This window comes from Symphodus melops (assembly GCF_947650265.1).
Source record: "Symphodus melops genome assembly, chromosome: 6".
NCBI lineage: Eukaryota > Metazoa > Chordata > Actinopteri > Labriformes > Labridae > Symphodus > Symphodus melops.
The window spans coordinates 10028155-10156982 of NC_136696.1; the positions used below are offsets into that span (position 1 = coordinate 10028155).

A 128828-nucleotide genomic window follows, 5' to 3' on the forward strand; every position below is an offset into this window, starting at 1 on the left:
TGATTCTTGAGTTCATTTTGTGTAGGCCTGCTGTTTATTGTTTCTGATATTTATTTTAATGTTCATAAAGGTCAAACTTTGTAAAGGCACTGCCAAAGCTCTGGTGATAATACATGTGGTGAGTGAGATTGTAGAACCTCCAACTTGTCCCTAAACAATTAAAATCAATTAGACAGTCTATTCCAAAAAAGATTATTGAAGCCTGTGGTAAAGACAGCAGAATACAAAATGTCTCCAGTAAACATTGAATCTCTCTAGTACATTAGCACATTAATAATCTAAATAAGTTTATTTCTTCTTTATAGAAACATTTGCATAACGTCTTTAATTTGTTCATCACACTAGAAGATTCAGAGAAACCTTAAACTACTACTATGACGTGCTATGCTTACACTAATGTTTCTTTTTACATTGTTCATTCATATTCATTTTATTTTCTATCCAATCTAAAAGCTGCTTTGTCTGCAGTATGTTGTAAAAGTCAAAGCAACCAAAATAAAAAGCATGCATAATATGATGGTACGCATCCATCAGGGTGAATTAAATACACTGTCCAAATCTATGGGCTGGAGTTCGTATTTGGCCTGAAGAAACTGCTTTTAGGGAGCAATATTCAGTCAAATAAAATTCAAAGTACCATACATCTTGTAGTAAAGATTTATTTACATAACAATCAAGAAAACACTACACAAACCAAGTAGTGAAGAGATCTAAGTGGAATACTTTTAACGAATGTAAGAAAATCTACTCAGATTAGTTTCATTTACAGGGACATCATAGACATTTATGCATTTACAGTCTAGTTGTACTGATGCTGTATATACATGAGGAACCCCTCTTTAAAAACATGCAAAATGTCCTTATATATTTATATCATATAGAGTAACCAGTGCTACAGTGCCCAAACAGATGGCTCCAAATGTTTCGACAGCTGGATGACATTCTTCTAGTGCAGCACATCATTTACTTATATTGTATCCTCATTTGGAGCAGACAGGTAGATGCAGCAACACAGCAACATTAGCAAAAATAAATGTCCTTCCAGTTTTGTTTGTTTTGAGTCGAGAACAAACGCAGCATCAGCCATCCAGGAATACGAGTCCAAACAAGTAAGTTCATAGGCCAAGGGTCAAATTCCGTTCGTCCTTTGTAGTGACTTAAATTTCACAGGAATTGGGATGAAGTAAAGTCAGTGGGCACACATTGCTCCCTTAAAGACAGTACTAACAATTTTCCCGGGATAAACTCTGCCAGATGAAGCTCACATTTTCACTGGAAAAGAACTTTGTTACAACTCAATTAAAGGTCGAACAATGTAAATGGAACTATAAACAGAAGCGGGGCTGCTGTCAAAGAGCAGCACATCATTTAACACCCAAACCAACTTCACTTTAAGGTTGTCTTTTTGTAGGACTCAAAGCCCAATAAATCTTCATGAAATACACAATTAGGTTCATTTTGATAGTGGCTGCCGATCAAAGGGATTGCAATTGGTGGCAGGATGAAATTCTTAACTCTCTATTTGCCTTTTCAGCAGATATTAACATCAGTTATTTGGGCTATGCTGAAACCAACTGTTAGTTACTTGCTTTGCATTTTAATAAGGCATATTTCCCTTTTTTTGTTGTACTCTGGACATCTTCTGTTTGGGTTCCTGTTCATATTAGTATTGTTATTTTGTTTTTATATTGTCAGCCATTTAGTTTCCCTCTAAATAACCACACATTTTCCTTTGCTGACATGAGTCACACGTTATTGCTTTTATGACAGATGTTTTCTAATTTGGCTGAACACAATTTAATACATTTTCTGTTAGATGATTTGCTAGCATATCGTTTAACTTGTACAACACTTTATTTACTTTTTTGTGTGCTTGCTGAGATCCTGACAGTCAAAGATGGCCTTTTGAGCACTGCCCACAGGAAGTGGAAGCTACTGTCAGTGTGTGGACTGGAGAAGGGGAGACTGGGGTTGTGGGTGTCCACAGGATAATTTTGTTTACAGGAGGAAAGCTTCAGCTATAACATTAAGGCCAGCCTGTTTGGTCACATGCACCTGTCTTTTTTTATTATTATTTAAATTTAAAATTTAATTTAAAATTAACACAATAGTCCTTTAGTGTAACTAAACAGGTTGATGTGGTGGCAACTTTTCAATCACAGGAACTGTTATGTTGTTAGTGACTGTTTGTATGGTTTACATTGTTATTATTCTGTATGGTAGAATAATTTAAACTGTCAATTAAGACTGACATTTTATTTGAATGAGGAAATTCATTAAATGATGTTTATTTTCTCCATACAATTCAGCTTCTTTTACAACCAGTGAAGCTGAAAGGTAGGGCATTAGTAAACGTTGATTTTGTCCTCTTATGAAAGTAAACCCCTGCTCAAATATATGACTTCCATTTTTACCTCATAATTCAATTACAGACAAAGCCTTAGTGCCAACAGAGTTGTGACAAATTGGGACAGTTGGGTGACTAAAATACAGTGAACACACGCCTGCCTGTCGATTACAGTAAATCTCCCTCACCAAAGGTCAGGTTTACTTTTCTATGTTTGTCTTTTATCAGCAGAGAAACAAGTTCCATTGGTCGAACAAACACAGAGAGCTTTGTGAATTTGAGGCCGTGTTGTTGTGCATATTCAATCTTCACCTGCAATATGGTGTGACTGACTGGTGAACAGTCCAGGGTTTGTCCCGCCTCTCTCCCAATGGCAGCTAGGGTAGGCTCCAGCTCCCTGCAACCCTGAATGGGAAAAGCAGTAAGGGGCATCTTAAAATACTGTAAAATATTCAATGTAAACAGACTTTTTTTCCTGTCACTGTATGTTGAACATGTGTAACTAGCCTTTATGGTTTCCTAATTACACAACATTGAATCCAGTGTCAGAGGGATGCCAAAGCTGTACAACTTTACATTAAACGTTAAAGGATGTTCTCCAGGCCCTGGATCTTTGCTGCAAGTTGACCTGCTGCCTAACTTTTCATTGCACTGATCCCTGATGGCAGCAGACCAGCAGCTGTAAGTGGAGGAGTTTTTGAGCAGGGTGGCATAATGGTGAGCTGTGTGATTTTTCTTTAAACAACTATGTTTAATAAAGGCTGCATTCAAAAAGATTTAGAATCAGTGACACTTGAATTGTACATTGCAACATTTTAAAGATAATACCACTGTGCTTCTTATTAAAGAGACATTTCCAGTCCAATCTGTATCTGAGTAAGGTACAAGGATTAAATATTGTCTGCAATTGTTGTCAATGCCCTCTGTGTGTCTGGTAAGCATCTTAGGGCAGGTTGTTCTTTGAGCACCAACAATGTCTGTTACGTATTTGATGGCACAGAATTCTCAAGTCTGTACACTTTGTTTGCATTGCAGAGCCACTACAAGAATCACAGCATCTTGAAATTAGAGTGCGGAGGATGTTATGGATCAAGAGACATCTAAAGCTTAATGTGATATGATTTCTAAATGTATAGCATATAGCTGTGCCATGCTCAGTGTATAGAAGAACTCCTTTATTATTTAACTATTTCCTTCAACAAAGAATTAAATTTCAAAACTGTGACCATGAATAATAACGGTAATTTTTAAGAAAAAGAAGATGTCCTTTAATCCCGTGAGCTGAAATTCAGTTTTACACTCTTTTGTTGAACATGTTACACACACTTATTCTGAAAAACACAGACATGCAAAAATAGGATCCTACAGACATGCACGAATAGAGAATGTCAGCGTGAGGTGGCTGCCCAAGGTGAGCGCTCCTTAGCTGGTTGGGTTTCAGTGCCTTGCTCAAGGGGACTTTGGCAGTGGTCCGATAGTGAAGTGGCACCTCTCCAGTTACCAGACCAATTTCCAGCACCAAAAAATAATCATACTTTAAAACAATGCTGCTGTATTCAGACAGAGAAGTGATATACTAAATTCTGTGTAACATATTTGGCAAACACTAGTGCAGTAAATATGTTGCCTTTGGATGTTTTTGAAAACAACTGATCCCAACTTGCAAGTCTAAAGAAGGAACACAAGGAATGCACAGGAGGCTCACTGATAGTCTGATGAGTGAGAAGACTGTATGTGGATAACTTTGGAATAATAATTCCAATAGTTCAAACGATTTCTATGGAAATAATTTTTAAGACTTTTGTGGCTGTGAACTGTGGAACAACACTCAACAATTATACATACTGCATTGGTGTATAATTCCTGTTGACATAAACTAAAACGTGTTGAATAAAGCAGCATAAATTAAATCACCTCTTATTCTCAGAAATCTCTCAGAAGTCCACACGCTACTGATCTGAAAAGCTCCGCGGAGCATAAAGAATGTGATTTTTTAATTTTTTTTAATTTTTTTAGCTCTAAACACTTTCTTTTACCAAATATAGGGATTTTAAAAGTGGCCACTAGATGGCAGCAGTCAATCTAGCTGGTAAGAAGCCTCTACTATTCCAACTGCTCATACTGTCAATTGTTTTTAGATGTGTTATTTTAAGTGATCGATCGAGTGAAAGACAAATTGAAGTGAAAAATTAAAACTTGAACATTATGTTTAATTATTTATTTATTGGATCCTAATTAGCCACTACCACGGTAGCAACAACTCTACCTGAGAAAAAGCAATCAAATAATGTATTATTATCATCATTATTATTATTGTTAATAATAATAATAATAATGAGAAGAAGAAGAAGAAGAAGAAGAAGAAGAAGAAGAAGAAGAAGAAGAAGAAGCAAAACACTGAACCAATAAGAGCATAGGTTTTGATTTCATTCAACATTAATGAAGCTATTAAGTACCCACATTATATCTATACAGGCAGCCATGTTTATGGTAACACATTTTTACAATCTAAACATGTTTGATTAGAAAATGAATCAATATGATACATATCCTTGTCTATATGTTCTCCAGCATCTTCCATACAGTATATGTCACAGAGTGTTACTGCCATGGCACTTTGTGGATACATGTGTAAGGCAATAGCCTCATCTGAGTCATCCATGCAGGAAACCAGAGCAGCCTGTAGTCAGCTAAAGGAAATCCTGGCTAATCTCATGTCTGTATCACATTTAAACAAAGAACAGTACAAGGAAAACACTCAACAATATCATGTATCAAATGCTTCATAAAGTGAGATGTTTTATACAGTATGACAGCAATGTTTTCATGATTACACACTGTTCAAGTTATTGAAAGGAAATATGTGAGTGCCAACACATGAAGAAGTTCCCTTAGAACACATGATTTAACTGTTCCAGATAAGACAATAAACAAGTAAAAACATAAAACCCCCAAATTTTCCATGGAATAACTTTCACATCGTCTATGAAATACCAACGAATACAAATATCAGTTATTTTCATGTTAAAACATTTTAGATAGTCTTATAAGTGGTAGCCTAAAGCAAAAAAAAAAAAAAAAGAAGAAGTAGAAAAAGATTATTCAATTTCACAAAGCGTATAAGATCAGGCCTTTCTTGTGCCTGTATAAGAAACCAGGTGAACCTTCCTGTCAGTATTTAATATATGAAGCCTAAAAATCAATCTTTATTTCCTTGGCATTCAGTCACAGTCACAAACACAACATTAAACGCAATATGTTCAAATGAAAGTTGAACTATTAGGAAAAGAGATACAGGCATAGTGAACTTTTCCTTATGTATTTGTACAGCACTTTATTAAACAACAAGTAGGCCAATTTCAATGTAGAAACATCAAATATTTACATGTGAATTAACAAACTAGTGGAGTGTAGGCCTCTTCAGTAACCTATGTAAGACAGCTGTTCATATTCACACCGTTAAAACGGGCTGTTTTATTTCTTTACTTTGGGGAAAAGGCTTGATTTAAATGGCTTTATTGTGAACCAATAGGGGGTGGGTGCGGTGGCATACGTCAGACGTAAGGGGCGTTCCCGAGGCACGTCTTCTCCTCAGTAGTAAGCAGAGTTGAGTGTAGTGCTGGAGCTCCATTGAAAGTAGCTCCCTGGTTCAGAGACAGCGCTTGTGGACAAGGGGGGCGGACCGGCGTGAGGAAACTTGACAGAAAACAAAAAGCAGTGACTCCGCTGACCTCTCTGTAACTGATATTATTTATCAGCGCATACATTTCTGACGACAGTCAACAGTGCCCGCTGACAGACGCGGCAGCGGCTGAAGCAGAGGCGCGCCCAGCGAAGGAATAACGTTAAGCAGGAGAAACGGAGAAAAAGGTGAGGTGAAGAAGGCACGTTTGGGAGAAAGAAGAGGAGGAGGAGAGCAGTTTAAAGTACGCGGACCAAGCCACAGGTAGCCCCTACGTGAGCTGGCGTGGCACAATATATCAAAGTGCAGGCGGGTCATGCGGATTTCTCCGCTCTGTGATCGGAGCGCCGCGTCGTAGCAATAAACAAGAGAAGAGGCAGAAAACAGAAGAAGCAGACCGCGTCTATCAGTCCGTCCAAGCGGGCTCCTGGTCCCAGGGAAGAGCCACCATGTCCCGGAGGAAGCAGAGCAAACCACGACAGATAAAGCGTAAGCATTTGGCACAACTTAATCACTGAGTGTTGTTTTCTTGGGATAGAAGTGTGTGGAAAGCCACGCGCGCGCTGTTGAGAGAGCGCGTGCAGGTCTTCTGTAATTGTGGAGTTCACTATCAAGTTAATAAGTAGTTTGACTCATAAATGTAACGCCTGGTTGTCTCGTCAGTAGTTTTATTACTTTATTTTATGGGAGGAATAAATATTGCTGCAAACAAACAGAAGAATTACTCTCAAGTAACTCCAGCTGCAGCATATTCTCACAATAAGTGGCTGATATAGACTTGACTCTTTTTCTGCTCAGAACTGACGAGCCACTTTGGAGCAGCCGTGCTATCTGGACCGCGCAGTGATATCAAAAAGTTTCCATTTATTACCCTGTAAAGAATGCTTTGTCCATAGGCAGGCGGCTGAAAGTGTAGCCGTGGCTTCCTGTTTAATTCTGTTGTGGAAACGTCAGTGTTCTCTGAAAAAGCCGATGTGAGCATAGATAAGGCAGCGATCCGATGTGAGCCCTGATAAAGATTAAAATTGGATCTTTTTTTTATTTGTTTTCTGTCTGAGGCCGCCGTTGCATTTTCCCTCTGGCTTTTCACTTCTCTTTTCCAGAGATGGGGCGTCAGATAGGACGCTTGGCTGATTTCTTCGGTTGATAGCTGCTTACAATTGGATCTTTTTTTTTTTTTTTTTCATCTGTCCTTTTAACTCAATAATGCATCTTAGGAGCGCTTGAAAGGCCCCTCTCCGTGCTTGACGAGTTCCTCCTGTGTAGAAAACGTGTGAAGATTTATCACTGATGTTCAAAGTTGATATAAGAACATATTAATGACGTCGTCACTAACCCCTGGGTGTGCTTTGAGAGGCCTTAATGTAATATTATCAAACTGCAGATTAAAGATGAAGGAAAGAGTGGAAGACACATCAACAATGGAAAGCATGACATCAGCAGGACAGTTTGTTTAAGCTGTCATTAAACAAATAGTAATATCTTACCATCATTGATTATGTCACTATGTTCACAGAAACCTGATGTCTAAAAGAAGCCTATTAAAAGTTTAGACTGCAATGTCATAAATAACAACACAGTGTTTATGTAATGTGGCTTCAATTAATGTGATGGTTGATCAACTTTTTTTGTCAACGATCTCATGGAAACAAATTTTAATAAATTGGTCGAACAAAAAGTGTCCAAAACTTAACTGTAGACATGAACAATCGGCTTCTTATCCAAGTCAACTGTCAAAAACTCTTATCAGATAGGCCTACGTCTGTAATGTTATAGCAAAATATAATTTCAATGAAGCAGATGTGTAATAAAGTTAGTCTTGTTTGGTGGGTGGTCTCGCTTTATATAAGTGATCTAGCTGATAGTTTGCCACGCATGGTACAGTATGGTGTAAATGACAGACATGTGTCACCTTCGCAGTATGTTGTTTTTGTTCAGATGCAGAGCTGTTCAGCTAATGTCAAAGTTCAGATGTGTCAAGGGTATCATGTCCTGAGGTATATCACAGGTTGGATTCATGCTCTACATGCAGACAGTTCACGTGGACGTATTGTTAACTTTGGAGTCAGATTGCTCCATGGAAACATTTCTGAATCACCCAAACATTGTTCTCTGTAATATGTGTTTGTTAAAAGAAGCTTTACATCAGGCTCGTACAGCTGATATATGAAAGTCCATATGAGGAGGACCAGTCTATTGGTCAGGCTCTAAATAGAAGCTGTAGTGAGCTTGCTGTTTAAGCTGATGTTAGATTTTCTTTGGTGATGGTTTAAAAGCATATCCAACTCATTTGTGTTATGTTTTTGGCTGCTTGTTTGAAAAACATGTACAAAAAAAGAAGGGGATCCAAACGTTGAGCTAATGGACACATGATTCAGTCCTAAACGATTGAAGCTCATGTTTGAGCTGGCCAACACATCTCAGGTTTAAACCATTCCTGAATGCTTCGCACGTGGGCAACGACACAGTATTTGTCAAACATAGATTCTAGATGCCAAGTATTTTGTCATTAGCAATAGCAGGCTAGCTTCTGCTGGATAACACAAAGGGCTTTTCAGGTAAAGAGTAGGACTAACTAACTACAGGATAGCACAACAATCATAAATGCCCTCCATTGTCAAGCAGAAGGTGCCTTGTTGCTTATAAGGATTTCACCCCTGGAAGTGTCCGTATAGTCTGTCACTTCCTGCTTTGTCACATATTTCCATAGAGAGGCCTATCAGCGGTGAACTCCCAGCAGGCTCCTGCAGTAGAGCCAGCAGCGAGGGCCTGGAGATGTATTCCAGACCCTGAGGCTGATAAACCGAGGCTAGACTTGGCGTGTATGGGAGAGAGAGAGAGAGAGTGTGTGTACATGTGTGTGTGTCTCAGGGGTGTCATGGCCGTCTTTATCAGTGCTTCTGGTCCACTATGCTTCCCTGTGCAGCAGGCCCCGGCTGCAGTCGAGGCCAGCCAGCCTCTCAGCCCCGTGACTCTCTTGTGATTTGGCAGACATTTTGATAGGAACTAGTGAGGAGTGATAAGGACTTTGTTCAGCTGGAGGGTGTGGGGGTTCGGCAGAGGTGGGGGTACTACCTCTACCATTAAAATTACTACTAACGCAGTGTGTCCGCCATGTTGTTTTTGAGTGTGCTCTGCTGTTTGATCCTACTGATGTGACTAATTCCAGCCAGGTCACAGAGCTGTTTGTCGTAACTTCTTGTATTTATATTTAAGAAATGAATAAACTCCTGAAATGAGTGCAGCAAATATTCCAGAGTGTGCGATGGTGTTTAGATTTGAGATAGAAATACAACCGCTGTGTAGGAGCAGCTTGTCAAGCAGCCTGATTGGTTTAAAAATGACAAAGATGATTCCTAAAATCAGCACGAAGATCCGAACAGAAGGAGATGAACGTATATCTGCGTCATGCAGCCAATACAAGCAGGATTCAGCTTTAACTCTACGAATCCTTTCCATCCATTCAGTCACCTGTTGCTGTCACTAAGTGAGCCAGACAGGGCACTGGGAAATGGACTGACTGAATTGAGTGCTGCCTTCTTTGGTTATTGGCTCTTTATGATATTAGTTCTTGATCACTTTATTACTATTATTTTTTATTTTTTTGGAAAAGTTGTAGCACTGTGCCAAGTGACAACTCAAGGTGCTTTCCACACTGAGAAGAAACCACGAGTTCTGATGTATGAAGAAAGTAAACAATTCATGATGGCTTAGAGTGGTTACCAAAAATGTGTAACCCCCAAAATTGTAGATTACTGAAGCTGGTATTAAATGTGTTTTATCATAAAAACCTCTTTCACTGAGGTAAGTTTCAATATCAGCCCGTAACTCGTGTTTCCTTTCAGCTCTGTTGACGTGGTTACACTTGACGCCGCTCCAGAGGAGTGAATCTTCTCCTCCTGACTCCCTGACCTGATGTAACGTTTTCATCAAAAAAAAGTAACAGGAAAAGCAACAATTGACAACAACGTCCCCTTCCCTCACAACCGAGCATCGCATCAAGACAACACAGCATGGATATCTTTTTCAATTCCCCCCCCCAACAACAACAGTGGATTAAGTCCAGGGCTTTCTGGAGGCCCATGGTTGAGGAGGAGAAGCTGGTGTTTGTGCAGCAGATAGATATTTGTCTGTGCCTCTTTGTGCGTCATCCTCCCCAACGGTTGGTGATCTCTCAGCCTGATAAGGCTCCTCTCCTTGATGGAGCGATAGCAGGCAGGCAGGCAGGCAGGCAGGCAGGCAGGCAGGCAGGCGGCCCACTGAGGCTGGATCCCTGGGCTTATATTTTGGCGGTTGAGATGGGAGACGCGATAAAACTTGGCGGCGATCACTGCCGCTGATATCTCAGAAAGCAACAGAGAGAGAGAGAGAGAGAGAGAGAGAGAGATGGAAGAAGAGATGGAGGATGGAGGGCACATTGTAATTACATCTGGCTGTGTTGCATGCCATTTTCCCCAGCATTGTCACGTTGTTGTTGGTGGTTTTGTTTGCAATTGGCTAGGGATGGGATCTCTAGATAATTAAAAGAAAAGCAGAGGGAGAGCAGTGGAAAAAAAAAACATGTGGTGATAAGAGCGAGGAGCGGAGGTGAGTGGTGGGCAGGAGGAGTGGAAAAAGTGTGTGAAATACATGGCTCTTAGATGAATGTGTTGTGATGTGTTTTAATGGAGGCGCAGCCTGCTCTGCTGCTTCCCCCACCCCTCTGTGAAAGATGTTTTAGGCTGATAAGGAGGCCTGCTGATGGTAGATAGATAACACCCTGCAGATCCACACTGCTGATTGTGTGTGTGTGTGTGTGTGTGTGTGTGTCTCTGTGTGTGTGAGAGAGAAAGCTTGTTTCCTATGACATCACTGCTCGAGCTCAGAGGTCAGCATGAATAATACGCTGCCTCCCACGGCTCAAAGCAAACCAGGACGCCTGCAGAGGCCAGACAAAGAAATCACCAATCTGACCTCCACAGCCTCCTTTACTTCTTCTCTCTTTTTTTTTTTTTTTCCTTTTCATAAAACAGTGGTTAAACTTCTCTGAAAGCTCACCAGAGGTGTTTTTTTTCCAGATTAGTAAAATGACTTGAGTCAGGTTCCAGTTGAGTGTGTCGCAGCTGTGTGAAAGGAATGTGTTGTTCTTTATCAGTAGGCCAACAAGGCCCAGGTCACGTGACTGTTATATGGAGACACAATTGAGAGATTAATTCATTCTTTGTGAGCCAAAGTGAAATAAAGCACACAGAACGTCTAAATTCCAAGCACACACACACACACACACACACACAGAAGACTGAGCAGCGCCTTGGTGGCTTTCTCTTGTGTGTGTGTGTGTTTTTTTTCTTCGCCTTCTTTGTTCTGCTTTTAGCTTGATGTGAACTTTCGATAAGCCGCGGGGCCTGATCTCCGGTGCAGATAGAGATCGCCAAGTGTGATTGGAGTTGTTATCAGGCTGGAGCAGGCAGGAGCCGAGGCTCCACTGCAATAACAACAGGCCCGGGTGGGAGCAGCCAGGGTCCGGACCCTGGCAATCAGTTCCAGCCCTAATGGGATTAATGTTGTTGTATAATTAGATGATAGGTGTGAATGCATTTCTTTTCTCCCTCGATCTCTTCTCACTCATTCACACCCCCCTCCCTCCTCCTCCTCCTCCTCCTTCCTCCTCGTCTCTCCTCTCTCTCCTCCCTAACAAGCATTGTCATTGATTAATTTAATTAAAATTAATAGCACGTATTACTCATTCCAGATTCTGTGTAAGATAGCGCCGACATGTTGGAAAATTTTGGTGTTCATCGATGATTATCTCCAGGGTTTTTTTTCTTTTTAAATATTCTTCTCTGTTAAAGGCGTACAACTTGAAGAGTGCACAGCTAGCGGGGAGGGAGGAAAGTTACAGCATCAGCAGGATGACTCGCTCTCAGTTGATTCTACTGACAGATATCAAACTAGCTGAGATGGTGACTGATTGGGTATCAAGCGGCAACATTTGCTCATAGCTTGGTGCGAGAGCTGCAATGTAACTGCAGTTAGTCAGAAAGAGCTTGTTGCTTCACTTTAAGAGTGACACTAAGAACACTTTTAGCCTCATGGGTAATCACACAGCTCTTTTTCAATCAATCAAACTCAAATGAATTCACTCTTGTTCGTCAGTTTGATGATCTCCTGTCATATGCCCCAATATAAATTCACAGCCGGTGCTATTGGGTAGAATATGATTTAAATGATAAGCTACAGTGTACAAGCTGTTGATAATGTAAAAAGATGTACCCACATGTGTATGTCTGTTTCTGTTTTCAAAAAAAGGAAAGTCCAAAGCTGAAGAGATTGACTACCTGCAGATAAAATATAATGAGCTGAGCTGAAGTTAGCTATGCTATCCCTAAAAACTCCCACTCTTTAATATGACCTGGGAATCACTCACAGGGTAACTAATGATCCTATACTACATGACACATGGGCCGACAGTAACTATGACAACACTTAACATTCATACTGAAGAAAATAAAGTACCGTTTAAAAGGTGAACTTCAGGATTGAGGCCTTTCTTCACTCATTAGTTTCACCTCTTATCACCATTCATGTTGTACTCATTTATGTCCCAACCGCCACCCTGAGGAGTCATGAACACTGTGAGTCAAATCAGCAGGGCTCCTCTTATTCTTTTTCTGGCCCCAGGGATTGGATAATCCACTATTAACCACTATTAATTGCCATACTGATATTTATTCCAAACCCTAAAATCAAATGGATCAACTCTAAATACGAATAAGCTCAGTGAAATAATGTCTGAGGTGTAAGCTACGAGCCCTAAACTTCCTGCTATTGTCTTCCTTTACATCTGCTGTGTGATAGGCTCTAAGTGCTTATAACTGTCGAGGAAAAGTTCCAGTTTATCAGCTTCATTGTTTTACTTAAATTCTGATTCCATGTAGAGATTGTAGAGTGACCTTAAAGAACCCTCAGTCTGAGCACCCTGATTGGATCGCTGTCAGAAGCTCATCAGATCCTTTAAAGGGGAATCCTGGTTCATGTGACATGAACATGATGGATCTTCTTCCCCACATGCCAACTATACTTTTATCGTTACAAAACCAGCTCTCGATAGAACCCTTTTTTTTTTTTTTTTACTGCGTTTGCTTAAAACCCTGGATTTCCCTGTTTATGTTAAAGGTGTTAGTTTTGTTTGCACTGATGTGTGTGTGTTTACGTGTGTTTGCATTGTGCCACTGATGGAGAGTGTGTGTGCATGTATGGTCAGATAGACCAAAGGGGGAAGTTGGCCGGGTTACAGAGGAAACACGGTTTGTGTTGGGTGTGTGGATGAGTTATTACTCTTTCCTGCTATTTACCCAGGGGGCGGCTGCGTGGTGAATTATGGTTCCTGAACTCAGCGCCGTTGTAAACGGTTTCACCCTTGACCTCGGCGTTGAGGACTCCGCAGACGATGGGTGGTGGTGGGGGTGGGGGGGGGGGGTATATCACCCCATACCAACAGTAGCGTAATCTATGTCCAAACTGTTTGCTCTGGCTGTAATTACCACTCTGCCTGCTCTTCCCAGGGAGCTTTGTGAGAGCTTAACTCATGGCCGACGTGCTTGCTGGTCGGGGCAGTGGATGTTTAACTAGAGTTACAAAGAATCTCCTGCTGTCCCAGGGAAGCATGAAAACACACATAATTAGGAAGTATAGGCTAAAGAAGGTGAGTGTGTGTGTGTGTGTGTGTGTGTGTGTGTGTGTGTGTGTGTGTGTGTGTGTGTGTGTGTGTGTGTGTGTGTGTGTGTGTGTGTGTGTGTGTGTGTGTGTGTGTGTGTGTGTGTGTGTGTGTGTGTGTGTGTGTGTGTGTGTGTGTGTGTGTGTGTGTGTGTGTAGCTGCTGAAGTAGGTGTTTGTGTGTGGGATAGCTGCTGGCCGTGCAGCGCTGATCTCTGGTCAGAATGACTCAGGACACTCTGAGGACAGTGTGTTGATGTGGATATATATCTGTGTGTGTGTGTGTGTGTATGTGTGTGTGTGTGTGTGTGTGTGTGTTTGTGAAACAGCCAGTGTTATGACAAGGCCCCCCCAGCAGCAGTGATAAGACACACCATTTGCTCCTACTGTGCAGAGCGCTCTGTTCCGGGGTGTTAAGGCAACCTGGGCAAACAACACTGCCTGACCTGCTTTTAGTGCCACACACACACACACACACACACACACACACTCTCTGTACTGACCAGACCAGCCAATAATAAATGGACCTGAAGCTTTAATCCCCACATCACCAAACTGGACAGACCTTAAAGAATTCTGTGATCAGACGTCAGTGCAGCCTGACGACACGTCACTATTCAACTGTCTCTAAACACACCGTGATTGACTTTAGACACATTCATTCACCCTGTTCATGTGCACCTGCTCATGCACACACCTTCTGAAGGTATTTCATCTGAGCGGTGCAACAAGCTCAGCCGTTTGAAAACAGCACAGCACTGAAAGGCTCGGCTTAGTTTGACGTTAATGACATGTTACCAGTTACAGTGCTGCACTTACATGTGGGACTTTACTGACAGACATGACTCACTGCGTGATGGTGGTACCCCAAAAATCATCTTATGATGTGAAAGCAAACATTAAAGAAAACAAGTTCAACAAACGCTTCCTCGCTCTCGTAGTTCCGTCTCTGCACCAACGTCGTCCTTTTCGTTTGTTTACGCTCAGGACTTTACGAGCACCCTGTGATCTCATTGGTCAACGTTACTGACACGATAGAACACATTGTAGAAGGCAGAGATAAAAATCAAACACATGAGGTCATGAGTTGTTGTAGATGTGGCTAACAATGACACGCTACACGGGATAAAAGGTTTGATTTTAGCAGCCTTGAACCCTACAGCATGTGCTCACAGGTCAACTTCTGGTTGTTTGGGTGATTGAACCGGCTGACTGTTTATATACATAATATACAGAGCAACAGACGGATGGTATTTGTTAAGCGCAGAATTTAATTAGTTAGATAAATGTCTTTTTTTTTTTTTTTAGTTCCTCTTATCTTTTATTTACAACATGTCATTTTCATTCACAAACAGAGGTAAGACTTCCACATAAGGCTTGCTGGCTGTTGCTTAGATAGAAAAGGCTTGTTCATACAGTGTTGAGTTTATAAAAGGAGCCACGCTGCCTTTAACAAATTTAGAAGAGGAGAGGATAAAAAAAACCAAATGACCTATGTGAGAACTGTGATTGCAATGATCATGATGCTGAAGAGGACAGGGGGCATTGGTGAAGGTTAGGAGAAGGAAACAGGAAGGATAAGAGGGATAAGGGCGACTCGCCGTCGGAGACAACGCAAGCAGAAAGAGGAGATGCTGAAGGAGTCTCATGTGAGCCGACTTAACGGGTCAGGTCTAGACCAGCGGCTCCTCTCGCTGTCTGTCTGTTTAGACACACACACACACACACACACACACACACACACACACACACACACACACACACACACACACACACACACACACACACACACACACACACACAGATGCACATACATGAACTCAAGCACACACATTTAGATAAATGCTTTAGTTTTCAGGATTCCCATTGAGCATGAAAACATAATATTTTGGTTGCTGTGATCTTTCTCAGACTTTGTGATCTGCTTTTGAACCTCTTGACTCATAGGTGTCAAATGCTACGTTCCCCCTGCTGTTGCAGTTCCCTCCAGCTGCCAACAGAGGAGGATAAAAGTCATAAATATCTTGTTTTCCATCTAAAAATGGAGTATTTGATTACATACAGGAATGTCAGGCTGACCAGATATCCGAAGCACACTCCTCTTACTCTTTCTCCCTCTCCTCCTGTCTCCCTGTCTCTCTGTCTCCCTGTCTCTCCATGCCTCAGTGTGTACACTGTGAGTCATGTGAGCTAGTGGTGTTGCAGTGATCCGGGCCTTTGGGTTGCTTTGTGCTTGTGTAAACCGTGGTGCTCCGGCTCCACAACTGATAAGTGAACTGCCAATCAACCAGCTGTGTGTGTGTGTGTGTGTGTGTGTGTGTGTGTGTGTGTGTGTGTGTATGTATTTAGTGGGTTTGAAGTTGTGTGTGTGTGTGTGTGCACCTTACAGTATATTCATATAGAGTGTGTATGGAGCTAAAGATGAAGACATCATGTTGGGAGCATTAAATTATGCCAAAACATCAGACTTTTAAAACATCTTTTTTTCAATCATTGTTCTCAGGGATAAATGAACACAGAAATGTGCTGCTGTGAACTATGTAGTCTGGTTGTTATTTTTAAATACATGTTTGAACTCTAAGTTTTAAATCTACTTTACATTTAAACGTACAATATGTCCAATTTCGACACAAAACACTTAATAAATAATCATTAATAATAATTAAATATGGACTTAAGCTTTGTTATATGTTTTTTTGTTGTTGAGTACTAACATTAACCATAATAATTCCAAAAGTTATACAAGCCAGAGAAATTGGTAATTTGATAGCTGGAACAAGTCTGGTGTCTCGTCATCACTTTGACAGGCACAACATATTTATCGTTGCCATGGAAACACTGGATGTGATGTCAAAGACGGCTGCATTAAGAAGTGGTAGCTGCTGCTAAAAGCTGCCTTACTGTTCCTTTAGGTGCTGCTGTAATAAAAACGTCTTCATGAATGGGGCTCAACATGAAGCCACTGGGCTTCCGTAGTTACAAAGACTGAAGCAGGTTGTTCTCCGAGGGACGTCGTTCCAAAGCGCTCAACTTAAGAGCAGAAATAAAGGCCAGCTACATTTTCATAGTGCTTAAAATGAACTAAAAGGTGGATTAAGGTGGGCGTGCCTATCTGCTAGGTTAAACCTAAAACAGTATTTAACTGCTGTACTTCACCTCTTTCATCCAAACATGTGTCAAAGGTGGTAGCAAACCTCAAACCAAACTTATTCTATTTGTTCACATCTTTGTTCAGTCCACAACCGAAGGTTTTCCGTTGAAAATAATCAGAAAAGAAAAACACTTTCTTCATGCTTCCAAAATATTTATCCAACAGTTAAGTTCATTTTTTTATTGACCTCCCAAAGCTTTTGTTTTTGACATGATAAAACATTTTGATGAATTCTGTGAAACATTTTTCAAATCCCAGTGAAAGGCGATCTCTGATTCTCACATGATACTCTGAAAGGTCAGAACAAGTCACGAGAAGTTCTCGACCGATGGAAACAGTTTTTCAACGTGTTTCTAAAGTCTGAGAAAACAAAACAAAACAAAACAAGAAGTGCAGTTTAGTTTTAAAGACCACTGAGAGAAGATCTTCTTAAAATCAGGGAAACGCATGCTGCAGGTTTATGGCGGTTAGACTGAAACGTTGGGAAGTCTTCGCCTCTGTTGCTGTTGTTTAAAAATCTGCTACACTAAACGGCTGGAGAGTAGCCCTTTCAGATATTTGATTTAATATGTAATCAGACGCTTGAGAAGATTAAAACCCAGCTGCTAAACTAAAGTGAGTCATCAGTTAGAAACACAGTTTTAGTATCAGCGATCAAACGTTACTATCAAACCTTTTCAAAATAAATCAACACATTTCCATCTCGTCTCTTCAAGTAGTTTTATTTTCAGCCTGTTAAGAGAAGAGGTGTTGTTGCTGTTTCATCTCCTGATGGAGACACAGATAAAAGCCTGAGCGATCCCTTTCTAACGAACTCTGTGTGATCTCCTCGAAAAAATGATCCCTGACCTCATTTATTAAGGACACGAGAAACAACAGTGTAACGCCATGTCGTAGAGAAAGCAGGTAAAATGACAACACCCCATGTTTTCAAGTTTATTACAGTCTTTGGATTGTGTCAGCCTCACACCTTTATCTCCATCTTTTTTGTCTTCTAGTTTTAAAATGATTTCCCCTTTTTCTTCTCTTGACCCTCCACTGATTTCTTTTTTTTTTTTTTTCTATTTTTACATTATCTACCCTCCCACCTTCAAACCTCTATCACCCCTTCTTTTATTCTATCTATCCCCGCCCTCCCCCCTCCTCTCCCTCTCTGTCTCCAGCCAGACCCCTCGTCTTGGCGAACCAGGTCTTGGCGGTATGATAATGTGGAAAGTTGAACTGGCCCCATTACAGCGAGGCTGATGCTGGGCCCGATAAGGCTGTTGATAATGGGTGCAGATAGCGCTGACACAGCGGTCCAATAGCCTAGCCCTGCCTCCCCCTCTCTCTCCCTCCTTCACCCCCTCAACCCCCCCCCCCCCCCCCCCATTATCATTCCTGCCCACCGATGGGCTCCCAGAACGCTATCTCCTCTCCATTTCCACTCCTGCGACAGATAAGAATGGAAATACTGACTTCATAGCTGACTGATTAAAGTGTCTGCCTTTCTTGATAATACACAGATAAATTATGTTTTTTTTTCTTCCTCTCCCTCTTCTTCTTCTCCCCCTCTCCCTTTCTATCTAGAAAAGGGTGGGGCGCGGCACGAAGAAGAAAAACCCTCTCCTCTTTTCATTTCTCTTTTCTTTTGTGGAGGTTTTTTTTGCAGTATGAAGGAGATGAATTGCAGAGAGGAATGAAGGAAGGAAGGAAGGAAGGAAGGAAGGGGGCATTGAGAGATTCTGTGATGGTATAAAGATGTGAGTGTGTGTTATATTTCCACTGGGCAGTACGTGGGAGAAGATCACTGCTGTACCAACCTGAGTATAAAGGAAGTAGTATTGCTGGCTTTTTGAGTCATCATAAAAGCTACCAGAGCATCTGTAGGGGGGGGGGGGCATAGAGATGGGTAGATAGAGACAGAGGGGGGGCACACAGGTCTGTTTTCAGCCCACTGAACTCCCACTGCAGCTACAGCCGTTTGCAGGTTGACTTTTTATCACTGATTGCTCCAGTTTGATACCAGCAAAGATCCCTCATGGATATGCACCCTGCATCCAAATCCTCTATAACCCCCCACCCCAGACACACACACACACACACACACACTCCCCAGCCACTCAACCTCTATCTCCCTCCCCTCTTATCGTTAGCTCTCAAGCCCTCCATCTGTCCAACTGAACTTCTGTCCTCCTTTCTTCACTCACCTCCTCCAATTTTTCCATGAGGAGAAATCTCCCTTCTGCTCTATCAGGAGGATGATGATGATGATGTCATCATTCAAGATGTTGGATGTCATTTTGACTTTGAACTCCCTAAAAAGCTCACCCAGGGCTGGTACCTAAATGTAGATGCTGTGACGTTCTTAGGAGCAAAACAGTAAACAGCATCAAAAAGGGTTTTTTTGTTGAGCAAATCTTTCTAAGCCCCGAGATAAAATCTGAATTTGTTTGTTTGGAATCATTGATTTTTTTTAACATAATCTCAGACTTTGGCTTTATGTGACTTTTTGGGACTTTCCATCTATCATGACTTCGACCTCTGTGGAGTGGAGCCTTAGTCTTACATCATTTTGATTTTGGACGACAGATGAAAATAAGAGACTATCTGATAAATCTGATGCTCCCATCTATTCATTCTTTTCTTTGTATGAATAATCAATGTCGTTGCACACTGTCCCTTGATAAATAGAAAAAATGAAGCAAAATTAATATGAAATTAAAAACGACGTCCTGCTAATTTTAGAAATACTTTTATCTGATTTTTGGTCAATTCTCTACTAAAAACTAAACTAAAAACAAGAAATTAACAACATTTAAAAACATTTACATAATTGCTGGTTAAATGTCTTAACACCAAGATGAACAAAATTACATCACAGCTACAAATCTATACGCAGAGGCCTGTGCTCTAATTCTAAAATAGTAGTACCATTAATTATTCCATTATTTGGTTAAAAAAAACATTTTATTTTTAAAGACACACTGCTCATTATTTGGTAAGGCTTGGGTTTAAAACATTTGTTATATGCCGCCTTGCAGAGTTGATAGAGGATTGATCCTACATGATCAATTAGCTTAGCTTAGCATAAAGACTGGAAACAGGGGGAAACAGTTGGCCTTGCTTTGTCCAAAGGGAACACAATCTTCCTTACCATGTAACATCATTTTGATACAGAAGAATAAATCTGCCCATATTCGGCCCGCAATCCAGCTCGACTGTCGTCAATGTTTAATCATTTTGGATCCAAGAAGTTAAACAGATTCCTTCCACGTCATTCAGTAAAACTTAAATGAGGTGGAGAAGCCATGAGGCTTTAAAACCAATTAAATGTTTCAACCTCAGATTAATGTGTCATGATACAGCAGTGCTTCAGTTAGCATTATAAATCTGGTCATCTTGTCATGACAGTCCCTCAGCAGCTGTTAAAAGCCAGTCATCCCCGCAGCGAACCCACAGATGTCGTGTTCTCCTGCAGGGAGCAGCGGGACGGAACAACATGCTGTTTGTCCGGGCCACACTCGCTGACCTTGATAGATTAGACCCAGAAAAGCTTTTCTGTCTGACACACAACCATGATAAGTCTGTGTGTGAAATAGTTTTCCCTCTTCACAGAAATATGGCTCTATGTTGAGAGCAGATTCTGTGTGTGTGTGTGTGTGTGTCAGTCTGCGTCTGCCAACCAACCTTCCTGTCTGCTAACAAAACAGCTTTCCTCACACTCGACCAGATCACAAAAACGTGACACATTTCCCTTTTCTTGTGTTCACACTCGCTCCTGCTGCTGCATTGAACACTTACCTTGATGAGCGTGCGAGGCTGTAAATAACCAACATTTAGCTTCATTTGACACCAGAAGCTGGCTTTACTTTTTAAGGTCAGTGCTCCTTTTTCATTGACAAAGAACAGGGAGTGGAAGGCTATAGAAAAAGACCGAAAGAAAGAAAAGAGAAGAGAAAAAAGCAGTGATAAAAAGCCATGATAAGAGAATGACTGTGTTGTGTAGGAGTTGATATCAATGTTATCTATCTGTCTTTTTTTTCTCCTCTCTGCGAGCCCTTCTGTTGTTTTCGGCTCTTATCTCGCTGCACCAAAATGCCAGGAACAAAAAGGGGGAGAAAGAAAGAAATTACCGTGCGGATTATTCGTGGGGGTTGGCTGATAAAACGTTGATGTCGAAATTAAAACCAATACTTGTTTTTTTTTGTTTTTTTTTCTCAATGTGATATTTGTGTTTATTTTATTCATGTGTCGATGAAGGTTTTTGAATTTTGTGCAAGCTGTGCGTTGATAATTTCTTGCTGTTGCTTGCTATTAGCAGATTAGACCTCATTTAACTCTTTATGCCCTCCCTGACACCAATTCATTACACACACACACACACACACACACAAACACACACACTGTGTCTGTCTCCACACACGCACACACACTCTGCTGGGCCCAGATAAGCTCAGTCCTCAATCTGTCGTTAATAGAGAGCCACAAACCGGCAGCGGACAGGTTTGAGTTTCCACAATGACAGCCCCAAACGTCACCGTCGACAGCCGTGGCAGGAACGGGCCGCTGTGATTGGTCGCTTTGTGGCACAGAGCCGTTCGGTGGCTTCCCAACAGAAGACATTAAGACAGGCAGGTCAGCAGCTTGACCCCACTTTACATCTGAATCCCTAATTGCTCCTGTGCTTAATACAATAGCTTTGAACTCCCAAGTGACTGACTGACACTGACGTGTGTGTGTGTGTGTGTGTGTGTGTGTGTGTGTGTGTGTGTGTGTTTGTGTTGTTACTCATCCTTTCACTGATACAGACTTTAGTCAAGTTTGGTTTTATAATCACTTTTCCTTTTTCAATGTGTTCAGAATCAAACTCTGCAGCCACAAAGAAAACAGAAAAAGCGTTTTAGCAACAGCTGCTGAAGACTTAAAGGAACAGTTCAACCTGGTAATTCACACTCTTTTCTCTTTGTTTGGGAATGTTCCAGTACTGCCTTCAGTATCGAGTCATTTCAGTTTTCAATCAGCCACAAAATGTTGGTAGTCTTTATTAAGAAGGACATCAGATTACAAGTTCCCAGAGCCCAGCGTCTGTCAGGGAACAAAAGCTCCCCGAGCAGAAAAGTCCGAGAGCTCCGAAACAACTTGATTATTTACACCAACAAAAGTTCTGAAAAGGCTTCTAATTAGAAGAATACGCTCTAGGCTTGACTCAGGGAAGAGGGCGTCCCCTGCCTTGCATAGTCCCATGAGCTGCACCAACTAAACAACTGGGAAATTCTCAGGATTGGGCATGGGACACAAGCTGAGGTTTGATCACCCTGTAAGCTGTCCACCTTTGACAAACACCCCGTGACTTAAAGGTACACTACTGATGATTTATAAGTAATGTTGTTTCTAACCCTTCTGATAATTTGAGTCCCTGACTATTTTTAGTCTGGGTGAGTATCTTTGGTCAGCTGAAGCTGTTTGTAAATGTGCCATATAATCTCCAAGTTTGCTTGGATGGCCTGTCTCCCCTCTTTTGGTGTTGAAAGGTAAACCACTGATGATGTTTCCCACGTCTTGAGTTACAGCTCTCACTCTCAACATCAAGGCAAACCTCATGTGAACACCACCCATTGGCACAATGAACAGTTTTCCATCATGTCCCGTGTTTCATGATTCTCAGAAATGATTGAGTCGAGGTGCAGGTTTGTCTCTGTTGGTAGAGAAGCTCCTCATACAACAAGGTACAGTCTGCAATGCATGAGCTTCAGTTTGCACTCCAGGTTGGTCCTTTGATACGTCATTGTCCCGCTCTGTCCACCCGACATCCCCCGTCTCTCTTCAGTATGGACAAAACAAAACCACAAATATACAGCCCATGAGACGATGCTGGTTCAGTACATTCAGTGAGAAGTGCCTCATGTAGCATGGTCCTCAACGCACCCGTTGCATGTTCAACTCCTGACCCTGACACGTCAGCTCTCCTATTCAATAAAGACAAAGGACCAAAAGACGAGAGTCGAGAGCTGGCCTTCATGGTTCCTCCCCCTTCACACCGTTTGTGCTAAGCTAGGCTAAACACACAACAATATGCCTTATGCTATATTTGAACTCTGCACACAATGACAACATGAACGAGTCAGACATCTGTAAAGATGGCACAGCGTGTACTTCCCCCTGGTGTAACAGCGTTAGGCCTGCATGTTGAAGCTGTACCTCTAGAGGGATGAAACTCATTTGCATAATCAGTGCTCAATATTTTCAAGTAATTTTATACTATAATGGCTTGGCCTTTTTTATCATGATGGAGTACACCTGTATAGGCTGGGGAAAAACCCATAAGTGAAATGAGAGAATCCTATAGGAAGATTAATGTAATGAAATGAGAGATGATAAACCATTAATTTAATGTCTTCAGAAAGATCTTTTATGAGATTCTCATTCTTATTTTATAAGGTTAGATTTTATTGGGTTAAAAAAAAGTGAGATTAGTATCTCTAATAGAGAGAGTGCTTTTATTAAGTGGTAAACTGTCGAGAGAGAGAGAGAGAGAGAGAGAGAGAGAGAGAGAGAGAGAGAGAGAGAGATCCTTGTGTTTCACACTTGACCCTCTGTTTTGAACCGTAGGTCACCTGGCCCTCCACCTTCTGCCCCCCCCACCCCCCGCTCAGGTTACCCTGACACAGTGTTTGTGTGACTGTACATGAAGCAATTTGACTTCTTTTTGTCCATGTAAAACATATTTAAAAGGTTCCCTTTCATAATCCACAGTTAATATTTTAACAGATTTGGATTCTTAAATCTAGAAAAAGCTCACGTAGCATTAGCGTCAGTGTTTCCAAACTAGCGTGCCTGTGTTTCCACGGGCAGGATAAGGACATATCGGACATCGGCTGTAATTTCCTCCATCTCATCACGGTTTTCCTCGCCCTTACCTCTTTGTGCGTCTTGCCCCTTCTCCCTCTCCCTCCGCCTCCCCTCCCATCCCCTGCGACTCCTCTTGTCTGTGTATTAGTATTAGCAGCAGCAGCAGTGTCCCCTGAAGTAAAACAATCTGCTGTAATCTATCAGCGTGTTATCGGCCATATCTGAGAGCCGAGAAAGCCAGGGCCGGGGCTGTGGCGCCGCTCTCCGGAGCTGATAAAGTTTCAGAGTTCAGCGATGATGAATGTTAAGAAACTACACCCTCGTTACCGGCAATGTGGACTTGGCAAAGCTGAGAGATAGGGAGGGGGTGTTTGAAAGGGAGAAGAAAAAAAAGGGGGGCAGAAGAGGAGGAGGAAAAAGAGGTCTTCTTGGCGTCAGGTGTGGGTCGAGGGGTCAGGCCCTGCTGGCTCTTTTGTTTTCTTGGGTTTCTCTGCGTCTGGATCAGGGCTCACTGTCTGCTTTACCCCCACCTTCAGATACCACGAGGATGTTTTTGACCTTTTAAACTCAACTTTCTCTACAATTGTTTTTTAGCTTTTTAGTATGGGATATTGAGTTTTAATAAATATATTTCATTTGTTAATGTAAAGTAAACGTTTGTCTTTCTTTAGCAGCATAAAGCGTACTTGTACTTTTGGAACAACGAGATCTTCAATAGAAATGAAAACAGGCTCGAAGGTTTTGAAAAAATCGATGTTGTCTATTTCACCTTTAATAAACACATTACCTGTTAAAGTAGAGTGGCACAAGAGCCAAGTTCAACCTCAGGCACATTTGTGTTTGTTTCGTCAGTTAAACAACCAATCACAGTGTGGCCCTTCCACATCCATCCTAACGGCAAACCACTGAAGGATCAATCAGCTGTCACTGACACAGTTCAGCATGTCTGCTGCCTTTACACTTCATCTGAACGAGCAGAGAACGAGCTTTTCTTTCAATCTGAACACTGCAGTGCAAAGTCGACAACATTTTGAACATTTTGTGGTTCTACTGGAGAAAAGAAGCACCACAGATGTTTTCGTTCGAATCAATAAGAGAGGTGTGCTTTGTTGTTTCAGGAGCAGGAAATTGATTTGATTTGATTATTGGATAAAACAAAACACTTCAAACTTCAGTCTCTGCTAACCTGCTGTCGTCCCAACCACGCAACTTTTTATTTCTCCTTCTTCTTCTTTAGGATTGACATAGAGACCCAACCCCCCCCCCCCCGTGCTGCGTCTGTATCAAAGTTCTCATCAGCCGCCAACTCTTCAGTCTGTCCGTCCTCGTGAACACACATCGACAGCTTCTATCTGTCAGCCATCGAACTGTCAGGCCTCAAAGTCCCCCGATTAGCTGATAAGAGAGGCGGTTCACAAAGACAACAGTACAAATGACTGATAAAGCATTAGGAGTCCACTGATGATTAGGGGCTACAGCTTTTACAGGTCAGAGAGCTCTCGTTGACTTTTGGGACTCAAACTCTGTCGTGGCAGGTCTGTGACCTTGACAGAGCGCTCTGGGCTTCAAACTGCTGTTTCTGTTGTGATCAGTATTTCTGACCGAGCTTTTAGAGAAACGCTAGCGTTAGCAACCTTACTTGGCAATGTCAAAGCTACAGTAAGGTCATTTACAGTATAATCTTTCAGACTTTCTCCTTCTGTAGACAAACAGGGGTTATCTAAAGGCCGGTTCACACGGCAGGATTTTAAAATTGTCGGCCAATTTCCCAAACCTTAAAGACCTCACACATGGCGATAAATAATCGGAGGTTTCACAGTGTTGGTCATACAGTGTGTGGTGTGCGGCCATGCGGCAACATCAACACACAAACAGATTTCACTGGTGAACATCCTCCCATCAGCCTCGCTTTCTGATTGGCTACACAGTCGAATAACCCCGATTTGAGATCAGAGCGGTCAAGACGTCCTTCCGGTCAGATGAGAGCAGTCTTAACACACCACACACGGCAGGATTATTTTATAAGATTATTTTAGGATGATCGGGGCGTCTTTAAGATTATTGGAAGGGGAGCATCGGGGCCAAAATCGGCCTAATTATCCTGCCGTGTGAACCTTCTCCTTTAGGGAGTCTCAAAGGGTCCCAGCTATTATTTGCCTCCATGTCAGCATTTATGTTCATACCTTCTCAACACATGAATGAAAGATATCGAAGTAAAAATCTCATCTGATGGGACACAATCTGATTTAATTTGAGTGTTGTTTTTTTGTTGAAGTTTAGCGATCCTGAATTTTCAAGATTGTGAGAAACATAAAGAGCAGTTCTATTCATTCTAGTTCTAGCCATGTTTCTGAGCATAATTTATGATACATCAAACAAACCAAAAAAATAAAAACATGTGTTCCACAGGGTTCTACGGCACCTTCTTAAAACCTGCAGTGCATTTCTGGCCCTTTCTGTCAGCAGGCCGGCACACAGGTTTATAAGTCGGACCAGAAGAAGAGCTCAGTGTGGACAAACAGTTCAAACTGTGATGGGATACTTTCATTGTTGATTATGCTCCTTTATTGGTGTCATTACCATCTTTCTAAACACTAGTTTTGATGTAGTTGTTGATACAGTAGCCTGATGTCTCTGACCCGGGATGTTGAACCAATGTTGATTTGTATATACATCATCAGATGTCAAACAGCGTCTGTGACACGCACACACGGACACACAGAGGCAGAGCGATGTGCTGCTCGGTTCTCTAGAGCACAAAAGAAGACTCAAAAATGTGCAAAAGGGAGAATGGGGGGAACCATTGTGATTGTGACAAAGTTCATGAGCGTATAATAGCAGTTAATGCGTAGCGGGGCGCGGGCAGCTTTGTTCGCCAAAGTGCCGGGCTCTTAATAGAATCTGATAGATAGACGCCTGTCTCCTCAGGCCTGTGAGGGGGGCGTTGGGCTGGTTCCACTCATCGAGCCCGTCGTCTCTCTCCCCCCTCGCTCTCCCTCTCTGCTCTCCTTGTCTTACTGTCATTCTATGAAGGAATAATTTGTCAATAATTGGCCGTGTCATTCTCGTCAAGACGGTTTGATAAAGCGGCGGCTCTTCGGGGGCCAGGCCGGAGTATATCTCAAGAAAGAAGAAGAAGAAAAAAAACTAGGGGAAGTGGGGAGAAGGCAGCATGTGGCAGCAGATCTGAGGCAGCGATAGAGCCATTAAGCGCTTTAGAAGTATTTTAGCTGAATGCACACAAAGCAAAAATAGATAAATAAATAATGAAAGAGGAAAAAGTGGAACGTCAACTGTCAGGGAAGTGATACAGACTTTAAGAAATCATTTGGGAGGGTGAAAGATAAAAGATTATCCCTCTTTTCTGCCAACTTATTGCCTCCTCAGCCATCGCTCGGGCTAATTCGCTTACTCAAGCAATCATGCGGACATACTGTGTGTGTGTGCGTGCATGTGTGTGTGTGGCACGTTGCCTTCATAGTGTTGCTGGGAAGTGCTTGTAGCAGCAGCAATATATAAACCTGTGTGTGTGTGTGTGTGTGTGTGTGTGTGTGTGTGTGTGTGTGTGTGTGTGTGTGTGTGTGTGTGTGTGTGTGTGTGTGTGTGTGTGTGTGTGTGTGTGTGTGTGTGTGTGTGTGTGTGTGTGTGTGTGTGTGTGTGTGTGTGTGTGTGTGTGTGTGTGTGTGTGTGTGGGGGGGGTGTTGCCCATGTGAATCTGATCCTTTCTCCGTCCACATCACTCAGCAGAGTATGGCATCCATTATCTGCTCCGCTGTAAGGGGCAGGAATTTTCCACAGATATCCCAGAATGCTTATTATCTTTGAAATATCTCTGGGTGGCTGACACTCATCTGATTGGCTGAATCTGCCTTCCAAGGCACATTCCTCTGACACCCCCCCCTCCCCCCCCCCCAATGACTGCAATGATGGGAGACTATCCTTACTCCCCCCCCAATTGTGCGAAGTAATATCAGAATTGTGTGTGCGCTGTAATCTGGTCACCCGCAGAGAAAGACAGCGTGGTACGATATGTGTCAACACAAAACAACAACAACAATGGATCGAGAGAACATGTTTCTCCAAACAGAGTCCTGATTGAAAAGGTTGGAACAGTTCATCTTTTCCTAATGAGACTATTCCCCCCTCTAAGAGTCATTTTTAATTCAAAGAGAAGTGAGACATTTCATCAGTCATCAAATGCTGCACCTCCACAAAGATAACGTGAGAAAGATAAGAGGAAAAATGATTGGCAAAGAAAAATGAACCTGAGGTCGAGATGTCCTTGATTCAACATCCAACACCTGCACTTCCAATATTCTTAATAGTTGTCTGTAATGTTTTTCTGTTGACCTAAATAACATCAGGAGGCCACGCTGCACAGCTGGAAGCCACCAGTATAAAAGTAAACGGGATATTTCCTCCCATCCGTCTCATCAGTGGGAGGATCTGATTGATAACAGTCTACTTAGCTTCGTTTGCTGACCTTTCAGTCAACTGCTCCAGCTTTGCATACCTACTTTTGCCGTTTCCCCCCGGCATGCAAATGGAGGGAGATACAGAGCAGGCTTCCTAGGATGAGAAAGGCCTCACACGGAGCTCAGAGAAGAGTAAGTGTTGTAAGCTCCTGTGGAGAGAAATGTTGACACAGATGATAAGTTACTAAGTGCTGGAATTGATGTTTAAGTTTCAGATTTGTGAGGTTTGTGAGAATTTCAGTATTTTCATTTTCTCTGGTGTAACAGTCCGTTAAATAAGGGCACAGTATGACGCCTGTGTTTGGCTTTAAATTGATAAAACAATATTCTCTCTCTCTCTCTCTCTCTCTCTCTCTCTCTCTCTCTCTCTCTCTCTCTCTCTCTCTCTCTCTCTCTCTCTCTCTCTCTCTAAACACACTTTATTGTAACCTTGGTGTCAGTGTGGTCATGTGCCAGCTGACAGTCTTCTTCTTTTGTCTCTGCCTCTCCACACTGCGCCTTCCTCTGCTATAAGCTCAAAGAGATGTAAACGTATCTGCAGGCTAATGCATCACATCAGGTGGTCCTGTGTGCGTGTGTGTGTGTGTGTGTGTGTGTTTGATTTGTATTCACAAAACAGGGACTCACTCCTAGAGAGACTGATGGTTAGCGTACCAAGCTACAGTCGCAGGTATAAACGCGTCCTGCCCAGGACCAGAGGCTGACAGGTGGAAAACATATTTCAGACAAAGAGGGGAAACTTTAGAGTCTGACCACTGCTCGCTTTAGATGTTTACACTTCTCAACTTTAAGTGGCAGCCATTTATCCCACTGATGAGATAAACCCGCTCTCGTCATTAAAGGTATGGCAAGCCCAGGGGGCAAATAAGGGTTTTAAAAGAGATGGAAACAATTCACTAGTAGAAGGCTCTCTGAAAAATACAAACTAAGAATGATGAATTAAAAAAAAAAGGAAAAATTCACAGAAATAGGACGGACTGTTTTTTTAATCTATGAAAATATAGAAATGCATAATTTAATTGAGATTAAAGACATTAATTTGAGAATTGTTTTTTAGAATTCTTCTTCTTAAATGTGTATTTATTTTGTATTATTTATAATTGAATAAATGTTTGTTTCTTTCATACATTGTATCTGGACCTACGTTCTAAAACACTCCATACTTAATTTCTTCCCATCGTTTTTTGATTTTCTCTGGATTATAAACGGACTTAATTCTATTTTATTAATATTTTATCATTGACCTTTTTGTCTCGTTCATTCCTATACGTACTTCTCAGTCCTTATTTAAGAAGTTGTCTTCAAGTTTGAATGATGTTCACACCTGAAAGCACCTCTCAGTATCTCCTCAATGACCGAGGGATTTTCTTTTAAGGGGGAAGTTTGTCACAGACATCGATCAAGACCTGAACTCAAGTTTCTCATTTCAAGTTATTTTTCTAATTGAGACTGAGTTCACTTCTCTGCCCACCACTCTAAAACCACAGCGTGTCCTTTTAAAGTGAGGAGGAGGTAACCCTGGAATCCAACATTCATTATTCATCAACAGATAGCACTTCCACAGTGCGGCCCCTCACAACGCGAGGGCCACGGCGTGCAGCCACTGAGTGGGTGTGGGAGAGAGGCTGATGTTAATATTCCTGCTCCTCGGAGAGACATCTATCGCTCTCATCCCGCTGCTTTTATTTCACTTTGAGCTCATCTTCAATTTCCATTCTTCACCACAAAAAGCCAAGCCAAGCCTTTTCACAATGACTGTTTGACACTGACGTGCCCCTCCTCCTTTGCACGCGCACACACACACACACACACACACACACACACACACACACACACACACACCTCAGAGGACCATGTGGAGGACTATTATTAATCATGCTCCTATCAGCTCCTCACATCTTCGCTGCTATTTGCTGTTTAATCACTAAAATAATACGAGGGGGGGAAGGCTTGGCTGCCGGGGTGGGGGTGTCGGGTTGCCATGGTGACCAAATGGAAAAGGTCAGGTGTAGTTTATCTTATCAGTGATAGCGAATGGTTACTAATTACAGATAGGTACTACCAGCGCTCAGTCCACCGGGCCCTGCCTTAAAACACTATCAGCAATCCACACCGGCCTGATATTAAAATTATCTCCCAAGTCATCCACACACAAAGACATGCACACACACACACACACACACACACACACACACGCACACACACACACACACACACACACACACACACCCTTGTTTGGACCCCGGATGGCAAATAAGCAGACAGGGCCAGGCTAAGAAAGACATGACTTGATGCTATCATCAGTCCACCAGCAGTGACTCAATGAGGACTCTTTCACTGGCAGGAGTGCCTTTAAGCAAGACTCTGAGCCCAAACTACATCTAGAAGAACTTTACAGAAGGGAGGGGTCATTGAAGATTTAGTCCTGCTTTTATTGGACACGTTAAAAAATATCTTTGCTTCTAACTCCTGGAAAAGTCGACTGGGAACAAAGATGTGTAATACGGTTTTCTCCTTAAAGATTTTATTTATTTGTGATGCGTTACTATCAGGTTTTCTTTTCTTTTTTTTAACTCAGTTATTATTAACATTTCTCATTGGAATAGTTGACCGTTCAGTTTGTGTATAAAAATGAGCACAGGTCGATGTCCTTCAATAAGTTTCAAGCTCAGATGCTGGAACTGGATCAGCTGTGGAAACCGTTTTCAAATAAGACCGATTCATTTTCTACCCTGGGTTTAACACTAACACCTTCAGGCACGAGCTGGCCTAAACTGTGTTTATTTACAATGAAGAATTCACAGACAGTCGGGTAGTTCAAAAATAAATAATGTACATCTCATGAAAAAAAACAGTGTTCTCTTGATTGCAGAAGATACTGAATGTGAGCTTTGATAGATCTTTTAAACACCACAGTGTGTGTGTGTGTGTGTGTGTGTGTGTGTGTGTGTGTGTGTGTGTGTGTGTGTGTGTGGTGTGTGTGTGTGTGTGTGTGTGTGTGTGTGTGTGTGTGTGTGTGTGTGTGTGTGTGTGTGTGTGTGTGTGTGTGTGTGTGTGTGTGTGTGTGTGTGTGTGTGTGTGTGTGTGTGTGTGTGAATATGTATGTGCGCTTTAATAAGTACGATTGAGGAGGAGAGTTTTTCTCTGTCCTGTGTGTGTGTGTGTGTGTGTGTGTGTGTGTGATCTTGTCTCTGCACCCTTCCATTTATCATCTTTGACATTTGGCTGTACTCCCTCATCTATCTGACCATCATCTGAGGAAAGCACATTTTTCCCATCAGAAATCCCGTTGTGACTTTTTGCGTTCGGGGGTGCGAGCGAGCGAGGGGGGGGCGCTGATACTTCCTTTGGCGGAGGTGGAGAGATACATAGATGTGAGCAGGAGCATCTTCTCCCTCTGTGTGTGTGTGTGTGTGTGTGTGTGTGTGTGTGTGTGTGTGTGGTGCGTTAAAGTAGCTGTGTGTGTCTGGGCTTGCATACTTATGCATGCGTGTGTTCGATCAGTAGTTTTGGATATGTACACACACACACACACACACACACACAGACACACACAGCCTCTCTCTTAACATGGGATGTTATCTGGGCACTGAGGGCTCCAGTGATGCCCTGCCTCTTGAAAATAGCCCCTTTCTTTGCTGCTGCCAGCCGTGCAGCGGGTTATATTTAACCAGCTATCTCCTTTACATCCCCTCTCCATGCTCCACGGGGCTATCGCACCAACACTGCTGCCACCATCGCACTTTATTTTTTATTTTTATTTTAAGCCTTGTGACAGGAGGCGGAGATAACAGATGCAAAGCCAAGTTGTGAGTGGCAACCCCCCCCCCCCCATCTCTTCTTCTCTATTTCTGCTCTCTCTAGTAAAAAGCCTAACCCCCTCCTCATCTCTTCATCTCTCTTTCCTCTTGTTTTTTTTCTTTTGCTTTGCTTGTCTGTCTCTTTATCTTTATCACTTCTCTGTCCTTTTATTCCCCCCCCCCCTTCTCGTGGTATTTCTTTTTACTTTTCCGCTGAGGGTTTCCTGGTAGCAGCTTCCTCTTCTTGGCAGTGGGAGAGGCAGATGTAGGCAGCTGGAGATCTCACAGATGTACGACACTGGGATTCTGTCGAGTGGAACGACGGCATATTGAATTTTTTTTGTGGCTTGATCGCTGCTTATTTATCAGTGCTTATTTATCCACCTATGTGACACTTGACTTCAAGTGCAATGTGTGCATTCAAACAGCGGTGAACCTGTGAGAGTGTACGCAAATCGCCCTCCAGTGGACACCATTGATTACATTGATTTACTAAAAATAGATTGATGACTAGCTCAGCTGATATATTCTTTATGCTCTCAAAATGATCAAAAATATGAAATACAGAAACGTCTAACTAAGTCAGAAGTCATTAAAGTAGCGTCACACTAGATCCTGTTAGTGTAAACATTGTGTAAGAGATGAAGATGTATGATGAGCTTTATGTTCCCAGCAAGTTCTTTCCCCATTTCTACAATCAGAGTCCAAAAACCAAACTTAACAGCCATAAAGTGTATGATCTCCAAAAGTACATTACATGCCTGATATAAAGAAAACAAAGCTCTTTCTGCATCTCTGTTCTTTTTTTGATTTTAGCAAAAATCTCTCTTTCGTAAGAAGACCAGCGAGAAAGCTGACTTCAAACAAATGATAGAATTTTTGTCAATATTGATGATTGAAAAAAACCCCCCAAAAAACTGAGTGAGCAGTACCAGTGTTTGTGTTTTAGATTAGATTAGCACATCCCAAACACATGTCCTGTTCCACACTCATATTCCTCTCAACATGATCAATCTGAAAGATCACATTTTAAGAATGTCAGCCATTAATGGGGCCTAATCATGAGTCAGTCATCGACACTATTCAAACACACAATGTGCTGCAAGAGTCAGGAAAGATCCAGAACATGGAACACACACACAGACACACACACACACAGACACACACAGACACACACACACACACACACACACACACACACACACACGCACACGCACACGCACACACACACACACACACAGAAACAGCCCCCAGGGTAGTTCTTGTTGCACTCTCCCTCGTGTTTTTTGTTTCTGTTTCCAGGAGCTGTTTTCTCTCCCTGTTGTAGTGTGTTTAGTCTCTGGGACTGGTAAACATCTGTGTGCGTGTGCGTGTGCGTGTATTGGTTCCTCCTGTGATGCTGCACTATCGGGCCTAAAATGAAAAGAAAACCAAACGAAGGCAGTAAGTTGACGAGCAGACTGAACCTTTTTAAAAGCGAACTAATGAGCTGATTTTTCGACGTCTGTGGTATCTGGCGAGGTGAGCACAGAGCTGGTTCATGTCAGAGTGAGGCGTTCAGGGATGCTCAGACGGGGAGGAAGTCTCTCTCTCTTTCCTCCTGCATACCATCACAATCTCTCATCTGCCTCCCGTCCTTATTCAGGCCCGAGATCAAGGGGAAGGGATCACAATCAGGCTTATTATATCATTCGGACACACAAACAGGCCAACACTAATCACTGTAAAAGTCAAACACACACACACACACACACACACACACACATGCATGATGACCCTCCTTCATAAGAAGAGTCTGTAATGTTGCAGCGTGGTAGGTACACATCTGTGATCTGCATCCGATGTCTCCTGCAGGTTTTCAGCTCTGCTGGTTCATTTGATGCAGCAGATGACACCCAGCCTTGTTATTAGATACTGTTGATGCAGTTTGGATCATTCGTGTTGTCGGTGCAGGAGTACGAGTTAGAATTTCCTCCAAACAATCCTGACTGCTTGTCAGGATCGATCCGATTTTGTCGTTTTCATTTGACGCCAAACTAAAGACATTTCATTTCTTCATCAGTTGTTCAGATCGTTGTCCGTTCGGCCCAGTCCTCCTGAAAAACACAACATTTGACCCACTTCTGGCTCAGGCTGGAACAGATCACAAATCTCACAGTTCGGATGTGATCACAGATTTTTGTCAAGCATTGAATTATTTAATGGATCAGCCAAAAAAACAAAAAAAGACAATTCCTGGTGCAACTTTTTTTACTCCTTGGATCGTTTTCCAAGGAGTCTCATGAATACATACATACATCTCATGAATGTATCACATCGTCCCACAAAGCAGGAAAACCTGAACTCCCGTCTTGTTGAGAGGAGCAAAGAGGAAAAAGTGAAAAGAACTGCAGTGCCTCAAGGGTCACACTGTGCGAGTTCATCGTTTAGGCGGTCAAGCTAATGCTAACGCTGGCAGTCTGTGCAGTCTTCTCCCAGTGTTCGTCATCACACAGTGTCTATTTGCTGCATATACAATTTGAGCGAGTCACACCTACTGTCGGGAGCATGAGAGTCACATTAGAGGCACAGAGAGCGTGCAGCCAAGACCTTGTGAATGAATCCCATCAATAAATTTCACAGCCAAAACCAAGTTGGATACGGGAATGGCCTTACTTCCCCACACTCTGTGTGTGTGTGTGTGTGTGTGTGTGTGTGTGTGTCTGAATGTAGGAGTGTGTGAAAATTCTCACCATTTCACTCAAGGCCAAGTCTTTTCATATCAACGGAGAGGAGCAGAGATATGGAGAGAAACACTGTCTCATATGATTTTGGGATGAACTGTACGACCGTGTGTGTGTGTGTGTGTGTGTGTGTGTGTGTGTGTGTGTGTGTGTGTGTGTGTGTGTGTGTGTGTGTGTGTGTGTGTGTGTGTGTGTGTGTGTGTGTGTGTGTGTGTGTGTGTGTGTGTGTGTGTGTGTGTGTGTGTGTGTGTGTGTGTGTGTGTGTGTGTGTGTGTGTGTGTGTGTGTGTGTGTGTGTGTGTGATGGTTTTGACCTCTTGTTGACCTCTTTATGAAACCCTTTTCTTGTTTCAACCCTTGTTTTTTAAGAAGAGATGACATGATGTGTATATTTTGTGTGTGTGTGATGTTCCCACTATTCTCTTGAGAATCACCACAGTGTGAAGAAGAAGAGTAGTGGGATTGTTCAGCAGTGGGAACCGTGCAGGCTCTTTTGAGTGTGTTTGTATCAACCTTGTGTTCCTGCTCCTCTCTGGCCTTGCCGAGCTGTTGGGTTTTGGTATAAGGGGGGTGGTGGTGGTGGTGGTGGGGGGGGGGGGGGGTTGTAGATAGGGAGGGATTCAATAAGTAGTTGAATCAGCCCCTCCTCCCTCTGTGGATCTTAGGACGGTGGGAAAGTTCAAATCTGCTGCTATTTTCTATCTTTTATCAGCCGGGCTTATCGGCTGCCTTTCTCGTCTGCATGCCTGGCTTCAATAGTCCAGGGTCTCAGCTCGGGCTGCTGGGTAACTGCTCTCCGTCTCCCTCTCCTCCCCCCTCTTTTTTTGTGTGTGTGTGTTTTTTTCATACACCACCTGTTCTTTTGTTTTCTGTTGTTACTCCCCTTCACATTTGATCATTTCCAGTTAAGAAAAACAGATACAGCTTGTATCCAGTGTTTTTTTTGTAAAACCTGCTAATGGAGGTATATTTAGACTAATTCTTCCAGGAGGTTCACTGATCCTGCATGGTCTACAAACATGCAATGTTTGATCAAATTATTCCATATTCTGATCAGTAAGAAGTGTGATGAATAAACTCTCCTGCTGTTGTTCCCTTTCAAACAGTGTTTGCGACACGTTCCTCCTCAATCCAGAAAAATCCCCAAAGCTTTTTTATTCACCTTGACGTTCTATAAGCAGCTCTTCAAACCTGTTTGCATTGTCTCATCTGTAAAGCATTGTGTGCAGGACAGTAAAAAGTGATGCATGATGGGCTTTTTTCAGCACAGAAGGTTCAACTTTTTTCCCTTTTTTTTCTCCCTTCTTCTGAGAAATATGAACATACACACACACTGTCGTTCCCTTCCTTTCTTATCATAATGCACACATGTTCCCTTCTCATTAGATTTGTGCTGTATTTAAACTGCAGACTGCCGCTCCTCTGTGGTGTGTGTGTGTGTGTGTGTGTGTGTGTGTGTGTGTGTGTGTGTGTGTGGGAGTGAGGCGTCCTTGAGGAACATGAAACAGTCTGTCAGGGTGAGAGTGTCTGAAGTGCTGCCAGAGAAGAAACGGTTGTGTAAAAGAATACCAGAGCAAAGAGTTGATCCAACACATCACGGGCTTCCTCCACACTGTCAGTGCGAGGGGGAAATCTAGCAGACGCTTCGCTGCTGCACTGAGGAAGCAACCGCAACTGATTCTTAGTTAAAAAAAAAAAAAAAAATCCCACTATATTTTTTACATCACGAACAACAAATACACTTATTCACAAATCTGTGTTCCTTGATGAATATATATAGTGTTTGTGATGTTTCATCCCTAAAAGCAAAAGAAAAAAAAAATCACATAGCAAAGATTAAAGGCACGACAGACGATCCTCAGACGATCTGCTCCCCGTCAGAAGTGATGAAATCTGCTGAAATGCAGCATCTCCAAATGTTATCGCGCTGAATCAGTGGAGTGACACGCTGTTGTTGTAACACTGTGTGTTAATACTGTTTCTCCATGATCATTTTCCATGAATTCTCGCTGTCGTGTGTGAGCGCACTTCCTTGAAGAAATCCTAGATGGATTTTTTTTTTTCACGGCCTCAAAGTTAATCCCATTTTAGAGCTCAGCTAAAAACGAACATTTTTTTTTTCCCTTTTGATTTTACGCAGAGGATCTGTCTCTGACCTCTGAGATGACTTCCATAATGTGGAGGTAATGAAACACACTTTGTCAGTGTTTAGGAGGCTGCTGTCTCCTACATTCATTTGATCCTGTTTGACTGTCTCTGCCGATGACAGTCAAATGTTCTCTGATGTGCTTTACGGCAAAATAGTCACAATCACATTTGAATGAAAGTCACCATGTTCAGTATTTATCTAAAGTGAACACTTCTTTTGAGCTGTTATAAAATATCAGATACTTATTTATTTTTTTTATTTAGCATGAACTCATTAAACTTTAAAGCTGTTTGTCCATCGACGGTTTCATTATAAAAATAACCTCAACTCTACGCATGTGAGGGACACATTAGGACCAATAAAACAACAGTGATTTCAATAAATGATTCATCTGCAGACTTCTGTCTGTATAATAAATATGTGGCTCTAAACAGGTTCAGATTGTCTCCTGTCAGTTAAAAGTCTCTAAATGTTCCTTGTGATGTCATGTGAGTCTCAGAACGAGGCAGGAAGTCTCTCTCTGAGACGTCTTTATAAAGAGCGACGTCAGGTGTGATGAAAGTGGTCTTTTGCTCTGTGTTCCAGTTGGAGTGGGTGTGTACAGTATTGGTCAGGTGCTACTGTAACATGGTGGGACTGCTATCAGGTGTGAAGCAACACGGTGTAGGGACATGGAAAGCAGCGGCAGGACGATTTGTCTCAGCAGGCTCAGCTGGCTGAGTCGTCCTCCTGAGACGAGCTGCTGGACTATCAGATGGGCCTGCTGTGACCACGAGGTTGCTGATCCACTCCTCCTGGCCTGTCCCCCCCCCCCCCCCCAGGAGGGGAGGCATGAAGGATACCCCAACAGCACACCATCCATCAAGGCCAGGGCTGTTGCAAGGCACTGTGGGTATCCGTGGTGCTGTATCACTACTATCTCTCCACCTGCCCTCCTCGTGCCCAAGAAGCAAATCTCTGCTCCTCAGAGGATGGAAACTAATTGTTATAGTCTCTCTCGTTCTCTTTCCAATACACCCCATCCCTCCATCCGCCGTCCAGCTCTATCTCCGTCTCCGTCTCTATGTCTCTCTCCGTAGGTTCAGCCAGCGTCCCACCCTTCCGTCTCCCCAGGACCTTTATCAGGGAGACAGCTTTGCTCATTAAGGAGTTAATTTTCTCACTCCTATCTCTGATTAGTATAGTCAACCTAAAGCACTGTGAATTCTTTAAATTTTCCTCCTTGTTATCAGAAAAGGCAGAGCGACAAAAAAAGATGGGAATGGGGGGGATATTTAATCGGTTAAGTAGTCTTCCTGGGGAACTAGATTTCTCTCTCTCTCTCTCTCTCTCTCTCTTGCTCGTCTTTTTTTTTTCTTCTCTCTTCCCAGCAATGTAAAGAAATCTCGCTGAAAGCCGGCCCAGCTCAGTAATTCAGTTTTTAAAGCACGCGGATGGAGGGATGGGGAGGGTAGGAGGAGGAGGGGGAGGGGGAGGAGGGGGAGGAGGGGTGATGGTGGCGGCGGCGGCGGGAGAGGGAGGGAAGAGAGAAGGAGAGAAGAGAGAGAGAGAGAAAAAAAAAGAACGACTTGATGAAATTCCGCTATCAGCTCCGAACCAATATGCAAAATATCTCGCTGGAAATCAAATAGCTATTATGTTTTCATTTCCACGTCGGCGTATTTGCTTAATGAAGAGGAGACAGATCAGACCGGCAGAGAGAGTCTGCAGGAGCCGATAACCGCCAACGGCTCCCAGCTATCCGCGCAGAGTGACGCTCCCAGTCACTACGCTTTTTCACCAAAAGAAAAAAAAAAAAAGGAAAAGATGGAGGGAGGGAGGGGAGGGAGAGAAAGAGAGACAGGGAAGGTGATGGTGTATATGAGAGAGAGAGAGAGAGAGAGTGTGAGTGATTTTGAAAGGGGATGGAGAAGAAGAAAGAGAGGTTGTGTAGGCGAGTTGGGTGGGGGGGACGAGGGGGGGGTAAATAGGGACGAGGAATGGAGAGATAATAACAGAAAGAAGGGAGGAAGTGAGAATAAAAAGGAGAGACTGTGGCAGGATGGAAAGGAGAGAGGTGAGGAATGAGAAGCTGCTAAAACAGGGAGCTTAAGGTCTGAAATGCCTTGAATTCTTCCAAACTCCAGGCCCTTTCAAGGCCTTGAACACAACCCGTTTCAGTCTCAAAAGAAGAAACTTCTGCGCTTCTTTAACGTGTTTCTGTTTGTTAGTGTGAAAATGTTCAAAATGTCAGCCACGAGCTGCGTCCGCTATATGAGTTCATTCATCTCCGGGCCTTTGATGTGGAGGTGTCGTGCTGCGTTCAAGTGCTCGAGCTCACCTCGCTATCACGCCACTGGGATCAATCATTATCATTAGTCTGCGTGTATGTACTGATGGACGTTTTATATCTTTTTATATTTTTCCAGGGAGCTCCCCTTCTTTTTTACTTCCTCGTCTCCTCTCTCCCCGTCTGTTTTCTCACATTTCTTCACACTGTTGGCGGGAGCTCTTTATTTCCTGCGGGCATGGCAGCGAACATGCTGTGGCGTGGAATTATAATGTCTCTCAGTGATGCAAAAAAAAAAAAGAAATAAAAAATCCAACCTTATTGTGCAGCTTCTGTCACAACATAAAACCATGTTTTTGGTTGGTACGGTGTAACGTGTGAAGCCAGTTTGTTGTTGCCAATAATCAGTGTCCATATAAGAGCTGCTTTCATAAGAACAGTGTTTTGGCATTTGGAAAGCAAACTGTTGTTTTGTTTTGTGCCCTTCTTGAATGTAAAGATTTTCTCCTCTCAACCATTAGTGAAGGTAAATGAAGAGTGATTGGGTCATTTGAACTGCGGCAAGCGTTTAAAAAAAATAAATCTTTTTTGGACTATCGAAGAAGCGTTTTCTGAATTTGGACGGTTTGTTGTGTTTCAGTGATTTACAGCACAGTTGATATTCAGATTCTATTCAGCAGCACTCACTGTAATAACAGGGCAGGATTATGCACGTGTGAACATGTGTGCAGTGTTAGACAAAGAGATGAGCGCAGTGTTGATGGTGGAGCTGTAGGAGGAGGTCATTAGAATAAACCTTGTGCTGAATGTAAAGGAGGTAAAGGTCAGCATGCGGCAGTGACATCCAGCTTGTTGGTTTATTTCTTTCGAGTAATAAAGAAAATGTATGACAGAGTGTGCACAGGTTAAAGAGACACGTTTAAAGCTGGCAGGCCTGCAGAGGTCCATGTGTAGCTCCATTAAACCTAATTCATTCTTTGTATACACATCTGCTCATCTTACAAGTGACTAACTAAGTCAAACGTTTCAGCTGTTCAACAACGAGCAGCTGCCATCTTTTTTTCTGATTTTTTTTTTTTTAATTCTCAACTGATGATGGATCAAGTGAAGTCGTGGAAAGACACTTTTTGGCTGTGAGAACTTGATAATGTTTTATATGATTCTCGGACACTTTGTGGATTAATCGACAAATGAAGAAGAATACGTAAAAAATCACTAAAGTCAATATTTTATTTTGCTAATATGATGCTGTATTAAGTGGTTTCTAGAATAAAAGTAAATTGCTCTGTTTCCTTTAAATGGTTTTAAATCCTCACAGCGACATGTTGGTACTGAACAAACACATTCACACACATGCTTTTATTTGGGATACAATAATACAACTGTGGTTATTTTTAGAGACAATAGAGAGTGATTAAGTCAGTTATGATATCATTGTAAGTGAAGAATCCTTCACATGTTAAGATGGGTCAGAACGAGCTGTTCTCAGACGGTGGCTGTGTTTTGTATGGGCACTCGTCTTCATTTTTGATTGGCCAAATCTTTCACGTATCAATAATCTAATTTATTTCAAAAAGCAGGTTAGACTGATGAAATAAAAACAAACTATTTTAGTGACATCTAAGAGACGCTGCACAGCCTACTGCAGCCCTTCCCCTTACCCACAATGCAATCTTGGAACTTTATCATCATCACATTAGATGTGAAGATGTGCGGGGACGGTCAATAAGGATTTCAGATCTGTCGAAAAAATCTATGGCTTTGCTTGAGTTTGTCATCCCCAGAGTAATCAATGCCCAGTCGTTTTTCCGATCATATCCTAAAGGCTGAGGAGCAAAAAGCTGATTTTTATTGAAGCTGAATATAACCGATCGATGTCCTGGCCTGTGTGGACGCTTGGCCTTGTGTGAGGGCTTTGGATTGGTTGCGGTGTTGGGCCATGGAGCTGTGATAAGAGCCCACGCGGCGTGGAGGGAAAGTGCAAAGTTGATTAAAAGTATTTCCTCAGCGGTGGGTGATTCGCGTCGCTCTGATCAATAAGTGGCTCCTCTCCAGTGCGTGACTCTGTGTCAGGTACTGTCGTTTTTCTCAAGAGCTCCCACATCCTCCTCTCCCTCCAATATTCTCCTCTTTCTTTCTCTAAATATCCTCTTTTAATGTTTCTCTTCACAAGTTGGCGATTTCCCGATACAGGCGTGCCTTCTCTTGCTTTCAGCTCTAATGTATTTTTTTGTGCGTTGGGTTATTAGCGTGAGAGCTGCGAGGCCTGCGTCTGTTTAATCAGGCTTGTTGAGCACGCAGGTTTGATGTGTGTTGTCTCTGTGTTTAATCAGCGAGCTGCTCGCTGCAGGTTTGATGTGGACGGAGAGTTAATAAAGCAGTATCTTTGGTGCCTTCATCAGCAGCAGCACTTTGTTCTGCCTCTCCCGGCTCCTCCAAGACAGACAGCTGCAGTCTCTGCACGGCAGCTCCAACACTCCTCTCTCTCCACATCTGTCTTCTTGGTTTCTTCTGGCGGTGGACGGATTCCTCCGTTTGCACATCGTACATTCCGGTCCATTAGGAATGCAACAATAAGAAGCATGTACAGTTAGTAAATATATCAGAAGTCAAGTACCCGATTTAAATCTCTCTCTGAGTCCTGAATGAGTGAGAAGTGCGAGTCCCGCTCTGTTGTTGTCTGAGCTGTGTTTACATCAGCTTACCATGGACGGGACATTCGGAGCCTCCCCCTCAGTAGAAAAGCTGTTCGAGTCAGGGAATAGAGGAGAGAAGAGCAACATCACTTCTTCTTCAGAAAGAAGAGAGAGGGGCTAACATTAGCGCGCTAACAGGACAATGCAGGCCACGGGCAAATTGCAGCTCGAACCAAAGACAGCCATGTCCACCACTTTGTGTGTTTGACTCCATCGCGTGAACTCGAGAGGAGAGCGGAGGCTTCAGGATGGCGGAGGGGCAGCAGTTTGTTTTGGTTTGACGCTGGTGCTCAAAGGCGACATCTACTGGAATCAAGTTTCACTTTCTTCCTTTAAAAGGATGCAGCGATGTATCGCTTAAACATCCACGCTGGCCGACACTTCACAAACAAATTACCCCTCACTGATGTCAGCAGCCTTCATGTGGAACCTGTTGTGTCGACTCAATTCAATTCTTGTAGGTTAAAACAGCAACGGCTCAGGCTTCTTTTTATTAGGAAGTCAGATGTGGGACAAACTGGTGTGTTTTTATTGCCATGGTTACCGTCTCTGGGAACAATCCAGGACATGCAGTTAGTAAGAAATGTTCCTGTGACATTTCAAATGTTAATCCATTGAATCTCATACATGTCGTTTATTTGAATATGTTCTAGTGTTAAAATCAGAACTTGGGTTAATTGTTATAATTGATACCAAAATCAGCTCTGATATTCATAATCATTGCATCTCTAATATGTTCAGTTTGTTACAGCATTCAACGAAGAACATTCAAACACCAATAACAAACATCCCTCATTTGTTCAAATCAATCTGTGTATCTAATAACACTGTGGTCATATTAGTTATTTAAACAAATGGTTAAAGATTTAGGAAGCTTTGTTTCCTATTGAATATGCCTATATGAATAAAACGTTTTTCTTTTCTTTATTTATATATTTTTATTTTTTTTATTTATATATTGTGCCTTTATTAGAGGGATAGGACAGTGGAAGAGTTGGATAGAGCCACAGGTTGGATTTGAACCCGGTCCGCCCTCTCGGAGGACTACAGCCCACTAACCACCAGCGGCCAGACAAATATCAGACTGTGACAATAAAGTTTTATTTATTTATTTGGTTTGTGCACTTCCTGTCAGCACGTGAGTGCGATCAGACTCAAAGCTGTTTGTGCACTAAAGTTGCGTCCTCTAGAGTTAATTCTGCTCGTACTCTCACATGTCCAGCTCGGTGAATCGTAGAATACAGTTCAATCACTCTACTGAAACGGCCACGGTTAATATTAGTCCGACTTTTGACTGCTTTGATGGAAAGAACCGTTCATCAAATCAGTGAATGAATTGAGCTGAAACCAATCTGAGGCAGTCTGTGAGATCAGTGTTATTTTTAGTCCCTAAACTTCTCCTTTTCACATTCCACACTTTCCTCCCCCCCGAGAATCCAAAGTTTGCTAATGTGAACGGGCTCCAGGCTGAACTGGATCCTCCTTTACATTAAAACCTCGAAAGTTTCTTTGCTGCTGTTGGATAAGTCTCCTCTTACTGGATGTCCCTCCCACACAGATACACATGTGGGCTATGTCTTCTTTATTTTTGATTTCTACATCTCTCCAATGAGCACAGTCCCATTTCCCCGTGGATATCACGCTATAACAATTAATAAGGCTTTAACTTTTAAACGGGCCAATGAAGTAGAATGTGCCGCACTTATCACACTATCCTTTCTGCCAACTATCCGAGGCGAGAGAAGAAGAGGAGGGGGGGGGGGGGGGGGGAATTTATTTCTCCTTGGATAAAAGAGGGGAGAAAGTGGAGCTGAAACTTTTTCCGCACCATTTGATGTCTGAAAGCAGTGATGCAGCGATTGATTCATTAAACCCGAGCCGTAATGAGGAGAGAAATCATAATTCAAACTTACATTTTTAAACAGGAAATATAATTGGAATTTTATACAGAGAAGTCCCTTTGTACAATTATGATTAAAGGGAAATTAATTGTATGAAAATCTCCTTATAGATACGGAAAATTAGATCTAGCAAAGCTCAGGCGACAGAATTCTAAAAATATTGTGTACAGGATCGATCTTTTTCTTTCTCCTCTACTCTTTTTTTTTTTTTCGTCCTCTTATGAAGGTCCAAATCTAGCTGTGTTAACTTTATCTGAAATTACAGTGAACCATGCAGGCGTGGAAGTTGAAATTAGCCTAAAGATGTTTCATTTACAAAGACAGAAACACTTTGTCAGCCGCCGATTGTTTCCCGGCATTATCTCTCGCCTGCTTTTAATTGCTTTGGAAGTGAAATTAACAGAATTAGAAAAATTGCCTCTCCCTTTCTCTACAAGCTTCTTTATTCATGGGTATTGTTGTGTGCTTTGTATAGATTATAGACTCCTTTTGTTCCAGTATTGTAAATATATACGCCCCCCAGTCACGGCTTTAGCTCGGAAACAATCCCTCTGTTCGTTCGACGCAACCTACTGCAAATTAATTTACAACCTGTCTGGATTGGGGGGAGAAAGGCGGGAAATGGTTTTCCCCTCTTCTGTCTTAATGTCACTGTGATTCAAAAACAACGTGCCCACCCTCCTTGACTTTTCACTACATCATTACTATGTACGTGACTTGTTTTCTCCCTCGGCGGTCGGCGGCACATTCTTCTTCACCCCCCCTCCCCTCTAATCCTCTTAAAAGAAATGGTTACCCTGAATTAATAATTCTATCATGGCGTCCTCTCGGGAGAATCGAGCATGTCATCCGCAGCAGATGAACAGCATGATCAGCAAGCCTCGAAACACGCACTAACTGTACGAGTCAGTCTGAGGATACACACAAACATGCTGTCAGGATAAGACTGGCGTACGAATAAAAGGAGTCGGAGGAGCTCTTGATGCCGGGTGTACTCATCTTATAGAAGGAGTATAATTAATGAAGCAATTTAAAAAAGTCACATTAAATCCATATTAAGTGACTCCATTTTTTGGATGTAATCTTCAAACAGGCTAAAATAGATCAAAAGTAGTGTATAATTACTCTGGTCAGCAGGGATTATGAAACTGTAATTGATAGAGATCAGCCCTGCACTAATCACTCTTTTAGCTACATTTTTAGGTATACTGTAATTTGGCTTTAAGGTCCCCCTTGGCTCCCTGCTATTAATCTTCTGGATTATACCGTTCAGCGTGTCCAATTCGTGAAACTGTTTTTTTGAATGAGTCCAGTTATAAAAAAAAAAAAAAGACAAATTGGATCAGTGTGTTTAGGGTATTTCCCCCCCCCCCCCCTCCCTTTTCTTTATTGCCTAAAATCATACAGAGCTTGTTTAACAATATCCCTTTCCTTTATTTCTTTTAACCTTCCTGCACCAGGCCCTTTAGACTCTGCGCCCATGGGAAGGTAATTAAACTCAAATCCCTCTCTCTCTGTTTGCACATTTAGGGCTGTGACAGAGCTCTGTGATTGTGCCAGAGACAGGGATCTACTTCATGAAGCTACGTTTGACTGATACTCTCAGTATTCATGAACTCCAATCAAACCCAAAAGTGCAATTTGGGCGGTCCAGTCGGTCCTCTCCTAACCACAAGGTCGGGGGTTTGATCCCCAGCTCCTGCAGCAACTTGTCCGATGTGTCCTTGGGCAAGACACCGAACCCCAAGTTGCTCCTGCTGCTTGAAAAGCACTCATGTTACATCACTGTCTTCAAAGACACCAGACAACATTTGAAAACTTTTCTCCCCCCAGAGAAAGACTTTTGATGGTTAACTGCTGCATCGATCTGTTCGTTTATGTTAAGGAGTGTTAGTCCAGGTCTAACACGGCAAAATGTGTTTGTATGAAGTCTTTGAAGGGAGCAGTGTGATCTTACCTACAGTATACCAAAAGATCAATCTCTTGAAGGCTTCTGTCATGTTGTCTTCATAAATGTACAAATAAAGTTTTTTCTTGTTATAGAAAAGCCTAAAACGTCGTCAAATTGTGTAAGACCCAGGTTAAATTCTTCAGATGTCACAAACTCAACACAAGCACAGGCTGGGTTTAAAATGTTCCCTCTTCTTCCTCCTCCTCCTCCAGGTTCCCTTGGGGATCTCGATGGCGGTGAGGAGAACACGCCAGACAACCTCAGCCTATCAGGAGAGGAGGGCGGAGCCTCGGACCCTGAGGATTCAGCGGAAGGCGACAGCTCCAGCCCACCACCGTACACACCTCTGTACAATGAAGGTAAGACGAGGGGGAAAAAGTCCAAACAAGTATCTGTTTCTCTTCCCTCAATAGGAGGTTTACTATTTTCTCAAAGTACTGTTCCAGCAAATACTTTAAATCTCTTCAAGTGGTCTCCTTAAATAGATACCAAGCAGAAATCTGATGCTGGATGGAGAAAGGTACGATCCTTCATTTTTAAAAAGTCACACAGCTTCCAATTATCTCGATGAACTACGTGATAATGAGTAAAAGAAAATGACACTAATTGCTTGTTTGGCTTGGTACAAAACCCAGGGAGATTAATTTCCTGTCATAGACCACTCATCCAATCAGCTCCTTCTAATGATTTACTGCAGTCTCAGATTTTGAACATTTTGGCCCTTAATACCTTTTTTATTATTTAAGACAGTGAATAAAGTAGGAAACCAGAAGAGAGAGAAGGAGAGCTGGAAATGACATGCTTCAAAGTCACAGGTCGGATTTGAACGCAGGGCGCCCATCTTGGAGAACTACAGCCTGCACATAAGAAGGAGTGCTGTAACCGCTAGTCCACCCGCGCCCCAACAGAGAGCCATTTTGATCATAGATAGTCCCTTCAGAGACTAAAGGTACAGACGCTGACGCTCTTACCTCGTCTCTTTTTGTGCACAAACAAGGGCTCATCTTCGTTTCAGCACTGTCACACTTCTTCATTGTTGTCCATATTGTCTAAGATGTTTCGTCAGGCTCTTCATCAATGATCCCACCTTGATTGATTGATTGTTTATGTTTTCCAACAAGCATGCACTTTACAAAAAAAATATTTCTTAAAGCAAAATAAATACATAACGTACTTAAAACATACCGTTTGGAAAAAAGGGAGTGGGAAGGAAGTATAAACTTTTTCAAAGTTTCCACCCCTTTAGTCATTTCATTCATTAAACGTAATTAATCACCAACGTCCGCTCAGCAAAATTCCAGTTAATACAATCATTGTGAAAAACCTCTCTCCTCTTCCTTATACTTGTTGAGAAATAGTTGTTCCATAAAGTCACCACACTCTTTCCTTTCATTGTTGCTCTTACATTCCTTTTTATAAACGCTTTTCTCAGACGATATCCTCCTTCTCTCTCTTTGAACGTCTCTTCACATGTTGTTGTATGAACACTTAGTTTGAATGAGCACCTGCCTCACTGTACACACAGCGATGAAGAAGCAGCAGCATGAACAGGTCACAATAGTTTGTTGGGATGTTAGTGGTGTTACTGGCACGCTATGCAGTCTGTGTCACTGCCCTCGATGAATCACGTCACACACTGATGAAAAACAAACTATAACACACGCGGCTCTCCACACAGTTGTGCCGTTTCCTGACAGTTATTAGTGCTTATTACCAGATTTATCTCGTCCATCACGACTTGAGGTCTTTCTTTCATCAACAGTCTACCTGTTATCTGACAGGAGGCGGTAAATGTTATACAGAGACAACTAAAAAAAACTCTGAGGGACCTTTACGAGGTTGCAGCCCTTCCACATGTATCACTCTTTTATCTCTATTGTGTCTAAACGAACAAAAAAAAAAAAAAAAAAAACTCTCTGGGTTCAATCTTGGCTCGGGTGGATCTGCCCCCTCGTGCACCTCTTATCCCGAACCTCCCCCTCGCACGCTGTGATAGCAGCAGAGTTTTCAGTCATATTCTTTTGACTTATTCAAGATTTCACCAGCTGTGTTTTTTAATCTCAAAAATTCCTGCTCTTGTGAAATTTTTGGGGCTGGAAGTGATAAGCGTCTGTTGGTTGGCTTGGTTTGATAAACCCATGGAAATTCTGTCAGGTGCTAATCGAGACGAGATTAGAGATTAGCTGTGCTGTGTGTGTGTGTGTGTGTGTGTGTGTGTGTGTGTTTGAGGTGAGGAGTGGGTTATGTGTGTATTAGATTGTATAAGACGAAGAAGATGAGAAAACTCAGGCTGGCTGAACATGTGAGAACGTTTTTTTTTGTGTGTTGGTAGAAGACGGACGATGTGTCTTTGTTTCCGCAGCGTATGGAATCAGAGAAGGGTCAGAAAAGATAACAAATTAAAAACTCAAAACAGAAATGTCTCAAATGAATATAATAAGAAAACATATTTAAATAGATACAAAACATGGAACTATGTAACAAAAAAAGATGACAAACACTAAACCTTTCCATCTGTTTAGAAAGTTTGTATGTGTGCATGTTAAAAATGTTTGCTTGATAAGATTTTTATTAACATGTCATTTTCTTCTGTCTTTAATTATTTGAGAGATTTTCCATAGGCCTGTTACGTTACTTATCTTATTGACAACTACATTTACAAAAAAAGAGTACACTTTAAAAATGACTTTTTAACTTTTGATATCATCAACTACTGATGTAGATTGTGAAATAATATAGATCTAAGTAACTGCAAATAAAAAAAGTGCTCCTCGTACACTTACTGAAAGTTACCTGATTGATTTATTTCTGTATCTCCATTTGTTTTATTTTAGTAGTATTTTTTTTTCTGGCACTCATATTACTCAATACTACTAATAAAACACACGTATTATATATACACATACTCTCTCTCCCTCTCTGTCTCTCTCTCTCTCCCTCTCTGTCTCTCTCTCTCCCCCTCTCTGTCTCTCTCTCTCCCCCTCTCTGTTCTCTGGGGTTCCTCGGTTGCCCGGCGCTGCCATTATCAGTTCTCTGTAAATCAGCCATGTTTGACGAACCTGCTCTTTCAACCTGGGATCAATACCAGGTCTTTATCTGGGCCACTGCTGGCTAATAAAGGCAAGGCCTCTTATCCACCATCTGGGAGAGAGAGAAAGAAACACACACACACACACACACACACACACACACACACACACACACTGCTGATAACCACCCTGATAACTTTAGCAAGAAAAACACATTCTACTAGTAAGAGGAGCGAGCACTCTGTTGTCTCCATCACAGCCCCTCCTCTACCTGAGCCACTTTATTAACGCTGACACAAAGCTTCCACACGCACACACAGGGAAACTACTTTCCTTTTCCTCTCGTGTCACTGTTTTTTTTTTTAACACATTTTGCAGTATGGCTCCACAGTTACAGAGAGAAATGAAGTTTCTTGTTCATGCTAAGACAATCACACTTCTCCATCACAGGAAACCAGATAAAATCCGCTTCAGGCTGATTAGTCAATATGTTACCTTCTGATGACCTCTGATCCTGTTGCCCTAATTTAGACCAATCAGAACGAAGTTTGTTGACCACAACTTCTTCTTTGTTATCAGAATCTGATCAGTGATGGGAAAGTGTGTGTGTGTGTGTGTGTGTGTGTGCGTGCAATCACTTCTGTGGTATCATCACGATGGATCACCGTGGACGGTCTGTATGCTGTGCTAAAATATGAAACAGGTTTTTTCAAAACGTCTTATTTTAGGAACGACGAGATGTTGCTGTAACTGAAATAGTGATGTTGGAGCAGAGACTTCAAAGATAAAGAAAGATGACAGGACAGGATGGAGATGGATTCAGAATAACACTGTTCATCGTCAGCATCAGCTCCAGATTGTTGGACCTGCTCTTGTCCACATCTGAGGCCTTATAAGATCATGATACCAAAAGAGATACTGGAATGGTTCCTTCATGCCTGCTTCAGTAAAGTAACTATAAACTATACTATAAAGTAACTGTCACTTTGCTGCATCCTCATTTCATTTGTTTTGCTGAAGTGAAAAAACACACAGTCTGATCTTCACTGATTAGCTCCCACTCCAGTTGACCCTGAGCAGACATGATGAAACTGTCTCGTCTTATTGGGAAGTTAATTAAATTCACTCACTTTTTTTTTTTTTGCAACATATTTCCCCCAATATTTATTACTTGACAGACACCTCATTATATTTTTGTCCAAAATACATAAAAGAAAACCTTCCTCTGTGTCAGCCAGGTGTGATGGCCACAGCTGGAATAAAACTGGACAGAGAATGTTCTGTGATTCATCAGGATAGAAAATCCTTTTTTTCATAATCATATATTTATTAAACATTTTTTTGTTTTTTATAAATTTGTGAAAATTGAATTCATATCTCTTCCATTTTTATGCTGTTATGTGTTAGCATTGCTGGCTTAAATTTGAGACACCAGAAACGAACTTGCTTGAACATAAGGAGCCCGTCCCTGTTTCTTTGCATCGACTGAAAGATATTTTTTGCCTCTGTGTTTTTCTTTTATTCTCTATAAATGTCTGCACAGCACTTCCTCGTCATGGCGATGAAGTTTCTCATCTTTTTTTTTTTATAATGCCACAGTTATGACTCCATATGCTGGAGCACATTGCTCTTTGCTCTACCTGTTAGTCATATAGACATAAATGATGCTTTGTGTCTGCATAAAGCGTGCCCTACCCAACCTCCCGTTCCAACAAGATTCTCAAAGCGCTCTGTCAGGAAGGAAAAGGGTGCAAAAAGACAGAAAAGACCATTCCATTTTGAATGAAGAGACCATAAAACCAAAGAGGTTTTGTAGAAGTTAGGAGGCGAGATTGTTGGGTGACTTTGCCCTGCAGGTGTGACAGGGGAAGTTCAGCTTATCAGATTGATGGAGACTGTCTCACTATTGGGTGGAGGGAGGGTGTGTGTGTGTGTGGGGGGGGGGAGAGAGGGAGCGAGGGGTTGGTTGGTTGGCAGAAAAGTGTCTGTCGACTTCTCCTGATACCTGCCTCCCTGTCTGAGATGATATGGGAGATAATATTGATAATATTAAACGCAATAACTGTGTCTCCAGCTCCCCTCCCTCGCTCCAGCCCCTGCAGGATAAAATCAATGTGCCATTCAATGTGATTTATAGCTGAAAATAATGGCACTGTTTAGGCAGGGGGAGGTGTGTGTGTGTGTGTGTGTGTGTGAAGGTCTGCTTGCTTTAGTGTGTGTACAGTATGTATGAGCCTTGCATGGAAAGGTGGACGTGATGTGAAGATGGATGATGTGTGTATGTAAGTGTCTCTTTGTGTGTGTGTGTGTGTGTGTGTGTGTTGATTTATTTGACGATGCAGATGCAATCTCCCGACTGTTACATTAATAACAGTGTGCGAGTGTGAGGGCGTCACATGGTCGTTTATGGCTGCTATCGATCGGCCGTTATCGCTGTTTATCGGAGCGGGAATGCAAGGGTAAACACAGGCTTTGTGCAGACAGCGGAGGTGTTATCGGGGTGGTGGCTGAGGACAGGGTGGGATTTGGGGAAGGGGAGGGAGTGCTCAGAATGGGAAGGAGGGAGGAGGAAGGAAGTATAAATAAGGGTAAAAGTTAGAAGGAAGAGGAGGACGGCGTTTCTGACGAATCTCAGAAGAATTGAGAAGTAAAATGATGACCTTTTTAAAACCTATATATTATAACATCAGCTCACTCCTATAAGCTCTCACAGCTGAAATGTTTACAGACACTTAACAGCAGAAGATTCCCAACGTGTAAAACAACTATTGCTGCCCCTTCAGTTGAGACACCCTGACAGCAGTCCCTTCCTTAGGCTCCACGTAGGCGCTGGAGATAAACGCCCCCTTTTCGATCTTTGTCAACGTTCGTGTCAGTAACAGAAGTTGCCCGTTGATTTAGAAGCCGTCAGTTTTGGCAGTTTTGCCCTTGAAAGCTACGTTTTCTGGAGCTAGGTTCGACCACGTTCTGTCAAAAGGAATACTGATCGCTTGATTTCAATCCTGATAATTATTAATGACGCTTAGATGTTAGTTATGCGTGAAAGTATGGAAGCAACACTGAACGTGATTTGCTGTGACACTTTAGACAAATCAAGTTGTGATTTTCTAATGGGATGATCTCGGTAACCATGTGGACGTTACTGGGGTGTAAAGGTGTCGGTGTGATCCTGAAATCCCTTCCACAGGAGGTTCTTTTGTCCCTTTAATGAAGTTCAAGTTTTACTGTAGCACAAAAACAACCCAATGCTAACGGTGGTGGTGGAACTTATGAGTGAGGTTAATCGGGAAATGTTTCAGGACTGTTTCGTGGCAGTCAGCCTAACCCTTGGCCTGATAATGATGCAAGAGCAGAGAACAAGACGAGAGTGATCTTCAGTTTAGATAGCCAGAGGTGCCGTGATGTAACTATTAATCTAATCTAACTAATCATGAGTCCTGCTAATAGGGAGGGACCCAGCAGTGTGATGAACCCTTCTGATACCGGCTGCACAGCCAAAGTTCAGGGTTCACAATCTGAATGTACACGCTGGATAAACACATCACACACACACACACACACACACACACACACACACACACACAGGTCCAGCCACGTGTAGAAAACCACACACTGATCTCTTTGATCAGCGAGCAGGAGGTTGTGTAATCAGCTTGATCAATGGCAGGGATATCAGTGCTGATTAGAGGAACACAGGCAGCCTCAGTCTCTGCTGAAGGTGACAGGCCGAGGGGATGAAGGGGAGGAGATAGGAAAGATAGGATGGAAGAGAAAGATGAGAACAATGAGACACAGTGAGGAGAAAGCTAGGGAAGGATTGGAGGAGACGAGGGAATGAAAACACCGGTAGAGGTCAGAAGGATGGAAGGAGCCATGAAGGCAGGAGGATAGAGACGTCGTTTCGGATGAGTCTTTGATTCAGCAGAGTTGCAATGACAATCAAAGGGTCCATCTCTGCATGGCGAGGTGTTGTGTTACAAAGCTCTGGGAGTCATTTCACTGCTGCCTTTGATCTACAAACAGGAGCAGCTTCTGGCCAGACACACACACACACACACACACACACACACACACACCCACACACACACACACACACACACACACGCACACGAGGTGCCACCTTGGCCTCACCTATTGACTGCTGCACTGGAGTCTAGAGTTAGCCATTATAACCATCACTGTATTTGTTTTTTTGTTTTGTTTGATGTTAATTATTAACTTAAAAAAAGGAGTAGCAAATAAGCCTTTGTTTCACCCACATCTAGAGCGGGTGCACAACAACATAAAACTCCTGTCTTTACTTTGTTTCCTCTTTTTCTTTGGAGAAAAAAGACCAACAATTCGGACTCCTTTGTAATCGCAGCAGTAAACACAGCAAGCAGTCTCATTTGGTCAAACACGAACATTTGACAGCAGCACAAACACGGCCACCTTTTTCAAATGTCGTGGCTTCTTGAGCTGAGGCAACATCATGCCAACCGCCTGTCAGTCACAGGGGCCTCCTTATTAAATATGCAAATATGTAATATGCAATATATACTTCATGAAGGTCATGCACTAGAGGTGAGGGAAAAATAGATTCATGTAGTAATAGAGATTTTTATGTACGAAGAGTTTAATAGATTCATGTTTTCCAAAAATCTTTTATTTATTTATTTATTTTTTTTTGGGGGGGGCTAATCAGTCCCTCCCTGCTAAGTGCTAAGGCTAGCTCTTTAACCCAGTAGAAGGCCGAATGGAGCAGCAGGAAATCTTGTCGGTGACTGGAGTAGCTCCTGAAGTGTGAACTCATTTCAAACTCGACTTTGAATCCAGAATCGTTTGGAATCCAAAATAGATTCTCAATTGAATCGTGAGACACCTAAAGATTCCCCGGTCCAGCACGGTTGTCATTAAAAGACAGATTAAAGAGCAAACATATGTATGTTTTGTAGTGACTGCAGGAATGTTTATTTCAGCTGTAAAGTTAAACAATTCAGACTCGGTTGGATCGATCTTTTTTTTCTTTTTTTTTTCAGCTCCAGAGCTTCCAGCTTGGTTTCAGCTGATGACTTGATTCAAAGCCAGCACCAGTGTTTGTGATTAATCCGTGTTTAACATGACTATTGGTGTCATTTATCTAGAGCCAAGGACTCACGACTCTGGAGGAGGCCCCGATGATGAAGATGAGGACGGAGAGGAGCAGAATTCGACGCACAGTGGTGGGGAGGATGAAGAAGACAGGGCTGAAGGAGAGGAGGTGACACATTGGACGGGTCCAGGTCAGTCAACTCTTTGAGGGTCCTTCACATGAAGCCTAACTGAGGAGGTTTAGACAGATACCAATACTGACTTTAAAAGGGAAAACGTACAGATTACAGATGGAGCAGATATTGTGATTTAGCTTGAACAAAAGAAACCATAAATACACAATTCACTCATATTGCATAAAGTCATCTTTAATAATCAAACTTAAAGCCGACTCAACAGAATGAGTTCTTTGCCTCGGTCTGTTCAGCTGCGATGTCCTGCCACATGCGCTGCAGATAGAGAGGAATAAACAGCGTTATCCGAAGCCCCTCTGCAGGACGGACACGGAGGATGACACTACCTCTAAATGTCCTCGAGCTTTGTTTTTCTGCGTTTTGTGTTCTGTTGAAGAGGCGCTCGTATCAGACTCACCAAACTGATACCAACACGTGTGTGAAGGGTCTTTATGGGCCTGATCATGTGGACCAGCAGAAACATCTGTAGGGCTCCAAACACTGCGAGGCATGAAGTGTCCAGAAGTGACCAAAACAAACGAACAGTGCGGGGAAGTTTGAGCACAGATCACCATCATTGTAGCTATTTTCTTTTATTTCTCAAACTTGAACACAATACTCTGAGATAAATAAACAGGGAAATCCCCAGAGCAGTAACAGGAGGAGTTACTATATACTAAGAACTACATGTACCCTGCACACGCCTGACTTATAAAAGGACATTTGTTGGGTAAATGGAATTATCACCCTACAATAGACCAATCATTTATCCTCTACTTTAACAGAAGTTAAACTCTCCGGAGGTAGAAGGTAAGGCCAAGGAGGCTGATTATTGATTATTTTTAAAACAACATGTTTAAGACAGTTCTTCACTTTTGCATTTTTATTCTTCAGTTGGTGAAACGTGCTAGGAATATTTCAAGAATGATTGACAGTTGGGCAAACTTGTCGAATAAAAATTCACAGGAACATCTTCCTCAACACAAAGAGGAGACGAGGGTAGACTGCTGTTCAATAGAGAGCAGTCCATGTGTCAGTCTTTAAACACACTCACTTTTCAGACATCACTTTCTCTTTTCTTTTTTTCTTTTTTAATATTCCTGCTCACGAGGACGCTGCTTTTGTATCACAACTGAAACACTAGTACAGGACAGAAGATTCTTCGGGTTAGAGAGGATTTATTCGGACACAAACTGAAGTCCGGCGTGAAAGTTCGACCTGCTCCGCCCCTGTCAGCTCCACAGTCCTCAGTGTCCACCTCCATGAGTAAAGAGCTCTGAGTCTCGTTCTTTGAAAGTCCATGAACAGCAGAAAGGACTACAAGGGAGTCAAGATAACCTGCACACTATCATTTCAGCTCTGAATATGCTCTTGAGAGAATCGAAGCAGCTCTTAGTGTGTTTGTCGTGTGTCTTTGTCTCGTGGTCGTGCTGCAGTCGTCCCTGTCCTTCTGTTTCCTCTAAACATGAAATGTGAAAGTGACAGGCCGGAGGAAAATTTATTCAAGACGTAAGAGAAAAACACGCGCACACACACACATACACACACACACACACACACACACACACACAGCTAAGAGGAGATAACAAGTAAATCGCCATAATTTTATTATTTATTTCCTCTCTTATCGAGGTTTGTTTGGTTATTTATTTCTCTCTGTCTGTTGTCTTCAATGAGTTAAACAATGCAAGAAGATTACCGCACTATCTCGCATTATTTCCTTTTCAAGCTGCACACGTTTTATGTACGTCTGTGTGTACGCTGTGTCGCCTGTGTTTGTGTTTAGAAGTGTGTGTGTGTGTGTGTGTGTGTGTGTGTTTTAATTCCTCTGGTGGGGAGAGAGGATGTGTTCATTATCGTCCTGTCCCAGCCTCGTCCCTTTAACAGTAATTGGAGCGATATTAATTGCTGCGCGGTGGCTGGTTGATGGTAGCACCATGATGCTGCACTGATAGGGCCCCTCGTTTTTTTTTTTTTTTTCTCCCTTCCTTCCTCTCCTCCTCACAAACTAACTGCTGGGTGAGCGAGGCAGAAGGATGGAGGAGGAGGTGGCGGCGGCGGATGGGGGGGGGGGGGGGGGGGGGGGGGGGGGAGTAGGGGGGGGGGGGGAGTAGGGGGGGGGGGGAGTAAGGGAGGGAGATAGCCCCTCTATCAGCTCCGGAGCAGGCGCTGTCTTTATCAGGAGCACGATTGGCAAAAAGGAAACTTTGACCGGTCTGAATTTTTCTCTTATCGTCAAGCCCCCCCTCCACCACCTCCTTCACCTCCCCTCTCTCCCTCCATCCATCCACCTACTCCTCCTCTGGTCTCTCCATCACCACTAACAACCCAACTAACAGCACCCTGCTCTCCATCCATCGTTCGCCCCCTAAAGGCTGTTCGTCTCTTCCTCCTTTCCTTCCCCCTTCTATTGTTTCTTCTTCCTCACGTTCCACTTCTTCTTCTACTTCTTCACCACTTGCTCCTGTTCATACCAAATGTTCATCATTCTTCAGACGTTTTTTTTTTTTTTTTTTTTCTTCTTCCCATAAACAGATGAGGGGAAAAGTGTGTATTAGCTGTGATAGAGGTAAACAGGCTCTTATCTGCTCTGGGAGTGTTGGCATTCCACACGTTTCTCACTGTTGTTGCCTTTTTAGACACTTCTGCTCCTCCATGAGGCCACAAGTTTCTACTTTTAATGCCATGGAGTTCGGCTGCTTTAACACCATTCATACCAGCAGCAGCAGTCTCAGCTGCTTTGATACAACAGGTGAAGCCTCAACCAGCTTCAAAAGAAAAGGAAGGTACATAAAAAGCAAAGATCATAAGACAGATATTTTCAATAAAAAAATCTAAATACATCAGAATTAATGACCATATTTTATAAATTCTTAATTACAGTCCTTACAGTGATATAGTCATTTAGATGTGAGAATAAATGTTTAGATTTTGATTGTGACATTAAAAATTCAGACTTTAGATCTTTTTCTGAGATATTTCAAAGAAGTGAGTACAACTTCTATGCATAACAAGTTTGTTATTTTACACTCAGCATTTCCAGTGTTTTCTTCCTCCTTTTTTTTTTTTTTTGCGAAAAGGTTAAAAAGTACTTCTCACTGGGCATGTCTATCCTTCTTATTTTGAAAGATCTGTTATCGCTTTTCCTTTTAACACTGGTGTGTCATGTAAGTTGTGTTGAAACTTTGAGTTGATAAGCAGAAAAATAATGTTGAAATCAATTTGGATGATGAACTTATTGTAAAACATGAACTGGATCTGAGTGTGAGCGTGTGCTGCTGATGAGCTCTATTAAGGATATAATTGGATCAATGAATTCATTGAACCTAATCTGATGGGTTACCAACGAACCCCAGAGGTTACCTTATTGTCACAGCTGCTCCTTTGTTCCGTCATTTCAATGCAATTTTGTCGACTAGTTTTAAATGACTTTTTATCATATCCTTCTCTTTCTTTTTCTCACTGTTTCACATGATTCGTGAGTCTCACTGTATTTATTTCAGCTTCTATTTAAACCTTCTTGACAGCCGCGTCATACCTCCTCACAGGTGTTAGAGTCTGACATCTCTCAACTGGGAAGTGTCCTGCAGCAACATGTCTGACGTGTCCTTGGGCAAGTCACGTGACCACAAGTTGCTCCAGCTGGTTGGTGTCGGGCATTAGTTACTTCTGATGGCGACTTCACATAGCAGCTTCTGCCATCAGTGTGTGAATGAGTCAGTGTGACCTGCAGTGTAAACGTGCTTTAAGTAGTCAGAAGACGAGAAATGTGTTAAACAAGCTCAAGTCCATGATGACAGCGATGCCAGGCTCAAGTCCGAATGTTTCACTTGGAAGTCCTGAGCTACATTTTCTAGATTATATTTTATTGTTAGTAAAAGTCACAATTTCTAGAAAAAAATAATTTGTTTTATTTTAAGTAATATTTATAAACTCTGACATACTCTGCCTTGAATTTCCCTCGGGATCAATAAAGTATCTATCTATCTATCTATCTATCTATCTATCTATCTACTAGTTTAAAAGTATGAAAGAGGATTAGGAGCACGGAAAAAATAATTTTTGCTTCTGACTTTTTTAAAATTCCAACTTTAATCTCTGAATTCTTAGAAAAAAGTCAGAACAATTTTTTATTTTTTTGCAGTGGCCCCTAATCCTCCTCTGTATAACAGATGTTCATTTATATATATATATATGAAAATGTTCTTTTGTCTTTCTCAGCACAGTTTGTTTCCCAGCCTTATGATGATAATCTTCACATGCAAATAATAAGTTACTCAAGTCAGTCCAGAAGGAAACATAAAACAGAGAAAACAACAACAGAACATTTTCTTTTTATCCTCTCTGCTTCAAGATAATACAGTTCATTACCCAACACGGCATTTTTTAATCGACTTATTTGACACGTCTCCTCACTGTGTAATGACTTGTTTGTGTTAATCTGAAAACGTTCCTGAGTCGCAGATGAAAGTAAAGACACGTTTTTTTGTTCCTTTTTTTTCTTCTTTTTTTTTTTACTGACAGCAGCTATCAAACATTGTCTTTGTTCTTTTGATACGAAAATAAATCAGAATTAAAGGAGGGATAAACTTAGAATGGATTAGAGGCCTCAGCTATTTTCACTTTTTCTCCAGTTTGTAGATTGTCTAAAAAGAATCAAAGCGTGTGTGTGTGTGTGTGTGTGTGTGTGTGTGTGTGTGTGTGTGTGTGTGTGTGTGTGTGTGTGTGTGTGTGTGTGTGTGTGTGTGTGTGTGTGTGTGTGTGTGTGTGTGTGTGTGTGTGTGTGTGTGTGTGTGTGTGTGTGTGTGTGTGTGTGTGAGATGGTTGGTGGCATGGTGTCTAGGTGCTTCCTATCAGGGATGGCATGATATGCTAAAGCCGGCTTTTTAATCTGCAGTGTGTCCATACTGCATGATATGCAAAATAAATTATGAAGAGAAGAAAAAAAAAAAAAAAAAAAGAGGAACTATCTTTTGAATGACCTTGCAGGCTGGAGGGTTCGATATTTTCTCCCTCGCTGCTTAAAATTCTTGATATGCAAATGAGTGTCACAGTAATCCCCTGTCATTCGCTGGCTGCTGGTCCCCTGCACATTGCTTCCTGTATGAATGTGAAGAAATCCATTGTCATTAAATGGTCAAAGTGCTACAAATCCAGAACAGGGAAATGAAACATCCACATATTTCTTTCTTGATTCATTTTTTGAAAGAAGAAGAATCACCTTCAGATGTACGGCACTTCTAAAGAAAGGTTTGTTTAGATTTGAAGGCTGGGGAAATAGAGGAGAATGTGACCGTTTTCTCATTATGACAGGACAAATGACATCATCGTAGGTCACTTTTCCAAAATGAGGGTGATGTGCATTTGTTTGCTCCCCCTGTTACACAAGCTGTCATAGATCCACTATAGTGCTGACTGTCCGCTCATATTCAGTCAATTATTCAATTCTTTAGTCAGTGGAAAGAAAGTGAAGTTTTCCCATCATTAATACATCTTTCATGGAAAATCATTTCAATTCCTTTAGGTTCAGGCAAAACGTATACCAAAGATTAAAATGATGTCATGGTCGTTGGGGGTGTCTGTGCAGTTATCAAGGTGAACAGAACTCTTTTTTTCTGATTGTTTTATTGATTATTTGTTCTGTAAAAAGTGAAAATATTTTAAAAAAACAAAAACAAAAAAACATAGACTTCCAAAACCTTATTATGCCAGTTTGACATTGAAGAAATGTCTGTTGGAATTATAGAGCTGCCTCCACAGTATTAATATGTACAAAACTAAAGGAAACAACAAAAACGAAATGAAACAAATCTTACTGTCACCGAAATCTAAAATCAATATTTATAACAATTGAGAAGAAGGCACTTAGACATTTTTGCTCATTTTTGTAAGATTTCAAACAATCTGTCAGTAATGGACACATATATGAGCTCGTCCACTTGCAGTCTTTAACAAAGTAGAAACTGATTCATTAGCGTCTTTAAATGTCAATGTCTTGCCCTGTTGTTCACGTTTTCCATTTACGTTAACTATTCGAGTGTTCACTCTCCCCGGCTACAGCAGAACCACTGTGAAAGAAGCATTAGATGTGAGGTGACATACAAGTGATTATGACAACATGGGAGAATCTTTCTCCTTTTTGCCTTTAAATGTTACATGAATGGAAAGACGGTGCCGTCCAATCAGGACCTTTGACGCCTTGGTCTGCAGTGAACCAGCCAAGTGAGGCGAGTGTTTTCCTGCTTACCCAGCACTCCTCGCTCCTTATCCTCGCTGCAGCAGACTTACTTAAATTACCTCAAATAAAGAATTATTATGGCAGGCCAAATAACCATTATTATTATTTACCAGGCGCAGTGTGTGTGGGTGTGGGGTTATCGCATAGCAGTTAATTATAATGGAGCATGAAGGCGCTCTACGTGCATATTATCGCAGCTGAGAGTCTCATTTATTTTGGTCGTGGAGAGGGGGATGTTGGTGGTGTCACATTTGCATACTGTTCATCGCAACTTTCCACCCACTGCAAGCAAAACGAGCCGCACAAGATGCCCCCTCATCACTCTGTGCATGTGTGATAACACCTGTCTTTCCCAGTTGGATCCATCTAGTCATGGCTAGCTGAATGTAGCACCTGAAGGATAAGATGTTTGTGTAAAAGCTTCTGGTGTCCTGCACTGCTGCCGTTTTACTTTTCTCTTTCAAACAGTTCCACGACCTCCCAAACCTAATTTCTCTAAAATATCACCGTTCAAGGACAACACAACAGCAGTGCAGTTTTTTGCTTGCAAGTGTTTTGCTATATTAAACTCTCTGAGAAAACGGGTTAAAATATGGCAATCAAAAAAACAAAAGAACAAAAATTCTTCAAAAGGACTTGTTATTTATTTATTTTGTAAACATTCCTCATGGTGTTTGTAGTGTGTAGTACTCACATCTACCACAAGAGGCCAAAGTGCATCACTAAGCATTTCTTTTAAAATAAAAATCAGTAAAGTGGCTACATAATAATATGATGTGTTCGCAACTGATCTCACATTTCCTTTGACTATAGTTGTTTGTAGTTATTTTTCAAGGTAAGCATTTAAACAAATCAGTATTCCAATCAAATTTGTATCCAAGTGACCAAACTGAGGATTACAACAACAAGCACAGAGAAACAGTTCAGAATATATGACATTAAATGTATATTCAACACAAGTAGAGATGCCACGATCATCTTTTTTTTTTTTCAGTTACGATCCAACTCCGATATTTCTATTCTCATAACTTAAAGTGTTGTTGTTGGTAGTACCTGTAAGGCTAATAAAGCTGTCGTAAACTTGGTATTGCATTGTGCTGGCTTTGGATACAAACAGGCAGCAACAACAACAGTAACGTTTTCAATTCAGTGTTTTAACTGAAGTGTCAGAGTCGTACATTCGATCAAATATAGAAGATGTTCCACCTCATCATGATGGAGTTGATTAGCGGACACACATAGAGAGACTGTGCGAGCTGAGGAGGTTTGACAGTAAGGGCTCAACAATCACTCTTCATCAGTGATGGGATCGGCGCCGTCAGTCCAATATCCGATGTGTATATTACGTTAATATCGGACTTGATACCGAATCCGATATAAGATCAGATCAGACCCATCTGTATTTGAAAGATAAAACACAGAACTGTTTATTACTTACAAACAAAGGCAAGACAACTTTTTACATCTTAGATATCCAGATGATTTTTCTAACTGAACTTCAGGGCTTCCGTACATCACAATTTCTATTCCAGTTTATTTAATGTTTATCTTTGGCATATCTTCAAGTCAGTGCATACAACATGTTGATCAGCTTCTCTTATACTCTATTATAATGTCTCAGCACCGAAGAAGATAGCTAATATTAAACCCAACTGAGCAGATTTGGATTTGAACCCAACCTTATGTAGAAGATGGTATTTAACTCTGATAAAGTCTGTATGTCTCTGACACAGGCTCGGTGTGAAATCAACAGTATCTGTGTGTGCTGCTTTTCTCTGTGTGTGTGTTATCTGCTAAACCAGGAGCATAGACGGTTAACTCCCAGTGTTGAGGTAAGATCTCATCTTCAGACCAGTCGAGGTTAAAGGAGGTGAACTTTGAATAGAGCGAGGGAGAGAGAGAGAGAGAGAGAGAGAGAGAGAGAGAGAGAGAGACCTATTGGAGGAAAGCAGAAAATAAAGGGAAAGGTGAAAGAGGGAGGAAGAACAAGAACGGGGGTTATGAATAAAGAAAAGTACATTATTGAGTGTGGATTGCAGAGATAACTAAGGAAGGGTGAGAGAGGGGTGAAGGTTTAAGGATCAATGAGAGCAGGAGGTGAAGGGGGAGAGATTTTAAGAGGTGCAAATCAGATAGTGAAATTAGAGGTGAGGGAGTGGGAAGTGGGTTAGGTTTAAGAGATAGTCGGATGATGAGAGATATGATCAGAAGAAATGACAGTCGAGCCGTCCTGTTGGCTCTGTGGGATGAGGTACTTACTGTAAAGCAGGTCTGGGCTTTGTTAAGACATTTTTTCCTTTGTAATGTACTGTAGTTATGTATTTAAACCACCGTTCTTATGTGGAAATAAATACAGTAACCTACTGTTAACAAATAGAAATTGTCTCTCTACCTTTGGGGTGTTGCTTCTTGTTAATCTTGGCTCGTCACTCCTTCGGTCCAGTATACCATATCTTGACAATCTTGAGATGGATCACAATGACATTTCTCCAGAAACATTTTTTAGCCAAGGAGCTAACCCCTAAAGCTAGACATCTTTTTGTCGTGAAAAAGTGTAATAACACATTCTCTGTCCCCAATGTGAACAACTGGGATGACCTGATGCTGCTCATTGTTATGGTCAACGTCACTTTTATTTCGTTCACCTTTGCTTTATTACCAAAAACATAAAGAGCACAATTTTTCCCCATCCAGCCACAGACATGCTTTGTTTTAAAAGCTAACCAGCAAGCACAACATGCCAATACAGTACACTAAACCATGACAACATGGCGAACAACAAACCTGCTAACCAGATGTTTAGCGTCATCAAAATGTCATCACATGCTAGCATTATCACTGAGGGCAAAGTTCAGATACTGTGTCACAGAGTCCCTGGCTCCAGACATGGCTTTGGGACAGGAAATGCCAAAAAAAAACAAAAAAAACCCATGATGTTTAAAAACTACAACTTTACTAGTAACAAACTCCTAGCTTTCAAAAATGGAGCTCACCTCAGACCTATTGAAACACCATCTGCACCTCAGATGGAGTTTTTCTCCCTCCCTAGAATTTGCTAGCTAACAGATCTGTGTGTTGGGCAGCGTAAGTGGCTGGAGAATTGACTTGACTCTTTTGCTTTTTGCCTGCTTGTCTTGATTTGATATTGAACAAAATCCCAAATCCAGTATGGAACCTGAGGTACTTGTGGTTAAAGTGTACAAAGAAGCTCTTTTCCAGCCTGGTATCCCTCCTATTCTTTCTCATGTTTCCCCAATTCTTTCAGATGTCTGGTAACAATGTTTTTACATCGGGGAAATATCCACTGCATGTCAGGCGTGGCATATCCGTCTTCGGCACACAGCTTTCTTGTAAATCAGAGCAGTCGTTCACTGTCTTTAGAGTGACTACTTAAGTTCTCCTTCATGAGTGGCTCAGTGTGTGAGTGCGCTCTGGGCTGCACAATGCTGAGGGGGGGGGAGAAAACAATTCTTAAAGGAAAACTGCGTACGATGAGAGTCATGCATGTCCACATTTGTACTGTTGTAGTTTCCATACCTTACCATGAGACATTCTGCCATCTTTCACCTGCACACAATGGGACGATTATCTTGAAGTACAAGTGTTAAAATAAACAACTGAAGGTGATGAACGTTTGATGTCATTTGCTTCCTTCTGCTGTTCAAGAACAAAACAAGAGCAGAGAGACTAAAGAGTGTGAAGGGTTTGCAATGTTTAGGTAAAGGAGGGAGATGTTGCCAAACAGGAGACAAGTTCAGAGTGTGAATGAAATCCGTGGAGAGTTTCTCGCAGCTTGTAACTACTACATCATATTTGCCACGTGGTCCCTCATTTTCAGGTGGACTTTACAGCATGTTGTCACAAATGAGCTGTGATCTCCTTCAGAGCAGAGCCGACCTTCATCCATCCATCGCTCTCTGAGACTTACTGTACTCTCACTCTCTGTCTCACCTCCATATCTGCAGCCAGCAGACTCCTCTGTCTCTTAGGAGGGGGGGGGGTGTACCTGCAAGCAGCCTGTCAATTCCACCTGCCAATCAAAATGCTCTGGGATGTGATTGGTTGTCATGTGTCCACAGGGCTTGTCTTGCCAGTGAGAAACCTCCGAATGAACTTCGGAGTTTGAGATGAACTCAGTGGAAGCTCTTTTTTTTCCATCCATGAACACAATCAGAAAAAAAGTTTTGTATGTGGGTCAGCATGAAGGTATGTTGAAATATTGTCCCAAATCTTTTTGTAAAACACAAGTATGTCGAATACAATTCTCTCACTCTGCCATCGTACCCACTCAGTGTAGAGTCATCTAAACGTGGGTTATCCATGATGGGGAGGATACGATTCAGTCCGTCTGTTCTCGCTGCAGCACGAAGCAGCTCATGTTTAAGTTTAAGCTAAAGTAAGATACCGGAGCAGTGAAAAAGTTGTAGCATATCTTTGAGAGTAGTTCAGCTCATAAGGAGCACTTGAATCCAGCATGCACCCTCTGCCTCCTTCAGCCTCTCTCCATCTTCCCCACATATTGTGACTGACACGCACACTCTGTCACACGCACTCCACCATCTCCTCTCTCCAGCCTGTCTGTGATGTGTCGCCCCCCTCCTCCATCCCTGATGATTGATAGGCACGAGGCCCTAATCTAAAGGAACATTTCTCCATGCTGTCCGCCTGCTATCAGCCCAGCAGCTCCCATACAGCCCGTGTGTGTGAGCTGGTGGCAGGCCGGCCGCTGGTGGTGGGACTTTACATTGGCACGCTGATTACCGGCCACTATCAGATTCCTGGCTTCTCCTGCAGTCACTTCCTGCAAACCTTCCTCTTACACAAACACAGGGGAGCACTCTTGTACTCCAGCTGCCAGACCTGCCATCAAACCTTTACCGCACTGTTACAATTTAAAAGTTTCACCTTGTACAGTGACTTCTAGTCTTGTGTCTTGCTGTAATGATCCAGAACTTACTGACTTGTCAAATACATCTACTCACCAGCAACTCTAACCTTTCAAATATAAAGCTGGAGTTAAGAGTGTCATTTGTGGTTGCTGTAAACCAGCTTATGTAGTAATGTAGTAGTTTTTTTTGGAAGGTGCGAAGTGGAACGGTCCAGGCAGTGAGAGTGCGGCAAACAATCCCTTTTGGTAGTTGCGTCACATAAGACTGAAAGCAGTCAAGAAGTCTTCACTCAACCTTTAAAAAAGTAGCATGAGAGCCATGAAATGATCAAACTGTGAAAGCCATATCACAACATTGACCGACACTGAGACCAAATGGACGTGCGTGTTTATGAGCTCTGCAGATTTTAAAGAACACTGACGTACGGTTTGGATTTACCCAACAGCGTTATTGGGTAAATCCAAACCGAGTTAATGTTCCTGAAAAGAATCCTGCTGCCTTCTCACATCATGATGTCAGAGTGAAAAATGTGTCTGTTTGCATCCACACATTCGGCTCGCTCTGAACATGTCGCAACGTTTTCTACAAGTGTGAAAGTACCAAAAACGTGTATTTGTAACTGCGTAGTTACAAATACATGTTTTTGGAGCGAGCCGAATGTGTGGATGCAAACAGACACATTTTTCACTCTGACATCATGATGTGAGAAGGCAGCAGGATTCTTTTCAGGAACATTAACTGAGAGCGAGCAGGAGGGCATGATGACGTTTATTTATGTATATCTATAAAATATATATATATATATAGAGAGAGAGAGAGAGAGAGAGAGAGAGAGAGAGAGAACACTGTATGTGTATTAGTCCCTGTGCTTCCTCATTGTGTATTTTGTTCATCACTATTTTCTTCTCTGCTCTTACATGTTTTACTGATATAATTACATAAAAATAAAAATAATGCTCATGAAAGCATCAAAGTCTTTCTTCAGCTTCTTTTTCTGGCCTTTTGAGGAAGCTTGGACGATGCAAGAACAGAAGTATTAACAAAGAAAGCCTCACACATCGTCTCCTGTTTTCTGCTCATTTTCCACCCTCCTCCTCCTAATATCTTATCGTGTTCTTTCTCTCTCTTTATGTCCTCTGCACAGTATCTCTCACTCACCAGCTTCCTTCCTTTATTAGACAACCATCATTTGTTTTCCAAGCCTTAAGGCAGTTTGTGTATGCTGTGGAGCGAAAAACACTAAACTGCTAAACCAATCATGGGAAAGTCATTTCAGCTCTGAAATCTGCTCCCAAAAAAAGAGGAATACTTTGAATATAGAACACGTTTGATTCTTAACTGAGCTTGAATCATTAAGAACTGATTATTAAGACTTTCAGATTAAAAGTAGGCACAAAAATGTCTTTGGTTATACAGTAACAGGTGTGCAGTAGAGGTAAGGTAATGCTGTTGTGTTTTTATTTATTTTGGATAAGAACTGTTTTGAAGATTGTTCCGTGCAGTGTTACATCTGTTGACTCAACTCAATTCAGCAGCAGCAAATACAAACAACGTTGTGGACCAAAACCAAACAGAACAAGCAAAATCCGATTTGATTCGCCTTTGACCTATAAACGACATGACGATGACGAAACAAGGATTATTTCTGCATGTGGACAGTGACTTCAGTGTTTTATATTCCTTCTGATTGTTCCCTTCCCCCTCTCCTCTCTTCTCGCTCTCATCTTTTAAATTGCTGAACCTCCAAATGACCCCAAGTGTGTCGAGCAACTCTATCGCTCCTCCAACTTTTTTCCACATCTCCCTCCCCAGCCTGCGCCTGTCTTCACCAACCTGATTGAAATGTCCTTTTTTTTTTTTCTTTTCTTTTTTTTCTGCGGGAGCCAGAAGGAGTTGTTAAAGCAGACACGAATTAATGATTGAATTAATTATCGGAGTCACATACCGTACAATTAATTTTGTGGCTTTGCCTCAGTCTTTTTTCCTCTCGCAGTCTGTGCATAGAAAATGTCAAGAAACATTTTCTAATTAATTTATGTGTGATTATCAGGGCTAGTTTCTGGAAGGTCTCCACTTTTCAATTTGTGACAGCCGAGGAGAGAGGGAAGGCTTGGAGAGATGGAGGTGGGAGTGTGAATGAGGAGAGTGTCGTCAAGTACGTGCCCTCTCTCTCCCTCTCTCTCTCTCTCTCTCTCTCTCAAACACACACACACACACGCGCACACACACACACACACACACACACGCTCTCAGTGAGGTGCGCACACTCATTTACTAAAATGTTCTTTCCCTCTCTGTCACAGTTTCCCATCAACATTTCTCCCAAGAATTCCCTCCTTCTGCTCGACTCATGATGCTCCACTTACTTTGACTTGAAACAGAATATTTTCAGTGTATGCGCTCTATAGGTGTGACAACATGCTGTAATTTTAGTTGTTCCGTTTGGGGAACTCTGCACTTCCTTGGTTTTTCAAACATGCTGTAATAGTGTTGAAGACTTTCATGTCTTTTTCTGATTGTTTTGGTTGTTGTCACACAACAATAGGGTGAGTGATGCAGCATCTATGTTCAGGAACACTCTACATTTAAACTGTCATTTGTTTACATTTATGTAGAAGTGAATACTTAGTTACTGATGTATGCAAATGTGAATTCCTCTACACAGACTAGTGAGAGTAGCCTATTCATGTTCGATGTTACAGTGATCAATACAAGCACACATCCTCCTTCGCTTTCTGCTGCCCAATAAAAGTGTATTTTGATTAATATTAAAAACATATGGTTGCTAATTTATAAAAAAATGAATACCTACCTATCTACCCCAGTCCTGGTAGAATGACTCCAGTCACATCCCGCTCCTGTTTTTTTAATTTTTTTTTAAATTTCTACTTCAAGGTCTCTCTTTGGAAACATAAGTTGAACTGAGGTGTGTCTCTTGAGGCCCCACATCCCAGAGTCACTAGTGTGTTTGACAAAGAAGATACGCTACTTGCTTTACAAATAGCGCACCGCGTCAAACAGTCAACTCTAATGTACTTTTTTTTGTAAATGATGCCTGCCTTGCCCGAGCTTGGACAGCAGTTGAAGAGACTTTTCACCTACACATGCTTTTTCAGAGTCATTGTTGTTGGACTTAATGCGGCGGATGCAACGCGTGCAAGACTCTATTGAACTCGCTATTCGTCATGCACGTTTAACCAGCAAACACAAACCAAAGCTGATCGAAATAACAGCCTTGATTCATTTATTTGCGTGTTAGCACGATTCCCCGACAGAGCCGGGGAGGAACATGATCATCATCCAACTTGAATTTGTCCTGAGGTTGGCACTGAAAACAGTCGGGAATAAAAGTCAGAATATAGTAGGGAAAAGTTCATGGCCTATATAAAGCTTGGTCATAGACCTCTGAGTCACGACCCACAATGCACCACTGCCAAGGTCTGGTCTGGTGAGTCGGTCTGGTGAATAATACGTAAACTGCTTTACATCATATTTATAAACCGTTAGCTACACACTGTTCCCTCTCCTCTGTCTTGTGAGCGGTTAGATAATGTTGGACTCTGGTTCCCACACACATGCAGACAGAGATACATTTTTTATCAGTAATAAATAAAACTGCCCGGCAGCAGTCAGGTGATTGAACTCCAAAATGAAGTTTTGCATGTGAATGTCAGTATTCTTTGCCTTTGTTTGTTTCCAGTGAAGATGAGGAGGGGGGGAGAAGGAGGAAGGCTCAGCTCATCTCATCAGCAGTAGCCTTGTCACTTGTTCTATTTTCACCTCCTTCGTCCTCTGAACAGAAAAAAATCCCCCCCCCCGCTCATTTTATCTTTCTTCGCATATTTGTGAATTTGCATGTTTGCATCTTGCTCTTTTCTGGTGGCGTATGTATTTTGTAGATAAAAGTTCAGCAGTGCAGTTAAGAGAAATTAGTTGGGTAAACAGTGGTAAATGTCAATGATAAAGTTCTGTTGAAGCTCATCTGATTAGCGGGGGCTACGCAGGTGTCTTATCTTGCCTGTGCAACAGAGGGTAAAATGGAAATGATTGCGTGGTCCTGAGCAGGAGATGCCTATCCCAGAAATGTCTATCTGCTGCTGAGCCGAGCCTGCCGGACTCCAGGGACCCAGGGGTGCCGTGCGGAAGATCACGGAGAGAGAGAGAGAGAGAGAGAGAGAGAGAGAGAGAGGGGAGAACGAGAAAAGGAGGCACAATCAGGCTGTGCTTGTTGTTAGATTGAGGCCTTTTATCAGCGTGCTTTTTAAATGATGTGAGCGGTCATTTATGGGAAGAAACTCCAGGGAATTTATGTATGCATATTTCATCTCTTCAAGACCTTTACCAGAATAACAAAATGGATTGATTTTGTAACCCATGAAACACTGATAATTAGAGTTATTAACCTATAGATTTGAAGAGTAAAATAGACAACAGCAGTGTATTTGTAGCAGTCATGGACACTGGATTGCTCATTAAAACCATTTAAGATGCAACATTTAATCAAACACTATTTTTTGATCTGAGCAAAATAATTCCTATTTTTTTCATCAATAAAAGTTAAATGTTTTCTTTTCAATAATAATTAAAATTGATCACATTTTTAATCGCTGCAATAACACAAAACTATATTGGAATACTCAAGTGTAATGGTATTTAGTTATCTCCCTGTGTTATGATTTTTTCAAAATCCATCCTGTCCTTTAAGATGAAGTAAAAGGAGCATAGAGAAAAAGTTACATAAAAAAATCATTTATATAGAAACAACCACAACTGTTAAAGCTTTAGTAAAATGTACATACATGTGTTTATGTAAAATCCAATCACTCGACACAGCTGGTAAGACAAACTGATGTGGCTTTTAAGATCAATTTAAAGAAATTCAACTGCACAGAAATAATCATCACTGCCTTGGATCCCAGCTTTGCTCTGGAATCAGTCCCCATGTGTACACGTAGAACACATTAACAGAGCTGCTGTATGTGTTCGCTTTTTCCCACGAGGCCTAGAGAGAGAAAAGGATCGTGAAGCGCTGGGATTTGTCATTCAGCAGAGGTTAAACCCCACCTATTAGTGCGAGGTCGGAGTAGCACGCAGATAAAGATTTTCTGTTGTGTGGTGTCAAAAAATCAATGGCTCCGCAGCGATGTGCTCATTTGATATCAACAATAGTCTTTTTAAAAATCAATTAGGCCGGTTAGAGGAGGACAACAGCGTTAGGTTACAACTTTTTTTACCCCCTTTATTTTTGGTTGATATCCAATCAGGGCTGTTTTGTTTTGTCTTTTTTTTTTCAATTTTAGGACAAAGTATGATGCCTATATGCTGTGTTCTTCTTTTCATAAGAAGTACTACAAAGAATGGGGGGGACTAGTAGGAATTATATTACACATTGATAACTGAGGAGAGCTTATCCATGACAGCATGTTTCTTCGAAACAGAGTATTTAGTATAAAACTAATGCTTTTTATTGTATTTAGCTCTGCACCAAAAATACTATAACTTGGTTAAATAGCACATTTGTCAAGCGAAATGTAACCATTTCCATATGAACTTGTAGGTATGAGGACGAGTGCCTGCAGTTTGGTTTGGGGTGAATATTGAGAATATGCCCCTCCGGTGATGCTGCTTACAACTGCTTAGTTGTTGTCAATGATGTTACTCTGGCAGAGAAACTTCAAACTTTTAGTGACATTGTTGTTTTTCTTGGAGAAGAAGGATTTAATACAATCATGAAGTAAAACAACAAACCGTAAATAAGGAAGAAAGAATACAGGGAGCCCAACCAACTGCCATGTGGGACTCCACATACTGTAACACAGTAAATAAACATTTAAAAGAAGAAAGTGTTTGAGCATAGTATACAGCTTATTTTGTGAATACCTGTTTACAATTATTTAAAAAAAAAAGAAATAAACAAACTTCACCAGCCTCTTTTTTGAACCGCGACAGCTTAAATAAATCCATCGTTGAAACCACAAAAAGAAGCTTTTGATTCTTCCCAAAGTTGTGGACAGTTTCCACTAAGTAAGCATGTATTAATTATATGACAAATCATTTAAGATAACAGCTCACCTGGAGGTTTAATTAATTTTCCCTCCAAGTTGACTATGCATGGAGATGTTTCATCTTAAAACTCAACAATTAATCTCCCTGATTAAGTGTAGAGAAACACTGTTGTCCGTCATCTTATTTCCAAGGGCTGCATGTTAAGTATACATCCTAAATCATCCGATTATCTTGCTTTAATAAATCCTTCGTAATGTCATAAGCCTTGATCAGGGTTTTCATCACTGTTGTTTATTACACATATTACATTAAAGTACTGAGTAACTTTTTTTCCCTTTTTGCTCGGTTTTAAGCTCCATCTCTTACAGAAAGAGATAAACTCAACACGAAGCAAGGATGGATTTATTGACATGTTCAACCGAGAACCAGTCAAACATTAATAAATCTATTCTATAGCTAATTATGGATGCTGTAAACAAACATTCTGTTAATTAAGGGTTTTCATTAAAGCCAGGGTTCCTGCTTCGATCACTTAATCATGTATGGTTGAGGAGAGCCGGGTTAAAGTTGCAGTAGTTGTAACATTTCACACAGCTTTCATTAGGCTTTAAAAACCTCGTCATTGTCATAAATTAGATTAAAACTAGAAACAAACTATCCACAGAAATCTTCTCCTCTCCGTAAGAAACAAACCTAGAGATGAAACACGAGGAAAGGAGGCGCTAAAAAAGATAGTTTGTTTTCTGATAAATGTTTATAATAGAAATATTAACTTTTATACTTTCTGTAAATCCCAATCTCTTTCACAGAGTCATACTCTGTGTGTGTGTGTGTGTGTGTGTGTGTGTGTGTGTGTGTGTGTGTGTGTGTGTGTGTGTGTGTGTGTGTGTGTGTGTGTGTGTGTGTGTGTGTGTGTGTGTGTGTGTGTGTGTGTGTGTGTGTGTGTGTGTGTGTGTGTGTGTGTGTGTGTGTGTGTGTGTGTGTGTGTGTGTGTGAGAGATCCGTCCACTTTCAGCAGCGTCCTCTCTCTCACTCTGTGTTCCTCTCTCTGCCCCCCCTCCCCCCACTCATCGGTTAATTGCGTTAGTCATTTCATTAATGACGGGCTGATTGTTTTATTGTGTTGGCTCGTCAAAGAGGCCTGGACGCCCCAGTGGCTGCTGAAGCGTCCGTATTGATAAGCCTTTGTGAGTGTGTGTGTGTGTGTGTGGGCACAGTGTGTGTTTGGCTGCATGGTGTCAACATGTCGCCTTTTAGACTTGTGTGTATTCTGTGTGCTTGTGTGTGTGTGTGTGTGTGTGTGTGTGTGTGTGTCTGAGCTCAATGAGCAAGTCAGTGTGAATACTGTGGAGCTGGTTGGTATTGATAACGAACCCATCCAGTGTGGTGTCTTTGGGAATGGGTCATCCAGCACTCAGACACTGACGTGTGTGTGTGTGTGTGTGTGTGTGTGTGTGTGTGTGTGTGTGTGTACAAAGTGTATAACCATGATGGGGTAGTATCATACTTAGCAGTGAGGCTAGTAGCAGCCAGTGCAGTCATATTGATAAGGAGCACTGGGTTATTATGCAGGTCTTTGGTGGGCAGGAGGGGTAATTAACAGGGATAAGGATTGTAGGAGGCCTCATGCTACCCCAGTGAACACAGCTAACCTGCTGGGATTAGCAAGCAACTCTCATTAGCAGAGGTTCACTGATAGCACTTTCTCTCCATCAATATGAAGGCAACGTTTGATTTAGCAGACTCCCGACTTCTTCATCTGCAGCCATTCATGCTGCCTAATCGACCGGGAAAACTTCATACAGAAACCTGAAATAACAGGAGTATAGTGATCATATGTTTGTTACTCAGATGATCTGATTGAATCTTTGTTGTTGTTTTTTTTTTCTGGACATTCGGGGTTTGAATCCCTCTTGGGTACAACACGTTTTAGAACTGCTCCAGTATAGATTGCTTTTACCTGCAGCTGCTTAACAGCTGATTCATATTCTTTTATTTCAAATGTGCTTCATAAAAGTATGTCCACTAACGTTTGTTTTTCCTCTCCCAGACAGACTCAAGGTTCTTGATGTAAATACTTAAAAAGAGTGAATCCATTTTTGGATAAAGAATCAGCTTTTTACACAGCCATCGAATTCCATTGACAAAAATTTTTTTTTACAGCGTGGAGCATTACATTGTTGACAGCCTCCTCATGATCTTGTTTCGTCTCCTGTCGACAGGTGAATTGAGGCGCTGTTGTCACTGTCAGCGCTTTTAACTAATTCATGGGAACACCATTGCTCAGGACTGCTGAAGGAGAATCATGACATTGGTCACACTACTCTATTGGGATTGAAAGATGAAGGGACTAGATTTTGGTGGTCACTGATCAAAGATCAAAGACCTGACTTCTACCACCGAGAGGGAAATCTTTCTTGTCATGTCTTGTATTGGATTTTTATTTAAGTTACATCAAGTGCATGTCTACTAACTAGCCTCGAACCCCTCTAAAGGAGCAAAAGCCCAGCTTAATTTGACTAATGGCGTGCTCTAGAGACCGAGTATGAAGCAACAGGTCACGAATGGAATAAGATAACACATGTTCAGCCTAATGCCTGGTCTATCTCATGTTTGTCTTGGGCTTTTTTATAGGTTAATATTTGTGTTCAGCTTGTTGAGGTCAAATCCCCGCACTGTTTCACAATGAGGGTCAGTTGAACTGGTCAAGGCTGATAAGAGTCCCATATGACGAGGACGAGCCAATAGGACAGAAGCAGACTGGACATTGATGGAGTGCTGAGATAAGCAGGGTCAGAGTGGCCAAATTGAGGCCCCACAGGATGATAGGAGATATGATACTGGCTGGACAGATACTGGACTTTAGACTCTGCAGCCAGTAGAACAGACTGTTTGAGGAGTCATGTTTGAGTTGGTGCTTGACCTGAAACTGAAATCCGATTCTGACTTGACTCAAACAAGGAACTTCTGTGTCCTAAACCCCCAATAGATAATAATAAAAAAAAAAATCTGCAAACAAGACCCTGACTACACAAAAATCTTCTTCTTCATGTGATGAATTCTGCAAAGACTTCAACTGATTTAAAAAAAGGGTTTTGAAGTCATTCTCAAAAAAAAACAAAAAAAAACTCGAGTCGTTCAATAAAAGATTCAGCCCAACCTGACCCGGGTAAAACAGGTCAGGTCAGCTCTTGTTGCGTCTGGCCTCGATGTCGCTCTCGTGTGCACCAAGGGAGGGGAAGAAAGAAGTCGGCCTCCACCGTGTCGTTTACAGTGACCTAAAAAAAACAAGAGGCACCTGTTTAACGAATACAAGTGCAAACATTTTACTTCAAATATACTCCTTTTTCTTTTCTATATTTTGGGCTATAAATGACTGCAAGGAATGAAAAGTTTTGAAGGCGCTCCTGCATACAGTAGATCTGCTACACAGGTGGCTTTGAAGCAGACTAATGGCTGCAGGTTATTATTCTTTTTAGCCAGTTGGCTTGATCAAAGTAAGTCCAGTGAAAGAGGTCAGGTTGTTAGACCAAGAGTCTGACATCCCTGCAGAAATAGATCTCCATATTTAAGAGTAAGATGCCTGGTATAACATCAGAAGTTCAGAATAACTCCTTCTCTACTGCTGCCTTGATCATCACTACACCAATATCTTTAAATTCAAACTGACTGACTTGTGTGTGGATGATGGTTTGTTTTTTCAAGATGTATTTTGGGGATTTTTTCCGCCCCTTGTTGTCGAGACAGGACAGTTGATAGAGTTGGAATTCATGGACAGCGAGAGGGAAGGTAATGACGTTCAGAAAAGATGCCACAGGTCAGATTCGAACCGCGGGCCACCCGCTTGGAGGGCCGTCGCCTCTGCACATGGAGCGAGTGCACATTAACCACAAGGAAACCGCTGTTTTTGAGAACAAGTTGTACCTTCTTCTTTTTCTTTGTGGTTAAAGGAACGCTCAGTATTATTAATCAAACCGCGTACATGGCAGTGATCAGGTCTGTCATTTCATCAGACACTAAAACCCATCATCTCAGACTGTGAGGTGTTAAAGCATCACGTAGCGGATGCACTTTCATAGGAAACAATTTACGGTGCATTCTAACGCGGCCTTTCAAAACGTGACGCGTGTACCCGTCATTCATTTCAAAATAAGCTCTGGGTTCAAAAGTACAAGATTCTTCTTTTATTGAATTTAGTTTAGTCAGTTTTTCTGAGTCGCACAAAGTTGGTTCGAAAAGCTTCGATCCTCTACAGAGATGACATCATGTCCTGTAATATGTTTCTCTGAAATAAATGTCCTCCCTTTCATTGCCCTTCATCAAACCATGTTCTTCTCTACTCCCTCCTCCCCCTCTATAGCCCCCCCCCCACTCACCCATACACACCCCCACCAACTCCCCCCACCGGCTGTGGGAAAGCCATTTTATCAGCGTATGTCCGTTGTTCTCTGGTGGGGATAGATACAGAGAAGATAGATGAGTGTTTTGACATGGAGAGTGTTAGACAAACACTCTTATCGGGCCCGCCACTTTAGACCGACCCCCCGAAACAGTCGCCTGAACCACGGACCGGAATGGGGGGGGGGGGGGGGGGATGAGAGAAGGAGAAGAAGGAGGGGGAGGATTTTGTGTGTTTTGATCAGAGAGAAAGATGGACGGTCATAACTAGAAAGTGGAAGTCCACCCTGAGGCTGCTCGTGTAACTGAAGCTGGACTTCCTGCTGCGGTGCACAGTAGTGTTGATCAGACTCTGCACACACACACACGTGCAGAGACTTCTCTGCGCCTCCTGCTGCTCTCAGAACTGTCTGAAGTTTTTTAAATAGATGGATCCGTCCTCCGGGCCTCCCGGCTAACTGGCTCTATCTGGGCTGCAGCTTGCTCCGACCACAGCCGTCACTGCCATCCCTCTACAGTTATCACTTTGAGGAAGTACACAAGAAGTTTCCCCTGTTTGAACCGGCCGGGACAGAAAGTGCTCAGCGTGTATCAAACTCCCCCTGCTGTCGAGCTGATGACAGCCGGGGCACCTCGGTCAAAGCTGTTGTAAGGGTTCAGGTCAAGGTCAAGACACATGATTCTTTCACCATTTCTTCTTCTTTATTTCCCTTCAAAGGAATCCTGTGGTCTTTACGCAATGCTCGTCGGTTGACTGTGATAGTTGGTTAAATGACATAGTGTCTGTTTGTTACCCTGTAACCCAGCAGCATGCTTCACTTGCACAGCATTGAGGCCGTGTACATTAATAGAGATGGAGCCGTCACAGAATTAACTCTTGTCATCCATTTAAATAAAAGAATTGTCTGTGGTGGATTTTCTCCACCTCGAGCTCATGTCATGAAGAGTTACTGCCTTGGCAAACTGCTTTTCTCTTGTCCTGCATCAGTGCTTTCTTTGATCCACAGTGAGGACATCTTCTCAACAGTTAATACACTTAGTGTTATCAGGGAGTCCCATCACTCTGAGCTCTTTGTTAAAGCTTTATGTGTGTAATAAAAACGGTTAAAACGAGTTCATAGTCAAATGATAAAAATGCCTTTAAATATCCAAACTGTCATTTCTTGAAAGCTTCTGTTTGTCGTTGACGGTGTGCCCGGATAATGTTGAATGATCAGGTTCATGACGCGTTCACACAGTCGTCTCATATTTGATGTCCTCTGGCGTTTACCCTCCGTCTCTCCTCTCCTCCCTGCAGACGAGTTGGAGTTAAGAGAAGAGGGTGGCGACAGCAGGCTGGTGGCCGGCAGGGATCTTCACCCAGACACAACGTGGGGTCCCTACCCAGGGATCCTCCAGTCCGAGGGAAGCACGGATGACCCAGACACAGAGGTAAGAGTTTCCATCCAGGTTTACTCCCATATGACACGGCTAGGGCTGTCAACACTGTGACGTTAACGCATGCGATTCATCTCCAGACCTTAAAACTGGCATTATCTTTTCATGCAAACCAGTGATACGACGTCAATGCTTCATATGCAAATTGACACACTGCCTCATTAATCTTAATTATCCATTCAATAACATGAAATGATAATAACACAGGATGATGCAGAGAAAGGGAGAGCTGCGCTGATGTCACAGAGCAGCAGACATTATGAAATCTCCTTTGTGACATCCTGAGTCAGACTGAGTCCTTCACAGCTACACAGGAGATGTCGTCTGTGTTTTCTGTTTGAGGGATCTGACTTCAAAACTGTCACTTGAGAGTGAAAATGAACATCTCGTGTTGGGGTTGATGGTCCCAAACGTGTTACTGTAATTCCACTCTGTATGCTTCGTGGTTGGTGCGATGAGCTGGATGTGCCCAGGTCCTTTTGTTTGGCCAGCAGGGGCAGATACAAGAGGCAGCCGGGGCTCCACTGAACATCTAACGGCCATCCACCAATCCCCAATCAAAGATTTGGGCTTAATTGCAAAATAATTTTGGTTAGTATCTTAGGTAGTAGATATTTTGTGATCAATCTCAGCCTCTACTGTGATCATCAGTATTACGTTCTCTGACCTGTTGACAGCACAAGTTTCAGTGTAACATAAAGAGGCCTCATTCTAAAGTAACATCGGTGTTATGAGAATGACAGGTACAGCTCTGACCTTACATTTTGAATTGTTTCTTTTTTGTCCGTCAGTTAACAGTAAGGCAACACATCTCAATTGTTTCTCCTGTTTTCGCACGACAAACGTTCTTTCATCGTTCATTTGACACTTACTCTTCTGAAGTTGTGACAGCAGAGCCGGAGCACACGCAGCAGACTTTGAACTATTTATCTGCTAGCTAAGCAAACTATAACTAAAACCTCAAAGCTGCTGTGACGCGGGATGTGCTCCCAAGAGGTGAAAAACATGAAATAACTTAAAAACTGAACCACCTTTTTGTGAGCATCCCAAATAAAGACACAGTGAGACGACCATTGAACAGACGTGGATATCGGAGGCATCAAGAGGTGAAACTCAGTAGCATCATTTAGCCACATCAACCAGCTGTTGGAATGATCTGACCTGAATCAACTCAAAGGTTTAATCCAGTATTAATTGTATCACACATCCCAAAATAACACCAGTGAGAGGCATCACTGAGGAGGTGAGCAGAGTGGAGACTGGGAAGGCTTCTGGAAACTTCTAGAAGATTTAGAGACCTTATATAGTTCAACATTTCTTTAGCATTTGAGCAGTTGTGTGATATTTTTGATCACATTCAGATGAAGATTAGCTTTAATAATAATCAATCATGATCTGTTTAGATTTCACTGTGAGTCACCACAGCTGCTGCTGAAAGGATCAGACTCGGCTGAAGTGACTTAATGTAGACAACCATGATGTCACCAATGTCCCAAACACATGAAGAGTTGAGAATGAAAAATACGAGCTAAATGCATAGGCATTATTACACAGCTAACGTCATCAGTGTTACGCAATTAATTTAATTAATTCATTTTTGAGTTGCAATATATTACACCAAGAATCAAGTCCATCCTGTAAACCATTTGTTGTTAAGTTGTGATTGGCTGAGACCAGTTGAAAGGCCAAAGGTCAGATGGTCTGGTAACAAAGAGAGACAATGAATAAACACCTTATCACTGAAATGTGTGTGTGTGCGTGTGTGTGTGTGTGTATGTGTGTTTGATGGGAACATTGTGTGGGACCGGATGGAGCCCTATCAGAAGCTGCGTTTGTGCATCATGTGCAAGTCCATCTAATCATATGATACTGATGCTGGGAGAGGCTTCCTGGCACAGAGCACTCTTATATTCTCACACACACACACTCACTCACACACACACACACACACACACACACACACACACACACACACACACACACACACACACATATGTGGACATTCACACAGTCATCCTTCGATATTTTTCACAATACTACATCACTACACCTGGCTTCACCGTCAAAGTGCCGAATGAAAGGCTCAACAAATTCAGTCATGAGTATATAACTCATGATTTTCCCAATCAATTTCTCCACTTCTCTTCTCTGCTGTCCTTTTACCTTGTTTCCCCTTCTGAGCTCTCCTCTTCTCTTCCCCTCTCCTCTCTTCTCCTCTCCTCTCCTCTTCTCTCCTCTCCTCCTCTCCTCTCCTCTCCTCTCCTCCTCTCCTCTCCTCTCCTCTCCTCTCCTCTTCTCCTCTCTTCTCCTCTCCTCTCCTCTCCTCTCCTCCTCTCCTCTCAGCCCCCCCCCCCGACAGATTCCCATCCCATCCTCTCCCCTCCTCTCCTCTCCTCTCCTCTTCCCCTCTCCTCTCCTCTCCTCTCCTCTTCTCCTCTCCTCTCCTCTCCTCTCCTCTCCTCTTCTCCTCTCCTCTCCTCTCCTCTCCTCTCCTCTCCTCTTCCCCTCTCTCCTCCTCTCCTCTCAGCCCCCCCCCCCCCCCCCCCCCACAGATTCCCATCCCATCCTTTCCCCTCTTCTCCTCCTCTCCTCCTTGCCCTCCCCAGACGTCCGCCTGTCTTTTATCTCCACATGGCGCCATCCTCCTGGACAACAAACCCGAGTGATTGATTCCTACTTGATAGGCTCTCATTTCTAAGATTTTGTTTATTATCAGTGAGGTTCTGAGAGTACAGACAGATTGTGCGTGTGTGCGTGCACAGACACACGGACACTCACCCATCACCTTTTGTTCTTCCCCTCCCTTCCTCTGCCCATACTATCCCACTTCTCCTCTAAACTGAAAAGTCTCTTGCTTTTCTTTTGAGAGCTTTGCATTCATATGGAAAGCTTCTTGTTCCGACTCTTAATACCCATTTTCTCTCCTCGTCCTCATTTTCTGTCCTCCTTCTACCCCGAGTCTCCTATCTGTGGACTGAAGAAGTGAGGAGACAGACCCTCAGTATCTGCTGGAGATAGTGGACTGTAATCTCACATTCCTCCTGTGTTTCTCCCCCTGTCACTCCACATCCTCCCCCTCCTCTATCCATCCCTCTATCCCTCCCTGCCTCCCACCCTCGTGGGTCAGCAGAGGTCAGGGCTATCCTCCCCTGTGTGCTGCAGGAGAGGAGAAATCTGCTCATCCTCTGTGAACAATCAAACTTTACTCCTGAACTGCTCATTTGGAAGAAACTCTTCTTCAATAAAAGGAATAAAGTCTTTGTATCAATTCAAGACTAGATCCTAGCAGGGATTTTAGTGTTTTAAATCTGGGTCTGACTAACTGACTATCAAGTCCAAAGTAAATTACACCACCAGCTAGGGCAAACAGGCTGTCTTAGCCACAACATTATGCTTAAACAATCCTTCTCAGGACAACTCACTCAGACATTTACGCCTTGTATCTCACAATGTAAGAGAATATTTATGGAGGTGTTTTTTTTTTCTTTTCTTTTCTTTATAACCAGAAAAGGCCATTAAATTACTTTCATCAAACCCAGCAGACTCCATTGATAAAACCAGTAATCATCAGAGTTGCTTGTTTTTTTTCTGGCCTAAATATAATGTATCTAAATATAATGTATCTAAATATAATGTATCTAAATATAATGTATCTAAATATAATGCATCTAAATCCACCAACGGCAGAGAAACAAGACACACCCATTGATGCAAAGAAGATTGACAACTTCCCTTTTCTCCGTTATATAAAACAACTGTTTTGTCAATGGGATCTGCTTGATATGAAGGAAGCGATATGTTGGCACTTTCTGCCATTTCACACCAGACACTTAAACACCACATTTAGAAGGTTTGTTGTAAAATAAGTTCTTTTAGCTGATAGTCATTGCAGACAGTTTTGCAGCTACGAGAGCAACATAAAATGTTTTCAAAAATCTGAGTTGTGGAGAGAAAAAAAAAAGAACTTATGAGTAAAACATGTTTAAATGAAAATCATGTTTTGATTCTCTCTTAATCCATCCTTATCTCATCTACTGGAACTTTCTCTTTTTGGATGTTAAGGTGTTGTCCTTTGTCCCAGCCCTATGTTGTTTACCTTCCAGCTTTGGACATGCTTTCACCGTCTGCTCACTTCTACATATGTACATTTATTCTTAAGCTGACTTTCCTTCCTCCCCTCTATCTTACTCCTGCCACCTGTCTCTCTCAGTCCTCAGCCTCAGCAGCCTCTGTGAAGGCCTCCAGGCTACAGCCTCATCTCTGGGTGAGATTGGCATTGCCTGCCAGCAGACCTAACCCTCCCAACATCGCCTTCTCTCTCTCAACTTCCCTGGCTTGTTATTTGGTGCGGACAGATAAGCAATTTAATTTTAACTACAACACAACTACATGTGTGTGTACATTCACTTTCGAGCGACACATACACAGGTAGACTGGGGGGGACATATCATAAGCAAACCCTTCTCTTTTTTTTAAAAAGGGAAACAGTGTAAGATTTCTCTGATGCTGCCCGAGCTTGTGTAAATGGTATCGGTCAGGTTGAGTGTGTCTCCCCTGAGAGATCAGGGTGGAGCAGAAAGAGAGGGAGGCGAAGAGAAGCAGGGGAGATCCAGTCCCTGCTCTCCCTCCAACAGATCTCCTCGGTGAGATTAGTGCTGTGTTAACTGGCCTGTGTCATATGGAAATCCTGCCATTTGCATCTCTTGAGAAAGAGGCGTAAAGCCATTTATCTATTTAAATATATTCAGGCTGATATGGCTGTTGGACTTTAGAACAGGGTATAATAATGTTTACTGATGGACTGATGAGCTGGCTGCTGATTCCTCACAGTTTTTGGTTGAGTGAACATCCAGGTCCTCCTCAGCAAGCCTCCCATGGCAACCCAGGAACGAGCACGCCACTGCTGCTCCTTTGATTGGATCGCACATAACGGATCTGATATAATATCTCCTCTTTCTCTGATTGGATCCCGCTTTAATTAACTGATAGTGCAAGTGCAGGCAATTGGACAAAAGTTGTAAGATTGTAAAAAAAAAAGAAGAAAAAAAAAGAAAGTACTGATTCTGAGAAGAATTCTTACTTTAAATATGTTGCATCTGCTGCATCTTTATGAAAGACATATTTTTAAATTGAAGTCCATTGAACTGTACCACAGGAGGAGATCCTATACAGGAAAAAACTTCTCTTACCACATCCATCCCTTTTGTTTCACCCTCCTGTAGCAGCACCCAGCAGCTCACCCCACCCCAATCCTGTCTTTCGTGGAAAGGCAGCCTGAAGGCACGATCCTAGAAGGAGCAGAGTAGGGGAGTTCAAAGCGTTATCACGCACAGAACGTCTTTTCATCATGTTTTAGAAACAAGCGTTCGCACTAATCCCCCAATAATCTCTCCAGGAGAACTGGGGCGATAAGGCGCGCCACCCACGGCTTTTCAAACACTTTTTGGGTAGTCTCTTCTCACTCTCTATCTCTCCTCCCCTCTACCTCCTTGACTCTCCTCTCCTTTCCTCACTCCTCTGGAAGGACGAGTGAAGGTGATCACTGTCTCCTCCTCATCCGCTCTCAAGTTGTTTTCTCTTTCTTTTTCCCTTTTTTTTTTTTTTTTTGATTCCTCATGTTGACTCTAGGCTGGTTTGTTTACATCCTGATTCTGATCTTCATGTTTTATCTGGACTCATCAACAGTGTTTCTCTGCCTCTCTGTTTCTCCTCTCCTCCGCCCATCAAATTAGAATGTTAATTAAAATGGTGCTCCTTCAGAAGATGACAAATCAATGATTACGGTGAGTGTGAGACACCTATTTTGATGCCCCACAGAAGAAAAAAAAAAGCTTGATACAAGGAACAGTCTTAAAAGAAGCTGGAGTGCATGAACAAGAGTTATATTATTATATTTCAAGAACATACTAACCCTCCCCATGTTTTCAAGCATTTGGGTGACTCTTCTTTCTTTCCATAAAATCTTCACAGATCTTTAATATCGCAAACAAAATGACGTCTTGTATCACACCAAAACATAAAACTCTTTGTTGTTTGAGTTAACAGAGCAGCATCCTGGCTCATAGGTTTGAATATCATCCTGCCAAACCTGTGTTTATACTGCTTTCAATGCGTCTGGAAGAACACCACATGAACACACTGATGACAGAGGCGACCATGTCAGTTGTCGATTAGTGTTACTTAAGCTATTCACAAACCCCTGAAAACAAGAAATGTGTTTTTTCAAAGTGAAGCTGAAGAAAATAAATGGATATCCAGTCAGACAGTTTTCCAGAATGACTAACTTTAGATATAATTTCATTTAACAGAGACATACAGCTGTCTATTGTCAACATTACAAGTGGTGAAATATACAACCAAAAGTACATATACGTCCCAGGAGAAACATGGAAAGAAAATCATGTGAAGAAAAACTGGGGCCCAGAATTGACCCCTGAGCCTCCCCATGTAATACAGGAGTAGATGAGGACACAATGTCTCCATAGAAACGAAACACTTTTTTTTCTTAAAGTCATTCAAACCAATATGAGCCTTTTCCTGTAATACCAACAAGGTTACTTATTCGGCTATGGCGTATGCCTTAATTAAACGTGTGAAATGCTGTCTTTAAATCCAGTAAGGCCATTATTCAACTCATTAGTAACACTTCACAGAGCTGTTTCTGTGCTATGTATTTTTTTTAAAAAAGCCTGGTTGCAATGTTTTTTGTTGTTAAATATTTTCAAAATAAGAAATTGGTGTCAAGTTATTAAAATTAGTTGGATAAATACCAGTTTTTTTAATAAGCTGCTTGAAACAAGCTGTCCTAAATCTATCAGGAACAAAGCCCTCATTGAAGGATTAGTTTGTGATACGGAGCATCGCAGGACTTTTAAAAATCTGGAAGGTATAATGTCAGTCAGACAACAGGACTGGTGCAAGTTAGAGATGATCAGGGCATGCAAGGTAATGAGGGTAATCTGAGTAAGTACGAATTTAGAGAAGAGATTCTTAAAACATGACATGAAATTGGAGGCACAACGTTGGATCTGATACAGTTGATCTTGTTGACAGAAGAATGTAAGAAACTGTTCACAATCTCCAGCCGAGGAGGGAGATACTAGAGATAACTGAGGGCGCAGGTCCAACCAAGTGATTAATAGTTCCAAACAGAAATCTGCCTTTAAAAACAAAACAAAAAAGTTGTTGTGTTGGTTTTCTGATTGAGTCAAGACGACAGCTCTTTTAAATGTAGAAGATGAAACATTAGTTTAGACTTCTTTGATTTGTGCACCGCCCTTCTGCAGTCCTGCTTACACCTGTGGGTCTTATCCTTGATCCATGGGAAGAATTAAGCAGCAGGTACAAACCTAGTTATAAAAGGACTGGTTGCATTGAAAGACAAAGTACAAAATCATTAAAGTCATTGACCAAGTCATTGAAATCAAAGGTTTGTAATTTGTTACAATCTGAGAAGATTAATGAGAACTGTGCAGCTGTCTGATTGTTTGAGATGTTGTTTTATGGTTAATTGATAGAGTTCCCCTGTTTGTTTGTTACAATGTTAAAGTGGCAATAAGCTGGTGAGAACGTTGTGGACAGAGGAAGGCAGCAGGGGTGCCAGTGTGTGGGTCAGTGGATTAATGAGGAACTTTAGACACGGAGAAGGATATTCAGCGAGGTATGACTGCGAGGTAAACCGTCAATAATGAGTCTTCACAGCATGCTAAATATTAGCAGCCAGCATCAGAAGGCCGTCACTGTTAAAAGAAGATTCCAGAAGAGATTAAGTTTTTTAATAAAACCCATGTTTTGTGTTGTGCAAGAGGACAGATTTCAAATTTTCAGATCATTAGATCCCACATGGACGAGTCTTTTAATGATTGAGAGGAGATGAGTGACGGCGATGTGTGTTGGAGTTTTTATGAATGACAGGGACCATGGCTCTGTCGGCGGGGAGAGGGGCTGCTTAGGGAGCTGGTCTGGATCCTGGGTACAGCATTTAAGGGAGGAGACAGCATCACTCTCGGGAGGCAAATCCGCTCCAGGTGGGTCAGAGCAAGCAAGACCTCATGAGTGCTGCATCACAGCCTTATAAACCCAAATAAGCTGTTCATGACGATCATCTTTCGAGCTTCTCTTTTTAGCTGCTTCGTGTACACAGTGAAATGCAGGGACAATTGCAAGGCAGGTCAATAACCTTTACAGACATAATGATCTATCAGGAGTCCCAGGATTCCTCCTCTCCATAAACAACAGACCCAATGATTAAAACCAACTCAATACAAGTGCCATGCCCCTATTCGGTGCAGACAGACGGTTCCTTCACCTGAACTGATGCTAGCTTGTACTGTATGTAGATTGCTTTACTATTGTTTTATTTACCAGCAGCATCACTGGGACTTTAACAAGGACTCAAAGGCTGCCTTGTTTCATGTCCCTCATCGTCCTTTGAGAGATGTATGTATTTCCTTTAAATGTAACCCTAAGCCTTGGTAAGAACCAGTGGTTGTCAGTGGCGTGGGAATCCATGTGCTCCATATAGTCTACCTGTGATATGACATGCCATGATCATGACAGTAGCTGTCTGTCTCTCAGTCTGTCAGCCGGGCCCTGACATTGAGCCTATATCTGCCTGAGAGAGCGAGGGAGACGAGGGAGAGGGGAGAAGCTGCCAAATAAGATCAAATACTGATAGACAGAAATGTAGCCAGGCAGGCAGGCCAGAGAGGGAGAAGAACAAAAGAGGCCTGGAGAGCAGAGAAGGAGGAACCGAGAAGGTCTGTCAATTGAAACAAAAACCTGAGAGACAAAGGAGAAATAATGCCGGAGAAAGAGATTTGGATGAGAGGTGAGGCGAACATGGAAGAGGAGGGTTTAACGAGTCGGAGGGAGGAGGTGTTCATCACTCAGTGGCAATGACTGGCTGGTATCTGCATCTCGCTGTCATCTGCACCCGCTTCTGCAGGGCGGAGGAGGAAGGAAAAACGGGGGAGGAGGAGGAGGAGGAGGAGGTGTAAGAGAGGAGAAGAGGAGAGGGAAAACCTCTATCCGCTGTATCTCTGAGCCTCATCTCCGCCAGTTCAGGAGCCTGCTTTCCAAGAGTGCCTCATTTTCAAATCTCTTATCTCGGCCCCCGTTTTAAGTATCGCAGTTTTATATTTTTACATGTCATTTGCATGCAGCTCATCAAACCTGGCTGCCTCGATTTTTTTTTTTCTCCATCTTTTTCTGCTTCTGAGAGGTAATATATGAGCACGCCTGCACATGGGAATAAGCTTTCATGTCACTGCAAAAGCTTTAGCCGTCTACTGTATCGACGGTATTCCTACCTCGTGAGCAGAATATACAGTATTAAAAAGTATCTGTTAAATGTTTAGAAAATGCTTGTTTGAGTGCAACAGAGGTGAAGTGTGTTTGTGTGTGCGTGCGTGTGTTTGTGTGTGCGTGTGTGTGTGTGTGTGTGTGTGTGTGTGTGTGTGTGTGTCTGTGTGTGTGTTTGTATGAGAAAGGCGGATGAGAGTAGGTTTCTGATGTTTATCTGCCTTCCTTTTCTTCTTTGTATTTTTGGAGGATTCACACAGTGACCTCTTTGTTTGGGACAGTGAGTACACCACTCCAACCCCCTGGATCGGGAAAGAAACCATTTCCTGTAGCCGAGAGATACTGTATAACGAGAGACGGAGAGAGTGAAAAGAGGGAGAGATAGGACGGGGGGGGGGGGTGAAGCAGACTGAAGGCTCGGAATGAGAGTTGAAGAGAGGAAGAGAATCGGAGATTAAGAAAGGAAAGAATGAAAGAGGTGTACAAAAAGGAAGGAGGCGGTACAGGAGAGACAGTGAAAGTGGAGAAGGGAGGAAGAGGGTGAATTGGATGATTGGATTAATGATTCTGGGAGAGGAGTGAGAGAATGAGTAACAGTTGAAAAGGTCAGGAGGGGAGCAGGGAAGCTCTAAACTTACAGCGAGTAGAGGAAAACACTTCATGTGAGAGAGGATTTCAGCAACAAGAAAAAACCTTTTCATGTTCTTGACTTGCTGTTAAATGATCAGAGAGTGCATTTTAATAAAGATTCAACAATCGTATGATTTGGATGCAACGAACCCGACTAAATGTTCACGATACTCCAACATCGGTCCTGACAGTTTGAGCTATATGATACCAGTGATAACCAGGAAGTGTGCATTCATTGGCTGTTCAATGTGGTGTGAATGGCTGTGCATACATAAGAGTGAGAGTTTCTCCATACATCCAGTTAAAAGTCACAGACCCAAAGTCCCACTTACTGACAATAAAAACACGTGGTGCTTCGAAATCATCCTTCTCTACTTTTCAAAAATGCCATTGAAAAAGATTCAAGCTCTTAAATAAGAAGCTCAGAAATCAACGAGACGAAAAGAAATGTACAGACGGAAACCAACAGCAGAAGTTTAAATGAATGAGAACAAAGATTGCTGCACTGGGTGAAAACATGTGGAGGACTCACACGCTCTTCAAGAACAGGCGACAAACGTCCAGATGATAATACAGAAGTGTGAATCCCTGAAGTGTGGAGATGCAGTGAGTCCGAGGCACTCTGATGTCGTCTTTAGGAAACAGGGATGTGTCCTCATCAGGACAGACCAAGAACTGAACATAACTGAATAAATAAATAAAAACAAATGGAACAACATAAGGAGGAGTTAAACATAGACAGCCATTTACATCATCGTTTCTGGTTTTATTTTTCTTTGCCCCTTTTCCACTCATGCAGTGCTCTGCTGAAAATCCCCAGACATTGTCTGTGATGGGCTGCGTGGTTATATTCCTTTCTCCGGACTCGCCCCCTAGTTAACCCGCGTTAAGTTGGTGTGTGTGATCCCGACGGAACAGTCTGGAATCTCACAGTGTGAATGTCCTGAAACAGTCTCTAAATGACCAAGAGCTCATGTGTGATAACGTGTCGAAGACGGAGACACACCCGTGTGTATGCAATCATTGCTGCGATCACTAACGTGGGCTCTGGACTTGTTTCTTCTTGAGTATGTCTGTCCTGTGCAGATCATCACAGAGCAGCAGTGTAAACCATATTAGAGAATGTGAAACAGTATACACCAGTGAGACATAGATGTGTGAGATGAACCAGTGCTGATTTACATATACAAACATACTTATTCCCCTGTGGTGGCTGTAAAACTGTGGCAGTTGACAGCTGCACAGAGAAATCTTAATCTGCTCATCTGCAGGGTGGGGGTAGTGGTGTAAAAAAAAAAAAAAAAAAAAAAGTGTGTGGGGGGGGGGGGGGGGGGTGTCGCAGCATATTTGTACTTTCTCTCTCGTCTAATTGAGGTTTAGCGTGTATACATAACACGGAGCGATGTGAGGTGGAGTTAGACATCGGGGTCGGTTCAGGGAAAGTTTTCTGCTTTCGTCCCCGTCATCATGCTGATCTACATCCTCACCACTGTTTGCCTCCCCAGAGACAGAGAGGGGGGGGGGCAGGAGCCATTCTGATACTGAACAAGGGAATGGAGGAATAAAATGAAGAAATGAAATCAGCCTGGCATCATTTGCATTCAAGTTTTATCGGTGTAGGAGGAGGGCGTTTTTGGGCCTGATAAGGAGAGGGCGTCGCAGGCTGCGCTGGAGGTGGAGGAGGGGGGAGTTTGTGTAGAGAGAGAGAGGTGTGTGTGTGTGTGTGTGTATTAATGTGTGTATGAATGTGAACTGACTTTGGCAAAAGAAGGTGGCTCTGGAGTTGAGTTGATGCACACACACACACTTATGGGAATCTTCAGCAGCTAGTAAGGACAGGGCGTTGGGGGCGCAAAGTGTGTGTGTGTGTGTGTGTGTGTGTGTGAATGTGTGTGTCTGTGTGTGTGTGGTGGGGGTGCAGGAGCGGGGGGTTAATATCAGACCAAATAATTAGATTCGCTATCGTCTCGGCGGCAGCAGTGCGGGGATCAGGCAGATTAAAGCCGGGCTCGGGGCTGGTTAATATTCATGAGGGGACCGGGGTCCGGGCGAGGGGCTTAGACTGCGGCTCAAAGACTCTCCTCTGGCTGATGGGGCTTAAGGCAAGGCTCTCAACCAAGATGGAGCTCTGCTGGGGAGGCCTGACATCCCACTGATAGATGGAGGGCTGAGCGGATAGTTAGGGTGAGACGAGAGGAGGAGAGGGTGACAGGGGACGGAAAGGTTTCGCTTCTTGATGCACAAAGATCGATCTGCGAGGATCTCTCGGTCTCCTCTTTATCCAGCTGTGTTTTTGAAAAGCAAGAAATCACACGCATCATTTTCTGCTTCTTGTCCGTCCTCATTTCATGATTCTTCTCTTTCTCTCTAAATTATTACTTCACACTAGCCTCACACTTGTAGACATCAGAAGTCCTCATCTTCATAGTAGAATATGTTTGTACCGAAGAGGAGCTTAATTTGCCCTTGAACACTTTTAAAACAACTTAATGAAACAGTTTGGAGTAAAAAGGTTTTATTACAAAGGACTTTTATTCTCATTGACTTTTATGTTATAAGAACAGTCCTATAAAATCCTTCAGCTTCAGTTGGACACATCTGTGCTCCAACTTTAACCTACAGGTAACACAATGGTTTGGAATAGCTCCAGCAGATTTCTTAAGGCAGCAGATGTGAAGCTGCCTGACGCAGCTTCGATGTAAACTCATTTGGCAAGTGCACGTAATCAAAGTGTATCCACTAAAAATGCTTGTTTTAACCACTGATAAGCTTGTCATCGTTATTCTAAATGTCTGACAACTTCACTGAAAGACTCCCTACAGAGAAAGGTATTTATGTTTTTAAAACTGAAAGATGTACTGCAAAGCACTGAACAAAAACTAAAGCAACTAAAGCAGGCAAAAAAAAAGCATGCATAAAGCCATGTGTATAAATGTTTTAAATGTGCCACATTGTTCATGTTATTCCTTACGTGAATGAATCAGAAAGCTCAGAACACTGTGTCCCCTCTTTATGGGTCGAGACACGTTCCTCAGGTGACTGTTGGCCATTTGAGTCAATGAGATCGGCATGCGACCAAGAGAAGTGAAAAGGGTTTTGATACCATCCGGTGGCCTGGCCGTTCTCCTTAACTCACCCCTACATCTCTGGCATCTGCATTCTCTGCTGGCCTGGTTAATTACACAGAGGCACACACACACACACACACACACACACACACACACACACACACACACACACACACACACACACACACACACACACACACACACACACACACACACACACACACACACACACACACACACACACACACACACACACACTCTCTCTTATACTAAGAAACACCAGCACTCTGACACAAAGTGAATCTGGCCTTGTTCTTGTTCTGTGTGTTGTATACGAGTTTAGGGTTTTTCTCAGTTGCAGCTTCACTTTAGTTCTCTGAGATCTATTATTACTCTCTTTGAGTCAAACAGCAGCATTTGATCCAGCTGTGGACATACTGAGGACATTCCCTTTGACTGATCAAAGCTCTCATAAAGTTTGTATGTGCAGGTGTCTGTTCTTGAACACCACTGTAGTTCCTGCTGCTGTTTCCTGAATCCCAATGAGGCCCTGAGAAATTCATTTTTCCCCTCTTCCTGTCTTCACTTCTGATGTGGCTGGAGAGTCTCTCTCCACTCTGTCACTGCTCGGTGTTGGAAAGGTTAAAGGGTTGAGATTATAAGAATCCAACCAAAAATAAAGTGCAGTACAAGAAACGCTTTGTGCGATTTAGAAATACGATCATGATGTGGTTTGTCCAGCTGAGCGCTCTGACCCTGACATCCTGTGTTGTTAAGAATCACAGCTGAGCAGACGTGGAGAATATCTAAAAACAAAAATCTAATAATGTCAAATGTTCATAAATAAAGTGAAATTGTTTCACAGCTTATTGATCACCTTATAACAGATGATGTTTTCTACTTTAGCTCAGAAAGTCACTGAATAAAACTATCAGTGTATGAAAGTAAAAGTAAAGCTTGAGATATCAGATTTTAAAAATTAGTTATTAATTATATTTTTGATTATTTTTCTTTTATTTCTTATTGACATATCTCTAAAAAGAAAACGCCATTTGTCTTTGAAATTATTACTCATCAGACGTGTCATTTTTAAGCATTAATGATGTTGATAACTATTGATAACTCCCCCTGTGGGAAACCCTGTATTCTGGTTGTGTGTGTGTCTAATAAGACAGTAATAATGGGACTGAATAATGGATAACATGTCGATGCTGAGGATAGAGAGGAAACTATCAGGGAGCAGTGGACAACACTGATTTTAATAAAAAATGTTATTAATTTCTCAAAGAAGAAAAGACGGCCGAGTATCGCTCTCACAATGACTTGTTTAAGTTTTTAGATCTTTGAAAGGAGCCTGTGTGTGTGTGTGTGTGTGTGTGTGTTTGTGTGTGTTTTCTGCTGGAGCGTCGCTGAGTTCTCCCCATTGCCCTATCATGGTGAATTCCAAAGCTGCGGCCGTGATGAATTAGTCTGAAACAAATTAGCAGTACTTACAGCTCAGACGGCTCCAGCATTGGGTTACAAATTAAAACAAAAGCAGTCGTATCTCCACATCAGCGCTGGTTCCCCATGAAATCCAATACGCTCTGCCTCAATCTGCAACGTACAACAGACGGAGATGCTTCCTTCCTTCCGTCCTTCTTGTCTCTCTTGTCGCTGTCTTCTCCAGACTCTGGCTGGCTTCTTCAGGTGTTTTCAAATCCTTCCTGGTGTTGTGCAAGGGGAAGTTATGGCCTGGGATAAATGGATCAATGCAGTCTATTTTATATGTACAACTGTACACCTACTCAATGTGTGTGTTATTTCATTTATTCATTTATATTGGAAGATATTTTTACATAGGACAGTTTGGCCCCCTGAGGCATGATTAAATATTCTGATTTTGTTTTTTCTGTTTTTCATTGCCAAGAAATGTGTAAGGGCAACACCTGCTCACAGCTTTTCTTCATAACGCACTCAGAATGCTCCACAAAAACAAACCCAGATTTTACAGAAGGCTGAGAATCTTTGGCTGTCACTTTCTGTTTACATTATTTACCCACATTTCCACCAAAAAGTACAAACATCATTCAATGAATGATAAATAAATACTGCTACTTTTTTAAAGCAAAGATGACTCGTTCATTTCGGACAGTCTGTCGCCAACAATGCCTGCTTGGACACAGAATAATCAAACAGTGATGTTCTTTTTTCTTGCCCTTTTGTAGGCAGCTCAAACATGCAAAGTACTGCAGTTCATTCAGTAACATGTTGTGGAAGTCGTTATTCTATGATTGACCATTTGTTCCTCTTTGATGGATTACTGTTTGAAAAGAGTGAACTGATAGGAAGTCATGCAGTGTTTTGATAGAGTAAATCATTTTGGACTTTCAATATTTAGAGTTCAACAGTTTTGGGTAAACATGAAATATTTGGCTTAATTATGTAAAAAGAAAAGAAATAACATGAACCTTAAAGTGTCAGATGGATGTTTGTTGCAGCACCTAAAAGTCACTTCCTGTACTCTCATGTCTGTCTGTATCTAAAGCAGATTTTTAAAAAAAAAAATCTGTTACATTTACCAATTAAGGGCAAGGACTGAAGGAGAGCAGTGAGCTGCTGTGTATGAAAAAAAGGGAGGTCAGACACATGTGCAGTGACACACTATTCATCAGTCAGTGTACTCCTATCTTTTTTGGCTGAATGCAGGACATTTTCCACATTTTATGAAGACACACTTCCTGCTCTGTCTCCTCCTGCACTCTGCTTAGTTTTCCTCTCAAATAAAAAAAAACAAACCTCTACCTGTTTTCACTCACTCAGGGTTCAGTGTCACATGACGAGTCGTCCTTTAAATGCACTAAATGAATCATAATCGTTGATACAACGCAGAGCAGAGTTTGCTTGAAGCTTAGTGGAGTTGTACAAACCAGACCGCAAATGTTGGGGGGGGGGGGGGGGGGAATCACATTTATGTCAAGAAACTGAAACAAAAGTCTTTTAACCCCTCACTGAGAGCTGAGGCTTTTTTTTCCAACAACAAAACACTTTCACAAGCATGATGTCAACTCTGATCTCCATGGACCGACTCGGTCTGTCTGATGTGAGAGATATGAGGCAATGCTGCATCCTTGTGGAGAAGGATCAGTACTGCATCAAAGACTGAACAGTACGCTGCTGCCTTCACATGGTGAGTTAGAGAGGGGAAAAAAAACATGGCATGGACATTGAAACCTTTGAATATTTGTATAACCTGCAGTGTGTATTTGTAAGCAAATAAAAAAAACACATTGTTGAGCTCCATTGTATCACTTCTCGAGGAGACAGTAACCAGTGGTGTCAAGAGGTGTTCACAACACATCTCTTTTATTTGTCACATCAGGTTTGATTTCTTCTGGAGAGGATGTGACGTACAATAAGCATAGCTTAATATCAGGAGTGTTCAGGCCTTTGCACTGGAACAACATGTGGTACGATGCTTTATGTGTCTAGCCGTCCTTTGCAAACAGGATAGAGTGTCTGGAGGAAAATCTTGAAATTTTGACCAAACCTCCTATTGGACCTGTGAAGGACCTCATTAGATTTTGGTGGTCATGGTAACTGCCATCTATCAAAAGAAAATTGGCCTCACGTGACAAATACAACAGGTGTTTAAGAGTAATGTTTGCCAACTAAATTGAGTGTTGACTGAAGTCCTGGAAATGTGCGTTTCTGAACATTAATCCGATCTCATCCTTTGTGAACTTGATATCTCAGAACAGTCAGGTGGAAATCTATTTGCATTCAGCATAAGTTGAACTTTGTCTCAAGCATGAACTGATGAAATGTCTGTGGTTGAAGGTCATTGTCATTGTGATCTCAGTATCTGAGACTGTGATGTGACCTAAGGGTCCAAAAAAAATAATAATAATACAAATAAAACACTTCATACACACAAGTCAAAACCTCAGGGTGTGTTATTAATAGACAGAATAAATAATTAAACAAAGATCAACTCAAAAACTCAGGAGAGAGACGGTGTCCATACGCTCTCTCCTCCTGAAGCAGCAGAGACATGTTGTGTTTTCATGACAGTCTGAATCATACACAAGTCCACTTAGCAACTGTTCTCATTTAACAGATTATTGGACAAGCTGACACTGGTGGTATCTGTTCTATGAAAGCCATTCATCATCTTTTTACTGTCAGGAGACATTGGAAGTAAGAAAGGAGGGTTCAGTGTGAAAATGTGTGTGTGTCATGGAGACATGGGATAAGCCTGTGTCCTGGGAGTGATTGTCAGAGGGAATTTTTCTGGAGTCTCATTTCACAAAGAGCAGATTGTGCTCAGGATGCACAGGTGTGTGTGTGTGTGTGTGTTTCAAGGTGTGTTTAATGCTCTCTCTCTCTCTCTCTCTCTCTCTCTCTCTCTCTCTCTCTCTCTCTCTCTCTCTCTCTCTCTCTCTCTCTCTCTCTCTCTCTCTCTCTCTCTCTCTCTCTCTCTCTCTCTCTCTCTCTCTCTCTCCTCTCTCTCTCTCTCTCTCTCTCTCTCTCTCTCTCTCTCTCTCTCTCTCTCTCTCCTCTCTCTCTCTCTCTCTCTCTCTCTCTCTACTCTCTCTCTCTCTCTCTCTCTCTCTCTCTCTCTCTCTCTCTCTCTCTCATACCACCACACACACAGACACTGGATGATGCCTCTCCACTCTTTGTCCAGTGTAATCACTGTGGATCTTATTATGGCAGCCATCTGAATAGCAGCCCATCGACCTCATCAGATCCTCTTTCTCTTTCTTTTCTTCTCTCCCTCTCTCCCGGGGTCTCTCTTCTTCTTTTATTCGTCTTCTTCTCTTTTATTTTCTATGCAGCTTTGTTCAGCCTATGCTCCCCTCATTTCCTCATTTCCTTTTTGGGTTGTAATCATCCTTTGCTCGCTGGTCTTCTTTTTATAAACGGCTGTTTACCAGCAGCCACACAATGGACAGTACCGTGTGACTCTGTATTCCCAATTGGTGGCAATTATACTTTTTTTTTTTTTTTTTTTTTGATTATATCATGGGCCGCATACTATAGAGCAGCCAAGTCGAAAAAGGATAATGTGCACTTTAAGTGAGAATGGCATGTATTGTAAGATAAATCTTTGATGTTCTGTGATTTCATTTAGAAAAAACATATTCAATGTTTTTAAATTCAAAAACAATTATCGTACCAAGCTGGAATATAGAACTTCATGACAAAATCGGTGAAGATTGTTTGAGCAACAGAACTCAAAGATGACTCATCAAAGTAAAGCATTTGAATCCTCTGAGTGAGAAGCTTGAACAAATATTTTCCTGAAGATATGAATCATTGTGTGTTTGTGCTACAAAGAAACCTTATGGGCAGTTAGTAGTTAATTTTTTAATTGAGCCTCAGCACTTGGGTTGAGAATAAGAGGGACTCCGGTTCAATTAAGTCCTAGTGCGGACCAAGTCTGGAAAGATGCCTTGTGCAAGGCATTGACGACCTCTCCAGAGGGAAAGTTAAGATCACACACAGAGAAGGAGGCGCCGTGTCAGAAATCTTCCTTCTGTAATCCCTAATCCCTTTCTTCTTCTGTGTTTGTTTTTGTCCAGGATTCAAGGCTGACTCTGGTCTGTGAACATCCAGACTGTTGGATTAGACTCCTCCCTCTGACCTCTGACCCCTCAGCTGCCAACTGTACCATCTACAGTCAAGGTGACTTTTTATGTAGAACAACAGAGAACACATAACTGCTGCAGTTCTTCTTATTAGGCTTTTGTTTTTTCTCTCAGGTCAGATTTTTTACAACATAACCAGTAAAGCACACGACCAACATGATCACTGATAATCACTTCATTTTATTCAGGTGTCACACCTCCAGAGCTTTGCTACTGTGCTCTGTCATTTATAACTTTGACGATGAGCTTGTGCTTGTTTCCAGGTGAGGAGTTATTCTGCAGGGTGACCAGAGAGCTTGTCGCAGGGGAAAAGCTTCTGGCGTCCCTTTCAATGCCTCCTCCGGGCTCCTCCTCCTCCCCGCTGGCCCAGCTCTCTCCTCTGCTCAGTTTGGTCATCCAGAAACAACCTGTAGTAAAGGAGGAGCCACTGTACCCAGCAGCCCTGCGCTCAGAGATCCAGCTGCTCCCGCAGCAAGCTGGCATGGCCGCCATACTGGCTACTGCAGTTGTCAACAGTGAGTGTTGTGTTCAAGGCGTTAAAATGCTGAAGTAATATATGTGATCAATCAGTAGATTCTAAGTTAGTTGAAGATCAGATAGTCTGACAGTTAATTGATCTTCAGAATACAAAACAAGAAGGAAAGCAAAGAGCAAGAACATTTGTTAAGATTATGTGTTAAATATGTATTTAAAAAGGGACATAAGGTATTTAATACAAGAATTCTAAAAGGGCATTATTCTCTTTGGCCTCAAGATGGCAGTGCAGCATCACTGCTTAACTTCTGCTGATGCTTCCAAAAGTTTCCTGCCAGGTGTTGAGCTGATAGATGTGACTGACGACCAAACACAGACACATTTGTTCAGATTTTTGATCATCATCTTGAATTAAAAGTTTGAGTAACTATGAAGCATTTAGATGATTTAAAAAAAACACATGACAAAACACATGATAATTAATGTTCCCTTAACTCTACAGAATGTCCTGTTACCTTGGATACTCAATACTCAACTTAAAAAAGTCTTACCAAGGGTACAGTGTGATTTAAATTTGCAGTATTCAAGACAGATATTTTGGTTTTCTGTTGATATCAGCCAACAAAGATCTATATCACGTAGATCAGTACCTGCATTTAAACTTTGTGGTAAGTGTTAACGTAAAAAGTTGCAGGAATGCAGGGGGAAAAAATCCAGAGGAAGATGTTGCCACTTTATTACTTTATAATTAATCTACTAACTCTAAGTGTATGTTCTGTTGACCATCAGAGGACATATTCCCATGCAAGGACTGCGGGATCTGGTACCGCAGCGAGAGGAACCTTCAAGCACACCTTATGTACTACTGCGCCAGTCGTCAAAAGCAGCCAGCCGCCGCGTCGTCCCCACCAGAAGACAAACCCAAGGAGTCCTACCCCAATGAGCGTATCTGCCCCTTCCCACAGTGCAACAAGAGCTGCCCCAGTGCAAGCTCACTCGAGATCCACATGCGAACACACAGTGGTGAGAGCAAGATTTATATGCATGATGGACAAAGTGTCAGTGTGTTTGTCTTGCTTTCCTCACACAGTCTATCAGCGGGTATGCTAAATGAGCTCTCTAATAAATTGTTCTGTTCTTCCACAGGTGAGCGTCCGTTTGTCTGTCTCATCTGTCTGTCAGCCTTCACCACAAAAGCAAACTGCGAGCGTCACCTTAAGGTCCACACAGACACACTGAATGGGGTGTGTCATGGTTGTGGCTTCATTTCCACCACTCGGGACATTCTCTACAGCCATCTGGTCACCAGCCACATGGTTTGCCAGCCTGGATCTCGCAGTGAAGTGTACTCCCCAGGGCCAGGCCTTCCCAAGCTGCCCCTGTCCACTGGTAAGTCACCATCACTGTGACAGAATGGCTGAATGGTGATGTGAGAGTACATGTTTTTGTTTTGTTCGGGCTTCAAGGCTGTTGATCAAGTTGAGATTTCATCATCACATCTTCAATGAATAGATTGGATGTACAAAGAGGTTATTACTCGTTGCTCTAAAAGTAAAGCCAATATGAAAATATTTTACCTATGCGTCCTGTGTAATGACCAGCAGTAGGTGAGTCTGATTGTAATGAAGTATATGAGAATATCACCTCACCTTTTACTTTATGTGTTGTAGTGGTTGACATTTTCAAAATGGGTTTATCCTGTCAATAGCTTGTTTGAAGTCTTTTTTTTATCCTCTATAATGATCTTTTATGTTGTGGTTTATGCTGAACTTTAAAGTAAAACAGACAATAAAGGGAAGATAAGCTTTAGTACTCTGAAAGCTGTGATATATAACTTATTACAATGGCGACCTCTTAACCAGGAATGGAGCGTAGAAATGAATGTCATACCACATGTGTTCACTTCAGGCACCAACATAACCAAAGCGAAGCAAGTGTAGACATGAGGCTGCAGACGTCATGAGCGACTCTGTTGACTACTCTCACTCACCTCGTTCTGGACTTTTATATTTCATTTCAATGTCAGCTTCTGTAATATTTGAACATGTGTTAAATCTCCTCTTCAGGTCTCAGTCCAGGAGACTCTGGTGTGGTGCTGAAGTGTCAAGTGTGTGGCCACAACTCTGAAAGCCCTTCCCAGCTTCAGCAGCATGTAAGGACCCACCTAGAGGTCAGGGTTCCAGCCGAAAGGAGCCCCACCCCTCGCCAAGGTACCCCATTATCAGTTGACCACTCCCAGCTCCAGCTGTCTCCCCATGAGAGGGATCCCGTTGCTTGTGTCCCTAAGCCAGACTCATCCAGCCCAGGCGCAAATGGAGGATCAGCCACACCTCGTGATTATGGTCCTCCTGACTCTGAAATTACTGAAATAAAGATTAAAGAGGAGCCTCATTCAGATTATGAGACCGAAGAGCAACAAATGGAGATCAAGGAGGATGGGGGGGTGGGAGAGGTTGATGGAGGAGAGAGGGATCAAGAAGGTAGTGGTAGGATAAAGGACAGTCAAACTGCGACCTCCTCCTGCCAGAATTCAAACTCTCCCAAGAGTCCAACGAGCACAGCTGTGAAAGCAGAACCAACTAGTCCGACCCCTGGTTCAAGTCCTGCTCATATAGGAGGTACAGGATCAGCTGTTCCAGGAGGAGCATTGTTCTTGCCTCAGTACATGTTCAACCCGGAGGCAGCCATTTTGCCTCAGGCCTCAGAGATATTGGCTAAAATGTCAGAGATGGTTCACAGCCGTCTCAAACAGGGCCAAACAATTCCTCAGAATAACCCAGCGGCCTTCTTCCCCTCTGGACCGACTGCAGCTGCGGCAACAGCCACTCCCCCTCACAAAGGAGCCACCTGTTATGAGTGCGACATCACTTTCAACAACATTAACAATTTCTATGCACATAAGAGGCTGTACTGCTCCAGCAGGCACCATGGAGACGGTGCAACATCGGCTTCAGGTCCTGGGTTAGCGAGGGATACAGCCCCAGCCATGGTGCCTTCCAGCGGGGCCCAAGGCTTGTCTGTGTCCCCTCAGGCTGGGGCAGCAAGCAGAGCGGCATCTGCCTCCCCTACAGACTCTGATCCCCCTGCAGGGAGTGGAGCAACGGAACCAAGGAGGCTGATGGAAGTGAAGACAGAACCCCCTGTAGGGAGAGAGGGAATATCATCTTCTTCGGAAGGGGAAGGTGGAGGTGGAAGTGTGGGTGGAGGGGCTGGAGGAGGAAGAGCAAGCGAAGGCAGCCAGAGTCCCGCCAGTGGATCCGCAGAGGACCTTGAAGAAGACCCCAACAAAACCTTCTGTGAGGCCTGCAACATCCGCTTCAGCCGTCACGAAAACTACACCGTTCACAAACGCTTCTACTGTGCTTCACGCCATGACCCGTCTAACCATCGGTCTGTGACCAAGGCAACCAACGCAGCCGCATTCCTCCCCCAGCCCATACGCACACGAAAGAGGAAAAAGATGTATGAGATTCACATGGCGAGAACTGAAGCCCTCGCCAACGCCGCCGCTGCCGTTGCCGCGGCAGCTGCTGCAAATGCCGCAGCCTCTGCCCCGTCTCCATCTGTTCTTGGCTTAGCAGTGAAGCGAGAAGTTTCTCCAGGCGGGGCAGACAGCTCAAGTCCTGAAGGAGATGGACCGATTGACCTAAGCAAGAGGCCCCGTTTAAGAGAGGTTCCAAGGCACAGCAGTAGCAGCGTTCTCCCTGCCCTGCCTCTTACTGACTACCACAAGTGCACTGCCTGCAGTATCAGCTTCAACAGCATTGAGAACTACCTGGCACATAAAACCTACTATTGCCCTGCCACCACCCTCCAGCCCCAAACCATGGAGCAACTTCACAGGCTCAAGAGATCGGCCTCTACCTCTCCCAAAAGCAGGCTTCAGCAAGAACGTCCAGATCTGCATCCAATGGAGGCCAAAGCCCTCCCTGCTGAGTGGGTTTCCCAGGCTCAAGGCACATCATCCAGTCCTCATTCATCTGCCATACCTGCCTCAGACACGACATCCCCGCCCCACACCACCACATCACTTGCTGCAACCCCTGGAGCCGGAGCCAAAGTTGTAGCCGTTAGCTCTGCTCAGGTGGTCTGCCCATACTGCCCTAACAGGCTCCTCACCTGTGATCTTATGGAGCATTTCAAGACTACCCACGGCCTGGTTGTGGCCATCCAGCCACCCCAGGAGATCCTCCCCCAGCCAGGCAGTGTAACCAGCCGCAGCCCCAGCCTTAGTCCCAGGGATGGAGCTGCAGCACCAGCCGCCAGACTGGTCTCTCGAGTGCACAGAGACAGCGTCAATGGGCAGGCAAGGAGCGGTACAACTTCTCCTGTGTCTCCGCTGGTAAACGGCAGCCCTTCAGCCAGGGCTGGTTCACCCTCAGCTGGCTCACCTCTCCCCACGTCTCCTCAAAGGGCTCCCTCCCTGACTTTGTCACCTGTGCCTGAAATCCTGAGAGAAACCATCGGGTCATCCCATCTCCCAGACAAGGCCACTCAGGCTGTGGCACCCAAGCCCACTCCCAGCCCTGGTCCTAAAACCTCAGTCATCTCCCCGGTCCAAAATGGTAACTCTCGCTTCTGTCGGCTTTGCAACATCAAGTTTAGTAGCCTCTCCACATTCATAGCTCATAAGAAATACTATTGCTCTTCCCACAGTGCGGAACATGTCAAATGAGTTATTTCCCTTCTTCATCCCTCCCTGTTATCTGTCTGAGTAGAGGCTTTCCTTCTTTAAGTTTCAAGAAGCTCAGACGTCCCTCCTCCTCTCGCCAGTCCTTCCACAAAGGTGCCAACAAGGCAAAACTGGCATGACCATGAATGACAATACATGACTGTTACTCACCTGCCTGGGCCTGATGCCCCACTGCCCCTAGAGCAGTGTCTGCAGGTGGTGTTACGAACACATTGACTGATATTCCTCCTCACATGGGTCAAAGTTCATAGTACACTAAGAGCTGAGGCGATGCTACCTGCACACGCTGGTGTGCCCTTGTGCCCGAGACACTCTTTTTTTTTTTTTTTTTATGAAGCCCAGCCCACAGTTTAGCCACTCCCAGGCCTCACAGTGTGCTGTTTATGGGACGTCTAAAAGACCTGTCAACAACCTCTTTCCTGTCTCTCTGTTGAACTGAGTTCCTAATGGCAGTCATTACAGTCTGACGGGGACGCTGAGTAATGAAGATGCTGATTATGATGGATCTCCGATCTTTTCCCAGAGCTCTTAATGTTCCTGGCCTAAACAGAGGAATCATGTGGAGAAGACTTGATCATTGTTTATGTTTTTATTATCTGTGCATAGTATAAGATGTCTGAAAAAAAAAGAGTTCTATAATGCTTTTGGTTTCAACACTGGCTCTTTTTTTTATTTTTGTTTTGCTTACTAGAGAGGCAAGCGTTGTAGCTGAAAAAGAAATACGCTGTATCACAATGTTACTAATTACTGAAGGATAATATTTCAATATGGACAGTTTCTTTTCTTGGACACAGTTTCTTTTTACGTTTCTCTTCAAATTGCAAGGGAGAAAAAAAATGTGAAATATTTATCTTCTATCTTTTAGTCCTCACTGATTTCATGTCAACAGAAAACTACCTACCTGGTGTCTGAGAGTATTTGTATTTTTTATTTGTATATTTTCATACTGTCTGAAGGAACTGTTTGGATCTGGGTGTATTGAAGTGTATTTTCTAAGTGTAGATATGTAATATCTTCTCACAGTAATCACTGGGATCACACTGAACTTTGTTATCACGTTAGCTTTTGATGTAGTCTTTAATTGATGGTGAGCTCTTAAAAACCAGCGTTGTTTATTTTCATGCCTTCTTGTACTTTGTTGATTAACAATAAGATTGGATTAGAACCGCTTCCTGACTTCCAGTTTTCACATCAGGACGACGATGAAAGCTCGTCTGATACTGTTGTCACTATACAGTGAAAACGATCTAGCTTCAAAGGTTTCAGAGTTCACAAAACACATCTTCAGTTCAGTTTTTTGGTTTGTTTTTTTTTACTGGCATTTCACACCTAGACTGAGGGTGCACAAAGCACATCCTTTCTTTTGTGTTCATAGAAATCTTCAATTGTCTTTTAAAGGCAGAATGAGATTGTTTTCTCGGGTCTGTTCACGCCGTTGGGTGTGTTAAGCTACGGGTCGTGGACTGTTACTGTTCAAAGATTCAAGCTTACTTCATGAGACTCGAGTCAGATGAGCGCATTGTGGTGCAATTTGACCAAAATGACAAAATAATTGACTCATGAATTATCTAAAATAAACAACAAAAATCCAACAGAAAAGGACAGTAATGTGGACTGGAACATGATTTTATGATTTAAATCCAAACCATTCTGCTATTTAAAAAAAAAAATCTATATATATATCCGGAAATGAAGGCATAGCAGGGAATGGCCGCTCCTCGCTCTAGAGAGAGCAGACACTGCATGTAATGATCAGTCATGTGTGCGTGAGAAGGCAGTTGTGTTCCTCCTTCACCTTTTTGTCCTTTCAAACATATGCACAGTTAACAAGTTTACACCACATGCACCTGCTGCAGTTGCAATTCAGTGTTAGTCAGTGCTGTGAAACACCTTTCCTCTTCTAACATAGAGGAAAACATACAAGTGGACAGTACGATGCATCTGAGGTTTTTAATGCTCAGAATTCATTTTATAAAAAGATTTGATCCCTGACATGTAATACATGAAAGCCTTCCCTCAGGATGTAGCCTTTGTTTGTCAGTATGTGAAGCCTCTAAAGCAGCCTTTGGACCTTCAGGAGACTCTGAATTCATTATTATTAGGAGTGATTGGATCAAGGCCAAACCACATGTACAGCAGTGATAGAGGGTCAATCACTGCTGAAGACAACGGTAACCCTAACACAGGAAATATCTGGACCTTTGTTTATTCAGTGAGGGCAAATATCTAAATATACCCGAAGTGAAGGATTTGTTTTAATCGTTATTGATTTTCCTCTCTGCTGTAACAGACACGTCTTACCACTAAGTGTTCACAATCGAGCTGTTCCGTCTCTGCCAGTCCATAGAAGAAGAGAGCAGAAGCAAAAGAAAGTCACAAACTCATGCCAACTAGTCAAGGATTGAGGAAGTGCAAAATCATCTATTGAAGTTACCCCATTTAATTGCACTGTTGTTGTATAAAAATGTGCTGAATGTTTTAGTTTTAGGGATGTTTTCTTGTAATGTATTTATGTTATACAGAACTTTTCCCCGTCCAAAATGCATCATCGTTCTACTTCAAGGACTGAAAGACTAAAGCCTCGTGTTTTAGGTGCACACATTTTGTGTTAATGATTCCTCTGATGTCCAGTCCAAAATGGAGAAAAACACAATGAATGTCCAAACTTTTATTTTCTTCATACTTTTAATTTCATTTCAGTTCCACTACACTCTTGTCCAAACTATGCATGGGAAATTAAAAAAAAAGTTCTGAGAGACACTGACACTGGAGTGTGATTGTACTTCTTTCAGGTGGCTTCAATATTTTTATGTCCACGCCTTTGCACAACATTCGTCATAAACCTGAGTGGACGTCCTTGACTTTCCTTTTGGAGGACTACATTCACAGTTGCTGCCGTGTTGTGACTCATAAATGTCTTCTCTTTATAAGAAAGTTTCAAGTGCACTGATTCTGTTTGATTCCATCTTTTGAAGAAAGGCTGAATGAATCATCTGTTTTCCTTTTAAAATAATGTGCATTAGTAATTGTACTTGTAAGATGAAAAGCTTTCAGAGCTCAATCAGAGATCCAAGGCTGCTCCAATCAATGATAAAGTGCTCCACGCTTTTTTATATAAATGTAGACTCTCCCTATTAGATGAAGAAAAACTTCAATTAAAGTCTGAAATGTCTGTAGGAGAGATTCAAAGGGCCATCAGTACACTTAAAAGCAATAAAGCCCTCTGCACTCATGGCCTTGAAGGTGAGCTGTTCCAAAAATGTAACAAAATTCTCCAAATCTACATGCACCAACATCTGTATGACATTCACACATTTCAAAAAGAGTGGCACTCAGAAAAGGCTCTTTTCTTTCTGTGTCCATGTGTGATCAGGATTGAAAGAAGTGCTCCTGCACCAAGGTCAGCCATGGCATTCAGACAAGAGGAGTATCTTTCCAAACTGAAAGTCATATTTCAGCCTAAGACAATTGTTCAGTATATGTGGGAAATACAAATGACATCATAATGTCTTTCTGTGTTCTAGGTTTACAAGCCGAATGATCATTAGCTGTTGTCATTTGTTATGCATTGGATATATGAATTATAAAAAAGTGTAAAGATATGACTTTATTTAGCTGATGAATGAAGCATTAGTGCAGTGAAAGCCGTCTGTCATATTCCAAACCTGTACAATTTGAAACACAGCAGTTTATCGTTATAAATGAGGCGACGCCTGCGAGCTAGTTCAAGCAGTCAGCTCGAGCTGCATTGATTTCACACTTCACATGTCGCTATCTCAACCATCACCTGACAACACCTCCTCCTTCAATTAGTGGTCTATTTAAGATGCAAGACTTCAGATTTCCCTAACTCTCTCCTTCTGATCTCTCATTGTGTGCTCTTACCTGCATCACTGCTACACTCACACTCACTGCAGCATCCTCCTGTAGGCTCCGACCGGGCAGGTTTAAGACATCATCCCATCATTCCTTAAATTTCTGCATGGAAAATTAAACTGCCTATAGATGCCAAACGCAAACTATGTTCTGCTGCAATCACTGTTTTAAACGAAACAAACATGAGTTGTCTGCGTTTGAACTTCAAACCCCTCGAGTGACGTCAGAGATAAAGACCAGCATAGTAATTCACCATGTGCTCGACTGAGACAAAGACTACAACAGGCACTTTCCCCCCACTCTATACCTACTGACTGGAAGAGAGTCAGACTAGGAAAGGAATCAGGGAACAATCCATTTAGGAATATTTTGAGAAAGAATATTTGAGTTTTGCTGAAGGGATGACTTTGTGCAGGAGGAATATGGTCAGAAAACGTCACTGCAATCTGAAAGATAGAACATGAATTTCAGTTTCGATTGAATTTGATCTTTTTTCTGATGGTGTAAGCTAAATAAATTATAAACTAAACCCTCATTAGTCCTGTGAGATCTGACATTTTGATAGACCTTACCTTACATCTGATCACATACACATTCACAAAAAGTCATACTGATACTAGACTGCACCTCGGGCTTAGCTTTCAGATCACTGCTTTGCTTACTGCAGAATGACTGATTCTACATTGAGCTGAGAATTGAGCACTGCCTCCTGAGATGCATTGAAGAGAACAATGCAATATCCTAAAATAAACTCCTACAGTCTCCTGAGTGGAGCAGTTCTGATTATTGTCCAGCCTTGAGCCATGAGGTGATTCACAGCTAAAACCGAAGTAGTCCCCAAATTGGTTTGGACAAGAAAATCTGTACAGAGACAACATGATTCTTTTTATAATGCTTGCACTTTAGGGATGGCAATATTTGCTTTTGAGTATAAACCTGGTATAATCAAGGCCCTGAACATTGGAACAAAAGTCCCTTTTTCATTAAGTTGAAGTTAATGAAATGTGTTTTCATGTTATACTGCTCAAATGCCACATATTGCGTTTTAGTGATTGTGTGTTATTTAAATGACCATTTCAATGCACAAATACAATTATATAATAATGCACCATTATTAGCCCTCTTTTCTTTAGATCCATACAATGCACACATGGTTTCATTGTTTAAAATCACGTAAGACTGTTAACTTCTAGTTGAAGCAATGGGGATTCACAGACTTCTAGTGAAGACAGATTTCTAAAAAGGCCTCCAGAACATTGCTGGAAACAGCTGTTTGAGTAATGTATTGTCTCCTGTCGTAGCATTATGAAATGCAGAGTTTGACTGCACAAATTCAGCTAGCATCGACAACAGGATCAATATTTAACCTAAGATAGTCAGTCTGAAGTTTTCATGGGACAAAAAGATCTAAAAACAGAACTTCAGAGTCATTCGCAACACTGCTGTGTCATAAATTGAGACAACTGCTGTGTATAGGAGGTACACATTTCTAGAGTCCCTTTTTGTGGCTCTCGTTCATGGAGGTCATGTGGTCAAAATCAGCAAAGCAAGCAGTTTGAATCTGCGCTGTGCAGCTTCTTGTCTGTAGTGCTGCAGAGCCTGACTTCTCCTCTTCTTCCCGAGAAGGTGTGCTGCACCTTCTTCTGTCACGCTACGTTAGCAGCATGGAAACCTGTGTGTCTCCCACTTTACATTTGCTTTTAAGACAAATCTGTGGCTGCTGGAGTTCTTTAACATTTCAGCAGGGCAGTGAAAGCAACCACTTCACCACCTCCAAGCACGAGGAATTACCAAACTGCAAACAAGGTCAGCAGGTTCTATCACAAAATGCTACAGGCTCTATGTAAACATAAACACCTTGGACTGAAATGATTGGGGAAACTAAAGGAGCTGAAGAAGCCACAGCAATACATGCCAATTATGTTGTGATTATTTTTTCACGTGGCAGCAGTTGTGTGCTCTTACTAGAGAATAATAAAAAAACAAACAAGGTCAACGTGAGTGTATTTGTCTGTCTTTCTGCACAAGGATAGTGGTCTTCAAAGAACAGATTTTAAGGCATTTGCAGTGTTTTCATGCACACTGTGGCCTTTTCAATCTGTATTTCATCTTTCTAACCAGCAAGCATTTATCTGCTCTGACTTGCAAAACACTCTGTTCTCTGCAGTACAGTGTAAGGAACATGTATTCACACACACACACACACACACACACACACACACACACACACACACACACACACACACACACACACACACACACACACACACACACACACACACACACACACACACACACACACACACACACACACACACACACACACACACACACACACACACACACACACACCAGACAAGACACTGTCATAGAATTTGGATGATGACTTGATGACAAATGTGGTCAAGTGTGACAGAAAGGACTGTGAGCCAATACCAGCTGTCCACAAGAGCAGTGAGGTGTGACTGGCTTGTGTGTGTGTGTGTGTGTGTGTGTGTGTGTGTGTGTGTGTGTGTGTGTGCATTTGTGCATGTGTGTGCAACAATCAAACATCACGTTTCCCCTTGTTCTCAGTTTGACTAGACTATCATTTATGACTGTAGGATAATTGGCATTTTCCACAGTAAAAGCTTTGGAAATAGTACCAAAATAACCAATCTATACCGTCCAAATGTTTTTGCTACCCTTCGGTTGGGATGCCAAATATGACAATGCATCCTCATGTTGCAGCTTGATTTAAAAAAAAACTACAACTGAGTTTTTGAAAAATGAGAATTGAAAAAGACTAACTTCTTGGAGTTTTCTGTTGTATCTTTCATCACTAGAAGTGCCCTGATTTACACAAGCCTGTTGGACCAACATTGATCTTTACTGTTATGTTTCTTGACCTACATAAAGAGTTGAACCACAAGATGTAGTTTTAACGTCTTTTACAGTTTGAGCGTATATGTCATCACATCGCATCACTAAGGTTAAGATGCACGATCCCTAAGGTATGCTGACGTGGATCATTAACCAATTTACCTCTTTAAAAATTATTATTACATCTAAATGTGTATTTATTTTCCAAATACACTGAAGTCTCATACAGTAACATCAATTTCAGGATAGGAGTTCTATTTTTTTCTCCTGTCAACACATTTAAAATACTCAGTTTTAATGTTGTGTTGTGTTATGTTGTTGTGTATTAAGTATAATGAGGCATTTCTTTGTAATCAACATGATGTGTAACATTTTTTTTCAGTGTCAGCATTTACTTTTATTCATCATACTGAGTTTGAATAAAGAGTCAAGTGTATCTGTTTGTGAAGGCACTCTCTCCAGCTTCTCATTGAGGTTGGTGAAGGAATCAGCTTAGTGCAGAGGCAGGTGTGTTAGTGACTGATTGGCCTTGATTTGGACCAGGTGTGGAGAGTTTATATACTCTTGGGCCCTTTCTGAACATCCACAGCTCAGTATGCAGTGCAGACTTTCCAGTAGGGTGTTAGAAGACTGAACCCTCGTGGTCATTTAGTGGGCTTTTTTTTGGTCCACCTCCGTAGACTGAACATTTATTTCAGTATTGATACTAATTTCCGGGTTCTATGCTGTACAGGTCCGATGCATGCTATCAGGAAATTAACTGTTTGAAAACCCCCAATGCTGCAATGTTGCTGCACAAATCTGAGATTCATCAATATATTCTTACTTGAACTTATTCTTACTCTGCACTTCTTCAGACCATATGTTCACACAAATGATGAAGGACCTTCTCAGAAAATGTTAAACATTATTTAACTAAATGCACAATAAATTAAAAATACATTAATTAAAAAAAAATAAATAAATGTTAAATAAATGTAAAATGAATTTACTAATGCATTGACAAAATATTTTAAAATGTGTGCCTTTTCATTGTTGTTAATCTTTAATCTAAAATCGTAAATATTTCATCTTAACTTAAAGAGTTTACAATCAAGAATTATAATAACTTTATTTGTATAGCACCTGCTTTACAGACAAAATCAAATACATCAGCATTTGAGTAAAGAGAAGAACAGAGATCAACAGACGGAGAGAGTATAAAAATAATATAAAAGCAAATAACAGAAATAAGATAGATGCAGCAGGAAGGTATGGGGCAGTTAAATACAATGAAGGACATTTAGTTTAACATCAACCAGGAGAACGCTCAATAACAATAAAAAATGAGGGAGAGTGGGACGACATTACATCACAGGCTGTAAGTAGAATAAGGAAGGGATAAACAAGAGATGGTAAAATGAATAAGGCAACAGAGGGTTGGAGAGATAATGTTAAAATGAGTAGGAATTAAAAAATATTAAGAGCAGTGAAGTAAATACAGGAAGGGATAAATTAAAAGGTTAAAACTTACAAGAGGAGATAGATAAAAAGGGTAAAAGCAATTCAATTAATGAAGAGGGGTAGGGAGAGATTAATAAAAATCTAAGTCTCCTTTAGATTTGAGCCTCGACTTTGGAACAACCAGAAGGGAGCTGCCTGAGGCTCTAAGGTCTCGGGGGGTTGATAGGGGGCTAAAATGTATACAAATGTAACTTGGGCTTTAAAAGTGATCTTAAAATCAATTCTAAAAGTGACAGGTAGCCAGTGGATAAAAGCAAGGACAGAGGTGGTGTGAGGTTGTCTTTCAACCTGTGAGAAGCCTAGCTGCTGTATATCTGTGTGTCGTCCACATAACAATGAAAAGAAAAGATACAGCGCTAGATAATTTAACCGAGTTGGAGCATATAAATAGAAAATAAGAGGACCTAAAATTGAACCTTGCGGTACACCACAGGTGAAACAAGAGGTGGAGGACAAGTGGTGACAGCAAAGGTTTTGTCCAAAATATAGGAATAAAACCAACTAAGCGCAGTGCTCTTGACACCAACCCAGGACTCCAGGCGTTCAATCAAAATGGCATGATTTACAGTATCGAATGCCAAACTTAAATCTAAAAGAATTAAAATTGCACTCTGTCCTCTGTCAGTAGCCAAGAGTAGGTCATTTGTTGACGTTATAACAATCCCCTTAATATTTTTAAGGTCACCGTTACATAATTAAATCAAAACCTACTGTAACTCAAAAGTGGCACTGGGTTAGGACCTTACTTTCCCCAAAATAAATCAAAAGAGCACTGGAGGAAATTAAATACAGGCTTTACTCCGTTTTTAACAAAAAACAAACCAAACGTCGTTGCCACAGAAAAGCAAATAATGTCCTCCTTTAACAGTCAAGGAAAAAGTGTTCAAGTCCACTGAAAAGGGATCCGGAAGGGGAAAAAAGTATATTCCACAAAAAAAAGGAAGCAAAAAAAACCCATTCGTTTGGCACTCACCGGTCTGGCGGCCTACTTCCTTTCCGAGATTGTCCAGGGTTGAATCAGGTCTCTTTTGGTGACGTCCGGTCCTCCCAACTCCAACAAAAAACCCTGTCCAGGAGGAAACACCGCCACTTCCAAAAACCCCTATTCCCTCATCTTCATCCAGTAAAAAAAACCCATCTCTCTTCAGCCACACCGTTCCTCTGCTCACTCCTCACCAAAACAAACAAAATCCTCCTCAAACATTTCCCCCTCTCCCTTTGTTCACCTCTGCTCCGCCCCTTTCACACACCTGTGTATCCTTAGCTAATGAGGTCCTCACTCCAGGCACACAGGCAGGGAGATCACACACACACCTACACACAGCCCCACACACACAGGGACCTCCCTCACAGTAGTGGCCATGTCACAGACCCCCCCCCCCTGCCAGCGGCACCAGGGGAGAAGCCCCAAAGAAGGGTTTAACATTGACAACATTAATAGTGTCCTGTCTGCCCTTGTCGGCCGGCCAGTGAATCCTATAATTTACTGGCCCTAGCCTTTTCACAACCTGAGCGGGGCCTGACCATCGGGGGGCTAGCTTTGATGAAAAGTGCACCGAAGCATTGGACAGGGGGTGAGCCCTGACCCAGACCAGGTCTCCCTCCGAATACTGTGCATCTCTCCTTTGGGCATTGTAATACCTGGCTTGTCTGCTTTGGGCCTCCCCTAATCTTTTCCTCACCTCTTCCTTCATCTTATGCTGTCTTTCCAGAAACGGGTACTGGGAGTGTGCTGGGTTAGGGGCTTGGATTAACCTCTCCAGGGGTCCTTTAAGTGTCCTTCCCATCACAAGTTCAGAGGGGGTGTGTCCTGTGGATTCGTGCTTGGCATTGTTGATGGCAAATCTAAATTCTGGCAACCACTTGTCCCAGTCTCTGTGGTTGTCTTCGACATATGAAGCCATCATGGTCTTTAAAGTCCTGTTAACCCTTTCAGTAAGATTGGTTTGAGGATGGTAGCTGGTTGTCAGTCTTTGAACTACTCCCCATTTCTTACAGATATCAGAGAGTAACTGGCTGGTGAATTGTGGCCCTCGATCAGACACCATGTACTTTGGCACCCCCCACCTGGTGAAAATCTCATCTTTTAAAATCTGGCAGCTTTTGGGGGTCTTACTGTCCTTCAAAGGAAATACCTCCACCCATTTGGTGAAGTAGTCCACAATCACCAGTAAATAGGCATGGCCCTTTTTGCTCCTCGGAAAAGGGCCCATGAGGTCCAATCCAATCATTACTCCAGCATCCTCCACCACTGTAGACTGGAGGTACCCTGCTAGCTTTGTGTTCCCAGGCTTGCATCGCTGGCAAGTACTACACAGCTTAACATGCTGCCACACATCTTTTCTAACAGATGGCCACCATGCCACCTCCAACACTTTCAAAAGGGTCTTCAGTCGTCCTAGATGAGCCCCGATGGGGCTGTCATGGAAATACTGAAGGAAATCATTGACCAGCGTTTTTGGCACAACCAACTGATACTTTTTCCCATCAGCCTGTGTGGGAATCGTTCTGTATAGAACACCCTGCTGAATCTCCCATCCTATCCTGTCAGCCTGCTTCGGACCTGGTACACTGTGGTTTTTTAGAGCTTGCACCCAGTCGTCAAGCTCTTGGGCCTGACCAATTTCAGCCAGTGTAATAGGGAGCTCAGTGGCAGATTTTGTTGCCATGTATGCCATCATTACCATCTTTCCTGTTGGTTGGGCCGCTCTGGAGAGGGCATCCGGCACCAAATTCATGCACCCCTTCCGGTAACAGACCCGGAACTGAAATCTTTGAAGCCTCAGGGTCCATCGTGTTAACCTTGAGGTGGTCTTGGGAGTGTTGAAAGCCCAGGTCAAAGCCGCATGATCAGTATACACCACAAATGGCACACCTTCCAAATAGTGATCCCATTTCTCTACCGCCCACACCACGGCCAAACACTCCTTCTCCGAAGTGGAGTAATTGTACTCTGCACCTCTAAGACCTCGGGACGCGTAAGCAATCACTTTCTCTCCTTCTGGAGTGGACTGACTCAACACCGCCCCTAAACCCACTGCACTAGCATCTGTTAGGACCTGGAAAGGTAGAGAAAGGTTTGGTTGAGCTAATATGGGGGGACTCTCCAGGGCTGCTTTAAGCTTTTCCATGGCCAACTGACATTCTGTAGTCCATTCCCAGTGTTGCCCTTTACGCTGTAAGCGGTTCAGAGGGGCTGCCAAGTCTGCAAAGTGGGGTATGAACTTATGATACCAGCCTACCAATCCTAGAAATCTTTTCAATGATGGAATGTTGGTAGGAACTGGGTAGTCTGTTACTGCGGCCGTTTTGGCCGGATCGATCTCCACTCCTTCTTTTGAGACCACGTGTCCCAGAAACTTGAGTTGAGATTTGAAGAAGTGGCATTTCTTCAGGTTTAAGGTGAGGTTAGCTTGATGTAATTTGCTAAAAACAGCGTCCAGGTCTTTGAGATGTTGCTGTTGGCTGGGTGAATATACGATGATGTCATCAATGTACACGAAACAGATTACTCCCCGAAGGTCCCCCAGAACCCTCTCCATCAGCCTCTGGAAGGTCGCTCCTGCATTCTTAAGGCCGAAGGGCATCACTTTGAACCGAAACAGCCCAAAAGGAGTGACGACGGCTGTCTTGTCTCTGCTGTCTTCTTCCATGTCCACCTGCCAATACCCAGACTTGAGGTCCAAGGTGCTGAAACACTCCGCTCCATGCAGAGACTCCAGAATATCATGGATCAGAGGCATGGGATAAGCATCCTGAGGAGTTTTGGAGTTTAGACCCCGGAAGTCCACACAAAACCTTGGAGACCCGTCAGATTTAGCCGTTAGTACAACTGGAGCGCCCCAGGAAGAGTGACATGGTTCAATTATGTTATCCTTTAACATCCTCTCCACATGCTCCCTAATAATCTCCTTTTTCTGTGGGGACACTCGGTAAGCTCTGGACCGCACCGGAACATTATCGATTGTGGGGATAGAGTGTTTAATGACTGTGGTGCGCCCCATCTGGTCTGAACAGACAGAGGTCCACTTCTGGACCAGAGGTTTCACCTCCTCAGGCAGACTTTCCATCAAGTCACAAAGCGTAGAGAGTGGCTTGGGGGGAGCTACAGCTTTAGAGAGGGAGGGCATAGCAACATACAGATTAACGCTGGAAGGCCTTGCAGTCCAGGTCTGCTGGCCTAACACCCGATTAAGGAACGGAAAGTATGTCCATTTTCCTTGGACCTTCAATCCATACTTGTGTTCCCTCACATTAATTTGAACCCCAGTTCTCCGCATGAAGTTCAAACCAAGGATCAATGGAAAGGCTAAATGGCGGTCGTCCATGATGTAAGTCTCCACCGTCCAGACAGAATTGTGCCAAACGTATGACAGCTTTATCGATCCTAGAGCTACATGGGCTTTTCCATCAGCTAAAACGAAGGGTGGTGAATTCCCTATGTCCATTTTTTCTCCTGGTCGGGCAAAGGTCTGCCATAGACTATGCTGTATTAAGGTGTAGGTGCTACCCGAGTCCACCACAGCCTCACCGGAGTATCCACGAATTTCTATGGGCACCACCAAAAGGTGGGGGGGTTCTACCTCAGCTATGGCCATGTGAATTGAGGGATGAGATGAAATTGTGTCTTGACCCTCTCTAAGTCTCTGGTTACTCTTTCTAGTTTTTGTTTTTTCTGGGGCTTTCTGGTTGTTCACTTTCGCCCAATATTCTTTTCTGGCTGCCCAGTCTCTTTCTACCATGGACCCAACTCGGACCAATTGCTCCACCGTGTGACAGGTACCCCGCAAACTGCTAACCAACGAGGGGTTACAGTTATTCATGATCCTTCTGACCATCTCAGCCTCTGCCATGTCTGGTTTCCACTTCAGGCATAGTGCCCTATAATCATAAGCAAAGTCCCTCAAACATTGGTCGGGAGCTTGGACCACACACCTTAATTTCTCCTCCACTTCAGTCAGATAGTCGGTTGGTAGAAAGGCATTCTGAAAAGCTATCTTAAAGTCTCTCCAGTTTTTCACTCTGGCCCTCTCTGCCATCCACCAACTCCTAGCTGGACCAGTAAGTACTGCGGTCATCGAAGCCACTAGCTCTGCATCAGAAAGGGGCCTCAGTGACAAAAAGTTTTCACACTGCTCAACAAAGTTGAAAACATCTGTTGCATCCCTATCCTCACCAAAGGTTGGAAAAACAATCTGGACAGGAGGCTTTCCATAGGCTGAGTGGTGCCCAGAGGAAGCCCCCAGGGGAATTTCACTTACATCGAGTGACCATCTTGGAACTGCATGCCGGGCTTGGGGAGTACTGGTAGTCTTAAGCTTACTCAGCTCCCTCCTCCATTTTTCATCCCTCCTTTGCATGCAGTCTACAACTGCCTTTTCCAGCTGCCCTATGGTTCGATTCATGGTTTCCTCCAAGGCTTCAAACCTTTGGTCCACATATCCTCTGAGGCTCTCCTCTCTACTGATGACGCTTTCACTGAATGCTTTGCAGTCGTCCTCTAACTCTCCAACCTTGTTTTGTAGGATTCGCATGGTGTTGGTAATTTCCTCAGTATCCAAGGCAGTCACTGTGAGGTCCATACTCCCATCCTCCTCATCTTCTTTATCTTCTCGTCCTTCTTCCGCCAAGTACATATCACTTAGCAGGGAAGAGATTTCTGCGACTGGCTCTCTAAAAGTGACAAAAGGACCCGGCAGCAAGGAGGGAGGGGACCTTTCCTGTCTAGACTGAACCTGAACCAACTCCTCTGATCTGTCCTCTAACTCCACCTCTTCAACGCCAGCCATCCCAATGTCTTCTATTCTCAACCCCAAATAAAATCTAATATCAAACACAAATGTCTGTCCCTAACTCAGTTACAGTAGGCCCCCATACTGGCCACCATCTATAACAATCCCCTTAATATTTTTAAGGTCACCGTTACATAATTAAATCAAAACCTACTGTAACTCAAAAGTGGCACTGGGTTAGGACCTTACTTTCCCCAAAATAAATCAAAAGAGCACTGGAGGAAATTAAATACAGGCTTTACTCCGTTTTTAACAAAAAACAAACCAAACGTCGTTGCCACAGAAAAGCAAATAATGTCCTCCTTTAACAGTCAAGGAAAAAGTGTTCAAGTCCACTGAAAAGGGATCCGGAAGGGGAAAAAAGTATATTCCACAAAAAAAAGGAAGCAAAAAAAACCCATTCGTTTGGCACTCACCGGTCTGGCGGCCTACTTCCTTTCCGAGATTGTCCAGGGTTGAATCAGGTCTCTTTTGGTGACGTCCGGTCCTCCCAACTCCAACAAAAAACCCTGTCCAGGAGGAAACACCGCCACTTCCAAAAACCCCTATTCCCTCATCTTCATCCAGTAAAAAAAACCCATCTCTCTTCAGCCACACCGTTCCTCTGCTCACTCCTCACCAAAACAAACAAAATCCTCCTCAAACATTTCCCCCTCTCCCTTTGTTCACCTCTGCTCCGCCCCTTTCACACACCTGTGTATCCGCGTTCAATCAAAATGGCATGATTTACAGTATCGAATGCCAAACTTAAATCTAAAAGAATTAAAATTGCACTCTGTCCTCTGTCAGTAGCCAAGAGTAGGTCATTTGTTGACGTTTCAGGGCTGTTTCTTTCTGTGCTTGGAGTGCTCTGAAACCCGACTGAAACTTCTCAAAGAGGTCATTGTCGTTCATAAAATTTAAAATCTGCATTGAAACAACTTTCTCAAAAATATAGGATATCAATGAAATGACAAGGGAAGGAGTTGGTCATGTAATCAAAGATTTTGAATAAAATTCCAGGGTCAGAACAGTCAGATAAAATTAAATTCGAAGGATGCTCTTCTTTACAATTGCTTTCTGATAATTGTTCATAGCGTCTTTCCAGATTTAATAAAAGTCAAGAATATGACTATGTACATATTGTAATGGAATGGTTTTGACTTTCATTTTAGCGTCAACCACTACCATTAATAGTGTCATAAAATATTGCGTAACGTCAAAACCTGCTTGAAGAGTGTGACGAACGGCTGATCAGTTGATTCCAATTGCCAACATTACAGAATTGCTGCAACAGTGTAATTCCCTGGAATGGCATCAAGGCCCCCAGACACACAGATATTTTTTTTTTGCCTTTTGGGGACCATCTCCTGCAACTTCTACTTGTTTCCTCCTCACCGCTCTCGTCCTTATACACCAATTGATGTCCTTATATTGAGAGATGGGAATGTATGTTGATTGAAGGTTGCGGGCCTGTCAATTTTGAATTATTCTGATTCACTAACATGCACAAAGTGGTAAAAACTAAATTGGCTGGTATGCACGTGTCATGAATCAGAAGGTGATTGTGCACATGCACTTATTTCATGCACCGAGTAAACACATTAGTGAATGAGGCCCAATGAGAGGCTCTCCCACTGTTTTTTTTCCTTATTGTCTGAGTGTGCTTCAACACAAACAAAGAACTTTTGGTGTGTTTTCCATAGTCTGTCAGTGAATAACTTGGGGTGCATGGTAGTTCTACTTCATCCCTGCTGAATGTAAGCTGGCGGTGCTTAATACACTGAATATTCTCTTTGAACATGCACAGTCTAAGTATGTATACCAATAATGTCACCTGTTCTTTTTTTCCTTCTCACGTGCAGTTTACATCAACTTTCATCGTATTAGCCGAAGCTAAAGCATTATCTTTAACTACGTCTTCAAGTAATGTCAAGTACTTCACACTGGTGGTAGCGTCTGGACGTGAGGTACGTGACGCATTTTGATTGCATTTTCCTGGACATTAGTTAATATTACTTTGTATCATGCTAGTGGCTGTGTTTCAGTAAAGCTAACCAGGCAACTTAAACATGAAGAACACGATAGCTCGTTTTCGAGTCAAAACTCTAACGGCATAAGCGGCGTGCACAGCCTACTTGCATTAATATTTATTAGCCAGTTGTGGCGATCTAATCATTAATTTACATTGTTTACGTAGGCTATCATTGCATAACCTCTGCTGGTGTAAGTGGTGTACATGACCTCTTCTCCCAGTAAAACAGGTTGGTGAGTGGCAGCTAACTGGTCGCCTGTGTACATTATTGTCTCAAACCATGCTCATGGTAAGAGATACTGACTTGAACCTTTTGGCGGACCACAGCACCTTACGGTGTTATAGGTCTTGTTAATGGTCGCATTGGAACTGGAGCAAGGCACTGCAGTGACCGCTGGTCTCTCCCTCAGGCGGCGTTTATGCCCCCGTTCGGTAGTTAAAAGTGATTGCATGAAGGTAGCATCTGCCACAATGGACAATTCTTATTATTGTGCTGGCTGTGGGGCTTCTCTAGAGGCCAATGCTGGCGATGACCTCTGCCCAGTGTCCCTTGGTCCTCATCAACTAAGGGAGGGTCTCTCTGAGAGCCTGTGTATAAGCTGCAGCTGCATGCCTCGAGCATTGCTAGATTGGCTTAGTTGACAATGGTGACCTCAGTTGTCTCCAGCACCAACTTAGATGTTCAAAACACCGGGAGCGGTCCTGCTGCTGGAGCTGCCCCCTAATGAAGCTGGCGAAATCATAACGCAAGCTTTCTTGGGAAATGGATCGACAATCTGCTGAGCTGGCCGAGATGAGGTCCCGCCTTCAAGCTCCTCACTCTGAAGTACGAATGAATAGGAAGTCTATCCACAACATCAATGTGCAGGGAGATTGACTTGTCATAAAATGTCAAAGGCTGAGTCTCAATATTAAAACTAACATATCTTCTTCTCTGCACTGTCAAGATAATGTGATGCTGCATATTTAATTACCAATTTGGAGGGAAAGTGCCTGAAGGATATATTGTGAGTCCACCTTGAGCAACAAACTAGAACAAGGTAAATAGCCTTGAGCAATTTAATTAATTTGTCTTGCCCTATAAAAGACTCTAAGTATCCATTCTACTTTTTAATTTTGATGGCCTTCTGCTCGGTGACAGAGGGTACCCATGCCAGAGGACTCTGATGACCCCATACCCTGACCCAGAGCCAGGACCCCAACAGCATCTTATTGTCACCCTTTGTATAAAAAGAACTTAGATGGTAATTACCAAAATCCCGTCGAAAGTGGGGGGGTTTTTTATGCCTACGCTGCCTCAGGGTAACCCCTGAGTGGGCCTGTAATATTTTTGTGGCATGTCTTGTTCTCCATAATATTTCCACAACGAGAAGCGCAACACCCAGCCCTACAAATAGAAGACCCTGATGAAGACCACATCCACCCTGCAGATATCCAGGATGAGTCAGAGACTTAGTATGCTGGAATCACTTCCCTGATTAAGTCACCAACATCCCTGCCAAGATCAGTCCACATTTGATTTGTTCCTCTTTATTTCTTGCAAATAACAAAGTAAACATTTTTTTGTTATATTTTTGCAGTACTTGAAAGAAATCGGGGTGCTGGTGGAAAAGTGGTTAATGCCCACAAAGCGGGCGGCCCAGGTTTGAATCTGACCTGTGGCTCCTTTCCTGCATGACAATCCCCACTCTCTCTCCCTTTCTGTGTCTGTCCACTATCCTGTCACAAAAAGCCCACAATAAGTCTTTAAAAAAACAACTGACCTGTGGCAATGAACCTATACCGCTAACTTATTTCAGTTTCCAGATCAGTCTTCTATATCTGGCGGTCCAAGTACAGCATTTCTTTTGTCTTCTATTTAAATCTTCTTGATGATATTTAGCCTGTACAGGTCCTGTACTGGTGATTGGGAATACATTGTATGACAACAGACAGTTCTGCATGTAAAATTACTTTACTGAACACCTTAGTTCAGCTCTGCTGTGGATTTTAAGGGACCCAAATCATGCTGGCCAGCCCTATGTTAAAAAGGATAAAACTGTCTGTTCATGCTTCAATGTAGGTTTCATATCACGTTATATTATACAATAACATGTAAATCATGAAATGGGAAGATAAATATCAGTAACTTAATAAAGATGTTATCTCCGAAGTCTTCTCTGGATCCCCCTCTGTGCCAGCAGATCTCTCCTCAACCTCTTCATCATGTCAAGATGAATAAACTTTTCATTTAAATACTTTTTGGAATAATCTCTGGAGTATTGAGTTTCCTAGTTACATGAGGCTCCACAAGTCAGACACCATCAGAAACTACTGTGGAAAATGGCCATGCCGACATCAATTGATCATCCATTTGTATTTGTCTATGCTAAATCACATCTAAAGTTATCTCATCACACTGTACATGTAGTGCAGTAGAGTGTACTCTATATTTCTTACATCTTGTGTATCCACTGTGTCCTGTGGGTTTGCTGGCACAGATGAAATCCCTCCAAACATTGGTGGTGGTGCCTGTTTTACAAGCCACTGCAATCTTTCTGTTAGTTGAGTAGAGATCCAATTTTAGATTTTTAGGCCGAATAAATGTAGTGAACAGTATACACGAGGACATTAATGTGTGTGAAAGCATTAGGGTGGGAAAAAGAATCTGTTGGATAAGTTTAAAGTTGGCTCAGATACAACCTCTGAAGTACGTGTTTGAACGTTGTTCTTGTACTTCTTTTTCAGCTTTGTGTTTTTCTCAGCTCGGTTTCCACCTAAATGCAATTTTAGGTTCAACACACATATTAGTATGGTTTCATCTGATATAATATTACAAGCTTGGTAAAATATTAAATAAAAAACTCTCATTGACACAAGCAGCATTCGTTTTCCACGACACTTTTCTCTCCTTTGCTGCTGCTGTAGTTTTACATTTTCTTCTAAGAACATGATCATCATATGACTGCATGAGGATTTCTAGCTCCAGTAAATATGATGAGCATTTTTTTCAGCTTTTGCCATGGTGAAAAAAGTGTCGAGGCTCCATTATTGTTGTGCTGCACACACTGAACAATGAGTGAACGTTATCAAAGTTGATAGCAAACTGAAATCTGCTGATCTGGAACCCAAAAGTTTGTTGACCTGTCTATCGTTTTGAACCCCTGATCTGCTGCACCTGTGGGCTGACTAGCCTGAGTCAAGCTCCTCCCCTTTCTCTCTCAATCTGCAGCCAGGACCAGAAGCATGGCTTCAGCCACCATTTTCCCTTCCTTTGAGTTTCTGTTTAATCTTGTTAGAACTAAAGATTATTAATGTTTTTTACTCCTTTACATTGCTTACCCTGAACCAGGGTTGTGATTTTTTGCTTCAAGTGTTTCGTGGGTCTTCTGGACAGTTTAGTTTAGAGTCAACTGAGATTAGATTAGATTAAGGCCTTGTCCACATGTAGCTGGGTTTTTATAAAAACAAATATCCTGCCCCCTCCTTCTAGAAAAAAATGTACGTACACACAACTTCGTTTTTAGAAAAAAATTCATCCACATGTAACCGCAGAAGTGTGTTTTTTAAGCACATTCATAAGCATGCCAGACCTTTAGGTGGCAGTAGTTCCCCCAATCGGCGGAAAATAACCGTCCTTAACATCGTACGTCGCCTGTGTTCTTGAACATGGAACAGTATATGGGTTTGTTAAAACAAGAAAGAAAAAAGCGCCTGGACAAAAAACAGCACCAAAACCGTTGTGAGGGCATCCATCCTGTTTCTGAATGTAAACAAGGGTCGCATATGTGACGGAAGAACATATTTTGTTCTCAGGCAGAGGCGTTTCAAAACGCAAAAACCCGATTTATTGATGTCCACATGCAAACGCATAAACGGAGAATTCACAAAACTTCACTTTGGTCAAAGGTTTTTAAAAGCTTTGTTTATGATGAATGATAAATGATAAATCTGCGTTTTCATGTGGATGAGAGGCCAAAACGTAGAAAAATACCTTCATTTTGTGTGATACCTAGCTACGTGTGGACGGGGCCTAAGATGGATGGATGTCATGGTTTTGTCTTGTTTTGGTTGGTTTCTGTGTGTTGGTGTTTCATGGTGTTTACCTTGGTCTTTGGGCTGTTTCCCTTTGTCCTTGTCTGTGTCACCTGTGGGTTTTGTTTCCTATGTTGCTTGTGTTTTGGGGGTTCCAAGTTTGGTATTTAGTTTTAGTTTTAAGTGTTTCCTGTTTTATTTTTTAATATCTTGTTTAGGTGGTGTTTTCAGTGTCAGGTTTTACTGTATGGTTGTCCTCAGTGTTCTGGTCTTGTGTTCTTTGTTCCTTGTGTGTTTCCCACCTGTTTAATTACCCTGATTAGTCTCACCTGTGTCATTAGTCTCACCTGTGTCTGATTACCCCATGTCTATTTAGTCTGTTTTTGTTACCCTCTTTGTCAGTTTATTGTAGTGTTGAGCGTCTGAGTTTAATCTGTATCCCGTTATTTATTTCCCTCTGCTCTCTGGGTTTTTGCTTTGGATTTTTCTCCTCATGCCTGTCTGGATGTTTTGAATTTATTATTTCGAGTGAGTTTTTGCTTTTGCTATTTCTCATAAATTTTAGTTTTACCTGCAATTGGGTCCTCCTCCCTGTTTTTCAACCTCTGTCCGTGACGATTGATGGATGGATGGATGGATGGATAGATAGATATGTTAATTATTGTTGGTGCTTTTAGTTTTGAAGGCCTACTTGTTTTTATACAGTTTCTTTTTTTTCTGTCTCTCCAATTGCTTGCAATTTTTGTGGTTATACTTCTGGGATATCTTTAAGACATCCATGAGGTCTGCACCTGTGTTCCACTTCCCCCTTTCCTGGCACTATCGTCATGATGTCTTCCATAAAACCCCTCTGCTTTAGAGACAGTAAGTGGGAAGCATGCTCCAAATATAGTAGTGCACCTATTCAAGATGTTGTTCTCATCCTAACTTCACTGCATTGTGGGATATATTCTGCTGTCATATCCACTCCTTACACAATGCAATTCCCTGGTAAAAGTAATTGGATATACTTTTGAGTGTTTCTTTGACAGAGATGCTGTTGACACCTTTAATGACTGTGTGCATTACTACAGTGGGAAAATGTAGATGCGTGCATTTGTTGGAAATCCATGAGATGTTTTGATAGGTTAAATTATTCTGAAAAGATGTTTTTGTTTTTCAAGTACTATTTCAAAAAACATAACTTTATCACCAACTTTTCATGAATGAATCTGAAAGAGTTCAAGAGAAGAGAAGACTAACAGCTGTACTATTTAAGAACATGGTTTATTTTTTTCAGAAAATTACCCTTTCATCTTGAATGATTTATTTTCATTAGCACTTGATTCAGAAACACTTTGTGTATGTCTGACTTGTAAGTACGTAACGTTTATGAGAGCACATCTCACAGCTACAGATCACAAAGTGCTTAACAACAATAAAAGGCGAGTAACAGTTAAAAACAGAAACACAAAGCAAAACATACAATAAATAAATAGTTAAAAAAATAGAGTAAATCAGCTACTGCTCAACCAAAAGCCTGTCCGACTAAAAGTGTTTTTAACTGCCTCCTATAAATTTCACAGGAATCGACCGATCTAAAATTTAGAGTAAGCACATTTCACAGCTTTGGTGCGAGAACTTGAAAAGCACGGTCACCAGTGAAGGGAGGATAGGACAGAGGTGATGTGGGATCTACGGTTTGTTCCTGTTAAAAGGAGAGCAGCTGCATTCTGGACACTCTGAAGGCAGTTTAAAGAAGACTGACAAAATGAGCGTTACAATAATCTGAACGAGATGAGATAAAAGCATGTAAAGTCATTTCTAGTTCCACCTTTGATACCATACATTTAAGTTTAGCTATATTTCGCAAGTGGAAGACGCATGAGCGTGTCAGCTGACTGACATGGTTGTCTAATGGTCAAAAGATCATTTCGGTCGCTGTCATCTTGTTTTTACTGTTTAGGATTAATATGAATTCATTCGGAGGACACGTTGTAAGCTCCATCAATCAGCTCGTACAGTACTGCAGTCTGGCATCCTCACTAAGTTAATTCTATAATCACAGATATATCTGCACGAATAATGGCTGTCAAATGATTACATTTTTAATCGACTTATCACTGAATTTCAATTGATTTTTTTTTTTTCAAACTTAAAACAACTTTTTGTTAGACTTTCGTTTTATTTGTAAATTTTGAAATAAAGAGAGGAATTTCCTGTAAATGAAAGGTTAAAACATTGACTTAACCAAGTAAAAAGGAACCCGTCAATGATCGAAAACCACAGTAAAACAACCACAGACGACGGTTAAAAAAGTAAAATGTCTGTCATGTTAATTTTGACTCATCAGTTGAGATGTCTAAGAGTTTTTCAAAGTGAAACGAGACATTCAAAGATGCAGCAGTGTTCTTTTCAGTCAGGGAGACACTGAGGAGGCGTTTCTATGGTGTGCCGAAAGGGACAAAAAAACATGCAATTAATTGTACTCAACAATATGAATGTATGTATTTCAGACTTTAATTATTGGGTTTAACTAGTTAATGTAGACAGCCCTCATTATAGACACTGGATCAAGCCTTTTTATTAAATATTTCTAGTTTTCACAAAAGAGCAGGACACACTCGGGACATTTATGTATGAAGTGTTTTAAAGAAGTATGGTTAATTAACCTTTTTAAATGTTAAACTCTGGGCTAAAAAAACCAGATGACATTTAATTATAAAATGTCTTTAGCCTACTTATGTCGAAGTGACATGTACATTAATTACTCTGGAAATGAATTAAACTTAAGTTGTTGCAGTATTGATATTCTTTCCGCGTAATTAAGTGGTTGTTAATGATGTGCTTTACACTTTGATTACCTAAAGGTCGTAAGTATTCCTCTGACTTTCCAATTAAGTAAACTGTCTTTGCTATTTTGGATTAGCTGATCTGTCGATGTTAACACTTCTCAATTCTCCATCTCCCTTCAAATGGAATTTGGGTGTCTGTACAGTATGAGCGGTTAAATGTGTGTGAAGTGGCTGCAGTGGTGGATTCAAGGCAGCGTGCAGTAATCCCTCTTGGTATCAGAGGTCCTGATGACTCCAACTGGTCCCCCTTTCCCCCCGTACAGAAGTTAATGAAAATGGATTTTTATCTGAGTGTCTCTCTTTCCCTGCTCTTTTTTCTCCTCTCCTGAGGCACACTTAACTAGGCTGATTAGAGCTGCAGAGAGTGTGGACAGGTTTAGGATATGGCCTGCCTACTGTTCAGGAGGAAAACTGTAGATAGGAGATATGAGACATGATTGTTTCCTGATCAATTTATCTTCTGTGAGTGAATGCATAATGAAATGGGGGGGGGGAATCAGGCTTTCTATTCTTTTCCGATATGGTGTATGAATGAAAATTTAATTTTAATAAGTTTCTATCAGACAAACTGTGCACTCAGATACACTTCCATATTTGATTAGCGAACCAGACTCTGACTGAAAGTGAAGGTGTCTTTTTTTCCAGGGCTGACTATTGCGTCAAATACACTAAAATCCTAAAAAATGCAGCATCATAAACAGTTTTACCTGCTGGGTGAAAATAAGATTGGAGGGGTCCTGTGTCTAATTGTTATATTAAAAAAAAACCATTGTGTTCATAGAGCACCATGCTTCAAACTAAAAGACAAAAGGAAGACATGAACATATAAAATATATTCAAATAAAAGAAATGCATTATGAAGAAAAGAAATTAAAATACAAACAGATTCACAGGCTGGTCTAACCTTAAAGGTCATTCAGCTCATACTTTGAGCGTGGGCTCATGCATGCACGGGGTAGAGAACGAGCAGGGAGGCATGATTGGTTCATAAAACTTGTACCGAGTGCAGACATTGGTCGAAGTTTTTACGAGTTTACAACCGCATTCCAGATGTGTTTGTTCACCACCTTATTTGCTTCTATGAAGGTTTATTCTCTGATGGGCCCACTGTAAATTATGTAATCTGATTTTATTTTATTTTTCAAAACAGGAGTGATTATCTTAATTTCTTTTTCAGAGCACATGAATTATCAACGTCTGTCAGGACCTGAAAACAAAATCTTCAAGAGTGTATCGTGAGAAATTCCTTTAACCAAAATGAGTTCTGTACAAACATCTCCCTCTGAATATTTCCCCCAGGATGTAGACACAGTTTACTCCACCTGCAAGAGTTCTCAGCTGGTGACCCAAAAGTGGGTATCTAAGCCATTTTTGGTGCGTTGCGAACATTTGCCTAAAAAAAAAATGGTGTCAACAAGTCTGTGATTTTCTAAATCCCCCTTTTTTTTCTTTTACTTTGATCAATCACATGTTTTGAACCTTCTCAGGTCCAAACTACACCAGTTATAATTAAATCTGATTGAAAGTTGGAGGTGGGTCCTGAGGTTAGTCCAGTTAAAAAACTCTGATCTAATGTTGAACAAGGCAATATTTACTTTTACCTTGGATTTGTATCAAGTTGATCACAGGTCTCCTGTGTTCTATCTTGTGTAACAGTTAGAGGATAACATAAAAGAAAACAAGAGGTCATTTATGGAGACAAAGAAGTGATTAACATACCATACTAAAACTGTAGGTGTTGTTTGTTTCTTTGCTCAGACATGATACATGATATAAGAGTGGATGCAGCTCTTTAGTTTCGGCGAATGTCTCTCGCCTTCTTCAGAGACAGCTTGTGACGTGTCAGCTGGCAAACCTTGACAGCCGGCACACGCGACATGCCCAGTGGAGCTGTCATATCCACCAGTCCAACCACGCCTACACCACAACACTTCTGTGGACAGCCCTATAGTAGGAGAAGACATGATGAACGTTTTTAAGTGACATTCTAAAACTGTTCATCCTTTCTTGGTCTTTATCCCTGTATTTTTCTTCACCCTCTTCGTCATTGTTTGTGTTTATTTCTCTGTCTGTGCCTTGAGTAGAGCTAGAGTTGTGGTGGTTCAGACATCAGATTGGGATGCGTCCTGAAAGCCCCCATTTGGAGGTTTTCAGCGCATATGCAATTGGGAGGAGACCCCAATTGCAGTTATTGTAAATTCCATTTTGCCTGGAAATGCATTCAATCCACCAGGAAGAGCAGGAAAATGTTGCTGGGGAGAGGGAAGTCATGCTTGACTTGTTTCACGTGTTGCCATCGCTACCTGATCTCAGATAAGTGGAGGGAAATGGCTGGCAGGATGGATGGATCTGAAAAAGGAGTATGAGCAACAGTGGAAACCAGTCCTCCGTGTTTGCCCTACTGTTAGTATTACACTGATATGAGCTGTCAACACCTCAATTGAGATGCTAATGCACTATACTAATGAGTCCTCGGCTGCACTCAATTATTCATGTAGAACTTGCATTTATAATCAATTATATTTGGTGAGAAGGACATAAGGCGTGCTAATTACGGTGGCCAGTAGGGGGTCACATGCTCTGCAACTCATGAAATGCGAACTTCCAAAACAAATGCAACAGCTGAAAAAGTGTGTGATGCTTATGCAGTTGTTTTGCCTGAATGCGGCGCGTTTGTTTCTTTTGCATTTGTTTTTGAATGAGCAGCATTTCTGAATATGCTGCATGTTTTCAATACTCAGCTGTTTAAAACTGAATAGCCGACATGGGACTTGCAACTAACAGTAAAGCTGCCTCTGGAGACAGAAGGACAGATGTTCTGAAGCTGAAACACAACAGTCTGTGTCATTCAAGACATCCTGAATTGGATCCTAGTAACAGCTAATCAAATAAGACTGGTTAGCCTCAGTGCTAAAACATCTGTAGGCAGCTGTACTTACAGGATTTGTGAAATTCACTCAGCTGTTAATGCCTCCAGGTGATGTTATGAATATGTTTGCTTGTAGTTTTTTGGTTTTTCAAACAGAAAAAACTTTGATTGTGTTTAATGAAACGTGATTAACACAAAGGATTTAAAAGTAGAAACACAATGTCAGAGCCTTACCAGAAGTAGGGCTAGATAGTGCTTAACTATCTCTTTAGCCTTTTAATATTAAGAGGTTTGTCTTTTGGTTTACATTGGGATAAGATAATTAAATAAAACCCTTGTTCTATACTATGGAATTCTACCCATTTCATGTTTCAACATAGTTGACAGCAGCAGTCAAAGACAAGAGTTTGATCTACAGTAATTGAACAAAATGTGTGCAACATATGTGATATAATAAAACCAGAAAATCAGCTAGTCTCTGCAGCTGAAAGGAAACAAATCATGATGGAGAGTGAAGCGGACCCAAGACTGTCTCAGCAGAACACTGCTGATGCTCAGCACTGAAAGTCTACTCCCACACACTCTCCTCTCCATTCCAATATATCAGCTGAGTCCACTCAGTCAGTTATGGCCAGGAGTGGGAATAAAAAGGGGCAAAACAATCAAATAAAAGTCATAAGTCATCTTCTGCTACGCGGCTGTGCTGCTCCCACTTGCTGCCTCCTTGAAAGGGTACACTAAATACCTTTTATGTATGTGGGCCCCTCAGCAATAAAACACAGCCTGCTCGCTCAACATTACTAGGACTTTATTTGAAGCTCACATTTTCAACATGCTAAGTGTAAGAATACATTGTCAATATGAGCTATGCACATACCGAATAACAAACCTCGATGCAAGCAGACATACATGACCATATTTTTGCTGAGGGGTGCTGCACAAATGAGTGCAATATGTGCATTAGCTTTCACATCATTAACACATTTCAAATTACTGTCACTCAAGTAGCAACCTTGTCATAATCAAATGAAATATGTTACCATCTTGGAACATCTTCATGACATTTACAATGCGAGAGTAACCACAAACTCACATTAATAAAACATAAGTCTATCAAACGAGATCAGCATTCTCCTGTTTATCTGCAAATGCAGAAACAATGTTCATGTCTGTCGCAGTTTTCACAAACACTGACTGGACATACAAGCCCGACTGTTTACGTGTGTGTCTTTTTCACAAACCCAACTCATAATGGTTAAATGCATTTCTATAGCTTGTTCTCAGAATAGAAACTAAAGCCCTGTTTCCACCAAGCGGTTCAGTTTGGTTCATCTCAGTACGGCACGCATTTAGTGGCGTTTCCATAGACTAAAGCCAAGAAAGATCCCTTAATTGCCGACTCGTACTGTCCTACTTTTTGGGACCTTTCTGTTGGAGTGCCAAGTACGTATATTGATCTGACCCTAAAAGGTGGAGCTAAACACTGTAGTCTGTTGATTGGTCAAAAGCTTAAATACATTTTTTTGGCTGTATGCATTCTCACGGCACACAGACTTCTCTGAAACAAACCTTAATTTAGTTTAATTGTAACAAAGAGCCACATGCCAATGACAAAGTAGATGAATTGCTGGATGTTTTTTCCATTGTTGGTTTGTTTAGTGCGGGTTTTTTTTCTTTGCTGAATTTATAAGCAGGTTAGCTGTTAGCTAGTTGCTATAATGTGACTCTATTATGTAGCTGACATGGCTATCAGCATCCGGCTTACATGCCGTCTACCAAATAGGGCACGGTTGGCTGTGGAAACGCAAACGGAGTCATGTTTTACCGAACAAAACCGTACCAGTCTGTACTGATCTATCCCAGGCTGCTTGGAGGAAACGGGGTTAATACACTACTCTAGGGTGACCAAACGTCCTCTTTTGCACGGACATGTCCACTTTTTACGTCCTGTCCGGGGCGTCCGGGGGGGTTTTATAAAATCATGAAAATGTCCGGGGTTCACTGTCTTTCATGGAACCATCAAGTTTGTACTTAAATTGACCGGCGCAAAATACTACGGTAGCTACTTCGTTGCGTGACGTAATTCTCGAGACGTGCACATTCACAGGGAACAGCAGACAGTGGAAACAGAGCAGACAGCGGAGCAGCATTGATTGCACACAAAATGCCCAAACGTAAGTGCAGCTTCACAGATGAACTACAAAAACACTGTAAAACACTACAGCAGCTACACAGCAACAGCAAAGAGATGTCTTGCAAAGACTTTTATGCTTATTTGTTGAGCAACTGGAAACTGCTGGGAAAGACCAGTTCTGCAGAAAATATGGATGGGCAGACAAGGAGGATGAAGAAGAA

The 128828-nt window shown here is 42.2% G+C and overlaps 1 protein-coding gene and 1 long non-coding RNA gene across 2 annotated transcripts; both read left to right on the forward strand.

The window, feature by feature from the left end:
* Positions 1-5881: 5881 nt before the first annotated feature.
* zfpm1 (zinc finger protein, FOG family member 1) lies at positions 5882-103475 on the forward strand. Its single transcript, XM_079345199.1, has 9 exons — positions 5882-6518; positions 45881-46027; positions 53821-53958; positions 76769-76902; positions 95477-95579; positions 95806-96057; positions 96806-97039; positions 97163-97405; positions 98083-103475. Exons 1-9 carry the CDS (start codon positions 6479-6481, stop codon positions 100689-100691), a joined length of 3900 nt encoding a protein of 1299 aa, XP_079201325.1. The 5' UTR covers positions 5882-6478; the 3' UTR covers positions 100692-103475.
* Positions 24296-25156, forward strand: LOC306824857. Its single transcript, XR_013779184.1, has 3 exons — positions 24296-24443; positions 24684-24749; positions 24803-25156. It is a non-coding gene; the product is annotated as an uncharacterized lncRNA (long non-coding RNA).
* Positions 103476-128828: the final 25353 nt, after the last annotated feature.

What these genes read in the sequence shown, in the direction of transcription:
- zfpm1 (XM_079345199.1), top strand. Translation starts at nt 6,479, where the DNA reads ATGTCCCGGAGGAAGCAGAGCAAACCACGACAGATAAAGC. An exon ending in CTGTACCATCTACAGTCAAG is followed by an intron (nt 95,580 to 95,805) that starts GTGACTTTTTAT and finishes GCTTGTTTCCAG; the next exon opens with GTGAGGAGTTATTCTGCAGG. An exon ending in GGCTACTGCAGTTGTCAACA is followed by an intron (nt 96,058 to 96,805) that starts GTGAGTGTTGTG and finishes GTTGACCATCAG; the next exon opens with AGGACATATTCCCATGCAAG.